Below are 122,752 nucleotides of genomic sequence, written 5' to 3' on the forward strand. Positions count from 1 at the left end.
AAAAGTGGGTTCAGCTGTGAGATAGTTCTTATAATTCTGCAGGAGGTCCCAAGTTTATTAATATTCTTAATGAGCGGGCATCTACCTTGAAAAATTTGGCATCAGCAGACTGACAAGTTGACTACAGGGAACTGAAAGAATTTCTTATAAAGGAAAAGGGGTAAAGCTATACTCCTTTCTTCCTATTACAAAAAGAATATAGCAATCTTTTTGAGGGTCCTTTCAAAATGAAAGCAAGCTGGGAACAGAGAAATAGATTTCACAACTTAACATAGCTATTATTATTAGTTTTATGAGTATTAGAATTATAAGGGAAGAGAAGATTTGGCCAATAATATAAAGAATATAGTCATCATGCTACATTGCTGATATATTGTTTTCCACTCAGAAACATCTTCTACCCTGAGTGAAGTATTTGTATCATTTTAAACATTTTGTATTACCATCTATTAATGTAATAATGTATAGTACGTTATCAAATCTATGTAACTTCAATTAAATATGGCAGTCTTCCTTTCATAGATAGGTACAAAAGGGACTTAAAGCTGCCTTAAAGGGGCAGCTGGACAGCTTTTCCTGGCCAGCTGAACATCATCTTCTCCTGATGTCCTTAGGATTTGTGACTGAATAACAATCCCTGCTATTTTAATAAATGTAGGGGCTGAAATCAGATTCAGGCTGATGCTCAGAAAGCCTCCATTTCATAAATATCATCAGGACTAAAGTATATAGGATCTTGAAGCTGGAAGCTTAAATTTGTTGCTCAGTGCAGTGGTAGCCAGAGAAGTACCTAAATACAGCAAGTAAGTAAGAGAAGAAGATAAAATGGCATTAATATTTTGGAATGATTGCTTGGGGGTGGACTTAGGGTCTCTCATTAGGAGAGTTGAGTTTAGAATTAGAGCTGGAACAGCAAATTATTGTGAAGCGTTAATTGAATGAATATGGGAATCCAGAATAAATAAAAAATAAAACCACTTTCTGTTAGAGGAAAAGTAAATGCAGTCACAGCCTAATTGCACAGCATTAGTAGTGGTCTTTAATTGCTAAAATATTTTCATATTCCTGAAAGCATAGATAAGGTAACTGCTGGAAAGCTCATTGTGTACAAAGTGGTCCAACTGCCAGCATGTAGATCAAATTTGGGTCTTTAGGATGCTTCCACCTGGCTTCCTGCCTTTTCCTTTGAGGAGACAGACAGCACATTCAGGAAGTGTATGTTGCAAACTGGCCTCCTACATCACTGCCGTGCCGTGTCTTCTCCGGAGAAAAGGATGTGACTGGACACCTCTTCCTCTTCGTGTATGTAACCTGAGACATAGAGCCATCAGCGCAGGCTGCAAAGAGGCATATGCAAAATGGGGATCAAACTCCTGCAGGCAATAGTGTTACACAGTACATGTGGCCCCAACTCAAAAAGGTTTCCAGCTATAAGAGAATATGGATTAAAGATGTATGAATAACCACAGTATAATACAAGAACATATGCAGTAAAATCAGAAATCTACTAGACGCCAAACCACAGAGAGAACGTACTCCAGTATACTTTGCATAGTCAATTGTTACAAATCCCTTCAATGGTTTCTCTGTTTTGTAAAGCACAAGACTTTTTAGAGTTCATGAAAGGTAGGAAAATAGAATTCCTTTTAATAAAAAATCTGGAGCTCTTGAATTCAGCTATTATTGCTTGGTCTAGCCATTTTGGGTTTCTGAGGCTTTTTGAAAATTCTAACTAGAATTTTAACCTATTTCTAATGATGGCCATCTTGCTAAACTACAGTATAATCTGTCGTGACAGGCACCAAATCCACAACTGATGGAAATCTTTTGGAACTGTCTATAATAAAAATTTACAAAATAGTGAAGTTTGTCAGAGATCATCCAGAAAGAGCTCAACCATGATAGATGGGTAATTTATCAAGCTGTATTACTGTTGAGATCATCCTAAAATATCTCCATTTTGGAGACTAGAACAATTTTGTATCAGAAAACAAAAAAAATCTATTGATCTTACTACAGTAGAATACTAATTTAGGGCTAAATCATTAAGTCTAAATCACTAGTCACTGTTTAGGCCACAGCTGTGTAAAAAGTTAATTGAACTGCATTTGAAGTCGTAGAAACTGGTAAGGACAATTCAAGAATACGAATTAAGACAAGCTGATTTTGTTGTTTTCCTAATCTGACTGTCTCCAGTTTGGCCATGTGGCTAGCAAGCACATAGGATCTGGCAAGTTATTAGAGGAGAAAATTGAGGATAAAGTCAGGTTAAGCAAACAACGCTCAAATGCTGTTCTGTTAATGTGTCAAGTAATGTACAATTTCCCTGAAAACAGCGGAAGTAAGCAATTTCTCCGGTCTTTGCATCTCCATCAGGCACACAATGTTACACAGAACAGTATCTGGAAAATCCCTACTATTCTATGTGTCTGGCTTTTCAGTAGTAGCATATGCCTTTGTTCATGTGGAAGATCTAGTTTAGATGTAAGGAGCTTTGTCTTGTACATTTTTCTCAAATGAGGAGTAGCAATTCTAGCAGTTTTGGTGAAGTATAACCCATCTCATAAAATTCCCTGTTACAGCTTTCCCATCTTCCTGACAGAGTGCAAAAAGATCACACGGTAAATTGGAAGTTGTTACCTTTTAAAAGGCAGTATTCTAGGCTGTATCTTTCTTTCCCCAAATAGAGGTTAGCCATGCTGGGAGATATTAATGTATGATTGTCTCTCAGGATTTTGCAGATCCTAACTCTTAGTCCTAGGAATGTTGTGACATTATGCTGTTAGTCCCTCCCCCAAACACACAGCAGACATAAAAGGTAGTAACACTGAATAGTGTGTATATATATAGTGTCTTCCTGCACAGATATTTCTAGGTGTCTTACTATCCCCGTATTTTAATATCACCCATCCCAAATAATTTCACTCCCACTGAAATTGTGGTGAAAGTGCTCTGCAGATGTACCTACTCCTGGGTTCCCTCTCGGGTGGCACAGTGTCACAGAACCACAGCATGGTTGAGGTTGAAAGGGACCTCTCGATATCATCTAGTCCACCTTCCCTGTTAAAGCAGGGTCAGCCAGAGCAGGTTGCCTAGCAGGACCGTGTCCATTTGGGTTTTGAATATCTCTAAGGATGGAGACACCACAGCCCTTCTGGGCAACCTCTGCCAGCGTTCAACCACCATCAGAGTAAAGAAATGTTTTCTTATGTTCAGCTGGAATGTCATGTGTTTCAGTTTGTGCCCAGTGCTCTTGCCCTGTCACTGGGCACCACTGAAAAGAGTCTGGCTCCCTCAGTAATTTCTCTACGGAGGAGTTGGGCTCCTACTAAAATACAGCACTGGCTTCAAATCTTTCCAGCTTTTTTTTTTTCAGTAATTACCTCCAGGTTTAGAGACAACATCTATGTCCAGTTTTGACCTTAGTAGTTTAACACACAGTAACCACAAGAACCCATTTAAACACTGAAAATGTGAATTCATGCTTTTGAACATGGAAATGGTTTCCCTTAATCTGTGCAGTGTTTTTGCAAAATTTGTAAACTGTGAAGTGTGAGCTGAATGCTACAGAATTCTTTTTTTTTTCCTGACCTGACAGTGTCTAATTTTCTTTCTTATACCAAACCACTTGTAGGGTTACAACTTCTGTTCAACAGGTTTGACATACTGCAGCAAGCATGCAGATGCATCATACCACATCCTCAAACAGCAAATGTGCATAAGCTAAAACCCTTACATTATGTTCACACAGATCTTGACCCAGCTGAGAAAGGAGTAATTTCTAGTTCACTTGTCAATACTCACATTCTAAGATCCAAAATGAAAAGCATGGTTGAATGTGCTACAGAAACCAGAGTATCACTTTCAGTGATAACAGAGCAGATTCTCTTCCAACAATTTGATTTAGTTCTCTGTAGCCCATACAGAGATGCTGCCACATGTGATAGAATACTGATCTCCAAGGACTGACTGGCAGAGTTGTGCCTTTTGATACACCTCCTCAGTGTTGCGTGAAATGTCTTCTCTCTTTGTTCTCTTTTTTTTCTTGGTAAATAATGCCTTGGCTTTTTAATGGATGGTTACTCTTAACTTTCAGTCATATACTGAGTTCGTAATACCAACAGCAAAACTGCATATATCCATTTCAGATCAGAGTAATTCCCAGTTCCTGACCAGAAAAGTTTGACTCTGCTGCTTCTTAGTTAGAAGTAGTAAAGTGTTCCAAAAAATCCTTTGGGATCTTATTTTCATTTCCTTCTCTCACATTTTCTTCTGCACTAGCATTCATCAAATCTACTGGCTTGCATTTTGTGTCTGTGGTTCATCTATTAGGTATGGCTTCTTCTAGTAGATGTTCACTTGGAAAATGAAGAGGGATTCATTTTTATTTCAAGTCTGTGAGAACTAACAGTTGAGGGCTCTGACTCATGTTCAGAGGCAGTTTCAGACTGAATGCTGAAATGGCTCTGAACATAGAGAGGGTGACATGAGATGTGTTCTTCCCAAGTGGCAGCAATTTTCAGATGAATATAGCAATGTTAGCTGCCGGTAAGTTTATGGCTGCAGATAGCTTATGGCTGCGAACTACAGTTGCTTAAGAAGCAGCTCACACTGTTTCTCATCTTTTCTTTGCAAGAAAGCCACCACAATCATGCAGCTGCTATTATGGTTTCTGCCCCAGAAGAAAAACAATTTGTTAAGGTTGTACCAGTGTTGGTTCACTTGGACTTAGGCATTTTTAGAGGGGATTTCCCTAAGTATTTGCAAAATATGTTCCTGACACTGATTCCATAGTTATCAATCACAACAAAATTTAGTGGACCTGTGTCTCATTAACTTGTGTGGTTACTGAGAACTTACTGTTCTAATTCTACAGATCCATTTCAGGCTAGTTCAGATGGTATATCTTTACCAGTGAGTGTTACCATTAACAGTTCAGTGGTTCAGATCTTAATCCTCTATTTTTAAATGTTTTTTGCAAGCCTGAGCTTGTAAGTGTCCCAGTTGGCCTGCTTGCATTTTATAGTTACTGTAAGTTACTAGTTGATATTCTAGTTAAGTGTAAAACAACCCTTGTCATCCCCTCAACTTCAGATTTCCTTCCTCCATTTCCTTGTTTGGAAAACTTCATTGGGCAGCTGTGATCTGGCAGCATTGTAGCAATCCTTTGCGATCATTTCCCCTGGACTGTGGCTATTTTATCTCAAAGTCTGTGTTGGTGTGTTGATGCTTCAGGAGCACAAAAGCCCTCCATGGATTCTCCGACAATTTCAGTGGAGTTTCTTCTTTCTACCGAGCACTATTTTTTCTGTGAGTCCTGACAGCTTAGGTTGTAGTTGGATGTTCATTAAGCTTGCATCTGTACAGTGACAGAAAATCTGGCAGTATAAATTTGGTTCAGTGGTGATCACATGACTAAATTTCTGTTAAATTAACCTAAGTACACAATATAGTCTTTGTGCCAGCTAATTCACAGGCTTGCTGCCTAGTATCCCAAAGCGTTTTGCAATTCTCTGGTGCTTTGTGAGATGCCAGCCTAGCTGAATTCTAGGAATTTTTTGTGAGCAGCTTTTCTAAGGACTTGGCTTCTTTTTCCAAAATTAGATCCCTCTTTCCAAAAACTCAGTGTTGCTGCCAAAAGGCCACTCCTACCTTGCTACTGCAAGGGTTCTTCATAATCTTTTCCTTTCCACTTCATGGATGCCATTTTCAGACCATGCTGCAGATGTCTTCCAAGTGGCTCTTCAGTATCAAAATCTGCAGTGGCGTTTCATGTAGATTCCTTTTGGGAATAGTACTGTCTACTCATTATGGACTGCACAGAAGAATAGAGGAAGCAGACAGAAAAGGAGTTATATTAAGAGGATTTGCCCCATTTCTAGGTCATTTTTCAGATCTGATGAAACTGTGAATTGCAAATGAAGAATTTCCACTCCATAGAGTATCTGGATGTGAGCGATACAATGCCTAGTGGCATGAGTTATGCAGCAAAGCTGAGAAGAACATCAGCAGAAAGAGAACTTCAGAATGGGAAAAGTAATGTTCTTGGGTATCTGTAAACAAGCTCATCCTTTATTTGACAAGTTAGATCCACCAACATGACTCCTGCTTTTCCACTGCCTATCAGGGTAGAAAAGTTGAAAGCTAGCACTGTGATGTGGAATGTGACATCTGGCTGTTGCTTTACAAAGCACCCAATCCACACTACTTTCAGATGACGGAGGTAGAGTGTGTCACAGTAAGTTTTGCTCAACTCCCACCCTCCTCCACTGTACAGGGTTATTGGTGGAAGGAACATTACTGTCTTCTGCCCTTCAGGCAGAGTTGTTTTTATAGTTTAGCTTGGCAGTGGGCAGCACAACTCTTTTTAGTGTGCCAAAATCAATGGATTTACTATTCTGTCCTTGTTACTAGCTGAGCTTGAATGCATCTCATGCCTTTGTTCATAAGTAGCCTAAGTCATCACTATTTTCATCACAGTTTGACTGCCAGAAAGGAGACTTCACAGAGTGAGTCTGAAAACAGCCTCCATATCAGGATCTCATTTTACTGCTGTATCGTGCACTAAATTTGTGAGTGTAAGGGGGAGCAGATGGCTGAAGCCTGGGAGTGGGAAGCTGAGATAGAATCAGTGCCTGCTACGGCTTGTTCATTTGCCCGTGGGAACCAGGAGGGCCAAATTCTGAGGGATGCCCTGGCACAATGTTTTAGGCAAAATACCTAGCTACTTTCTGCTTATATATATGTACTTGCTGATTTGAAAGCAATAAGCTTAGGCATTGTTTCTCTTGTTCCTGGTCTCTACCTTCTGTACCTCCTGTTGCCTGCCCCTCTTCCTTGACAGTTCATACTCTGAAGTTTCATCTATGAGGATCATCCTTTCATGAATCCATCCTTCATTAGGCCCATTGGCTTCCCATATTTCCAAGCATGCCAATGGAAACATGTGTTGAACAGAGAAAAATAATCAGAAAAATAATTGCTATTTTGCTGTCAAAAAGGCAGTGCAAATAATGCAGAATACAATACTGAAAAAAAAGCTCAGCTTTTTACTGAGACCAGTTATGTAAAACTATTTACAGATATGCAGAACTTTGCAGTAACAACATGGAGGAAAGAAACAAGAGTAGGGAGGGGGAGCTGCTTGGTGTGAGTGCTTGCATCTCACCCAGAGGGCTGGCTGGCTGGCCAGATAGTGCTGCTTGCATGCCTCATCAAGGGACAATTTCAAGAGATTACCAGACATGATGTGAGTTCCTGGATGGGGCGATGTGAGAAACGAGCCAGAGAGATGTGATGCACCAAGTTTTGAGGAGGCTGCATCTGATTTAAGGTAAGAGAGGAAGACATCACAGCTTTAGCTGTAAGTGCCATCATTGCATACTGCTTTCTTGCAGATCCCTCAATTGTCATTCCCATCAGCTCCTGGCTCTCCTTTACAGACTCTTTGCAGCTTCGTATTGTTTCTGACAAGGCATCTGAGACTGCCTGTCTAGCTCACTTAGTCTTGCCCTTCCAGTTCTAGGATTGTACAAATTCAATTCTCCAAGAATCAATCACTATGAGACTCTCTTTATAATTGCAGCAGTTGCCCTAAGTATGCTTGCCATCCTTTTAGCAACAGCAGACTGTTTGGCTTTACCCACAGGCAAGAAAATAGAAGTGTTCGGTGTTCCTGCCTCCGCTTGACAGGGGGAGCCTTCCTCTCCACTATTGTGTGGTTGCCACTGCTCTCCTCTCTTGTTTGAGCCAGGACTAGTGGTAAGCGGTGTCTGGTTTTGGAAGTTCAGGATCTCAGGTCCATTTTCTAGAACAATGACTAGCCCTGTGTGCTAGGTGTGGGAGGCAGATAGGCAAGGCTGCTTAATGGTGCTGGGCAGCTGTCTCTGCTCCTAGGATGGCTCGTTCCCTGATGAAGGGTTAGGAGGATGGCTGAGGGAGAGGTGGGAGGAAGGATGCAGCTACAGTTGATCATTCTGCTTATGGCGACCTTCCACCACCGTTGTCTTGGATAGCTTTGTATTTGGCCAGGACAGCCAAAGTATACTTCAAGCCAAGCATATCTTGATGTTGCTGATGTTCATGGTTCCTGTTGCACCCTGAACTCCTGGGCAGGCTGTCAAGAAACGTGTTCTCCCAGGAAACATTGTAGGGATGTAGTTTCATATTTCCAAATTAAAGATAAATTTTAGCATCCTTAGTGCCTTACCAGAGGTTTAGTTCCCTTAGTCGAGGAAGACAAGACAACACGAGCTCTGCATAGTTTAGCTTTTTTGTGCGATGGCCTGGCTTTGTGTCAGTGCCTCTATTCACTTTTCAGTATTGCCACTGTTTAGTTGGGCATTAACGCAAGAGAAAGGGCTGAAACATGGGAAAGGAGAGGCAAGATCCAAAGCAAGGCAGGACTGTGAGGCATGGCTGGACAAAAGTAGCCTGCCTGCTGCCTCTCGGGAAGTGGAATGTTATGCCCAGCACCAGCCCTAAATGAGCAGAGTTAGCCTACCTGTGTCTTACAGGGAGAGGTGGCTCTGCACAGCAACGATGGCTGGACGTGCAAGGCTGCCAACTGGCAATGCACCCGAGTCTTGCAGAGTAACGTAGGCTTGACACCCAAGGCTAGAGAAAAGCTTTCAGAAGAAAACTGTAGCCATGAAAGGGGGTTTGAAAGCCCCATGACAAGAGCAAAGAGTGATGAGGACAGCCAAGGTTGTCCCCATACGTGGGCCATATCAGACTGTATGAGGCACTGGTGCCATGAGGAGGTACTGACTTGTGAGAACTCACAACTTGTATCCAAACTTCCTTTCGCACTGTAATTGCAGCATCTTCCTTGTTTTCTGGCTTGGAGGAGGTAACCCACCCTGGGAAATATTGGGGGACAAGATTTTCTCCCCTGTGTAATCCCCATTGCGTTATGGCATGCTATCGCTGTCCCCAGGACAGGATGTGGTCCATCTTTCCGTACGGGAGCGTGGCACCCCAGCTCCTTGGCTAGGCACGGGTAAACCCAACCAGCTGACGTGAGACGCCACGATCTGAAATTTTCCTTTCTAAAGTCATTCCACAGCATCTAAATGCATATTTGGAAGGATGCTTTAATTGCAGGGAAGCCTTGTGAGTCATGAGCTCCTAAACAGGCTTTAGATTTCCAGGTGAGAAACTACACTGTCAATTCCCGCAGACTTGGGAGGCGGTGGCTGGGGGCCACGCAACCCACGACGTGACCGTATTTCGGAGCCCCGACGGCGGGGGCGGTGGCAGACCCACCCCAGAGGAGCTACTTTCCTCGCGTCTTCTCAGCGCTGATTTACCGGGGCTTTATGTTAAGGCCGGTGCGTGGCTTAAAAAATGGCACCGCCCGGCAGGCCGGGCTACCGCGGCCGCGCACCCCCCCCGCCCGCGCAGCGCCCAGGCCCGCCTGAGCCGGGCAGCGAGGGCCGGGAGGCGGCTCTCCCTGCCGGGCGGGCGGCGCGGCGGCCCCCGGGCTCCCGTGTGGCGGGGTGGCGGCCGCCCCCCGGAGGGCCGGGCCGCGGAGGGGCGTGTGCGCGGGGGGCGGGAGCCGCGCGGCGCCGCCCCGGCCCCGCCGCCACCGGAGCCGGCAGATCCGGGTCTCGTGGCGCGGGCTGACGTGTGAGCCGGCCCGAAGCAGCGGGGCCGAGCCGCGGGGCCGCCTCTGCCAGCCCGGCCGCCCTGCCTCTGCCCGAACCCCCGCCCCGCTCCGGCCCCGGCCCGGGCCGCGCCGCGCCGCCCGCCGCAGCCCCCGCGGCCAGAGCACGGTGAGCGGGGGGGGGGGGGGGGCGCCGCGGCCGGGGGGCGGGGGGGGGGGGGGCGCGGGCCGGCGGCGGCCGGGCAGCGCCGGGCGGGCTTCCGCGGGCACCGCCGCCCGTCCCTCCCTCCCTCCCTCCCTCCCTCCGTCCGTCCGTCCGCCCGGCGGGCGCGGCCCGGGGGTGGCGGCGGAGCCTGGGGAGCCCGGTGGGGGCTGCAGGGGTAGCCGCAAGCCGGCTGAAGTACGGGAACGGCCCCGCTGCCAGGCGCTTCGCCGGCTGCCCGGGAGGGTAAACAGCAGGGGAGCCGGCGCCGGTCCGCTCGGTATTGGGCAGCGCTCCCCTTTCTCAGATCACTGAACGTCCGCCCGTCGTCTTTACAGCCGGTCTGATTTGGGTTTTTCTGGTTGTTGGGGCTTTTAGTGCAAAGTGGCACTCTTCCGTCGATTCTTTTTTTTTTTTTTCTTTTTTTTTTTTAAAAGGATCTCAGTCTGGTACTTTGAGCCAAAGGGTTTTAGTTTTCCCTCTTTAAAGAAGCTGGTGAGCGGCATGCTGACACCGGGGTACGTGCTCCCAGGCTGCTCCCTGCTTTTTGAAAAGCGTGTGCAACTGAAGTGGGAGAAATTGAACAATCTCTTGTGGAAGATAACCTCAGGAAAAGGACAGCGTCACACTGCCGTTAATGTATTAAATTCCTGCCAGGAGCTCTTCATATGCATGCTCCAAGGTGTGATTCGTAGCGGATTACAGTGGGGAAGGGGTATATTGGCCTTGGAGACCGCAAGGTATCACCCATGGTCGTTCTTCTGCAGCTGTCACCGTGCCGGGCTCCCCAAATGTCCTGCCCTGCAGCTCAGCCGCTGCCTTCCACGGCAGCTCGGAGGCCTCAGCCAACCACCGCTTCTACGTGAATGTGGCACATGACCTGCAGCAAAAACTTTTATTTCCTGGCAAACACCTGTTTGTCTAGTCAGTCGTCAGGATTGTCTTTTAGATTATAGATTTGTTGGTATAGGGACTGTTTGTTTTGTATACTGGCTGAACATCTATGTCTAATCCATATAGATAAGTCTTGAAAACCGTCTCTGGTTTTTAGAGGTGAGGACATCTAACTTTTTTGGTCTTGACAGCTTTTAATGTTAATGTAATTAGTGTGCCTACTGGGGAAGATATGTATCTGCAGTGAGCATTAGTGGGTTGCTCTCAGAAGTCTTTACATGCTCACCTACTAGAGTGCTATCCATCTTTATTAATTTCTGTTACTTTCCAAAAGCAGACATCAGCTCAAAAAAATCAAAATGAGGAAAAAAAAAAAAAGAAATCAAACTTACTTTTGATTTCTTCCTATATACAGTGAGAGAGAATAAATCCTTGATAATTCCATCTAATTCTTGTGACCTGTTGAGATGAAAGAAATCAAGCTATTGTTGTTGATCATTGATTTAAAAAAGTGACCCTGTCACTGACAGCATGGCTTGAAATGGTAGAAGCAGTTGGCAAAATAAAAGCGATTGTAATGTTAGCAGTAGGTTAGTCAGTTCAGTCCTGAGCGCTGTTCCTTTCCCCGCCACTGAGGGTGGGTGAGTCCAACCTCTTTCGTTTTTTTTTCCCTGTTCTGTAAAATATGAGATATACAATTTTTGCCTAACTCTACAGTGGTATAGAGTTCTGTATTTTAAGTGGTTTAAGATCATTTTGCAGAAGGTGCTAAACAAGTGCAAAGCCGTACTGGATGCGTTATTGGTCCTTCCGCAAAGTATTGTCGCGTGTGTTTCTCTGGCAGGCAGGGACGTCCCCGACCCTCTCAAGACCGTAAGTCAGGAGGATAGGAGGGTCTGCTTTAGAACTGAGGTGGTGCTAGCAGCCATTCTGTAGCTCTGGGAGGATCTTATTTTAGCCTAGCTGGGTGTTATTTTGCTGACTATAGAAATAAATACAGTGAACATGGTTCTATGAAATTCCTTATACCGTGCACATTGTGATGGTTTTGCAGCACCTTACCCAAACTACAATCAAGTCCATTAAGTCCGAAGTGCATGGCCCAGTTACCTGGGCAACATTCTGCAGTCCATGTTCTTCCCTTGTTCTGAGGGAAAAATAAGAATAATACACTTGTTGTTAAAGAAGTGGTCTACATAAAACCAATTTCAAAATGCATTGTGGTTTTCGTCGCTTTGTAACTATTGTACGGGCTTTCAAAAGGTTGGTATTTGGTTTAGAGAAAGTTAGTATCTGACTTCTTGTTTTGTTATTAACTTCTCATTTTCTACTTTCATATATTTAGACTTCAGAATTAGTGATGAGTGAATGTTATTTGCATAAGCATTTTCCCTCCTAGATATTTTAGGCACTTGACAGGTATTCTTAAAGACCAAATTCTGTCTCTGCTGAAGTTCGTCATAGCAGAATTGGGCCTAACAACATCATGACTTCACAGGGCCAGTACAAAGAAAGTAGCGAGATCCTCCTTCTCTTCTTATAAGCGCATATGAATGGAGAAGGTGTACAGTGCCCTGACAATACCAAGTATCAGATTCTTACTCTGTATGTTTCGAACATTTATCAGGCTACTTGTCACAACAAATACAAAAATATTTTGGCAGATGCATTTATACATAGAAAAAATGATGTCATCTGCCCATATTCTGCTTGGGAAGCAAATCAGAGAGCCCATGAGCCTGCTTTGCATACATGCTATTTCATACATGCTTTGCATACATGCATTTACATACATGCTATTACACTTGATGTTAAGTATGCTTTCTGTTTTAACTTCATAAGTTATAGATTCAATTTATTAATATGTAAAAATCTATCTAGTTGTTAGTGAAGCACCTGATTCTACAAGATGCTGAGTACTTCTTGGAAGATCCAAGTGCTCCCAAGTCTTCTATAAGTACAGTGGAAGCTAAGAAAACTTTGCAAGGTTATACCACAGAGCCAAACCTTGCAGACCTTGGTTGGGGGGGGGGGGGGAGAGGGGAAGAAAAAGAAAAAGGAATTCTTTTCCCAGAATAGCTCCTTCAGCTCGTATGCCCTGATGCACCAACAACTAGCTTCCCCAGTTCCCAAGGAGCCTCATTTGAAGACAGACTCCATAGCTCCTTGCTATGAAGGAATACAGTTGGGGATATGAGAAGGATCAGTCTGTGTTAGCTGTGTTATTCTTATTTCTGCTGGACTTTAGTAGCAGTATAGTGGAGAAGTATGGTCCTATCCTCCTTTTTCCATTCCATCACCTACTCCATGGTATTGGCTGGGGCTGGGGGGAGAAAAAGGTCCCTTAGTGATGATTGATATGGCTTTTCGTGAAAGCCTTGCAGATGCTTGGGGAGCAGCCTCTGGCATGATTGAGTGGTTGTACATTTGCATGGTTATTAATTGAACAAATATGCTTCAGAGGCTTTAGTCAAAGTGTCTAGCTGGTATTTTTACAGATAATGGAACAAATTAGTCCTATTTGGGTGGGAACAGATAGAATTACGCTTGATAAAAGTTCTCCTCATTAAGATTAGTTCTGATTCTTCTGCAGCATTGCATGCATTAAAAAACATGGCTTTCTGGAGCTAAGTATAGTTTCATTCTTACTTTATAAAACTGCTAGACAGATGTCAGATCCAAAGCACTGAGCTCTCCTAGGAAAGAAAAGATTTTTATCAGAAAGAACAGAAAAGCTGTGCAAAAATGTAGCACTAACGATTCTGCATGATAGAAGCCACTGTAATGTTTTATTTGTCGAATCTTTGTCAAATACAGACCTCTAGTAATAGAGCTTTGGTCTTTTTTGTTCATATATTCACAGGTTTATGTTCATGTATTTCCTGTTGGTTAATCATAAAAGCTTTATTTTTAACAAGGCAGTATTTTCAGAGAACTTGATGAAATAGTTTATGTCAGTTTTCATATATTAAAAAGTCAGTTTAGGGAAAAAACAGCTGTCCGAATGAAATTACATGAAGGTGCGAAGAAAAGATGGGAGTTAGCTTTTGAAATAGTTGGACTAAATCAAGTGTGAAACAAGCTTCCTGGTGTGAGTGGCCTTAGTTCAACACAAATTCCTGTGCAAGTGGTTATGGTGTCATTAAGGGGCTTATCACTTTCATATCTAGGTGAGCCCTGATTAGATGGCACATGTCATTAAGCACTCCTATTTGAAAATACTAGGTAAAGCTTTTATTGGAGAGCTCCATGAAATACAGAAATATTCTTATACGTAGACTTTTCTTGAGCAACGGAGATTGTCAGATGCTTCAGTTTCAAGTTAGTACATAGAACAAAAGTGTTTAAAGATGACAAATACCTTCTTTCCTGCAGGAAAGCTGTGGAGCGGAAGGTGAGATGTGTGTTGCAAACTAATACTGATCTCGTGAAATAGTACCATAGATTTTCCTTGTGCAAATTAATGTAATAGATTTAAAAATCTGCTGCTAGTAGTGCAGGGGAGACTTGTGTAATTTGCATAGCACTTTCCTTTTGATAGTCTAAACTAGTCTGTGAGTCTGCTGAATTAGATGGATGTTATTCTCTGGTAAAAACTGGGTCGTCTTTTAGCTAAACATATGTAAATAACCAAACCCAGAAATCCTATTAATTGCTACAGATTCCCTCTGGTATAAGTACTGATTAAAAATATTCTAATTGATAAGCTTCAAATTGTTTACTGCAGGTATGTAGAAAACCTGATTCAACTTCCATTGAAGTCAAAGACAGGCACCCGCTAGCTTCAGATAAAATTTGATCTGGCCTAAAGGGGTTAGGAGTAGGGCTGCCAGGGAATAGAGCTGCTTTCATCTGAAAATTGAAAATCCTGCTATCTTTCTCAGCATGCTGCTACCCTGCTAAATCTGTTTGCTCAGTGGCAAGTTATTAGAAACATATGTCATCCCTGGAGAAAAAAATAATGAAAATATTCCAAAGAATCATAGAATCATCATCATAGAATTTCAGTATAATTTTGTGTTTGTATGTGATTGGAGTAACATTAAGGAATAGTGTATTTTTATGGTTTTAAGGATTTAGTAAGGTATTTTATAATCTAAACAATTGTGCTCTTAATAAACGAATCTCAAAAAACTTCATAGCTCATGGTTTAGGGCTGCATTTGCTGGCTCAATGCGGTGGGAAAACTTTCATTTTTATTTGTTTTGAGACTACATTTTTGTAAAGGACTGAATAAGAATTTTTGTATGTTTATTTTTGCAAAGATGAATTGTATAAAAAATTCTGAATTATTTACTCTCAAAAAAAAAAATTACGTCAAAATAATGAGTTATTGCAGGCTATCTGAGCCGCTGTAACTGCCTGGGTGCTCATGGTTCGCTCAGGGCAGCTCTGAAGTGAAGTGTCTCAGCTTAACCTTTTTTCTCTTGCACACTAAGCAAAGTCACGCTGGCTCACAGTTCCCATGGGCTAAGAGTGTGTGCGGGGACCGTTGCCACAGCTCAGCTGCTGTGCAGTGGCTTTCTTACACCACAGTAAGTTCCTCATTAGTTTGAGTCCTGAGCCTCCCTGGGTGAGCTTTAAAGTTGTCCACTTTGAGCTCTCGAGTTGCTTTGGTACATTTGAACGTATTAACCGTAATCTTGATTCATAAATCTTGGAACAGCAGAGATGTTTTATGGATAGGTTACATAGTTTGTTGTAGGAATATATGCTTTTTCCATACATAGTCTTTTAAAGTAAAAGATTAGTTTTGTATTATGAAGCCTGAAAGTGAAATGCAAAACATCTTATGGGTGGGGTAACCAACAGCGAAGTCGGTTTCCCTGTTCTACTCCCATGGGGAGGCTGGTGCAAGGTGCTCGCCTCCGCCGTTTTCCATCTGCAGGGAGTACCCTTTATTCTCGCTTCCCTGCCAAAGTCTGCTCGCTGGAAGGCCAGCTCCTCTTTCGTGTGTAGCCACTTGTTGGGAATCAGGCCTGCCAAAACATTGCAACACCAGCCCATAGCCCTGGTTGGCATGGCACAGCATGGGTGTCCTCTCAGTGCTGGTGCAGAAGTGCTCTCGGCAGGGGTTTCAGATTCAATGTGTTGCTTCCAGCAGTAGTGCATCGCTCATACAGCTGCAGGGGTGCTGAATTTAGGAGATTGGCAATTGTTGCTGGGCAATGGGAAGAGGAACGTCGACACAAGCAGTGGGGCAGTCTGTAGTGCCAGAGACGCTAACCAAAAGCAGGGGAGTAAAAGCAAATTTGCCTAGGAGCTGGCTTTTCTACTCACCACTCAAGCGGAAAATCCTGTTAAAGTCAATGAGAATTCTTGCCTTACTGAAGACCACAGGAGAGGGCTCCCAGTTTGCTCTGTAAACTGGTTGAAATACAACGTGTCAGTAATTTTACAGAGGATAGCCCACCCTTTTGCATTAACACATGCCAAACAAAATTATTAAATAGCCATTAGTTATTCAGTGCAGTAACGTTGTTGTCCTAGACCATTGTCACAGTCCTCCCTAGAAATAAATGTTAAAGTGAAGCTAAAGTATTTACTTAGCAGAAAGAGGGTATTACTCTTGGACAATGTTCTGTGTCATTGACATCCTCTCTTAATGAGCTTTCATATTCCAAGAGATTTCTTTCAGAACAATGTCATCGTTTTAACAAAAGGATGACCAAATGCTGACAGCTGGAGTTTGGCAGTAACATTCTGTATCAAATACCAGTAAATGAATTCTAAAATAGCTGGACTGCTTTTTTGGTCCATGACTGGATGTGCATAATTAGCTCCTTTTCAAGTGTTTTGCCTAGAAGAAATGTTAAGCCACCTGCATGGGAATAAGTAAATAGCTTTTTTTAATCTTGATGGGTCTCATTTAGCTCCCTTGGGGCATTCAGCTTTGATCACTGACATCAGCCCTACAGCCTTAAAGCCTGAAATCTCTCCCTCTCCTCACATATTGGGGACTGGCCATGAAAAGGAAGGTAGAGAACAGTGCTGGAACAGTGAAGGGTCTTAATGTGTGGGTTCCTGTCCTCTGAGAGTTGTACTTGACACTGACAAGCCTGAGTTAAACTGAAAGAAACATCTGTATCATCTTCTGTATTTCCCTGATATACCATTCCGTGTTGAACTGATGCACCTCAGCATACCTGTAATCTTGGTTAGCCTTGTCCACAAATAGTAAGTTTCCTACCAGGTTCCTACTAGATCCCGCCATCCTTTAAGGCAGTATGAACTTTTTCATATACTTCAGTGAGAGAAGAGTTGTGATGCTTGGCTGCAAAAGGGCTTTGAGCATAATTAAAAGTCTTGTAAGTTCTCATGCTCTGGCTCCCGCTTCACTGCTCTAGGTGCTAGTGCTGTTGGCAGAGTCACCAGGAGAATTTCCTGACCCACTCGGAGCAAGTCCAAATGTCCCCATTGGGGTGAAAACGCTAGTGGTCCAGCAACGCTCACAATGTTGTGGTGGTCACACAGTGGTGGACTTGTGCTGTGGGGACAAGGTATGTACCAGTGCTCCAGTAGTCTTGTGAGACCATCAGAAAAAAACATCAGGAAGATCCTTAGCACGCACTTCTCAGTTCTGAGCCTGTCCGTGCTCAAAAGCTCCTTCCCTGATTTCGGCACGTTACTGTAGTATCCTTCAGTGGCTGGCTCAGCATTTCTTAGTTTCTTTGGTTTTGCTCCTTTTTTAAGGAGTTGTTTTTTATTAAATTAGCATTTGTAAGAAACACCAGCTGGATGACACTGGGAAATTAATTCATAATTTACTTACCAAATGATTTGTGAGATGGTAGCAAAGTTACCCACTAGTATGCCTTGAGCAGGATGTGGCTGGGTGAGCAGTTCTCTTGTGAAGCTCCTGGTCTTGATGTCTCTGTTGAAACCAACAAGAACAGCACCAGTTGCGTACATCTGTGCGCATGGTTAAGCACTGACTTTTCCATGGGGAAAGGAACTGGCTTAAGCTTAATCTGCATTGAAATTTCATCTTGGATCTTGTTAATTATCCTGAGAAAAGTTGCTGTGCAAAAATACACTTGCCAACTCATTAGGCTACAGCTGGAAGTCCAGGGAGACGTGCTGATGCTTTCAAGTACAAAATCAGCTGCTTTCCCCTCCCGCCCCCTGGAATTATAAGGACAGAGAGTGGAGAGGATTGCTTTATGCTCTGACAGTGTTGCAATGTCTAGGAACCCTCTTGGGTATTGTATCAGCCATCAAAATCATTGCAGCTCTTTTCCGTGGAAAAGCTAAATGGATGATCTGAACTGGGACAATTAGTTGAAGAAAGCTGTAATTGGAGCCACGCTTTGCTGTGGCAGCGCTCCTCCTGGCCGGACCCACATTTGTATCCTGCTGTTTTGCTTTTGCTGCCCAGTCAGCCAGTTGGTTTTCCTTTGTCCTGAAAACTCAATTTTATGCCCAGGAGGAGGCCTGGTAGAAAAAGATCATCAATAGTCCTCTAGAGATGTGTGACCTTGCAGAACTACTAGATCTTGGTCCACTGAAGCCAATGGGCGTCCTGGTATTTGTTTCAGTAAAATTGGATGGAGCTGCAAACGCGGAAGAGAGGATGGGAGAGAGCTTCTCTTGCATTGTTAATAAAAGGGATTAAAAATTACCATTATAAAAAAGCCAAGTATAATGTTGCAGTGTTTCAGACTTAAGTTCTATGAGGGAATATTTACTTGAACTATCTAAATCACAATAACAGAGGAGAAGAGATCCTTGGAATGTATAAATTAGTATCAATTTGTATACAAGATTCTTCTTTTTTACAGAACCTATTTTTAGCCTTGTTCCTTGTTGAGGAAGTTGCTTTGTAAAGGAAGTTTCCTTAGAAATCTTTAAGCTTATTTTTGCCAGTTCCATAACCCTGACAATTTAAAACTCTCTCATAAAAAAAATGCATACCACCTCCACTGGATACTTATGCCAGGCCCTTGGCTTCTGGATTAATTTTGATTTAGTGTCCTCCCCTATTGCCTTAGGATCATGCATCCATTAACTTCAGGCAGAATAGCATTTATTTATTTTAAAGTACTGCTTATTTTTCTCTTTATTTTCTCCGTATTTCTGTAGTTCCTTTTGTGATGTTTCTTCCCTATTCAACTACAAACACTTTTTTTTTCTTATAGTGTCCTGTAGTTTTAGCTTGTGTTTAGTTATTCCCTTCCTTTGCTTTTTTAATGGCTCTGTTACCACTTCTGCCTTGTTCCTCCTTTATATTGCTCTGGTGGTAGGAAATGTGCTGCATTTCTGGTAGTAGCAATTAAAAAAACTAGAAGTTTCACAAAGATCTTGGCGGGTAAAATCAGCCAGTCCTATCTACACATCTCTGGTTTGTTTTTTTAAGAGAGAAATCCCAAATCCCTGCATATTATTTTTCCCCCTCTATGCTCTAACCCAGTCTGAAAAGAAACTTGATGCAGAAATCAATAGATGAAATTCCCTGGCCTGTCTTACTCACAAAGTTTAGCTGTACCACTGAAATAATGGGAAGTTGAATAACAGACTGGTGAGTTGGATGTAGGTAGTTCATCCAAAGACTAACAAAACACTCAAGATTCTGTGGGAGGGTGGATGTGCATAAAGTACAAATATTACAGAAGATGGAAATCGACAGGAAAGTGCATTATATAACAAATACAGAAAATTCTGAGTTTGGCTGGATTTCACTGGATTCGAATGTTTAGGCTCTTCTTGGTTGGTTGGTCAAAGGTGAGCAGTATTGCCCTACTGAAGATACCTTTATCTATTATTTTACTGTATACCTAATTGATGTTGAATTGGACTTTGTGTGACTAGGCACGCTTCAGTCTTCCAGTCCCTAGAAGGGGCAGGATTAGAAACAGATTTTGGAGTAAACACTTGTACCAGCGGCATTCTGTAGTGCCCAGTAATAAGTCAGCTGAGGGGCCAGTTGCCTCTGGAGCACTGATGGTACCCAGCGGGACAGAGTGACCTAGGAGGAGAAGAAAGAGTCCTATAAAAGCAGTGATCAGGAGCTTTATGAGGAGGTGATCACAGCAGTCTCTTCTTGCTTCAACTGAAGCAAATTTCCACGCCCTGGAATGGGTGCTATGGTCACACAGCCCCAGTGCCTGGTAGTTTCTCTGGGACAGGACTGCAAGGGTGTTACGCTACGCGAGGCAAATGTACAGGGTGTTTTAGATGCTAGAAGAGAATCCTTGGATGTCATTTGGAGATGAGTAAGATGATACAGAAGAACCAAACTTTGGGTGTGCTGTGAAGAAAATAATTATAGAAAGGGTCAGGTATTGTAAGAAGACATGGATACTAAGATGGCTTAGGTGCAGGTAAAAAGGCAAGAGAACAAATCCTTTTTATGGAAACCTGGATCCTTTAGGAGATCATGGAAGAGTATAGGAGAGAGGGTTTCTGCCTCTGACAGTAAGATAAAAGTGAACATTTTATCTTTGGGGCAGTGAATTGTTCATGCTTTGTGAATGGCTCTTGTTATTTTAGCCCTTTATCTTTTTTTCAGAATGCCTGCCGAGGCATAACAAGTCATTTGCTTTCTTTCCACATTTTTATTTTAAATTTTAGACATATTTTCATTTGTTCTGCCACACTTCTCTCAAACTGAACGCAGGAGCAAAATTAACTTTATGGCTTGTTAGAAGTACTTGACAATTGTGCTTTGAGTTATTGCAGTTGGCTGAAAAACAGTAATGAGGAGCTGAATAGGGTTTTGTTTCTCTTTAAAGTAATGTGGAAAGATTCTGTTACTTGTCTGCCGTACTGTGAGGTATTTTTCTCCCAGGGATTTCTTACTTTCAATTTTCAAGAAAATAGCAACACAGCAAAAATAGTTCTTAGCAGAGGAAATCTTTAGCCATTATATGTATCATGTGTATATGATAGTGTACTTTTTAAAAGTGCCTGGATCCAGGAAAGATAAGAGTTAATGGGCTTAGAGTTTTGATGCTGAAGATGACAGGTTTAGTCCATGATAAATCTGCAGTGGCTCTGATTTATACAGAGTGAGTGTTTCTTTGAATACTACAACTATGAATATTTTTATACGCTCCTTTATACCAGGAGTAGAGATCACCAATATGTGCACTTTGACAATCTTGCTAATCATCATCGTATTGGAGAGCATCCAGCACATGGAAAATTGACAAAATTTGTTTGCCTTCATGCTAGAAGGAATTCAGTTTTGTAATGATTAGGGTGGAGAGAGGCAGAGTATAATTTCTGTCTCCCAGAGCTCACCAGCTGCATGCAATTTACTCAGGAGAGGTGTTGCTGAATTGGGAAATAATGTATAGTCATTGCAATGATTTAAAATACAGAAGAGTCTCCAGGTACAAAAAAACAATCAGATTGTAGCCATAAAGATTGCTTTTTTGATAGCAGGGTGTATAAAATATAATACACAGCTGTAGGGCTGGGATTGGGGAAGATAATGAAAGAAGAAACAATTTGCAATAATTACTATCACTGAGAATGCTATTTTTTAAATCATGAAAGACTAGAAATATTTTTCAATATGACTTCATTGCCTACAATTTCAAATAGATGCTCAAGTCAAAAGGTAATGGTGGGCTTTTATTTCTGTCTTAAATCATCAGAGACTGTCCTCCACTTTGTTCCCGAATTATAGTAATTCCAGCTCTGACTACAGTATTTTAATTTCAGTAGTACTGTTTATGATTGCCTCTGTGGCCTCTTTACACCGGAATGGTCATATTGACTCTTTGATGATATATCATATTTGTCCACGTTCACTAATTCTGTCCTTTGTTCTGCTCTCTTGTCAGTTTGCTTAGTCTAGAGGCCATAATATATACCTTCTCAGCTGTTACCAGTGAGAGCTTTGGCATATTTTCCAAATGCATCTTCCAGCTGTTTGTAAACCCCGTGAATTAAATACTGTGCTAGCAGTAATATGGCCAAACCAAAATACAGTTATTTTAAGTAGAGTAAAAGTAACTCTCTCAGTTGCTGCACTTGCAGGTATTTGACATTATAGCCTTACCAATTGCTGTGGTCTCACCAGTTACTCTATAAATTCCAAGAAAAACAAGGTAACGATAAACAGGAAAACATACAGAAAAGTAAGTAAAGTAAAATAAAACTACCAAGCTTTTTTTTCTTTCTCCAGGTCATGAGGAAAAGAACGGAGTGCATCCTCCCATTTTCTGTGATAGATTGTATGTAGAAGAACTGTATTTGCAAAAGGTGGAGAGCTGGTGTGACTCACAGCAGAGGTCAGAGCTGGGCCGAACAAGTTAGCCACTGACATATGAGATCAGACGCTTGCAAGTACAGGGAGGCAGGCAGGAAGCACACTGCAATTCTGGAACAGGTTTTTTATATGAATGGGCTGCCTCAGAGCACGCGGTGGAGCCAAGGAATCCTGCTCTGTGATACATAAAAATACTAGTCTCTTATTACCAAATCTTACACAGGGTCACAAAACATTAATAAACTTAAGAATCTGATTACAGAGTTTAGTTGATATTTAGTACTTTATGTATTCAAAGTGTGTTACAAATAATACAATTATTAAAGAATATTTTAATGAGGAATACAGACATGAGCGTCATTTTACAAGTGAAAATCATCATATAGTATAGAGTGGTTCTCTGTTCTTTATAACTGGTCAGCCACATACAAAATCTCTGTTTCCTCCAGTTCCCAGCAAAAAATAATTGCATAAAGGGGGATTAGTTACCTGGTTTGGGGTTTTTTTTTAAGTAATAAAATAACCAAAGTTTAGCGTCTTTGTCAGGGCAAAACTTAGTGCTGTTCACAAAAGAGATGGTCTGTCTCAGTCCTTTGCTGATGAAGGAGCTTGTTATAGGCTTGGAGGAAGGAAAGATGAAGGATGATTCCTTTCAGCATCATGTGAAGGTGAGAAAGCTTTTAAAGGATCTTTTGTTGAAAGCTTGCATGGCATTTTACTTGGTGACATGTGTTCTGCTTTATTTTAGCTCATTAAGGTAATTAATCATGTACAATTCAGATACCTTGGGCTAAATTCCTTCTAGCGCACCCCCACTTAAATTTATGATGTTATATGACAGGTTAATTTTCCCTGTTTATTGTCTAATCTTTTTCAGTTGTACGCTCTACAAACAATGTTAGCATGGTTGCATTGGTGATGACTCTTATCTGATATTTTGATTTCTTGTAGTCTATATAGATTAACACTCCTCTATTAATTGCTGTGACATTACTATGTGTTACTGACTCCTAAATTTTTTCAAGTTAAATTAAATATTGTTTTGCAACTTTACTGGTTCGAATACCTTCTCTTGGATGTCAGCATTATGTCCAGAGAAATCATTTTGCACTATTTAGCAATCAGTGCTTTTACCTGTTCCTCTTGCTAAAGTAGTTTTCGAAAGGCTATTCTGGTTGACATGGCGTATCATCCAGGGAGCTTGTGTAGGTAAAAATTTCTTCTGTTGCTGTTGTGCAGTTCTAGTGGTTCTAAGATAACTTCACCAAAATTAGCGTAGTAGCTTTATAATTAACTCTCAGAAAGAATCATTAGATCATCTGCTGTGATCTGCTGTGTGTTGGAGAACAACTTGGGTGCTTCTGTACTTTACCCAGTAATGTGTATTTGGCTGAAGCATATTTGAATGCATTGAGAGATAGGAAATCCACCCCTTCTTTGGCAGTTTGTTGCGCTGGTCAGTTACTCTAATGGTAAAAATGTATGCCTTGCTTCTCTTTTGAATTTGGTCGATTACAGCTCCCAGTCTTGATCACCTCTTCACTGAAGAACTTCTCAATACTTGGGTTTATTTTTCTGTGCAAACGTACTTGTACACTACATAATCAAGTCACCTCTCAGTCTCCTTCTCAGTACATTGCCAGATTACTCTTTCTTAGTGTCTAGGCAAAAAGCCTTTCCTCCATCGCTTGAGTTATTTTTTTCTCTTTTTCAGTTTTCAGTATTCTTTTAAAAAAGTGGAGACGCTAGCAGGTAAGGGCACTGATGTTGAGGCTCTGTAATGAAGATACGAATATCTCTTCCCTTCTTTTACTCTCTGGCTCTCTCCACCATGGCAGAGGATAATACAGAAGAGTGGTAGGCATTGACAGAGGAAGGACTTCTGAAATGCATTTTCTTTTTTACATCTCCTTCTTCCCCCAAGAGGGAAGAACTATTGTGGTGATACATTCTGTTGAATGAAGATATCTTATAGCCATATGGGTTATTCCTCTTTCTCCTAATAAGGTTAAAACATTAAAACGCTTATGTGTGATCAAGGCTGTAAGTTTTCATAGGTGATGGCTGCAGAGCACATCTGCTGATTCAACACTCCCTTATCAAATGGCTGGCACCTTCATAAACTACTTATTTTAGGAAACTGAGAGGATGTATCTGCTCTATGCTGCTGCATTTATTAAGCTTGCCAGTTATCTCATGTTAGGGCCCCAGTGCGTGCAACACAAACACAATCTGAATCTAGTTTTATTGATGCCAAGTTAACAAAAATATTTTGAAAGTATCATTATGCAGAACTGATCTAATGCATCGTATGAGTGCTCATTCAAGAGAAATCAATCCCTGATTTGACAGGGGTAGAAATGCCTTGCAATCTACTACCCATTTTGACCATCAATTAAGTCACTGAGAAAGTTATTGGTAAATAGTAAAGATATACTTGTATACACTTGACATGTCAGGTGTAAGTGGTTTTAGCAGGTGAATAACCTAGAATTGATTCCCCACCATGTCCATTACAGCTTCTTTGAACTTTCTGTATTGCTAAGTGAATGACCTACTTCTTTGATCTAAAATTAGTGTGTGTAGCTCCATTTTTAAAGTGTTTCCAAGTACATCCACTTTTACACCCCTGCTGCTTTCTTTCATTATACAATAAGGATGATTGTTTCTCCCTTTAGCAAAGAAGTTACCGGGTTTTAAATTATTTTCCTGTACATTGATCCAGAGGGAGAATGCCAGCAGTTTGTTAGGGGTTTAGGAGTACAAGTTCCCCTGATACTTGAAATTGTATTCATACACTTAAGAGTCCCACTATGCAGATGAGAGACCAGAATTTAATCTTTGTGGTTCTTGCTTGTTAGGATGTATTTCACAGTGGTATGTGGAAAAAACCCAGGGGAGACACACAAATTCTTGCAAAAAACTTATTTGGCTCTCTAAGGAAGCCTGTGTGAAACACTGCTTTCAGCAACATCACATGTAACTGCGCATACCAGACTTCCTCATTCATGCTGCCAAAGGAATAATAGGATTACCCTGCTTTGTTTTGCCTTTTCACCCTGGCATTAAATGAACTGAAACTTGATGTGTGAGTCTCTGGAAAATAAGGTCAGTTGAAAAAGAGTTCATTGTCCTTTTATTCTTCTTCTTAGGTGTTCACAGACAAGTTCAGGTTTATCCAAAGAACCATGGCAGAAGGTGGATTTGATCCTTGTGAATGCATTTGCTCGCATGAACATGCAATGAGAAGACTGATTAATCTGGTAAGGATAACATGAGGATATTTGGAAGGGTGGTTATTCAGACATTACTTCAGCTCTTGCAGACTTGCAGTTACTGATGCTTTTGATTCTGCTTATTCAGTTGCATGTACAGTTAGAATCTGTGTATCTGACTTTCTGATGAGCTTTTGAATAGTTAATACAAATGATAGCTTTCTGTTTATTTCCCATGGCTGCATTTTACAGCACTGACAGTATTTCTATTGAAATGTGTCTCTGTAACCCTTTTTAGTCTGCATAAAAACAAAGAAACTACCTTGCAAACTCTTTGAGTTCAAGGTGATACCACACATGTGAAGTTCCATGTACTCCTATGGCAAGATAACAATGTCTAGATTTTTAAAACTAACCTTTAAAAAGGTTACTGTGACCTGTAAAATAGCAATGATTCTTTGCTTCCATATGGAACTTAGTTCAATGTCCACTGAAGAAAAAGCTGCAAAGTACTAATTACTTTTTCTAAGTAAAAGTGTATATTTTTTAAAATAACACTAACAGTTGTGAACTGTGAGCAATTAGGGTGAACTTGATTACAACTCTAATTTGGTTAAACTGTTTTTTAAGATCACATTTTACATCAGCTTAATTTGATGTACTTCTCCTTGTTGATTTTCATAAATTTGTTTTTATCCCATTTTTTTCCTTAGGGCCTAAATGAATGTCTTTTTAAGTTACTGAGTACGTCAACTGCTCAAGGCAGTAGGTGTGAAGAGCATCCTCTCTAGGATCAGGCCCTTCTTCAGGCGTTTCTTATCAGTATTTTAGGAAGATTATCAGGAAAATACGGCATCCACTAGGCTGTGATAAGAGTAGGGCTAATGTGTAAGTCCCCAAAGAATGTACATCTGGGAATAAGGAATCAATTTGTGTGCTTGCCCTTAAAATAAAACCACTTCCATGTGCATACATCCACAAAAGAACAAAGTTGTTTTAAACAGCACTTTGCAAAGAGTATATATAGCTTGTTCTTGCAAATGTGTGGATTGCACTCATACAGCCCTGCTTCATCCTGAACACAAAATCCTGAGTGTCCACACTTTCTTGGCCTTGGAGTGCATTGTTACACTATCTCATCTGGAGTGCCAGGTGAAGAACCTAAGGCCCAGCAGATGCTGTACCTGTGTGTGCTCTCAGGGAGCTTGGCTGACCCCGTTTTCCAGAATTACTCTGCTCAGAGTAAGCAGAGTTGTCCATAGCATTGTCCACGCATGTCCATAATGCAGCACTGCAGAACCTGTGCCACCGTGTTCTCACGTTGCGCCCCTGGGCCTGTGCACACAGAATGCCTCCTCAAAAACACACAGGCCACACTGGGAGCCAAAATACCCCAGACCAGGCTCTCTCAGTGGGAGGGCTACATCCGTGGCTGCAGCAGAAAGCAAAATGATCCTGCACAAGGACAAACGGAAATGACAAGTGCTTGTCATCACACAGACCGTGAGACCCTTGGGCTAAGCATCAAAGCTGCAGCCAAACAGCCCACATCCATGTAGTGGCCAGCTGCACCAAAGTCCAAAATGACACCAGACAAAAAGAGCACGTCTGTATAGCCAATTCCATATGCTTTATGGGCCTGGTATCATTTCCCTTTGGTAGTTCCCAGGTGTGGTGCAGCCAGTGCTCTCTTGAGTCTCACAAGTCATTAGAGGTTGACTCACTTTCTTACTGCTGAACAGGCAACAGGTTTGTTTGGGGGATGGAGGTGCAAGAAGTGAAAGGGATGTGTGCCCATCTGCTGGTGTTACCAGAATTGTTCAGGGTGGAAGGGACTGCAGGAGGTCATCTAGACCAACCTCCTGCTCAACGCAGGGTCAACAGTGAATTTAGACCAGGTCATTCAGGGCTTTTATTCCAGCTGAGTCTTGAAAACCTTCAAAGATAGCAATTCCACAGGCTCTTGGGGCAGCATGCTCCAATGTTTGACAGTCCTTGTGGTAGAGAATTTTTTCCATCCACTGTTTTAGTTGAATGTATTGTAACCTGTGCCATACAGCGCTGTGAAGAGCCTGTCTCTGTCCTTTCAGTAACCTTCTCCTCTGGGCTGAACTTGCCCAGCTCCCGCAGCCTCTCTTTACAGGGCAAGTGCTCCAGCCCCTGGTGACCCTCTGCTGAATTCACTTCGGTCTGTAAATATGTCTTGTGTAGGGGAGCCCAAGACTGGATGCAGTATTCCAGATATAGGTTTAAAGTGCTGAGTACAGGAGTGTAATCGCATCCTTCAGTCTGCTGTTTAAAGGTCAATGCTGTTGGCACAAGGGTGTAGAAAACTGAGGCTTCTGTGGAGAATAGTTGTCACTTCTGTGGAGCCTCTATGTCAGGGTCCAGCCATCCTAGCTCACGCTTCCCACTTAGAGGCACACTTTCAAAATATTCAGAATTCTTCCTGTTACTCCCATATGGAACACATGTTCTTTCCCAAGAAGGATTTTTCTCTGGTCCTCAACATGACATTAGTGCCATATCCCACAGTTGTGTTGATTCTGGACCTTGAGGCTTCTGGACACATTCTAGAGTGGTGACAAAGGAACCCCCAGGAAGAAGCTTCAGGAGGTTTGGAGGGAGAAAGGAGGATGCGTGTTGGCTGCTCTTCCTCTGAGGCTTGTCAGATGCAAATCTGGACCAGTATGGTTCAGACTTTCAACCCTCATTCAGCACTTTTTATCTTTTCCTTTTCTGCTAGAAGATACTCACAGGCAATGGCACCAGTCAGCAAGTTCTCTTTATGTTGTGGCTGGAGGAGTCTAGGTATGAACGATGTAGGTGAGTTGTGTCCAAAGTCAGAAGTGCCACAAAGGTCTGTGAGATTTTGTTCCTGGGCTGCTCCATGAAATCTAAGGTGGGTGCAAATGGATCATCTGGAGGCACACTAGTGCCTGCAAACAGAGCACATCATAGGTGCACCCTCTTGGGCAGTCATCAAGACCAGTCTAACAGTCCAACTGTGTAGCTGCAGGAATGGATTTTATTGTTCAGTGTCCAGCTTCCAAAAAGATCATGCCAATTAGCACTTGAAGCTGTGAGGAGTAAGGGGAAATGCCAGACTTCATCTATCCTAAAAAGCAAAACAGATGCTCCTAAATATTTATAAGAGCAAATTACTAGCTGGGATAATTCAGCAGAATCTAGAAAGGAAAAGTCTCAAAAGTCTCAGTCAGCAGCCAGACTATCCTCAAGTAACCTGTTGCCTGATTTTAGCAGGAGACTTGCTAAACCTTCATTATTGCATCTGTAACTTTTACACTTCAGTAAGAGTTTGCTTTCTAAGCTGCTGTTTTGTCACTCAATCTTACACAACATAAGCAAACAGGAATTTTACTATTTGTTTTAAAAGGAACCCTTGGACATCGGTTCTCAGAGTTGCTGAACCCCACAAGTCTCAATGGAGACTGGATGCCCACTACCTCTAAAAGTTGGAACCTCAAAACCTTTACTCCAAAACCATTGTGATACAAGAAAGCTAGGCAATCTGTTCAGCCTAGGGTGGGGGGAAACCATCCAAACATGCTGTATACCCAGAATGCTTCCTTATACCCACTTAATTGTTGATTCTTTTTAACCTAGATAGGTATAAAACACACCAGAGCACATTTGAATGGTGGTGTAGCTGGGAGTACTTGTCGCGATTTTGGAGCAAATTGTATGACAAGATGGTTTTAATTATCTCCAGACCGAGCATTGTAAATCCAGAAGTTCGGAGTTAAGATCAAATTTAACAGAATAACAACGTAATTATAAAAGATGCCCACGTGTGCAAATGTACTTTTAGGATTCTTCAGTCCAGTAATGACATTGTGCAAAAACCCCATGATTGATGTAGACTTTAATAACTTGCATTTGCATTAAACTAAACTAATTTTTACAGACTAATTTGTTTATACCTGTACGGAGCAATACTGGTAAGAATTAAGGTGTCGTAGTTTAACCCCAGTTGGCAGCTAAGCACCACACAGCCACTCGCTCACCCTCCTTCCCCCCTGGTGGGATGGGGGAGAGAATCAGAAGAAAAAAAAGTAAAACCTGTGGGTTGAGTTAAAAGCAGTTTAATAGGACAGCAGAGGAAGAGAAAATAATAATAACGATAAAAGAATATACGAAACAAGTGATGCACAATGCAATTGCTCACCACCCGCTGACCAATGCCCAGCCAGTCCCCAAGCAGCGATCGCTGACCCCTGGCCAACTCCCCCCAGTTTCTATACTGAGCATGACGTCATATGGTATGGAACAGCCCTTTGGTCAGTTTGGGTCAGCTGTCCTGCCTATGCTCCCTCTCAGCTTCTTGTGCACCTGGCAGAGCATGGGAAGCTGAAAAGTCCATAACTAGTATAAACACTACTTAGCAACAACTAAAACATCAGTGTGTTATCAACATTATTCTCATACTAAATCCAAAACACAGCACTATAGCAGCTACTAGGAAGAAAATTAACTCTATCCCAGCTGAAACCAGGACATAAGGCTTCTGCTAATGAAGAAGACATGATGTATTGTTATGACTATTACATGTAGAGTTCAAAATACATATTCACATACCCAGGATTTATGTTAGAGTTAACTGTATGGGAAATTTGAATGGTGCTGCTATGCCAAGTTCAGAAGCAGGTCAAAAAGACTGACTCTACAACCTGAAGTTCTCGTTTTAATTCCCAAAATGTTACTTTTAATTTCTAATTTAATTGGTGTATTTACTTGGAAATTCTTAGAAAATGTATTTGGTATTCAAGGTACAATTTGTGGATGAATACATTATGTTTTTTATATATAGCATATAGTTTAAATCTCTACTTGAAATGCAGACTTCAGTTCATCTTGTCATTACAATTAATGCTTATACAATGAAAAAAAAGCTATTGTCATTTACACTCTTATTCCTCTCTGCTGTTAGCAACACCACAGAAAATTACAAATGAGAAAGCTGTTTGGTTTTAAAAAGCCTAACTTTTACTAAGCCACGTGGCTTGATTATTTTTCTGTCCTTCATTTTGCTTGACTAAGCAGGGGTTTGTTTTGTTGAAGTTTTTCTTCTTCTTAATTCATAATACCATGAAGATTTTATAGACAGTGGACTGTACATCTCTAATGCACATGATATTTTTAAAAGATTTTTTGCTGCTTATTAACTGGGAGATGTTGTTCATACCCACAGTTCTTATAACTTATATATACGTACTTAAGTAGCATTGAATTCTCTTATGCTGAATGTCCTATCATTTTCCTGAAGTGGAATTTCCAGGGTTCTCTGTGGTGTCAAAATATGAAAATTTTGCACACGGTAAACTTCTGTAGTATGGCCACTGTAAATAATAAGCAAATATTATGATTCTCAAGTATTCCTAGGATATAATAGAAATCTAAAGTCTTTGGCTGCGACTTCATAATTTCTAGTATGTAATACCCATGGCAACATCTGTTATGATTTGGTAGTGTTGTGTAACAATTTGGCTATTCTATATTGGGCTCACTATTTACACTATGGATATAGCAGATAATTGGGAACTTCCATAAGAGGAAGTAAGCATAGAAGAAAAATATCACAAGACTTTCCATCTTCTGCAGATACACAGGAGTTGTCAAAAGACAATGACAGGTCTGTTAGCTTGTATGGTTTTATCTCCTGTTCAGTCTCCTCCATCTGCAAAACTTATGTTGACAAGAAGAGGCAAAGTTCAAGAATGAAGAACATCAAACGACATCAAGTACTTTGATGGGGGGACTCTGTCAGGCGAGGGGCCAGTTGTTTGAAAGTCACGGTGAAGGACATTCTGTGGTATCCAGAGGAAATGGTTCCTGTCTTAGTTGTGGCAGAACATAGCAAATCTCTGGATAAGAATGATGTTATATTTAAACCTTTTTATTTCCCTTTTTTCCCACTTCTTTTGTAAAATAAAAATCTGATTGCACTATGTTACTCCTCCAGACTTTGATGCTCTCTGAGTAAGCATGGCTGATCCACAGAGTATCTTAGCCCAAGACTCAGTTCAAGTCTGAAAACTAGACTGAAAACACAGTGTATATGTTGGTGGGGGGATGTTTATACATAGAGCATCTTCCATGAAGCCTGAGACCTGTGTATGACTACTTAGAGTGGCCAAAAATGTCAAGGCAAGCCAGTAACACATATAACTTTGTATGATGTAAAAATCCTTTTTTTTTTCCCTTCTGATACAGTATTATTTGCTTTACGGAAACTGTGACTTTAGAATTCTCTCATACTAGTTTCTATGAAAATGAGCAGTATGTTCTTTAACCCAAAACATTTCTAATTCTGTAATACAAAAGGACCCATTTTGATGAACTGCCAGCAGTTCTACTGTAGAGATTTGATGGCCTTACAGACCTCTGTGGGAATTTCAATCTTGTGTTTTGTTCTTTTGTAGCTAATTGCAAAGTAATGGCCCATGTCTAGTTATGTTGCTATACCAGAAGGCTTGAATGTCTCAAAAACTTGGGGGGGGATACGAAACAAAACAAAACATTTTTTATTTTAATCTCTCTTGTATTTTGAGGTGTCGCTATATTTTTATAGCAAAAGTTGCAAATTCTCAAACTATTTCAACACAAGTGGTTCAAACACTCTTGTCAACCAAGTTTCCACGTAATTTTCTTAGCCAGGTCATTTTAGAGTCTTACTATTATAAACTGGCATAGTCTGAAATAGTATCCAGCATAGCCATGAATCTTGGCTGAGGAAGAACTTGTGCAAACAGCACAGAATAAACACAGATGACTAAAATAGATGTGTTGTGTGCTGCAAATGGTTGAAAAGCTCTCAAGATGTCAGCACAGCTAAGCCCGACTTAAATAGCCTGTGAGTTACCCTACTGACGTGGCCTTCTACTGAAAGCACAGCAGAACTATACCGAATACATTTGTGGTAATTTAAAATGACCTTCTAAATATGGAGGTTGCCCTGGAGACTTCTTACATGTGTTGCATGGCATTTGCCTTGAAATTTTTTTTTTTAGTAGCAGTTGCTACTGCTTCTAGTCTATACCCCTTCTTAGCCAACCACTCCAAGAGCAGGAAATTACATTTTGCTCTCACTTGCCCTTTTTTTTTCCAGACCTGTGCCTTCAATTCCCAGTTTCTTGGTGTTCAAGCTGGTCCAAAAAGGACTTTTCCCAACAGCCAAACCTTAGGTTGCTCATTAGGACAAAGAAGCTATCATCCTTCTGAGATGCAGGGGAAAAGACTTGATGCACCTCCTAAGGCACTGGGCCAAAAGAATAAAACACGAGGTTGGAGTGGCAGGGTGTGAGCCTGTTCTTGAGTGCTCTTGCTCCACTGACTTCCATTTCTCTGCCTTCCCTGTGCCTGTTGCACAGGTTAAGGCCCCAAAACTGTATCACAGAATTTGTGCACTGCTAATGGTCTTTAAGGTAGAAACTAGTTCTAGATCAAGCAGTTTAAATGGAGACTATTGTCCTGTCTAGACAGGTAACTGGATGTTTAAAAAAAAAAGCCATGAAAAATAGTGTGCACTCGGGTCTATGTCCCATGGGGACCATTTTTTCCTGTAAGGGGTTAGGTATCAGGACTTAACTGAAAGTTGAAGGTGCCTTTCATTCTTTGCATTTCCCATTCCTGAGTCACCCCTCGTGACTGCCTCAAAGCATGCATAGTGTGACAGTATTGCAAGCAGTGTAGAGAATTATGCATTGAAAATTGTGTCAACTTGATGTTCCAGAAGTAATTAATAGCTATAACCTGTATTATGAATGGCTGAACTGTGTTTGATGATGAGAGCTGTGTTGTAGCTATCTCATTTGAGGAAAAAGGAGAAAATTGTGCTTTTTCTCTTGGGCCACATGTGGATGTAATCAACACTTAGAGCAAACTGTACTTATCTGTTGGAACTCCTAGTTCTCAGCCTTTTCCTCAAGTCTGTCTGCGTGGGAGTACCCTTTTCATTTGCTGATATGCATAATTTTGCAGAAGATACTCAACTGTTTGGTCAAAAAAACCCCATGTGTTCTGGTTTTGTATTTTAGATATAACTTTGCTAATGCCCTCTTGGGGGATCTGTGTATGTTGTTCATGAATGTTTTCAGATGCCTCTGTAGTAATACCGTGTAATATTCTATCTCATCCATTTGTTGTCTAGTATTTCATGTAGTCAGAGGTGCTGTGAGCTCCTTGTAATGATCCTGTCTATGACACTGCTTCATCTTCTTTTCCCTGACTCTCCCTGTTCTGCTAATTCATTCTGCTTTGCATTCGCTAAAAGTAGGATGCCAGGAATATCCCAGGTCCTCAAAGCCAGCAAAATTATAAAATGAAGTACCAATAAAAGTCATGCAATTGTAGGAAAGTGAGGGAAGTGTGGAAAAGGGGGATCTATATGACGCCGAGGTGAAACAGCAATCCCAGGAGAAATGAGAAAATAAAGGGAAGAATGAGTTCTTGCCCAAATCAGGGCTCCTATTTGCACAGTGGTCCCTCTGCTGCATCTTCCTCCATAAAATTTCATGTCTTTCAGTATGAAAGTTAATAATGTTCTCCCTCTGTCATAATTGGCTGATGGTTCTGGGTCTTAAGAGTTGGTTTGTAATGTAGCAACATTATGCTGAAAGGTATCAACCATCCTTCTCTCTCATTTGCCATGGGAGAGAAAATTACTTGTCACCTCACAGGACCAAACTCCATATTTTTATCGTAGACTGTTATTCTGTCCTTCTATGAACAATCATTTATTTTATTTTAATTCTGCATATGCTGATAGAAGATGTAGGAGTGGGGAAGGCAGTGTTCACTTTTTCCTTGTTTGTTCCTCTAAGAGAACCTACTGTAGTTTAAGAGATCATTTAATTCCATCCGTATGCCCTTCTTTTCCCCTTATTTTCCTCTTACTTCTCTTGGCCAGCTTGTAGCAGAATAATGCATGTAGGTGTCATTTTTTGCATCTTCAAATCTGAACCCTACAGCTAATGCTACAATTCAGTTTGCAACCTGGCTTGTATTCAGGACTGGCCTATCCTACCACAGCAATTTATTTATCATGTTGTTTACTAAATCGTTTGTATACTTTGGACAGAACAGATGTGGCTGCCAACAAAGCTTAAACAGTGATTTCATTACCCAGAAGCATGAGAACGCAATCAGGAGTGTTTTGTCATCTTCTGGCATCACTAGAAAGAAAAAGCAGAGCTTACAACTGGTCTAAATTGCAAAAAACTATTTTCACAAGGGGTGATATTTTGCCCTTGTTATTGCATAAAATTTTCTATCAACAGTCTTTATGATTCCATTTTAAATTTACTTTTATTCATGGGATAAATGACCATATCGAATTAGTTATTTGTCCTTGCTTTCCTACTTACCTATCCTTTTCATTGCCACCATTATCCGTTTCTGCTCTCTTATGTTTGTACCTAATTTATCTGTTTCTTTCACGCATTTCTCTGGGCTTTCTTCCATCATGATTTTTTGTATGGAGGTCTTTTCCTGACCTGGCTCATGAACTTGCTAATTTTTCATTCATGTGTTTTCTGAGGACTTGTTTCTGCTTTGAGCTGTCTCAAAAGTTACTCCAAAAGGCAATTATTTTAATTATCCCTACATAATTTATTTTCATCTCATCTGCCATTCACACTAGACTTCATTGATTATTGCACTGTGTTCCTGCCACTAGTCCTGTTCTTCTTCTTTTGTTACCTCTTTATTACACCATTTCTGGAGTTGAAAAGTGCTTTTGGACAGGGATTATGCCATTATTTCTTCTGAAAAATGACAGACTGGTGAGCTGTCTGATCATTGGCATCTTCCTGATGTTTGTATGCTCTGTCTTTTTTTTTTTAACTCTTAAATAATACACTTAACTCTTAAAAAGAAGTGCTCATACTGGATAGGAATTCTTCATCTTTTTTCAGGCAAGATGCTATTGACTTTAATTAAAAAAAAAAAATTTGTCTGAGCAGAAATTGCAGGACCAGTCCTAGGGTTTGTGAGACCGTTGAACTCTGGGGTAGCAAATTCTGAATACCCATCTGAAGAGTTTCAGAAAACTCCTCTGAAGAGGAAGCAAGGGAATTGGCACAAGAAGGAGTTACTGTGAAGGTAGGCAGAAGTCTGAATTTCCTTCTCCACAGTAGCTATGTGATGAGCGGTAAATGCAAAGTAGCTTAACTTCTTTCATGGGAAGACTGAAATGATCCCAGTGGCTGAGGTCACTGTATTGGAAAAACAAGTTCTCTGTTTAGCTAGATGAAGCTGTTTCACTGGGCTTACTATTTCACTTGGACTTCAGTGATTTTATGAAGCAGCTAACATGCAGTAAAAGTTCACACCTTGTTTTCACCACACAGTGGCATGTTTGTGTGCCCATAGTAGGTTTGCACATGAAAAAATAGAGACTTTACTTAATATAGTGACTTCACAAAAAAGTTTCCAGAGGCCGATAGTGGATTTGTGAAAAGTGGTGGCTCTCATTGCTAAAAACTGTGCAGACTCCTACCAGAACATGACATCTGTTTTAAGAGTAGCAGCAGGACACAGTCAGGTTTCAGGTATACTTGATGGGTAGATGCTGTTGATCCAGAAGATGGTATGTTGAAACTGTACTTTATATATAGCATCAAAGGAACAGGATCTAAACACTGTTGTATTAGTGTGAACTAGGGCTAAAAGCTGTGTCCTTTGGAAAAAGAAAAAAAAAGAAAGGAAGAGCTATTTCAGATTTGAACTGGGAGCCATTTTAAATGTGCTGTCTTTATTTTTGCAATGCAAAATTTGAGTGTCATGGGGAAAGAGTGAGCAAAAGCTCTTGTCTCTCTTGCCACTAGAAGTAACTCAGTTTCTTTTTTTCTCAGCATTGTGTTGGGTTTACGTTCAAAACGTATCAGTAGGTGGACACTGATTTGCCATAATTCAGCTACTGGTGGCTCCCAGTTCCAAGAACTTACAAGGGGCTTCATAGAAACCAAATACTTATATTGACCAAGAGTTCTTGTGGTGTGGGGATTATTAATTTAAATCATTTTAACTTAAGCTATTTAAGATTTTAAATGTACTTGGAATTAAAGTTCACAGTTATATTTTAAATAATGTGCATTTATAATTAGTATTTTTACTTGTATTGCCTGCAAGTTTGCATTGTATTAAAACTGAAAATTTTGGAGCCTTTTTAGGTCCCTTTTAGCTTTCATGCTGTTTACAATTTGTGTTTACTTCATTTTGGACAATAAAAGATAAATTAGTTCATTTTTTGGCTTACATGCACCAAGCCATTTATTGTATTTGGATGACAAACTGCACAGAGAATGTTAAAATTCAGATATAATCCTCTTCATTTAAATGGAAGAAAATAATAATTTCTGTAAATATTTAGTTTTGTAACATTTTTCATTCTCCTCTTCTTTTGTTGAATAAGCCCTGATATTTCACTCACCTAATTCCTATGTTCTTTTTAAGGGCCTGTTCCAGAATATACTGAAAAACGTGAAAAGGCTGTTGCTGGCTTTAGCAGCTGTCAGATCAGGCAGTCAACTATTAATCTTCCACTAAATTCACATTTTTGACAACACAAGGATCTCTGAAATATGAATAAAACCAAAACCAGCACTAATAATATTGCCTTTAAGTATGTAAGCGTTAACGTATTCTAAGAATTACTTCTCTCTCCAGATTTTTCTCATCAACTCTGTAGTGTTCCCAGTCTGAAAAACATTGAGTGTATTTGAAAAGTCTTGTTGAGGGTTTTGTTGCGAAGATGGAAGGTCTGGTTCAACTTCCTACTCTTATTCCACAAACTCCCTCTCCACATCGGAATAGAAAATCTGAATACAAAGAACTGTTTATTTCAGTCCCTGATAATTGCTCTTTTTTTCAATTACCTGATGATTGAAATGTCTCTCATTCAATGTTTTTCCAACAGTTGCTATGTCCTTTAAGGGTGTAGTTACCAAGCAAGAGCTAATCAGTAGAAGGAGCATTCTTGTTTCAGCAAAAGGCATTACCTTTCCCAGCCATTCAACTTACATAAGCATTCCATACACGTGCCAGAATCATTTCTTGTCTTTTGACTAATTGAGTGACTGCAAGGGATCAGATTTGTATTGGGTTGCAGAGTTAGGAACTAGTTCACCTGAGTGAATTGAGAAAAACCTGGTTTTACTGCTGCTCGTTTTCCACCATCTGCCATGTTTCATCCCAAAAGAACAATATACAGCCTGTTACTTAGCTGTTAAAACCAGGTTTGTTACCTGGCACCCTGGCTTACAGAGCCCTCCTAGAGCTTCTGCTTGTGGATTAATGAGGTTTTGCATGTGCTTGTAGTCAGGAGGGGAAGTGAGCATGAGAATATATTTGAGTATATTTCTTATCATGTGATCTATGGCTTCTTAAAACCTGTTTGAGTCTATGGGTGGCCCTGTTCTGACCAAATCTTCTCCAGCACAAGTAGTTTGTCTAAGAAATTTTTGTAGTACCTGGAATAGTTGAGAAATATTTCTAAGAACTATCTATATTGCCGGATATGAATGTAGCAGAGACTATCAAGTGTAATTTTTTTTAGGTGGGATCTTTAAATCTGCATGATTACATGATTATGTATTGTTTTCAGTTTAGAGGAATTCCATACAAATTATAAAAAATGCATTTTTTTCATACTTTGCTCTTGTAACTGTTTCACAACATAATTTGGTTTCTAAACTTACCTTGTACAGTTAGTTTCTCAATCCCCATGAAAAAGTGGAATATTTGTTGTCCAGGCCCTCTGGAAAGCACAGCCCCATTATCAGACAAAGTACAGATGGCTCTGTGCTTTGTAAGGTTCTTCTGTGCATTGTTCCTCCATACATAAGCAGACTTTTTTCCATATTTGCAGGATATAATCTAATGTAAGAGCATTTCTTCAGCACAGATCTGTAGAGCAACTCCTAATGGTATTTTTCTTAGGACTGCTTGCTTACTGGAATATTTCTATCATTGGTGTTTCCAGCAGTACTTCTCACTCTAAGGTCTTGGAGCCTGTCCTGTCTTTTGAGAAGTCAACAAGGATGCCCGTAGGATAAAACTCAGTATCTGAGTGTACCCTCTGGGCACGCAAAATCTCCAGGATTTAATACTTACTGTGCCTTAATCAGGTGGCCTCCTACATCAACAAGCATTTCCAGACAGTGTGTAGGCTTCTCATGAAGAAATAGTCAAGGTGATGGTGAATGAAGAAGCATGCTGTGATCATGGTCACCACTGAGACTGCTCTTTCAAGAAAGGCATAGCTGTAGCCAGAATATCCTTCTGTTGTTGTTAAACAAGCTTCTCTGGTGGTTAACATATTCGTGTCAGTCAAAGCTGGAGCTCCATTATTTTTTTTTTTTTTGTGGTAGCAGTGGAAAGCTGTCTGGTAGGCAGGTGAAGGAACAGGATGTTAACAGCAACAAAAAGTACATGCACCATTTTTTGAGATGGCTTTTATAGAAACGTTAATTTCATGGTTTAAAAAAAGTTGTATTTGGACAGAGCCTAACACTTAGAATGGGAGATAACTAATATTGTGGCTAGAACACCCCAAGGCAGTGTTACCTATCTGGGCAAACTAGATACGCTGTGTGAGTACTAGCTGTCCTGGGGACAGGGGAATGACTAGATGCTATATGCTTGTTGACCTATACGATGTTTCTGATCATATGCCTATTACCCATTTTAATTCTGGGCATCATTCTGTCTTGAATACCTGTAAACTGTGTTTTATAGAGTAGGGATTATAAATTAAGCCCGCTCCAGAATTAAACCATTATACAAACAGAAGATAATTACGTTGCTGATCTCTTTAAAATGTGGGTATAGCGATATCCAGTTTTCCCAGTTCAGGAATCTCTCAGTGTCAGATATTCCAAATTGGTACTATTGCTAATGTAAAACCTCCCCTTTGAGAATGACTTCCAAAGTTTGAAAATAAAATAAGCTTTTGCTTTTGTATAAGAAGGGCAGGAAATATGCATAGTTTGAAAGATTTTTTTTTTTAATAAGGTAAGTAGAAGTCTTTTGTTTGACTTTCCCCTGCTGTTGTTTTTAACTATAGAAATAGGTGAAAGGTTAAATCCAGCATTCTCAGTACTTCCTAAGGAACTTCTTTGTAGTCTTCAGCCAATTTGCTAGCAGATCTTAATATATTAATGAAAGAATGAATGTGATCAATCTCCAATTGCATTTTTTTCTTTCTCAAAGGCATCAGTCATTGAAAATCATTATGATAAAGGAAGGAGCTTAAACTTTTCTAAATGTTTTCATCCTTCGGCTGCTCATCTGCTTCCTTGATGTGCTTTGCATAGTATTACGACTACATAGAGCAAATCAGGGGAAATTTGGTTTGTAGAAATTATTCATGTATTTCTTTCATAAGGAACATCATCTTTTCTCTTCTTTTACATTTGTATATTTACACTGATAGTAAACAGAGTAGCCTGTTGTGACAAGAAGTGTTGGGATTTATGACACTACTGTGACATAAAACCTGTCAAAAAGCAAATGTCAGTTCTAACCAAGGCATTGTAACAGTTCTGTACTTTTTAAAACTTTTATTATTAATCCATGTAGTTTACCTAAGCAGAGGACAGATCTTAGGTGGCAAAAATAGTAATTGCTAAGTTTAAATATGAAATTTTTAATTCAGCTTCTCTGTGCATAACTGTTATCACAGTCTGATCATTTATTGTTACGTGATCACAGAGTATTTTAATGTTACTTGGTCTAGATAACAGTATAACACCTATCCATTATAAATCCCAAAATGTGTGTAGAGAGTATATCTGTATATAACAATGTCTATATCACTATAGATTTTTAACTTGAGTTTTGAAAGGCATTCAGTGGCTGCAACCTGTGTGGAAGCAATAGCACTTTAGTCAGGTGATTTAAAGGTATTATGTAAATAGTGTTCAGAAACTACCTCCATACCTGGGATTTTTCACACACCATAAGCCAAGTGCAATGCAGTAAAGGATCGGTTATAATCTTCCTTATCTTGAACTTGTGCTCTGACATTATACTAAATCATGATTTTAGTAAAAGCTGACCGACTCTCATAGCTAAGCATCATGCCTTTCTTTTTCTCTGTTTCAGCTGAGACAATCCCAGTCGTACTGCACAGACACAGAATGCCTTCAGGAATGTGAGTAACTATCGAGATTGGGTGCATGGAAGTAAAATAAACAGTACTAATTAAAATACAGTCTGACTAGTCTTTAAAATGCAGCAGTTGATTTAATGTTATAGGAACATATTACATGAAATCAAATCCTACAGTACTAAAAATGCTACGGGGGGGTAATTTCTGAGAATCTGTGATGCAGATGAGCATTTGTACATTGGAAGCATTGTATGGAAGCTGCAATGGTGAGCAGGCTGGAGGTACCAATATACCAGCATGACCATTGATCGGGCCCCAAGCATTACTTAATCTTACCATTAACCTCCAAATGGGATGATTTCAGTTTTTGCCTGTGGAGAAAATTGGAGGAGGGGGCTTTATTTGGTCTTCTTACAGTCATAACAGCCTAACCAGTGAAGACTGGATATTCAGCACAAAACCCCACAGGTACACATGTTCATGGCTGGGGCTGAGTGACTTACTGTCAGTACTGTGAACACTCTAGTTCACTGCGAGGGAGAGGAGATTCCCTGCCAGCTCTGGCTGGTAAGCTAACATACATAGAATCATAGAATAGAATCGTTTAGGTTGGAAAAGACCTTTAAGATCATCCAGTCCAACCATTAACCTACACTACCAAGTCTACTCTAAGCCACTCAAGGGTAGACTAGACTAAACCATGTCGTGAAGTGCCACGTCTACCCGTTTTTTGAACACCTCCAGGGATGGTGACTCCACCACTTCTCTGGGCAGCCTGTTCCAATTCTTGACCACCCTTTCCGTAAAGAAATTTTTCCTAATTTCCAGCCTAAACCTCCCCTGGCGCAGCTTAAGCCCATTTCCTCTCGTCCTATCACTAACTACTTGGGAGTGACTGCATTTCTGTTTGACTTGGTGGCTGTGTAGTTAATGAAGCAGAGTACTGATGTGTACACTTCCTTGAAATTTGCTGTGAAATACATCTAAAAAACTCCCAAACAGCGAGCATTACTAGGACAGTCAAATGTCCAAACATCTGCAGGGAAGCATAGGTGCGCAGAGCTTACGCAGTAATGTAAGCTTGTCCTGAGGCACTCCCATTTACACTTTTCATGGTTTAGAGGCAACATTGCCAAATGCTTATAAATAAAAATGAAGTGGATCTGTTTTTCCTATATTGCTTTACCAGTTGAGCATATGACTCGCTCAATTAGCCTGCATCAGGACTACTGTATTGCTCAGAGGGAGCAGGGAGCACCTCAGCAGTGTCCTGGAAGCAAGAGCTGCTGGTGCCTGTGTCTTCTACAGGTCTAGGAGCAGTGCAGTCAAGGTTTCCAGGATCTTGGGGAGAGGGCATGCCTTCATTCAGTCTCATGTTCCTCCCTCTTCATTCCCCAGTAAAACCTGTTTAGAGATGGGCATCTAGCTTGGATTTGCACTGTGCCCTCCCAGTGTGAAACAGTCCCAGATTCACTGCCGTGTTGGGCTGAAGGGGAAAAGCTATGAGCTTTCCCAGATAAGCCCTGGAAGAAAAGAGTGGGGAGCACGTGTGCCGTAACATTGCTGCTGGCTTTACTCTTTCTTTATGGGCTTTCCAAGTTACGCTGTGTGTCTGTGACTTCCAGCACCCCTCCTCTACCAAACGCACCTATCCTAAGGCAGACTTTTTCGTCTCCCACACCATAGACATCTATGTGTGGGGGTTTTTTAAATCACAGTCATGTAGGAGAGGGAAAGAGGCAGGTGACAGGAGATAGTATTTTCTGTGTTAGAAGTAGGCACAGACAGGCTGTGCAGCTTTCTGAGCTTTAGTCTGCAGTCCAAACCAAGCAATGGTAGGTCATTCTCACTCAAGCCTTGGGAGTCTTGGCTCATCAATATTTATGAAGCTCTTAGGCTAAAGACTCTATAAATGAGTAAGTTCTGTTATGTGTGGGCACAAAGCTTGTGGGATAGCTTTCACGCTACCAAGCTATAGTACAGTGGGGATGTGAATGGTTTGCGGCAAATAGCTTTCCATCCTGAAAGAGATCCTTGCAGTAACTGTCTGTGCAGATGCAAGCAATTTGGTAGCAATTGTTCCAAACCAGTGGTTTGTTTCAAAAACCAAAGCAAAAATTATAGAGTAAATCCTCTCCTATTATATTACCTTAAATTTAGTTCCAGCAAAGGTATTTTTCTGCTGATGCAATGACACTGACTGCCTATTTGTCAGATTATTTTGTGATGCTTCTGTGATTCTGTGCTTGGGCCAACACGAGCTCTGTAAGACTCCCAGGAGTCAAAGGCAAAAATAAACAGATTGACCCTTGAGAAGCTTCTAGACATGTTTTCAGAGACAGATTAAAACAATTCTGGGCCAGTTCTGTCCATTGCTTCATCCTGTTCTGATGAGTGATACTGTGATGAGCTTATATTTGAGGTGGGTCTCCTCCTCCCTCGGTCCCACAGCTCCATTTCCTGTTACTTGCTGACTTTGATTCCTCATTTCAAGACCTTGATATGAAGAAGCTTGTTTCACTCCCACTGGTTTGCTCATTCCCAGGATTTGGTCTTCCTTCTGGAAGCGCAGCTGGGAATGTTGTCATACACAGATTCTTAAGTTGCAAGGTTGTGGAATAACTGATGAGATGTATGTGGTTTTGTTTTGGGAAATGCCAGGGCTGTGGTTCGGCCAGTGTCTCAGCAGCGTCATGTGTTATGCTCTTGCTACCAGCTGGAAGTTCTCAGAAATACCCTGCGTTGATTCTTCCTGAGCACACTTTGTTTTTTCAACCCTCAATTTCAGATCTTTTTTAGACTTTTGGAGCCAGATCAAAGCAGTAGCACCAAGGCTCCCTCATCCACATTTTTGTGTTATTAGCTCTAAATTTTTATTTATGCTTGTTGGCACCATTATATTGTAGTGAGTACCCTGCAGAGAGTTTCCTGCCAGGGTCTGGACCAGTGCTTTTGGGTTTGTACTCCTACATACAGGAGGATATAAGCACCGCTTCAGAGACCATTTGGGCACTCTGCTTGATGGCTGTTCCTCTGCTCATTCTCCATCAGAATATCTGCTATGATGATAAAGCATGTGTCAGAGTCTGATGAGTGTTCCCTCCGTTTCAGTGGGTGCCTTGGAGAAAAAAGGCTGCAAGTTTTGAATATGCAACACATTTAATATTCTGTTGGGATTGTTTATGCTCAGCAAATCAGAAGATCTTACAGTTTCCCTTGAAATGAGGAATAAGAGCGATAATTCTTTCCTGAATTCTGTCTACTGCAACTGGAGCAGGGAAGATTTCTCTGAAGTGTGTTGCAGTTACAACATCAGCAGTTCATCCAGCCTAGGGAGGATCCCCAGCTGGTACTGAGTTGCTCTGATGGCTCATGGCCCTTCACCGTCAGCCTTCCATGTCAAAGGAAATGAGAGGCCACCGCCTGAATTTTTTCTCTGTGTTCTAGCAATTCCCAGATGTTGTGACCTGGATTTACCACATTCATACTTTCAACACTATTCTCAGTGCTCTACTAGCTTGTAATTGGTCAGAGATGACTGTCTCAAATGTTGTCGACTCTACTTCCAAATTCTTATGTATTTTAAAATGAATGTGTATCTGTGATTCATCTTGAGTTGTACTCATCTAGGGGAGTCACAGCAGCCTAACCTAACGGCATGAAATGTCTGCCAACTCCTCCCTCCCTTTTCCTGGAATTCCCTTCTCCCCTCCTCGGCTCAAGTCCTTTTCAGCTTGCTTCGGTTTCCTTACCCCTGCCTTTGAGAGTGTCAGCTTGCAGGAATTACCTGCTGAAGGTCCAACAGGCTCTTTGTCTTCCCTGATGATTCATCTATAAGATACCTCTCTTCATATGGTTTCCTACCTTTCTTTCACAGAACAGGCAAGGCTAAAAACACTGTGAAAAGAAGGCGGCACAAATCAGAGAGCATGCTTTTGCCTTCCCACATGCAGATGTTAAACAGTAAAAAGCTGAAGATCCAAAAGGAGATATTTCTACCATGAGAGGGCAGACAAAAAGCACCACATGGAATATACTTTACAGTGAAAGAAATGCAATCTTCCCTTTTTTTCTTTAAAGTACAACCTCACTCTGAATGAAAAATAGCACTTTAAGAGGAGAACTAAGTTCATGTGAGGAGTATTTAACGAGGCATTTATTAATTTTAATATTGTATTCTTGAGATTTCAGTTACACAATCAGGAGGTGGTTGACCTTTAATCTTTAGAAATTATTTTTACCATCATTTTAGTAGCTTTGACTGCCTTCTAGTAGAACATTAAATGAGGTGGCAAACATCTGTCACAGAAGATTATTTTTTCCCTTCCCTCTAAGAGAAAACTAGTTTATGTGGCTTAGTCTCTGTTTCTGTAGGAAAAAGCAAGCCAAAGAACTGTATCTCGCACGTGGAGCAATAGATAGGATTCACCAGTCATTAGCTCCCATGCGAGTTCATTGCACAGTCTCAGACCAGCCCCTCATAAAGCTTTCTCCTGCATGGACATAATTCAGCCATAATGTAAAAAAAATTCTAGGTAACCAGAGGGGCAGAACTGTGAGCATGAAGCTCACAGGCTTCATTCAGAAGTGTGTGGATATATAGGTATGCTGAGCCCAGGGGACCAGATACTCTGAAAATAAAGACCTTGGGCTGGATTCGGTGTTGTGTGGAAAGGCAGGTTAGAGACTGTAAGTTTCATTTCACTCAGTGACACAGGTTACCAGGAGAATATGTGCTGCTACATTCTGTACTAGTTGGTGTCTCCTAGTCATTGGAGGTTAATAACCAGATCCGTCCTTCAAAATGGATGGTGGCAGGGACATTCATCTGTGAGGTCAGAACAGGACAATCTTCCAGCCATCTGGAAATATTAAAAAATATCATCCACAAGTGCTCTTATAGGATAGCCTTTATTCTTTAAGGTATCAAAAAACCCACTTCTGAGTTACCTGCAAAAATATCAATTATAGGTAAAAGCACTGTGGCTGTGAACTCTTAAAAATAAGATCTTTTCTTCTGCCCATCAGCATAAATTCCATCCTGCTTGGTTTCAGCTTCACTCAGCTGTTCTTTATCCATAAGCTGGTCTTATCTGGTTATTTCGGGATCTCGGTGATGGAGCTCTTTGTAGCAAAAGATTGTCGTCTTCTACATATTATTGCTCCCAGTAGCTGAAACAGCTTCTGTGTGTTCTCTTGATTTGTGATGCAAAGCTTTGAAAAGTGTGATTCACCCCAGCTATGTGAGATTTTGCTTACCCTCATCTCCTTATGTTAAGACTTTAAAGTAACAGATTCTGAAATATCTCATGTCCTTATTAAAACACATGGTCATTTGTGAGAGATGTGGATTTAACGGCACTTGAATAGCGTAAACAGTGTGGTGGCTGTTTTAGTATCTGGCATGCTTTGAGTAGGTAGTACAGGGCCAAGCTGTTGTCTTGCTTAACTTGGTTTAGAACATGTTTCAGCACACTTGGTTCCATCCAAACTGCATTACGTCGCAGGGTGGATAGAAATTGTGTCTTGCACGAATGCCTGTGGTTTCCTTCTGTGGTTCCTTCTGCTCCCTTCTTTGACCTGTAGCATGAGCTGACCTAGCAGCATTTACTTACCCCAACTCTTGTTTAACCATGGACCCCAAGTACACTATGGTTCAGCAAAAACCACAGAAGGCAGCCTGACCAGTCGCTGTTTCTCTGGATTGTATGGGGAATACAGTGTAACAGGTGATCTGAATTTTCAGTGTTCTGCTGAACATACATGCCAAAGCAGGTACCTAAGTATGTCTTACGTGCTGCTGAAGGTAGTCTCAGGGTGGCTATTAACGTTGTCTGGAAGCCCCAAAATAATGCAGTTGTTCTTTTCATGCCGAATTATATGCTAGTTTACTGGCTTGCATATATAAAGGTGTCATGGTTTAGCCCCTGTCAGCAACCAAGCACCACACAGCTGCTTGCTCACCCTCCCCACTCCGGTGGGGTGGGGAAGAGAATTGGAAGGGCAAAAGTAAGAAAATCCGTGGGTTGAGATAAGAACAGTTTAATAATTGAAATAAAATAATAATAGTAATAATAATAATGGTAATAAAAATTGAAATGAAAAGGAGAACAACGAGAGAGAGAAACAAAACTCAGGGAAAAAAAACCAAGTGATGCAACTGCTCACCACCCACCGACCGATGCCCAGCCAGTCCCCAAGCAGCGATCACTGCCCGCTGGCCAACTCCCCCCAGTTTATATACTAAGCATGACGTCATATGGTATGGAATGCCCCTCTGGCCCATTTGGATCACCTGTCCTGGCTGTGCCCCCTCCCAGCTTCTTGTGCACCTGGCAGAGCATGGGAAGCTGAAAAAGTCCTCGACTAGTGTAAGCACTACTTAGCAACAACTAAAACATCAGCGTGTTATCGGCGTTACTCTCATACTAAATCCAAAACACAGCACTATGCTAGCTACTAGGAAGAAAATTAACTCTCTCCCAGCCAAAACCAGGACAAAAGGTCATCCAAGATTTAAAATACTGATATATCATGTTGATAACAATAGTATTTTCCCTCAGGAAAATTGCAGGTCTAAACTCTTACCTGCACAATTCCATATGCTTTCTGAATCAATTATGTGCTAGAATTTAATTAATTAAAGCCTGTAGCATTCTCATTTACTTCATTTGCACTATACCTTCTTCTCATATGCAGCGCCCTTTATTCACTCAGATCTCAAAAAGAATTGTCACTTGTAATTGTATATACTTCTAATCATAAAATTCCTCTACATTAGCAACTTCTCAAGTTTTGAAATACCTGTATTTTGGAGACTGAAAAGGCAAGAGCTGTATGGCAGTTTCATTTGCTCACAAGTATTAATGGTTTCTGTGGTACTTTGGGAAATAGGAACTTCTTTAATACATTTGTTTTCTTTTGACATTCTTGAGTGCATGTGATGTCAGTAAAGAATGTCAGTCCAACAGCCCCGACTCATGAAGTCTTATTCACAGAACAGCAGTGTTGTGAATGGAGTAGCTGTAAGCTTCCCCACAGTGCCCCTCTGCTGTGTCTTAGCTGTGCTATGAAGAAACCACTTCCATAGAAGAGCCTCTGTCAAAAATGCTACCCAGTGTGACAGTGATGAGGATGGTTCTTTGGTATCAGCATTAACCTTTGAGGAAACAACTGGCTCCAGGAGTTCACTGCGTTTAAGTTATCTAGCAAATGTTAAATAAGAACAACTTCCAACCCATACTGAATCCAGACTTGATTCCATAATGAGATGATCCAAATAAGTTAAGACAACTGAAAAATCTGACAGATATGAGTGTCCCTGTGTAATATCCCCAGATGTTAAAGTTTTCAAGTTGAGTAGTAAAATAGAATAGCTCTTCTCTTTCTAAAGGTTATTCATTATTGCTTTGTATTAATTGATTATCCAGATCATTAATGAAGACGTTAGGTCTTTAGATACTGTTGTAAATGCGGCCATGTAAGTACCATAGGTACTTAACTGTACATTGGTTTACACTTTAGCGGACAACATTAGTTACAGTTTGATCATCTGAAACTATGTTTCAGAGGAGAAAAGTTGATGTTTTCAAATTTGCAGGTATTTGCAAGACTTTCTTGATCCAAAAAGACTAACCAGCCATTTCCAGTCTGAGGAATTGTCTCGGTTTTATTTCCATGCTTTGATGTCTCAGACATTTTGTATGGAAATTGGGTGTACAATTTGTATATTGTATTCCTCAGCTTTGTATTTTCACATACCTCCTCAGCACTTTTTCCCCTTCTGACAGATACGTTTTCCTTGATGCTGTCAGAAATACCACATGACCTGGATGACCAGTCATGCAGGTCTGGCATATTGACACTGACACTTGTTCAAACAAACTCTCAGTAAATAACTTACCGTAACCAAGAAAATTGTAGCCATTAGTTTGCTCCCTTCTTGCTAGAATTAGCATGTTCTCTGTGTAGGCTAACAACAGACTCTAAGCTTTCATCTCTTTAGCTTTATTTCTGTACTTGTGTGAGGCAAAAAACAAACACCAACATGCAGGTGGTGGGTTTTTTCCCCACACAAATATATTCCTGTGGGGTTTTTTTGCATCAAATTTGATTTCTTAAAAATCAAGTTTGATTTCTTGAACACTAAGTGTGTGTTTATCATCTCCAGTTCATTAAGAGTTAATGTGAACTAAGAAATATTCATGATAATTCTGGGTATTCCAGTGAAATCTTACGAAATAGTTTCTTTTTTCAAAGGGATAAGAAATGTGATAAAAAAACAGTTTAACACTAACCAAGAATGACTTGTCTTAAAGCCAAAAGGAAGGACTCGATTGAAAAATATTTCAGGCTTTTTCTGAGACTTACGTTGTATTTTTGTTTTCATCTTGAGGAAAGAACTCTGCTGTCACTCTGTTTTGTAACTTGACTTTTCCTTGTCTACAGTGCCAGGACCAAATTCCTCCAGTGACAATGGCATCAGCTTTGCCATGATAATGATGGCCTGGGTGGTGATTGCACTTGTCTTGTTCTTACTGAGACCTAGTAATCTGAGAGGATCCAACACAGCTGGAAAGCCAACCAGCCCACATAATGTAAGTGCATCTTAAAGTGCCCTGCAGAGAGACTTTACAATAGTTTAAATGTATTTGGTTTTAATAAAAACTATCTTACAGTCATTTTTTCCTTACCTTTTTTTTTCCCCTGTATTTTCTTGGAACGATGAAAATGAGTAAAACCAAAGTCAAAGTAGAATCACGAAGGCCAACTGTGAGGCCTGCCATGGGATGGAGCAAGCATGGGTGACTGAGCGTGGGTCATAATGTCCTCTGGACCCTGGCTGTCCCTGGTTGGAACTGCCTCCTGCCTTCTTATGTACAAGGGAAAAATCACAGCTTTAAGAGAAGTCAGTAAACAAAATTACAGCATGAAACTGGGAAGGTGGTCTTTGTCCTAGATGTGGGATCATGGGAAAATCCCTGGCGATGCAGGGAATGGTATTGTTCTTTGATGCTCATTTACTCTGAATATTGAAAGAGATATTGAAAGATCTTAAAAGAAAGCACAACTAAAGTCGTCTGTGTTCTTCTTTTATTGCTAAATCCTCTTAAGTGAAGCACTGTTCCTAATCCTGTACATGTTTTTTTTTCTTTCTTTCTTTTCCTCCTTCTTGCCCCCCTAGGGACAAGAACCACCAGCCCCACCAGTGGACTAGAGCATTCAGTATTGGAAAAGTCCAGCAGCTAAAACCTTGCACGACCAAATGAACGAAGTGACCAGATTACTCCTAAACCCCATTCAATACTGTTTTCTTTTCTCATTTATATAGAGCAGAATTATCATTCAGCAGTTATCTTCATGAACTGCTTTTAGCAACTTCAATTTTAAGTTAATTTTTGCTTTGTATGTTATTACAATTCCTAGTAGATTGTAATTTGAATAATGATAAGGCGTTGCAGAGGTTTTTTGGTTGTTACCATTACTGTGGACATTCCACTCGGTCTCTTTCTGCTACAATAATCTTAATTTCTTTTCAGTGATTTCTGATATGCATTGAAAGAAAAAGAAAATCCCTGTGCATCTATAATAATGGAAGGTTACTGACCTTTCTTCAGATGAATCCATATTTTTTCTCCAGTATGCTTTTGAGAGTTTTATTATGGTTGCAACTATTAGCTTAGTTATGTGGTGAAAAATTGAAATTATTTTATATTTGCCCTGGGTTCAGAGCAGCTTTTAGCCTGGTCTTTGGACCACTAACATAATTTTCAGGGTTGTTGGCAAAAGCACGGATTGTCCACTAGAATTATACTCTGTGTGTGTGTGTGTGTGTGTAAGTGCAGAAGTGAATATGATAATTGCCACTGACAAAGCTTTGACGTATATATTGGGAACTTTACACAAAAGATTATACCATGAAAAAAGAAATCAATTTAATCTTGTTCATTAAAAAATTATGTATCTTATTCAGTATATTGTGAAAAAAATGTATTCCAAAACAGGATTTGTTTACTTATGGACTTTCTGAAAAGAGAAATTCAGTGAGAAGAACTTGGTAGAATTTTCTGTCCTGGTATAGTCTTTTAAAATAAAAATCAGTATCTTAGCAAGTTTTTAGTCATGAGGTAATGTATATTGGACAGGATGAAATCGTACCAAGAGGTTACAGAAGTTACCAACTTTTGGTATACAACATATACTGGATATTCAGTTTTTTTCATCTATATGTTATCAGCAATTCTTAACATTTCATCCTTATCTACTGGTTGTAATTGTAGAATAACAAACTTGTAGGTGACTACATATGGCATGTCTTTTCCCTCTAATATTTGTGTGTATGTGTGGCGTGTTTATGTGTGCGTATGCGTGGCTGTGCACGAACCCGTGCACATTTCCCTTTGTAGCAAATGGGAATGACTTTTTTATGTACATTAATTTAAGAACATTTTAAAGATGTACAGAAAAGTGACACTGTATATTTTTCTTGATCAATTTGAAAAATTGATGAGAATAATGTAAAGAACATTTTTATGTTACCAACATGAAGCTTCTTTCCATAAAGGTCAGTAGAACAGACATGGGAATTCAAAGCCTTACTGCACAGACCTTTATTTCATGAGGACTTTAGTTACGGAGCTGAAGGGACTAACTGTTAAGATGCATAAAGGCTTGTATTAATGGGCTGTAACAAAAATCTCACATCAGATCCCATGGTTGACAGATGCAGGGTTTTCCTCCTCAGGGTAAATGGCAGGCCCGCTGAGCCTCCTTGTCAAGGTACAGCGTAGACCTGAAGAAAGGCTTCTGTAATTTGATGTAATTGCCCTTTGAATTTCTGTGGAATAGTGTGCTCCCAAGCATAGGAGCATGTGTAAAAAATGAAAAATTTAAGAAAAAATGAAGACGATTGGGCCAGGTGCTCTCAGTGGCATCAGTGCAGTGCCATGTAAAGCAATGGAGCTGCAGCAGAGAAGCTGAGAGAATTTGTCCTATTGTGTCTAATGGTGTACAGGCCACAAACACTGTGTAAAGATGTCACTGGGACAAGCAATCTGACTGTGCTTGCTTTTTGCCTTCCATGTACATTTACGTTTGGGATCCTGTTTTGAACAGAAAAAGTAATAATTTTGTTGAACCAACAAGAAAATATATGTAATCTCCTACACTGACCTTTTCTCCAAGAATCTTTGGCCGGAATTCTTCACTACTGGATGCACACAACAGGCTTCCAGTTGATTAAAAAGCCAACTGAAACAGGCTTCATTGCAGACAGAGCACCACTCCTCATGCTATTGGAAGTCGGTGAGATTTACAGCAGATGCTCCTCACTTGTGAGGATCAGTCTCGCTTTACTTAAATGTCTGGGTATATATTTGTAAAACTCACCATGTGCACCCAGCTCTAACAGTCTTGGCAAATGAGCTTTTTGTTCAGAGTAATGTTGTGTTTTACATTTAAATGAACTGTCTTTCCTTGAAATTCCTCTAAGTAATTGTCCCAGTGATTTTATACATGTATGCTTTTCTCATGTAAATTGCTATTTTAAATTTTCTATGTAAAAGAAAAAACATTGGAAATATTTTACTGTAAAATGTTTTACTAAAGAGCCAGGCCACTATCCCACATCAAAATGTATGCCTTTTAAATTCAGATACTCTCTCCAAGATATAACCTTCAGATCACCACTCTTAATTAAAATAAAAGTAACTAATTGTAGGACTGTATTTTGCCACTCTTATTCATGTTAAATAGTGCCTTACTCATCAAGTAGTTGCACTGAAGTTTGTGGGACTACTCTGAGATAATGTACTAGTAGCAGCTTTAGTAAGGGTGGCAGAAATCTGGCCTTTAGTGATGTACTTTGCGATGACATAATGGTAAATTTTGAGAAGTATGGAAGAGATTAGTGGTATCTGAAGCTTCAGGATATAATTAATTCTGTAATGAAGGTTTTAAGCTTGGTTAGTAAGAGACACAAGTTGTAGCAATTGGGAAATATGGAGGGAAGTTTACAATTATACCTTAGCTTAGAACTTTGTTAAAACAATAGTATTTTTAGAATCTGCTTAACACAATTATTATACTCTGAAATGAGAAATCATATGTATTCATGTATTGTCTGCAGATCACTTAGCCTTGTAACGTTCATGACTGAAAAAGGAAGAGTGATGTGATGTACCTAATGTAAATCGGTGGTTTAAAATGTCTGAATTATGCCAAACAAAAAATCATCTGTGCCATTTGCGGTTTCGTAGTAATCTTTTACTGAGTACTTGGATTGGGATAAAGGGCTTGTACTATGCACTTTTTATTGACTTAACAAAATAAATAGCAATCGTTAGTAAACTTTTGTCTTTGTCTGTTAGTCTTTGTAAAAGATGTAGGACTGCACGAACCTATCAATTTCTAAGGTAATTTGAAACCATCTAAAAGTAAGTAAAAATAGCATGTCATCTGTGTAACTTTTAAAATGTAAATTCTAACTTTTCTAATGGACGCTTTCCTTCTGTATGTGTTTCAAGCAAGTCAGAACAAATTATAAGCAGTTTCCAAGGTTTAAGATACTTTGATGACCAAGGTGGACATCTCTGCCTTTTGCTCTTCAAAGTAGTTATGCAGCCTAGGAAGTTAGATACACTACAGTAAGAAAAGCCGTGACAGAGGCCAAATATGCTAATTACATTACTTCATTTTAGATCAAATCCTACTACTCTGGGATTTGCAATCTATTTCCTAGTCCCAGTTCTTGGCAGTGTTGGACCCAGAGCTGCTCTGAGGAAGGAAGATGCTCCAGTGGATCCAGGGCAGCATGTAGAGGTAGTAGAGACCTGCTGCTTCCTTACTGTTCCCATGGAGTGCAGCACTCTTCTTCCTCTGGCAGCAGAGCACGAAATGCCTCAGCAGCGGCTCAGGTCCCACATAAGGGATTCCTGTGTTAATCCAAGGAAAAAGAGGAAAATGCCAGGGGAGCATTAAGGTTTAAAATAATCATAGAATCATAGAATCGTTTAGGTCAGAAAAGACCTTTAAGGTCATCAAGTCCAACCATTAACCTAACACTAACAAGTCCACCACTAAATCAATTAAGTGTAGAGTGATAATTTCATGGTTCCTGGCTTGGTGGCTGGATTATTTTTTAATGAAAGTAAAACTAGGAATCATTAAGGTTGGAAAGGATCTCTAAGATCATCAGGCCAACCGTCAACCCAACCCCACCAATGTCCACTAAACCATGTCCCAAAGTGCCACATCTGCCTGTTTTTTGAACCCTTCCAGGGATGGTGACTCCACCACCTCTCTGGGCAGCCTGTTCCAATGCTTAACCTCTCTTTCCGTGAAGAAATTTTTCCTAATATGCAATCTAAACCTCCCCTGATGTAGCTTGAGCCCATTTCCTCTCATCCTATCTCTAACTACTTGAGACCAACACCCACCTCACTACAACCTCCTTTCAGATAGTTGTAGAGAATGATAAGGTCCTGGAGTTATCCAGAGGTAGTGGTAATAAATACCAGAGAATCAGAAACAAAATCTGAATTTCTTTTTAGTAATAATAGAAAAAAAAGAATAATAATTAAATAACAAATGCCTTAGGCATTTGAGTCAATTTAGAAACTGTATGATCTTAAGCACGGATCATTAATGTCTGCTCATCAAGATTTAGCCTTTTACTTGAACATGAGGTTATAAATAACCCCTAAAACTAAAGCTAAACTTTATTTATAAGTACAGTTGTTAAAACATTTCCCAAGGATGCACATACCTATTACAAAAAGTGATGCAGAAAGAAAATTACCACAAATTTCAATTAACTGCATTGAGTGAATCTGCATGAGGCCTGGCTGTTCAAGACCACCAGGTAAGTGGAGAAGATTACTCTGCCCCAAAGCCTGGAAAAAAATTGTATCCTATCTAGGATGTTTGGGAGAAATACATCAAATCATTGCAGCAAAGTATTCCATGAACATGAAGCGGGTTCCTTGCGAAAATGGGTAACTTACATGCTTTTCTCCTACTACCCTTAGTTTTTCAGTCCCAGCCAACAGCCTACCGTGCAATTCACTGCAAAGACGTGGACCTTGGGGCAGGGGAAGAAGCTGACTCCCATGGTGAACCACATCCTCCCTTGCAAAACGGCACAACTGTTGACTTCCAGGGAGTTACACTCATCGACGTCAGCTGAAGATTTGTCTCTTCTCATACAAAAAGAATAACTGAACCTATGTTACTTGATCTTGTATCAAAATTATTGCCAACTCCCATAGCAGGCACTTTGTAATTAAATATAATAACTAGAAAAATCTGACTGCCGCATTACCTTTTTAACATCTGCAGATAAGAGTGTTGGTCAAAGAGGGTGTCTGAAACAAATGTATTTCAATACATGACAATAAATATTAACTCACTATATATATCCAGCTTTTTAAAGGTTTCACTCTTCTTGCTTGCATGGAAAGTGATACCATATTTTATACAATATTAGTTGAAAATACAGCAGTAATTTCTAATCAAAGATCACAAGTAGCAAGCTTTAAGTCTTTTGCCTTCAAGGGTTTTGTTATTACGTCCTCCAAGCTATAAATGATGAAACAGAGGAATGATTTCTGTGCTTACGTAGTTTTCAGACTTATACCTGTTTTAAACTTCTTGAAGGTTATTAATATCTTCTGATGCAAAAAATACTTTCAAAATGCAAGAGAAGATATTAGAGCCAAGAAAATATGTTTCTTAAGCAGACCAACAAAAAAAAAAACACCATTGTACAACATTCTGAAGGTCACACTCACTGCTTTGATATAAAAAGTCAATCTTAGAAAATATGTAGGAGCTCAGTTCAGGGCAGAACTTGTAGATGAAATGATAAATGATAAACTGAATATGGTTAGCAAGAAAATGATCCACAGAAGCCCCCACAGGACTGGACACTACACCAAGCACTGCATGTAACGCATCAAAATCTGCTTTGTTGTTGTGGTGACAGCAAGTAAAAATCTGGTTTCTTCAGCTCTCCTAGTTATTTCACACAGCCATGTTTTTCCATCCTCAGTCATATAGGTGAAACAGAAAATCCAAATAATCATTCTTCCCACTTCATCAAATATTAGCTTGCAATTTGAATCACAAGTGCATCTTGTTCCGGATGCCTCCTCTGGCTGTATGCTTCTGTTGGGCTTCAGTATGTTGGGGGAAAAGATTAAGCCAAATTTGCTTTTAGCTATTCTGTAACAGTGGAGCAAATCTCCACCTTATTTTATGTGAACAACTGTTAAGGCAATGGGACAACTCAGCTGAGTAAAACCCTTCAAAGAAGTCATGCTACAAGACGATTTCTCTCCAAGGGGGCTGTGATGAAAAGCAGTGCCTTATCTGGCTGTTCTTATTTCCATTGCGTTAGTTTTAGCATTGAAGGCTTCCTTATTGTTTTATTGAAATGGCTGTTATGTCTGAAATGGCTCTCCTGTTGGGAGATTTAGTGTGCTCCATGTTCAGAAAAGCAATGCTGCTGCCCACAGCACTGCTTCTGAAGGAACAGCTTTAATGTCTGGTGTAATGTGTGTAGTTTCCAGAAGAACATCGGGGATGGGGGGGAAGAGGTATTTACTAAACAATAGATAAGGCTGTCAAATGTAATCATGCCTGGGAGGAAGTGTGAATAATTTCTGTGTATACTGAGAGATTTAAATAATCTAATTAGAGGAAGGTCATATACTGGAAAACAAAACATTGTCATGCAGGAACTAAAAGAACAGGGTTTGAAAGGACATTCTCATCAGAGTTTTCAGGGTGGCCTTCCTTTGATTTTTAAATGTTGTTTTAATCCTGCATGGCTTTTGGTTTTTATTTATGTTGCAATATTGCCCATGAGTCCAGCTGAAGTTATTGTCCAGATGTTCCGGGCCCTATACAAACAGGCACGTTCACCCTGACCAAAAAGCTCACTGCATTTTGGGACAAATTTTACCAATTATTGCAGTTTGGGGTGCTGGTTGTCACTAGCAAAAATATTGGATTGGATTAATCACAAGCTGTTTGGGCAAACTGTCTGACCAAACAGCAAAGTCAAAGTTCTGGTGAGCCAGAGAGGTGGAGGCAAGGAGAAGGCGTAAGTAGGGACGTGCCAGGCGGAAAATGTCTCTCGTAACAACTGGTAACGGCGGCTCTGCGCAGTTAACTGTTATGGTTGGCTCTGAGCGCACGTAGGAGTTTGGGCACTCGGCTGCCTGTGTCCAAAACTGGCGTATGGCTTGTTTTATGCAGCTGTTGGAGCCTTTTCCAGAGGAGCACGCATGCCCAGTCCCACATGTCCCTGTGTAATCTCTTTAGCTGCGTGTCCTTCCTTCCTCTTAGCATTGTAAGACACAAAGCACAGATTCAAATACCGATCCCACTGGTCTGCAGGCAAGTCTTCTGGGCCCTTTTGTGCCTCAGCCTGGGACTGTTGCTGACTAGCTCAGATTTACCCATTACATGGGGGGCTGCCTCCTGGTTGTGCGGTGTCAAAAGCCAAAGACAGGCTTGATAGACAATGGTGGTTGTTGAATCTGTGTCAGATGTCAGTGTCAAAAACCGATTACAGAAACACAGCTGCCTTTGGTTAATGATCGGCTAAATCTGGTGGGGAATTAGTCTGACATTAAACACTCCCTAGATATGATACAAAGCGTCTTTTCACATCCAGGGTTCCTTGCTGGCTTTTCTTCTCACCTCCAACATCTGGGTGCTGGCCAGGAGATTATTCAATCATGTACTCGCTTGCTCTTTCCTTTCTGTTCTTCCCTTCCCTTCCCCTCATCCCCCAAATCCTTCATAGATCATGATTTCTCCCTTGCCTTCCACATAAGGAACAGCTTGTGCACAAGAGGTGAAAAACACCCCCTCCACACACCTTTGGCACGCGGGCTGCCCTTCGCTCGGTGGTTTCTGAAAGGTGGAGATAAGGCCTTGAGCCCGCTTCCCTCTTTTGCACACAGAGAGGAGAACATAGGATCCAATCTCACACCCGTACGTGCTCTAGCCATTGAGCTGTTGTATTAAATAGGAGATAATATCTCCTTAGGAGATCTTTAAGGAGATAGAAGGGGTTTTGAAGATGATCGTATAGGTAAGACTGACTCAGTAGTGAGAGCTCACTGAGCTTCTACTTGCTTTGCCTAGGCTTCCCTGGAAAAAAGGATGTGTTCAAAATTGAGACATCCGTGCAAATTAGCAATGAGACAAGGCGTTACTTGTTTTTACTTCAGGATAAACACGGTGAACCCTGCACCCTTGCCAGGCAGTTCTTTGGCTAACCACACCGACTCCGCTAGGATCCCACACTGAGATTGCAAACCTCAGTAGGCTCTTTCAGTAGAAACACACATATTTTACAGTACCATTTCTAAAGGACCAGTGAGTTACAGTATGTACTCGCTTAAGCAGGCACAGATTCTTCTATGGAAAGATTAGAACCTCCAGAGTAAAATATAAAAGAGAAACAATTATTCCAATTTCTTTTTTATGTACTTTAACATCTATGGACGAAAATGCCATATAAGAACAAGGCAATACTTTATTCACATCGTTAACAAGGATATATATGTTATATAATTATATACATATTACCCACCTGATTTGGCAATATTTAACACAGAAATTGTAATCTGTTAAAAGCATAAATTACTGGAGTATTGCAGATGCAGCAAAAAAACCCCACAGCTTCTAGGAGGTGCAGTGTAAGTGAACATGCAATGGAGAAGAAAAGGCGGCAGATTTCTCGCAATCTTTCTGCTCCCAAAGTCAGACGAAGTATACCAATAACATCACATTCATACAAAAGGCAAGAGGAGTATCCGAGAACTTTAATACAACTAGTCAGGAGATCCCTGAGCAGTGCCCAGATCACAAGGGCAAGAGAGCGCAAACCCGTTGTACTTCCTTACTCTGGCAATGTTTGCAATCTGGACTTTACACACGGTATTTTACTGTTACCTATCCACATTTCTATTCACGTATCTTTGTTGAGACAGCGCTACACTACAGGAGAGAGAATGTTCGGGTCACTTTTGTGTTTCCCAGTAAGCATAGCTAAAGGACCAAAAATGACTCACATATTTGACCACCAAAATTTGGTTCTTGTAAAAACCCCCCCGAGGCAGGAGAAGAGGGGAACTGTGCCCTTACCCCGCCGGTGGCACCCGACCCCGCGGGGCGCCCAGGCCTGACACACCAAGCCAGAGCTGCCAGGGGCACGGGCAGCGTTTGCGGTGGGGCCCGGAGGAGCACGCAGTCCCCACCGCCACATCCCCGTCCCCATCGCCTCCGGGGACAAGATGGCCTGGGGACCCTTCCAGGGGCTTGGGGAGGGGGGTGAGCAGGCCGCAGCCTACACCCCTCTCCCACAAAGAAGTAGTGAGACCAGCCACCGGCCCAGCCGCCGCAATGCTAAAAAAAAAAAACCAAAAAACAAAAAACCCGAAATAAAGCAAGGGGAGCGAAGCGTAAAACCCCCAAACAGACGGGGAAAGGGGCCGGGGGCACGCTCCCGCCTCAGGGCGGCGAGCGCCGCGGGAGGCGCCGCTCTCCCTCCCTCAGGGCTGAGCGAAGCCACTGCGGCCGGGCCCGCCCAGGCCAGGCCCAGGCCCAGGCCCGGCCATGGAGCCCCCAGCCGGGCCCGGGGGCCCCGCGGCCCCTCAGCCGCCCCTGCGGTGGCGGTGGCGGTGGCGGGGCCGGGGCCGGGGCCGGGCCGGCGGCGGCGCCTGAGGTGTCCCGCGCCCATTCGCCGGCGGCGCGGCGGGGCGGGGAGGCGGCGGGGCGGGCGGGCTCTGCGCCGGCCTCCGCTCCCGGGGGAAGGGAGGAGCCGGCGCCGGCCTCGCTCGGCGTCCGCGGGATAAAACGAAAGAGCCGCCTCAGCGCCGCGGCGGCCCTTTAAATAGCCGCCGCCGCCCCGCTCGTAGCGGAGTGTGGCCCTGAGCTCGCCGCGCATCCTCGCCGCAGCCCTCCAGCTCGATCCGCGGCGGCGGGGCAGGACCGCGCCCGCCCGCAGTAAGTCTCCGGGCTGCGGCTTCGGTGCCGGCCGCGGGTCCCCCCTCTGCCTTCCCCGGGGGCTCCCCGGGGCGGTGGCGGCCTTTGCCGCCCGCCGGGGCGCGGGGCCGGGCTGCGGCCGGGGAAGCCGCTCTCCGCCGCGGCCCCCGCCTTCCCGCTGGGCTCCCGGGGATGGAGCCCGCGGGGGTCGGCCCCGGCCCGAGCCGCCGGGCGGGGAGCGGGCTCGGCTCCCGGCCCGCTGCCTCCACCGGGAAGGAGGCGGGGGCTGCGGCCTCCGCGCTGAGGGCGCCTGTCCCGGCCGAGGGGCTGCGGGGGCCGGGCCCGGCCCGGGGGTCCCGGCCGAGCGCGGCCTGGCGCGGCTCTGCCCGCCGCGGGGCTGCGCCGGCCCCTGCCGCTGTGCGCTGCCTGCAGCCGTGGTCTCTGCTCCTGCCTGTTACTATCGTGGCATCAGCAGTTCCGCGGCCTGAGGGGGTGGTATTTACGCTGGCAGGCTTCAAAGCGACCGCAGAAAGCGCTTCCTCAATGGCCCGTGTGTGCTGGCGCTCCTGGAGTCGGGCAGGCTCCGGAGCCTTCCCGGGCGGGAGAGAGCAATTGCGGTTCATGTCAAGAGATCAGCTGTAAGAAAATGTTTCTCTCTGTGGCAGCGTAACAACGCCTCAAATCATTAATTCTCTCTTATTTCCTTGAATTGTTGGCCAGTATTTTCCTTTATAACTCCTGATTCTCCTTTTTCCCCTTCCTCTTACCTAGAGCAATCATGTTTGAAATTAGGAAGATTTGCTGCATTGGTGCTGGTTATGTCGGTGGGCCAACCTGTAGCGTTATTGCACAGATGTGTCCCAATATCAAAGTTACTGTTGTGGATGTCAACGAGGCCAGAATCAATGCCTGGAATTCCGATACACTCCCAATCTATGAGGTAAATGTGTCTCGCTGTTGTCTCTTCTTCCAGCCGGTGTTGCATTTGCTTCCCTCCCACCACATGGCATTTCCACATGGCCCACTTCTGAAGCTTGATAAGTATAGCACAGTGATGTCCTTCAAAAAGAGTATTCTGGAACAGCTGCTTGTCACTACTGCTCATTAAACCAGATTTTTGAAATATGTCTAGTGTACGCAGGTATTTAAGCATTATACATGAAGGGCATTGTGAGGAAAAATGTAATTGTGTATATAGTGAACTGTGCTAAATCATGATGACCTTCTTTCGGGACCCAATTTAATCACAATATAGTCTTCTCACTCAGTTATAGATATTATCTGCTGTGTTGTAGCACAATATGAATGTGTAGTACTGGGTGGTAAGCTTTATTCCCATTCTGAGTACTGCCAAAATCCAATCTGTGCTGCCCACCTTAAGCATATTGTAAGATGGGGACAGTCATGTTCCTGATTCACTTGTACCATAAACCTCCAATCTGGCCTGGGAAGACTAAGTCAGATAAAAATTATTTTTAAATGTATCACACTGTCACCCCTTCATTACGGAATTACTTTAATTTAAAGATATATAAAGCATTTTTCTATTTTGCTTCTCCTACACGTGTTGTTTTTCGCCCTTAAAGAATAGGTCTCTTTTTTTTCTTTCCTTCATTCTTCCTTTTTATAAGTTTGAGTTCTTTTCTTTAATGGGAGTGAAAAATTATCTTCACTCGACTCCCAAAGACAAGGCATGTTGCCCGGTAGTAAGTTACTCTTTCGGTATAAGAAGTCTTCTGAATCCTGTCTGTGCTGTAACCCTCTTAAAACCAAACCTATACTGTGACTCTTTAAGCAAAGATTAATAGACCTCCTTTGTCTCATATATATTCAAAGGAAAATATGTATAATGCTCAGATTAGCACATGAGACATGAATAAAGATCATGAAAGTAAGTACTTTGTTTTCTATAAACATTTAGACTGAATGAGTTAAAGTAGAGCTAGTCTTGGCATGTTTTTTTTTTAAAAAAAAAAAAAACCCACAGAAAAACCCCTTGCAACATCTGTTTCCTGGAATGATGTCCTTTGCTTACAAAGAATGTACAAAAACTGCCAAAAATTAGTTCAGACAGTTGAGACAGTTGTAAAATTGAGTTATTGCACAGTGAAGTGTTTTGTATTTTTTGTTTTGGGTTTTTTCTTTCCAGTGTCAGAAATTGTCTAGTGGGCTGCCTTTTTATTTACATCCCAGTAAGGCCATAGTTGGCACATTCGATGGGTTGTAACACATGTTATTCTGCCTCTGCTGACCTTTGTTTTTCTTTTAAGTAGGTATTTGGTATAAAGTGAGACAGCCAAAAAATCTCTTGCGTAAGAAAGCTTCTGCTTTGTTTTCCTCTCTCTCCCTCCCTTGAACACCTTTGTCTTTCTGGGCTTAACTCAAGTAGCTTGTGTCATGATAAGCATCTCTCAAGTTGGAGATTTGGTTGCCAGGTTACAGTGTATGACTTTATTTTTCAAACAAAAAGTAAAGGCTTCTTTTGTTTATGACAACTATATCTTAGTTAAATCATTTTGTAGACCGTTCTAATATGGAGGATTGCTCATGTACACGTGGCCTCCTGCTCCTCTTGTCTGTGTGGAGGTGTTAAGGGAAGGGAAAGTGTTCTGGCATAGTATGTGTCACTTGAAAGAATCTCATCAGATTGTGCCTGTGGTTCTTCCACGCTGCAGGTATGGTGCCATTATAAGTTTAATCTGGTCCAAACATGAGTGGTTGCCAGAAGGAGTGGGCTTTTTCTCCTATGTGTCTCTGCTGTCTTTCTTTCACTGGATCTGGGCTTGCTAATTTAGTGGAAGACTTCTTTGTGTGGTTTTTTTGTGCTGAATCAGTTTTAGGCCTGATGTTGGGGAGATCATGGAATGTGTAGTTGAGGGAAAAGGAGAATTGGGGCAACCTCTTTTGTTTGCAGCCTAGAGAATATTGTAAGACTTCTTGTATTTACTTAACATCACTCTACAGGTATTTCTTTAATTGTTGCTCATGGTAATAGAATTGAGCATGGGAATAACTGGAGCCTAAAGTCTGGTTGTGGAAATAACAATTCAGTGTGGCTGAAAGTTTCGAGACAGCATCCTGAGTGTTTTGAATGAAAAAGGGCTTTTTTTTTTTTTTTTTTGTTACTGTATAAATCTACAGAAGTTTTACTTTAAATCTGGCAGGCTAAAAACATTCCACACTGGGTGGGGGGAAGTCTTTCTGTATCTGAAATTATATGCCATTTGTTTGGGCATGCAGTTTACTGTTCTTCTAACTGCATTAACCTTAACTGCCTTTTTTTTCTGCCTTTTTTCAGCCAGGGTTAAAAGAAGTGGTAGAATCCTGTCGAGGAAGAAACCTCTTCTTTTCCACCAGTATTGATGATGCCATTAGAGAAGCTGATCTTGTATTTATTTCTGTAAGTTTAGGGGGAGAAGGTTTTTCTGTGTTTGTTTTTCTTATCAAATCATTATGTTCCTCTTATGTTAGGAAGAGGCCTTTGTTTTGTCATATAGATTGTTAGCAATGTCATGTCACTGTGTCACAGTTTTCTCCTTGTCTTTCTGTGTACTGTGGGAAAAGTGTTAAGTAAGCTTGTTAGTTTATATTTATCTGTTTCTTATAGCCAGTAGAATGTTTGACAAATGAACAGGCTCTAAGTCAAAATGATAAGGTTGATGGTTAGCTTGGTTCGATGTATGGGGTCTTAGAGCATAATGTAGTGCAGATCTGTCATTGCAGTGTACTACTGAGATCTACGGGACTTTAATAATATTGATATGATTCCTAGATAGGGATGCAAAGTCATATACTGATTATTGGGTTACAAAGATTACTTATTTCTAGAAGCTTTTAAAAACCAGTGTATTAATGGAAGAGGGGCTGGCTTTAATGTTTTTCTAGCTTTAATATTTCTAAGCTGTTGACACCACTAGGAAGAGGATCCAGTCAAACATAAACAGTGTGACCTTTTGTAATCTAGAAGGTTGTTCCTAATGCAGAATCTGAAAGAACTGATTGCTATTCATCTTGGTAGGCTACAGTCGAGTTATTTACTTAAGTCCCCTTTGCCTGAGAGCTCCTCTTTGTTAGGGCACCTCAATACAGAGCTCTCTTTCTGATAGTATTTTTCTCTATTCATTAAGCCTAAAATGAATGCCACTTGGCTGGATGATTGCCAGTAATACAGCCCATATATTGCCACCTGTCCTTGGCTTAAAACATGCTGTTGTGTTTTACGTGTTGTTGCCATTTCTTCTTTCAGTTTGTAATGAAAAGGACCCTCTGTCTTCAAGTACATGACATGTTTTCTCTCATGTTGCCTTTTCTGTGTACTTCAGTATAGTAATTTTCAGCAGCTCTACACTTAGGTTTCACTGCAAAGTGGTTTTAAACCATAACTGCCTCACTAGCTGCAAGATTCTTATAGTGTGAATTTTTTGCACTCCTAATGTGGGACAGGAAACAAAAGGTGGCTGTCTGTCATCATGAAGAAATTACTGGTGTTTCCAGAATAAGGACTAAGTTTCACCAAAGCCTGCAGAGCTGGTATGAATTGCTCTTGTTTAAATTCTATTTGAATAGAGGCCAATGAGCTTGCTTTAGAAGACAAAATTGAGAAAGCTAATAGCTGTTCATCTGATATGGTTAACTAGAATAATTCTGGGGTAGAAGCAAGCTGGACTCTGGGAAGGAAAGTATCTGTCATTCTTAACAATTTCACCTCATCGGTACCTCTTGTGTTAAGAGATCTGTAATGTTTCTTCTCCCTCTGTGTATTTGCAACTAGGTTAACACTCCAACGAAGACCTATGGGATGGGAAAAGGCCGAGCAGCTGATCTGAAATACATTGAAGCTTGTGCTAGACGAATTGTGCAAAATTCAAATGGCTATAAAATTGTCACTGAGAAAAGCACAGTTCCAGTACGTGCGGCGGAGAGCATTCGTCGAATATTTGATGCTAATACTAAGCCTAACTTGGATTTGCAGGTAAGCATAATCTTTGGGTTGTGTATTGAAAGGCTGTTTGTTGCTTTTGGCTTTTATTTGTTGTTCTTTATTTCTGTGCCTGTAGGTGCTGTCTAACCCAGAGTTCCTTGCAGAAGGAACAGCCATCAAGGATCTGAAGAACCCAGACCGAGTGCTTATTGGTGGAGATGATTCTCCAGAGGGACAGAAAGCTGTCCGTGCTCTTTGTGCTGTTTATGAGCACTGGGTGCCCAAAGAAAAAATCCTCACAACCAATACTTGGTCATCAGAACTTTCTAAACTGGTTAGTGTTACTCACTGCTGTTGTCTGCAATGAGCAAAGGGTGTGAGACAAAGCTCAGAAGCAAAACCTTCACTGACACTGAATGATGCAGCAAGGAAAGACAGACAAGGTTGGGAGGACCTGGTATATACTGGTATATACGTCAAAGGATATTAATCTTTTCCAGTTATCTCAGTTGAGCTAATAGATGATATCAACTTCCCATGAAATAATTTTCTTGCTCTTACTGCTGTGTTATTTATTACTAAGAGTAAACCTCCAGGGCTGCAGAAACTGGTTACCATCATAAGACGTTTCAAACTCTGCAAGTTAAGCGTTACATTATTTTGCTTAGATCCTATTAACTGCTACTGATGTATTAAACTAGTTATGTTACTATTTTGTATCTCAACAGAGTTACATAGATACTAAAGTAATCCTTCAGTAGTAACTCCCTTTGGTCTGTGAGTATCTTGGTTTCTGGAAGAATCAAGTTCTCTTTCCTATGTTTTTTACTTACAGGCAGCTAATGCTTTCCTTGCCCAAAGAATCAGCAGCATTAACTCTATCAGTGCTCTGTGTGAAGCTACAGGAGCAGATGTTGAAGAAGTAGCGAGAGCTATTGGAACAGACCAAAGAATTGGAAATAAGTTTCTCAAAGCCAGTGTTGGTAAACAAAAAATACCTTTTTTTTTTTTTTTTTTTCTCTTCTGGCCTTCTGTTTAATAGTGCAACAGGTCTCCTAGTAGTGTTTTTAAGTGATCTGATACTCTAAGGTCTTCTACAGCATGAGTGTGTGAAAATATTGCTGTAGAGAACTAGCATAAATCAGTTTTTCTGGTAAAATGTCTAGGTCTGAGGTTGCTCTAGACCCTGGCAATCTGAAACCCAAGAGTTCAGAGTGCATGTTTTATCCTACCTGGGACACTGGGAAGAAAAGTTGCAGCTTTATTTTTCTGAAGCATCACTGATGATAGTGCTCTCCAAGATGTCTTCCCAATTGTAACTGCTGCAGTTTTGTTTGGGAGTTGCTGCTAGTGGCCTGAGGAGGGGGAAGCCTCTAGGTCAGAATGTGTGATGGCAACTTCTAATTTGTAGGGTGAATTCAGTTGTTCAGGTTTACTAGAGAGTAATATGTGATAAAGTGGTGATCAGTACAACAAACTTTCAAACTTGCAGAACAAGACTAAAGCCTATCTGTATGGCTACAGTCTTCATGCTAGAAAGTATGGCTTTAAAATAACCTTATTAAATATAACCTCTCCTAGAGTCTATGCAAGAGTGATAGATAGCAAATATATTGCCAAGTTTTTTACTAGGTTATTATAATTCCTTCGAAAATTCCTTTGCTATATTTAGCATTGGTGCAGCCTCACCTTCAGTACTGTGTGAAGTTCTGGGCCCCACAATTTAAGAAGGATGTTGAGGTCCTTGAATGCGTCCAGAGAAGGGCAACAAGCTGGTGGAAGGGCTGGAAGGCATGTCCTATGAGGAGTGGCTAAGGACTTTGGGCTTGGCTGGTTTGGAGAAAAGGAGGCTGAGGGGCGACCTCATTGCTCTCTACACCTTCCCAAGGAGGGGAAGTGGCAAGGGAGGTGCTGATCTCTTCTCCCTGGTACCCAGTGACAGAGCACGTGGGAATGGTTCAAAGCTGTGCCAGGGGAGGTTTAGCCTGGACATTAGGAAGCATTTCTTTACCGAGAGGGTGGTCAAACACTGGAACAGGCTTCCTAGAGAGGTGCTCGATGCCCCAAGCCTGTCAGTGATTAAGAGGCATTTGGACAATGCCCTTAATAACACGCTTTAACTTTTGGTCAGCACTGAATTGGTCAGGTGGCTGGACTAGATGATCATTGTAGGTCCCTTCCAACTGAAATATTCTGTTCTACAATGTGTTGCTTCTGGGACTCTGAGCAAAGTTCTAGGGATCAAGGATCCCGCTATTAACTGTCTCAGTTTCCCCCTTAGCTGTGGTGATCTTTGGTTCTTGGCAATGATTAGTTATCCATTTAGGGGTGGGGGAGGAAAGAACCTAGTCTTAACATAACTTGTTCTGAGAAATATTCATCTAAATTTCTAGGTGGGGGGAGAGCAAACCCAGGAGCCTGTCTGCCCACTTGGAACAATAAAAAAATTAGGGGTTATCTTGCCATATGTTTCCCTGAGACTGGGTTAAAATTTCCATTGACTTCAGCGGGACCTGAAGCAGATTTTAGGGCTTCTGTAACTGACAAAGTAAGTAGGTCCAGGAATTGGATTTTGAGAGGTTCTTAAGGTTTTCATTTGCTAGCAGTGAAATACTGGGAAAAATTAGAATGCTGACTATGTGAATGATTGCCAAAAACTACTTGATTCCAAAGACTGGGTTGGAATAGTACCTTAGTCACCTGTAAAATAACCATTTTCTTTTTCAGGGTTTGGAGGTAGCTGTTTTCAGAAGGATGTCTTGAATTTAGTGTACCTCTGTGAGGCACTGAACTTGCCTGAAGTAGCCCGCTATTGGCAACAGGTACAAGTTCTTCACTGATTTTTTTTTTTTTTTTTTTTCTTCTTTGAGGGGGTGGTGTTTCTTCAGCTTTCAGGCATTGAGCTTTTGAGCATTGTCCACATACAATCTGTGTTTCAGCTTTAAGGAGCAGATACCTTAATGCTGATCATCTTTACATTTTAGGGCCCTCAGCCTAACACTGGCACTTGATACTTGTGGGTGCTTAGGCTTTATTGGGGTGAATTAAGTTGTCTTGATCAAATGGACTGGGAAGTTGTCTAGAAGTAGCAGTTGAAAATGTGAAGTACAAGCATATCTGGACTCCTGTCTTCCTCTTGCACTTGGTTATCTCTGTCCACTCTGAATTCGGAGCTTATGATCTTTTCCTCAGGGTCTGCTTTTACAGTTCTTTTTCTGAAGGAACTCAGCAGAACTTGCTATTCTTTTAAATAAGCATGGTTGCTGCTGTTCCCTGGTTAATGTTAGGAATGGTTGGGAAGATGTGGATGCTCTCAGGCCCAACACTAGTGCAGCAGTACCAGGATGCTCAGTCTGTACTTGCAAGATGTTCCCTATTAACCATTGAAAGTACCTTACCTCTCTTCCCAGTCCTGACTGCAAAAGCAGCTTTGACATATGTGGTATGGTCAGAAGAGCAGCTTTAGTTTGTTGTCCTGATTTAGGCCATACATGTTACCTCAAGTACAAGGCTGCCTAGTAGATTCCCCTAGAATACTAAGTGCATGATTTGCCTACCTTATTAGCAGCTTTCCTTTTTTTTCAATCTTTGTTTTGGCTAGCCTTTTTTTTCCCTCACTTTTTTCCATCCCAGTCTGCTGCCAAATAAACAACCTGCCCATAATTAGTTTTTCATCATTGGTCAGTTATGCCACATCCACACTGAAATCCAGTATTTCTTATACCATTACCTAAGCTGTTGTGGCCATATGGTAGTGTTGATGGAGTTATGTAGGCTCTGTTGGCTTTGCAAGGTTCTATTCCCCAAAATGTCCCTAATACTCCCTTCCAATTTTCTGAAGCTTGGCTGGATCTCACTAATAACTCCTCCATAACCGCTTGTAAAACTCAGTCATCCCTCACAGTCCTGTCTCTGACTTTTGTCAGCTTCTTACATTATCTGTTATGTCCAGTGGCTTTCTATATCCTGTTCAGATAGTTTAACCTCCAGCCAGGGGCTAGTCAGCAGCCTAATTACTTGCTTGCAGCTATAACTCTTACTTACATCAGTTGCTTGGAACAAGGAAGAGATGGGGTTTATGCTGTCTGCCTCTGAAGAAGTTCAGATTGACATCTTCCTTAAAAAGTGCACTTCATTAGGATAGTCCAGTCATGGTGGAGAGGTGTGCAATCCTATCAGTGAAGCAGACACTAACGTGCTGCATGCATCGAGGAGAGGTTTGGTTCAGTGTAGGACTTGGATGCATTGGCACAGTAGGAAAGAGAAGGAGCCCTAGGTTCTGTTATTTGCTTCAAGAACTACTGCTTTTACTCAGTATGAGGTGTAAGCAGACAACAGGCAGTCCTTGGAGCAGCAGGAGCTGCAGGAACTAACCATGTTACCTCAATGACAATCTGATGAATAGGGAAAATGAATACTGTCTTGAAAGAGACAAATTGGTTTGGCTCTGTCCTTTGAGATCACAAGGGTCCTTCTCAAGATGCAACCTACTTGGTATCTTGGCAACCCAAAAGCATAGGAACACTTACACTTAGCTCTCTGTGGAGGTGTTTTTTTATTTAATAAAAGCTTAAAAGGTTGCATTGTTAATGTAAACAAAGTAGTTTAAAGCACTTTTAATGCTTTTATGCTCTCTCACTGTTTTAAGAGCAACTCTTTGCAGTGCTTCTATATAGCTTACTAAGCTGTGGACAGATCGGACAGTAAGAACAGCTGCTGCAGAGTTAAGATAAGGTAGATAAGATAGAGAGTGCTGTGTTCATGTAGTGCAACTCCTTACCTGCACCTCCTGCTTCTTCAAAGCGCTCTCATCTTGCAGAGGTCTGTGTGCCCCAGCCCACACTGGTCAAGCCATGTAATACACGCACACACACATGCACCTATATAAGCAACTGTGTGAACCCCTTCTTTGTGGCCTGAGCACTGCACTGTCAGCAGCTCATCCCAGTGCATGCATGTGGGAGACCTCAGACCAGTCTGAGAACAGGATGCAAATTCTGGAGAATATGCTGATCAGAGCAGTGCTAGAATCTGAACTTTTCTCTCTGGCCTTTAGACTGGACAGGGCTCTCCTAATGCTGAAATCTTCATTCCTTGAAAACATACCTACAGAAAGAAATGTGTCCCTCTTACCCTGTCAGTTGTTACCTTTGTTGCCTGTCACCACCCTGTTGAATTGCATAAGTCTCGCTGCTTTTATTTCTTTTTCTCAAATGAATCTGGTTCACCAATACCCTTCTACTGTATAGTTTATACCTTATGTATTAACAGCTGCTGCTGTTAATTCTTGATTTGGGTTGAAAGTCTCAAAACTGAGAGGGAAGCATAGTTCTTTCCAGTCCATGTTGAACATTGACTAGGTGGGGGAACCTACCTTCCCTATTCTGCTAGTGATCCAGTGCCCTCTGTGTGTTAAGGGCTGGAGATCAAAGTATGAAGCAGGCTGGAGGAAAGTGGAACAGTGAGTGAACCCACTTTCATGTGGTAACAAAACTGGGGCACTTAAATCTGGTTTAACGACACTAGTTTTGTGTATTGAAATCTGTTAGTGTGGATTAAAAAGGCTAAAAATGTTCTCACAATTGTTATACATGGCATGTAAGGAAGTATAGGTCTGGCAATGGGATGTCCATGGGACATCAAGTACTCTAACACTGAAATTGCTTTCCATGTTTCTGCCTAGAATACAGTAAGTTGTAGATTTTTTTTAAAAAAAATCTACAATCTGAAAAAATCCTAGCCTTTGAACTAGATAATGCATGATACTATGTGTGTATATACATCTAAAGTCACTGATTAAAATAGGATTTGTCTCAGATTTTGATAAATTAACTCAATTTATGTTTGGGTTACTTATGATACTGAGTAAAAATACTTAGCTTTCTCTTTTAAGCCTCTATTAAACTTACATGTGGGTAGCTTGGCTTGATTGTTAATAGAATCTGTTTATAGCTTAAAATGGCTCCCTTCTGTACCATCACGTTTTATATAATTTCAGGTAATAGACATGAATGATTATCAGAGAAGAAGATTTGCTTCCCGCATTATTGACAGCTTGTTCAATACTGTTGCTGATAAGAAGATTGCTATTCTAGGGTTTGCATTCAAAAAGGATACTGGGGACACAAGGTAAGAAAATTAATTCAGTTCACTAACATGGATTCCCTACACTTGTCACCAGCTATGCAGCTAAACCCCCCAACTGAATTGCATTAATAAAAATAGATCAGATATGGGACCCTTACCCTCTTGTGACTGAACTGGTTTGTTACAAGGATTGGTCTTTCTTAAATGGGTGAACGATTGATTCTTGACCTCTACAACATACTTGAATCATTCAGAAGCTAGAGCAGGTAACTCTAGTCCCTATTAACTTGCATAAGCAAAGATAGATTTTGACAGAGTCCTTCCATTCTCCACAAAAAAGAATGCAAGCATTTTTGCAGCTGGTTCTAAATTGCTATGTGAAACCAAAGTTTCAGCTTTGTTTCCCAAAGGTGGTTAATTCTGTTTTCCTGTAAAGCTCAAACTTGGTAGAACTCCTTCCAACTGCAGTTTGTGGGAAATGCTTATAAGCTTGATGCCTTGTTAATTATGGTCAATAGGAGTCCTGGGGCTTAGTATCTCTCTTGCATGATTCAGCAGAAGAGATGTAAACTTGTTTTTCACATTACTCTCCTTGGTGTCCCTCAAGATTTCAAGTTTGCTGTTGGCATGGATTACCACCACACAAAGATGCTTAATGTAAAGCTGGTATAAAAGCTCTGACATTGCATATCATGACACTTGAAGACTTTCATTACTTAGAACACGCCATCTGTTTCTTTAACTGTTTGATTCACTTCCCTAGAGAGTCATCCAGTATCTACATTAGCAAGTATTTAATGGATGAAGGAGCAAAGCTCCATATCTATGATCCTAAAGTACCTAAGGAACAAATAGTCTTGGATCTCTCACATCCGGGTGTCTCAGAAGATAACCAAGGTAAGAATGCTCATGTAAAGCTTAGTTCCCCCCTTCCCTCCCCACCCTATTCTCAAAATACACAAGGTCCGTTTAAATACTATAAATTAATTTTCACATTTTCACCATGGCAATGATGTGCTGTTGGCTACACTTATTAGAGGATTGTCATAAGCTCAGAGGATTATTGTAACTCCTCCCCCTTTCACCATAGCTTTTATCTATAAGTGCTAATTCTGTACTATTGTATATTTTTGATAAATATTCACTTGAATACATGCAAAGGATTTTTCTCTCTGCATAATTAAAAGGAAGAGAAAGAAGACTGTCTAGAAGTAGGAAAGACTAGTGTTGTTCTGTCAGCTCCTTTGTGTCCTGGGTCCTATCTTGCCTTAGTTCTTGCCTGCATATCCAAAGTAGGAAAAAAGAAATAATTCTGGAATTCACTGTAGAGCATTCTCCCCTCCCTGTATCACTTCCAAATTCATTTGTTCCCTTAAATTTAAGACTTTAAAGTAATCATCTATGACTAGAAATGGAGAAGTGGGGGGGGTATTTGGGATTTTTGTATTCTTTCCTGATTGGGGAGGGGGAGCATGGAGATGATGGATGGATGGGGGAGAAGAATAGATCAGGCTTCTAGAGGTGAAGAGCATGAAGGAAAATGAGCTGTGGTGAAGAATAGTGAAGGGTGTACATTATCTAACATGCCCTTGAATTAGAGAGGGAGGTGAAGGTTGCCTCTAGGCAGCTGCTGAGGCAGTCAAAGGGAGAAGGCATCCCCTGGTGAGCCATGTGTATCTTCTGTAGTGTGAACTGAGTGTTAAATAGGAACTGTGATGTGCTGCTATTGTGCAGGCAGTGACCTTTGTGAGAGTTGGCATTTCAACGCTCTGTAGTAACTTCTAATTCTAGAGATGCTCTTGCCTGTCTAAATCAAATTTGAATGTTTAACTTCAAACATGTAAGTGCTCTGACTCTGTTCAGATGCCAGGTACAAGCTGCTTTCATTTAAATAAGTGAATTCAAATTGACAAATGTCTTGATAGAAAACATCTCTAGGTGAGTGACTTGAAACTTCTTGTTTGTGTAGGGCAAGGAAGGAGACTCACTTGCCAGGAGTGCACCAGATTGATGCTAAAGATGTGTGAAGAATAAAACTTTATCTTCCTTCTGTTACAGTGTCTCGGTTGGTCACTATCAGTAAAGATCCCTATGAAGCCTGTGATGGAGCTCATGCCCTTGTAATTTGCACTGAATGGGACATGTTTAAGGTAAATGTTATCTTCAATTTAAACTAAAGGAAAAAAGAGGGAGTGTTGTGCTTCTTATTTGTTCTATCTGCTTTAATTGCCCTTTACAGGAGTTGGATTATGAACGTATTCATAAGAAGATGCTGAAACCTGCATTTATCTTTGATGGTAGGAGAGTTCTAGATGATCTTCACAATGAGCTACAAGTCATTGGCTTCCAGGTAATCAGCTGGGTGATGCTGCTGCTTATGTTTCTTTCCTTCTGCTCTCTTCCTTCTTGCTGTCTCTCCCTCTGCAATGACTGAGTAGCAAGGGAAAAAAACCCTCTTCAGGTGAGGATTTAAATCTAAACCTGTCTGTACTTAAGTCTCTTCACTAGTGCTGTCTTCCTTCATTACCTTACTATTTTCATAGACTGCTTTGTTAAAATCCAAGCTACATCAGACTATGCCATCAACATTCAGCAGTATTAGCATATCTTGAAGCACTTCTAGAATCCACAGAATTTGACTAATACTAAAATCACCAAATCCCTGAATAATCTGATAGAAGCATCTCAGCCAGACGCGATCAGAACAAAATCTACAAGCCAGATCAGATGCATGTTTCAGTTGTGTTTCATTCTGTGTACTCCTGAGTACTGTGACTTGCATAATGGCTATAGGCTTTCTCTCTTGATATTTTCTTTTTTTCCCCTACTTAAACTACATACAGTTATTTACACTGTGAACAGGCATGTATAAATTGATTTAACCAGTCAATTGAAGGTGTTATGGGCAAATATGGTGCATACAGCTCACATGACTGTTTAAACAACTCTGGAAAAAATAGTTAACTCAGATGTCTGTCTGGAATATATTAATCAAATTTCTGTTAAATTTAAAATAGGTGAAGTATTTTGTTATTTGGTGCTTTGCATCTGACTTGCACTACTTACTCAAGAGGAAAGCTACAGCTCTCCTTATTTACTGGGTGTCTGAACTGTTTTGCTAGTTAGTGTTTTGTCCTCTACAAGCTCTGTCTTTAGTGATTTACACTAGTCTGACCTAGAAATTAGGGGAACCTGTCTCACTCTTTGAATTTTGTGGTACCTGGCTTGTGTGTGTGTTGGCTTTGTTACATGCTTTCTCTTATATAGAGTTGACTGCCTTTAGCCTTTCAGAGTTGTATTGTTTCAAAAACTGCATTAAGGAGGGGAAAAAGCTTCTTCTATCCTAGTTTACTGGATATAAGTTTTTAGACAAAGGAGGCCAAACCCACGTTTTCTGAATACCCGGAAACATTTTATGATACTTGTACTGATAGTCCTATGGAAGCTGAGGCACATGAATGTTCAAATTGGCAAGATGCACCTTCAAGTAGGCAAAGTAGGCACCTGTGAAAGGCTGTTCTTAAAAGACACTTTGCAACTCCAATCCCAGAAACTGTCCCTGGGTACACTGTTCTTTGTGGCTTGTGTTATTCTAGTGTTCATGAAATATAGTCGTGGTCCTGGGTTTAATTTGCAGATTCCTCATAGGCTGGCATGACTATATTAGATTGCCACACTCACTTGTTAAATGTGTTTTCTCTTTCAGATTGAAACAATTGGGAAGAAGGTGTCAGCCAAAAGAATTCCTTTTGCTTCTTCGTGTGAAATTCCTAAGTTCAGCCTGCAGGACCCACCTGTCAAAAAGCCTAGAGTATAAAGTTTAATAGGTACTGAAGGAATTCTGTGGACCTTATTAGTGATAACAACTGTAAGCCTGTGCTTTTTTTTAAGGAAAGATATTTTTCATAAACTAAAAACCAATTTTACACAAGAAATGGTACCTGGTACATGTGAATTCAGTCTATTTTCAAATCTCTATTTTTATAGCAATTTTTTTTTAGTTACTGAAGATGGTATAGACCTGTTTTTAATAATGAATCATCTTTTAAGTGGAAAAGTTACCTTCAAACTGCAGACTTCTGCTTCCAGAAATGTTCCTAAACTGCACTTTAATTGTTTCAAGTGATATGAAAGCAAAAGAAATAGAGTATCTTTTTGGCTTAGTCCAGTTATGGACAGCAATCAGGAACTTTGGTCTCACCCATTTTGTTTCATTTTGTTTTCGGGTAGTTCTTTGCCCAGTTAAATGCTTGCTCTAACTGGCATTGAAGTCAAAAGATAAGTTCTAAGTGAATTTGGTAGGATTTGGGTTGAGCCCTAAAATAGAGCTGACTGCAACAATAGTACCCTGATCCTGGTTGGGATCAGTTGGCACTGATGCAGTCTAAACTGCCTCTGTTGGGAGGCCGGATAATTCTGCAGGCATCTGTCATATAATTAATAACAGTGAACTAGCAGCTATAAACTGATCCACTGGCAGATCTTTAGTTTTGATTCTTTGGTTGTCTTGCCTACATTCCATGTGCAGCCACATAAATTATTGATCTAATCAGATTCCTGGGGCAAGTTTTTCTGAAGTTACAGCAATACAACCCATCTTCAGCAGAGGAACATTCTGCTTGTTTGAACATTGAATTTAAGCAGAATTACTTTAATCTGGTGTCAGTCCAAGTAGAAAGCAAGTGTTGGCTTCAAAGCTACCTGATAGTTATTTTTTTCCTTCCTTTCTGCTTACATACTTCAACTGAAAGCAGCTTTCTTAATGAATCTGCAAAAATTACTCTCTGCTGTTAAGAAATGATTAAAAATAAAAATTCAGCCCCATAAGTTAGTCAGCTTGCTACCTCATTTAATTAGCAGGAATGAATACTTCCTATGTTATCTTGATATTTTTGCCTTTACGTTATTTCTACTTGTTTTTATTATTCTCAATTGGCCAGTGCTATTAAAACCCTTGAGATGACAGAGCTTGCGTTTGGCTTGTTGCATGGGGTTGTGAAATGGAGGGGAGGGTAGAGAAGGATGACAATGAACAGGTTTCAGACTAGAACGCATAGACATCTTAGTTGAATAATAGTAGTGTTGGGATGTTAGAGAATCGTCCTGTAACGAGTCACATAATACCTTCTGAATTTATTCAACGGGTGTGCCTTCAAGTATGCTATATCAATAGTTAAACAGAGCATAAGATCAGTGTCATCTTGGCAACGAGTGTTATCAAAACTATTTACCCACAGAAATGTAGATACAATTTAAGCTCTAGGACAGCTATTTGAAGATTTAAGGAAGTTGTATAACAACTTGAGTAAACAATGCAAGACGACGTTATTTGACTGAAATAGCTGTATCTTTGAACCAGATGCTTTCAGATTCTGCATGTTAATGGCTTCCACACAGGGACTTCTTATGCAGTGCTCGCTCAGCATTTTGGGCAAATATGCCTCGGGCTTTTTGTCCTATCATAAGATTCTTCTGTGAGGAGCGCATCAGCAGCCACTCAAAGTGAGTAGGAATTATGGGCACTTAAACTGTCATCTTTCATCATGCCGTCTCCTCTTCCCGATTCACTAGTGCTCCTCTCATACAACACCCGCAGAGCAGGGACAACCCTGTGATAAAGTTGTGGTATTTGTAAGCATTGTGGTCCTACTGGTAGATCACCCTGTCTTTGCAGGTAGGTATCTTCTTGACTACCTCTGCCCCCGTAGCACCTGAGGGCAAACTGGTCACTTCTCCTTGGAGATTCAGAAGAGACTACTGACAAGTTTGTGCTCGAAGGGTCTCTTGTCCTGACCTATGTTCAGGGTAGCACAGCACTGCTTCAGGCCTCAGCTTAACAGGGAGGGTGAGCAGAGGCTTCAGAAAATCAGGATGCTTTTCAGAAACTTGCACACAGCTGTAATCGTGGTGCCTCTCTATGGGACCTGTCCTCATTGGTTTGAAGTAGACAGATGAACCATTAAACTCCTGTGTTTAATGCTTGCTTCAGCATTGCTCCTGTTAGGAATGTGCAAGAGCGGTAAGGCTGATTGATGTTCCCCAGGCTCCCAGTGGCTTTTCACATGCCGTCCCAAACAGACAGAGGAACTAGGTGCTATACCCCTATTCTGTTTCTCCTACAGACTTAGTCAAAGCCTGGATAGTGACTCATGGCTTAATTGTAAAGAAGATAAAGAATGGGGAAGTTCATTATAGTGGGATCACTCTAACTCCCCTTTCTTAGGAAAGAGGGAAAGGCAGATCCTTTCTGAAAGCAACAAGGGGTAAAACTGGTACTGGCATTTCCCTTGCTTTCTTGGAGAGTCAGCTTACTCGGTTTCTTGGCGGCTGCTTTCTTTTAATGGGACACTGGCATTATGGGATGAATCGAGTCTGAACAGCTGTTGGTGCATGCCTTGAGGATACTGAAATACTTAGCTTGCATATATATACAAGAGAACCTTACCACGGGCCGAAAGAGCAAGCTTCAGAAGCTTTTGCAGCACTCTGAATTATAAGCTGTCCCCTTCAGAGTACAGTTGCCAGGGAAATAAGAATCGGAGATGACTTGCATTCCTGCTTTCAAGGCTTGAGTGGCGCATTTAAGAGATGCGTTTTAATGCTATCGAGTCTTTGTCTATGGGATCTTACAGCATGTAATTCTTGATGAGAATTGTGTAATATGAGTAATGGACTCCTGTGCTCTGAAATTCTTTTTATGGGGTTCTTAATAAAATGAAATCCCACAGTAACACTGCTTTTCACTGCAAAAATGCGAATACAACAGGTGAAGCAAATCCAGCTTAAATACAAGCCTATGAATAGTATGATATAGGCTGCATAAATTAAGTCTTACCCAAGACATGCATAGACAAATTGTAAATGCCAGGCAAGATGTACAATTTTTCTTTTGTGCATGTGTGTTCAACCCTTTGTGCGGCTAAAACCAGCCTGGTTCCAGGCATATGATAGGCAAGAATATTGCAAGTGAATAGGACAAGCTCATTTTTGACAACAACTAGTTAGTATAGGAGCAGTTAGCGGTGAGATTTTGTACTGGCCAACAAGTTTATACTTCTGTCTGTCACTTGAGGTTCTTCTGTTGATCTGGAATTTACAGTAGTGCTATAATCTTGCTCAACAGCTAAAGCTTGAAATTAATTGTAAAGCCATGCAGGAAAGCATAATGGATTATCTGTGATTGCTTTAGGAATATGGGAGTCAATTTTCATTACTTGCTTTTTCTATTCCAAACAGAATTTTTATTGCAAGTTGAACATCTGCAATAAGTTGCCACCTATTGTAGTAAAGAAGCATAAATACTCCACATTTTATTTTTAAATGAAGGGGACACCAATATTAATTATTGATCAAGGAGGAAAAAAATTTAAAACTATTCTTAAATAAACACTCTGGCTTTGTTGATTTAACCTGAAGACTTGAAGTCACTGGAAGATGCAGCAGTTCTCTAGTCAGCTGCACAATATTTAATTATGCTTCACACAGTGTGGTAGACTGATGTAATGATGCTAAAAAAGACCATTCTTTTAAAGTGTCTGTGTCAACTTGAAATCATATTCCGAAAACTCAGTCTGATGTTTTCCTGATTGCAAGGAAGATTAATATTTCTTAAGATATTTTATGGCTGCTTTGTGAAACAAACTGACAGAATGAAGTGATTGACGTACAAAAAGAAAATGTCACTAAACATAAAACTTAATCGGAAACAAAACTGAGATAGTCGTGAAACCTGTGCTGAATTTATAACCAGGAGTTCTGTGAGAGTTTGGTGCTTTAACATAGTTGTGAAACAACTAAATGGGCAATAAGGAAGGAAGGTAGTTGTAAAAGCAGTATTTCTTAACTAGGAAAAAAAACTTTAAGACTTGACACTTTTATAGTACAAATTGTGAGAGATCCTCAAAGACAGTTGAAAACAAACAAACAAAAATCTATGAAGTCAAAATGTGCCTGCTTTCCTCAGAAACCACAGCAAAAGATGCAGTTAGAAAATAGCTTATATAGCTTCTGAAACTTGGTACCAGCTAGCAGACAGCTGTGTAAAAGTGTGAGATCATCTTCCAAACCACCCAGCAGCAATTCATAAAATAATTCTAACATGAAATACCATTGGACTGTGTTTCAGCATCATTGTCGAATGGTTTGGGTTGGAAGGGACCTTAAAAATCATCTAGTTCCAACCCTCCTGCCATGGGCAGGGACACCTTCCACTAGAACAGGTTGCTCAAAGACCCATCCAGCCTGGCCTTGAACACTTCCAGGGATGGGGCATCCACAGCTTCACTGGGCAACCTGTTCCAGTGCCTCACCACCCTCATAGTGAAGAATTTCTTCCTTATATCTAATCTAAATCTACCCTCTTTCAGTTTAAAGCCATTACCCCTTGTCTGATCACTACATGCCCTTGTAAAGTCCCTCTCCAGCTTTCCTGTAGGCCCTCTTCAGCTACTGGAAGGCTGCTATAAGGTCTCCCTGCAGCCTTCTCTTCTCCAGGCTGAACAACCCCAACTCTCTCCAGAAGCATTATTTCTCTCACTGTAAAGGTGTCATGGATAATTACTGTGCAATGTCCTCTTGCCCCAGTTTGGTAATAGCTTGTATGGCTCAGAATTCTTTTTTCCGTATTTCTGGTGTTGATACGCTGAAAGAGCAGTGACTTGGCAAAAGCTACAGTAATATTCTATTAAATGTGCTCTGTAGGAGAGTCAAAAACCATTATTTGTAGTAGGATCTCTAATAAAGGCTGGCAGCTGTTAACATGTGTGGGTATCCTGGAGTTAATGTCGCACCCCTCCCTGCCTGCTGCTGCAGAGGGAGTATTGAATTTCCTTGCCATAGTTGATAATATTCCACTGCTCTGGTATTCGGTGTACTTCAGCTGAAGCAGGGCATTTTTAGGCTCAAAGTGTACCTGGTCTTTCCAAGACTAGTGGTCAGACTTTTTTTTTTACAAATTAAAATTTTAAAATTTATCCTTACTTTAAAATTTAATATTTTTTAATTTAAAAAAAAAAAGCCTTGCCTTTACAAAGTACAGATATTAAGACTTCTGTTTCTGTGTTCTTCCACTCTGTTCTTTATGGCTCAGGCTGCTCTTCCCCTAATTTACACTGCCATTATACTGTTTAATTAGTACATTCCTTCTAGCTTAAGGCTATTTGTCTTCATAATGCTTTAGTATTGCTATACTTCATTTTGTGAAGTGTCAATTGTGCATCACTGGCCTCAGTGGTATAATCTGATTTTCGTTGTTCGTGACAATACCAAGTTTCTCCTGTATATTGCTAATTAGCTGCCTTACTTCTAAGATCTTGTTGAGTATGGGGTAGGTGGAGGGTCCACTCCATACAGACTACAGTCTTTTAGACAAGCACTACAGCCAACCATAGGATTACCTGCACGATGAGAGTTTGGGACCACATAAATTCCTGGCATGTTTCCCAGGTAACTTCATAAAGATACAGCTTAAGCCAGTTCAAAAACTGTTAGCAATTGTCCATAGCAGACAACTGAGAATTATTAGGGAGAGATGCACTTTGAACTACCATGACTGTAAAGAGAAGAATTTACAGCTGCCAATATACCATAAGCCATGTTTTTATTTCTGCTTGAGTTTAGTATGCCATGTAATGGATTTCACATTTCATCTATGATACATTCACTCAGATTTAAGAGCCAGACCACGTTTCAAGGGGGCAGGTAACCAGACCAATCAAACACAACCACCACACCCTTAGACTGGGTTTTTAACTTTCCTTTAATGATGAGACCGTACCCGTGGAGGAGAAGCACGGTACAGAATAGCAGCAGCTCTGCATACCCAATACCGAAGAAGCACCCGTGCAACTCGGTGGGGTTTGTTAGAGTCATATACCCAAACTAGGGGTGGCTCTATTTATGCTGTTATGGCAACTCTGATCCTCCATATGGTTTAAATTACACGGTAAATTACAAGGCTAATTCTCTTGCCAGAAAGAGCTCTTGTTTTCTTCAGCTTGATACCTTGTGTTTCCCAAGGCTCACACTCTGAGACATGCAAGCACCTGAAAAGTATTCGCTCTCAGAATGGTACAGCTCATTTTCTTAAGATGCAGGTAAGAGATACCATCTCTTGAAGGAGCATTACCGACACTTTCTCTGGTGTGCTTCAAGATAGCCCTAATATGGTCCTTCGTCATGTACGCAGTCTTTAGAACTCCTCTGTTTCCCAGAGTCCCTGCAAACTTGTGTTACATAATGGTAAGATACACCAAAATATCAATGCCTTTCAAATTACCTGTTATTAGCATCTTCAGAAATACCTAACTGCAGCAATATTGATGGTAGTATCAAACCTGTTTACTTAAATCTGTCTTTTTTTTTTTCAGCTTACATTTCTTCCACCTCAGTTCTATCACTCTTTCAAAATCAGTTCTATTTTCCGACTTTTTGCTGAACGCTAAAAGTACTATGTAGTTGTAGCCTTGCCAGAAGGAATTAGGTAAAATAGTGCGAAGTGGTTTGGTGAGAGGAGAGTGTTCTGGACAGATAGTAAGTTTATTCATACATCTACCATCTGGTCTTCGGCATTGCTGGAACTGAGTATAATTATGCGCTGAAGAAAAGGATCCTTAAAACTGGCTGCTTTAAATAGGTTCACTCTCAGTTTCAGATGGCTTTTGTCTTTCTTTTTTCAACCAAGTTCTTCAAGAAGAATTCACCTAATTAAAAGGCAAAAAAAGCACCAAAATGATTCGTGGTATTTCGGTGAAATAAGGCAAAACAATACACACTCTCATTTAATTCTATTCTACAATACAATTGTTCTTACCATTGTATTCCATAGTAATTCAATTCTGTACCACAGCACTTTCAATACATACAGCAGGGATGTAACAAAGAAAAAAACCCTAACAAACCCCATAACCCAACAAACAACCCCTCCACCCCCAAAATCCTGATTTTCCTCATGCCCAATTTTATGAAATAGCTCTGCTGCTTTGTGCTTTCCAACAGGCAAAGGTGAATTGATTTAATTAAAAATTAATTCCTATTTCATAAAGTATCAGCAACTTGTATTGCAACCTGCTATAAATCTCATTTGAGCTGGCATTAAAACAGTCTGAGATGCAAGGTGCCCCAGATGAGTCTTCTCTGCTCCCTCCTTAAGAAGAAGCGGGATGTTGGACCCATACAACAGTTCCGTTAATATCAGCTGCTACTTAATACCCAGTGCATTGTCATAAAAAGCACTGCCATAAATGTGTCTATTTCTAGGGCACCATGTATAAATTCTGCCTAAAGCAACAAAATTATGTCACAAACAACAATGGGCCCTGTTAAACCCTGAAGTGTCCAAGAGGCAGAATGTAAAGGAAAGCTTGCAAACTGAGTACCCCTTATCCTGCCTCACGCATGAAGCATAGTACAAACTAGGTCTGGCAAAAAATTATCTTAAGCAGCACGGCAATTGTACAAATACCAATTACTGTCATACTGATGCATTCAGATGATCTATAGAAGATAGTGAGCGTAAATAATGTAAAAAAAAAAAAAAGGATGACTATACGAGGTGTCCTTGAGCTAAGGTGAGCTTTGTTGCATATTACTTCACCGTTTTAACTTTATATAATAAAATGTAATGCGCTAAAGAATCTAATGCTTTTCAGTAATTTACCTGCTTTATAGGAGGAGCGCACTAAAGGCCCGCTAGCAGTGTAATGGAATCCAAGATCATTTCCTACTTTTTCCCAGTACTTAAATTTTTCAGGAGTTACATACTCCTCAACCTGAGTGAAAAGAATTGATTTTGATCTGTTATTAATACAAAGGAAATGGCTATAGCTAGCATGTAGTGACATGAAACACAGTTACACTGCAAGTTCAAAATTTTGCACTCCAAAACTTTCAGCAGCCAAGTCACAAACTGCATTTTCTCTTTTCTACCCAAAGAATGCATTTTATTTGCTTTTCATATTTAGCTGAAAAGTTTAGAATTTGATTTCTAGTTGTTGCTTTATCATTTTCTTCACTGTTTTTCAATGGTCCTTTCAAGCAAGGCTTTTTTTTTTTGTCCAAGTTAGTAAAAAAAAATACAATAGTCCTACAAATCTCTTCACTAACAGTTATTTCAGTGAAACACAGTAACAGAACAGAGACTCAAGCTCTGGACAGGTTACAGAACGAGAAAATGGTGACTTCCCCAGCTGAAGTGGCACCATGAAGGGAGAGCCTATGAGACAGTGAAGGGGAGCTGGCTTGAGCCATTATGTTTGAGATGTACACTGGAACTCTTGTTTTCCTGAATCATGCCCCAGCTCCAGCTGTCTCCCCAGCTAACAGCAGCAAGTAGCAATGGGAAGCCTGCAGAAGGTGGAAGGGATTAGATAGCTGAGGTCATTTTTAGCAAAGGGTCTGTAACAGATGAAGATCAGGTTAAACAAGGAAGGACATTTTCCCCAACATCCGCAGTTAAGGGAAGGCTGCATTATCAAGCCTCAATTTAGAAAGAGGAAACTTGACAGTGCAAGGTACAGACCAGAACACTGCCTGTAAATTAAAGGCATTTTTACCTTGAGGTGACGTTTTGTTGGTTGCATGTACTGTCCTAGGGTCAAACAATCTACATCTGCTTCCCGCAATACTGTAAAAACAAAATTCCCTGTTAGCGGCAGAAGGATCACAAGGGATTGCCAGCAATTAGAAAACAGCCTCCTTCCAAGTCTGAACAAAGGTGACTGCAGCACCCCGCAGGGGTTACATTCTGCTCTCCAGCAAAGGGAACTCGCAACCTCCATGAGCAGGAGCCACACACCTCATTCTGAGCCCCACGCTGCTGCAAGACCTGAGCTAGCTAGTTTAAAGCTAGAGAGAATACCCACTGCGCTGCACTCACTGCAGTCACGTGTCTCGCTGCAGGGATGACATGCTCTTGTCTTTTTTCTCTTACGGCTTTTCATTGTGTCTTTAGGTCAGAGCCTTCATTGGACAAAAAATGGATGTACGCACATATGCTTGGCACCTCTCCACTGTTTCAAGCACCTCCATGCTGAAAAGATGCAGACAGTTCTAAAGAGCTATAAATCCAGGGGAAATTGCCAGCATCTTTTGCCAGTTTTACATGCTTAAGGATGTATGTTAGTTCTGATACCTGCAGAATCTCATAAACTCTGTCTGCTAAAATTTGAGTATACGCTAGAATCAATATACAGCAAATGAGTTCAGGTAGTCTACTTATAGAGGGAAATCTGGACACCTGATAGTTAGCTAGCCTGAAGAATTATGTTCACTGCAGCTAGTGGGGTATTCCAAACAAAGGGATGGCTGAGGAATCAGCTTATCTCCATATATTTTTCTGGCTACTTGGGCTGGTTGCCTTCAAGTCAAATAGAAACAAAAGACTGTGTTTTGATTACATTACACTCACTGTTAGCCTGGACCCTCTGTTTAGACTGATACGGTTCTGTAAAGGAAGTGGTTCAACACCAGCACATTTATATGTTCTTTAACTCCTACCCACAGGAAGGAAGGAGAACAAAATTAGAGTAACTGAATGAATGTGGAGGGTAACAGTTTGTCCCCAAATACATCCATGAAAGCGGCCTGAAAACAAATAGCACCAAATATGAACTTTCATACTCTTGTGGCTAGGAAATGCTCGGCAGGAGGAACGGGAAAATCAGGAACTACAATTTTATGGTCCAGATTGTGGGACAGCTGCAGAAAAACTAAACTATATCGCTGCATTCTAAATATGGGTTGTTGTACACAAAAGAAAGTAGCAGGTAGATGTTCTTTCCGGATATGGGAGAAATGCCATAGGATTTATGAATTTCTTCTTCCAAGCGCATTGCATTCACTTACCACTGTGAAATCTTCTCCTAAAGATACATTTATATGAAAACATGAATATGCTGCAACTCCGAGGATAGTAACTTTTTTTACATCTGAGTAAGCCGAAATAAATTATTGTGAACAATAACGTCTGCTATTTCTAAAAAGGAATGCACAATAAGGCAACTATGTTGCAAGCCCATTATTTAAGTATTGCAAAGATAAGAATATTAATATAGTCACACAAAGACAGTTATAACTTCCATGGAAATCAATGGGAGCTGGCTCTACCTGTCAAATTGCATCTGAAAGCCATATGAAGGCAAAATATTTCAGAAGGTCCATCTTTTTTAACCAAACTTTTTTTTTCCCCCCACAAAGCTTAGCAAACATTTCCTGCACCAGCAAACCGATTTGCACGTAGAGGCAAAGATGCTTCCAACTGTTTTCCAGCACCGTAAAATTCGCACCTGTGAATTTTGGCACATATTTTGATACCAACTTACATTTCATTGTCGAATATACTTGTTCATCTGTCTCGCCTAGCCCCAACATAATGGAGGTTTTAGAAACGACGCCAGGCTGGACCTCTTTAGCGTGCTTCAGCACACGTAGGGATTGCTCAAAGTTGGCTCGGGGATCACGCACCTTCCTTTTCGTATTTTCAAGCACAAGGGGAAAAAAACACGCGTGAAAGGGTGCACATTACTCAGAGACGCCAAGAAAGGTGCGTTCTGCTAGCTTCTACAGGGCGAAAGCGCCCGCTTAAGCGGCCTTCGCAGTTCAGTTTGACACCGGCGGACAACGCCCCGAAGCACCGCAAGCGACGGGACGCGCCCCGGTTTCGTGCTGGTGTGAGTAGCAAAGCCGGGCTCCTCGGCCCCGCGGCGCCGGCTGCGGCCACCCTTGCCCCCGGGGCCCCCCGCCCAGCCGCGGCCCGGCGGCGGGGGTGGCGGCGCGGAGGCGGGCGGGCCGGGCCGGGCCGGGCCCAGGCGGGCGGGCCGGGCCGGGCCGGGCCGGGGAGGCGGCCCAGCGGCGGGGCCGGGGCGCGGCGCGGGCGCCCTCTGCCGGCGGGCGGCGGGCACGGCGGCGGCGGCGCCGCGCGCAAGGCAGGCTGGGAGCGGGTCCGGCCGGCCGCGCGCCCCGCGCCATTTCGGCCTGCGCCCCGCCCGGCCCCGGGGCTTCGGCGCGGAGCTGAAGAATTCCGCACAAAGCCCTTCTGCCACGGCCCTCGCCTGTTTATACCTATTTTCTACATGCTGCTATTGCTTACCTCTGTAGTTGTGGCACCGTTTCCACGTTGTGGGCGTAGACGTCCAGCCCAGACAACGCTACCTTCTCCACGGCCTTAAGGTCCCCGCGGAAGTCGGGAGTCAGGCATTCTACCAGAATTTTTGAATTCCTGAAAAGGAGAGACTGCAAATGAACACGTCTGTGGGATTTGTGTCACTGTTGCTTAAAAAACTCCACATAGCAAAAAAAAGCAAACGTTAAATAAATCATGCTCTGATAAATAAATCACGCTCTGATAAATAAAGCAAAGCAAATTCGGGATACACTTCAAAAACAACAGATTCCTGCAAATACTTCTATTACAATTCAAACAAAACGTGTTTAATTCCCGGTTTTACTGTTGTGGGCTGAAATAGAACAAAAGCCAAATGATAAATCTAAAAGTGAATCCAACAGGCTCTTAATCACATTCGCTGTTTATACGTGATTTTTCACGTGTCTCTGTTGCAGGTTAACTTAATACAAGTTTAATACCATGGCTCCAGAACAGAGAGGAGCTATAATCCTGCCTACTGGGATAAGAAGACTCTGCATTATTGCCCCAGAATCTAATCTTGGTGCCTGGGAGCCAGCTCAGAAAGGCAGGTGGGGAAAACTGCAGGAACCTTTTGAGTCCCAAGGTACACTGGATAAAGACTTAAATGAGGTTATACAAATTAAATCTGCAGGTAAACAAGTATGCTATCAAATGGCGTACAGGGCACTGATGCAGAGAGTGAAGAAGGCGTAGCTAGGAAAAGTAGGAAGGTACAATCACAGACTTAGAAACAGCCATTGTGGGAAAACACAAAGCAATCTGATCACTGCTGGAAGAGAAACCCAACTTCTTTTGTCATGTGGTGACACTGTTATCTAAATCCAGTGTTTGAGTCCCAAGCTTCAAGAATGAACATACCTCAAAAGTATGTACTCATTTCCTCGTAAACCAGCTGCATGGTCAAGGAACTAATCCAGTGCTTAGCTTGAAATAACCCTGGGCTAAATTGGAAATGCATCCAAATTCAAAATAACAGGCTGTTATATGAGAAAGATCAAAAAACAGGAAAAAAAAAGGGACATAGATAGGCTAAAGGCAGACTTTTGTATTTGCACCGCCCCTGGAATAATCCAGCTAAAGGTAGTTTTGACCTATATGCAGTACCACATTCTACAGTTTTAATAGTAACAGTAATACATTAATGATATACCTTTCTTTCAGATGAGAGACTGTCTTTGCAAAGTGTTCTGCTCCACCGTCAGGCATATCTAGAAATATTTCAATTATTCCGTTAACTTTTCAGTTCAAGAAATGTATTTACTTATTAGCAAAGCCACAGAAAACCTAGAGTCAAATTTAAATGCAAACTAATAAAGCAGTCAAACCCCAGTCTTATCTTACCGCTTATGCCAAAGGTTTACAACAGAAATTCTACCAAGCTTTGTTCTGCACAAAGTCTAACTGTGATCATCCAGGGCAGACTTCAAATGTTTACTCCGAATCTATCTGCCTCTAAGTTCACTGTCAGCCTGAGTACAGAATGGCTTTATCTATTTACTTTTTTGGTCTGAGAAACAGTTCTACAAAAATCGAAATATATATATTATTGCTCTTTTATTGTAAGCCACTTTGAAGCTACCCGACTTCCCACCAAAGTCTACTGAACAGTCTTTACAACGGTTTCCCCACCTATGTGGTATCGTCACAAAGGAGCTACTACAACCTTAGAAAAAGGCAACTTTCAGTTATGTTATGTATAATATATTCCAGGTTTAGTTTTTGGAAGGAAGTTCTCTAATGGTATTGTATATGAATGTTTGGAGGGGTTTTTTTTTTGCTAATCAAGTAATAGAACATGGTGTATATGTATGTATTTTGCAAAAAAAAGTTATAAAATGTTTCGTATTGTAATATTCTTGATGTTTAGTAACAGTGTAACTTCTGTTATCTTTTACCAGGCATAGAGAAATACTAAGAATGTGTAGAAACTTTCCAAAGTTTCAGCACTGTCCACTCCTTTAAAATAGTAATCCTCAACAATTCTGCTGAGTGATAAATGTTTATGGAGGTCTGCATTTACCCCATGTAACGCATACGAGAGCTTAGGCTGGAAGAGATGAGAGACAACGTACTAACCGTCTCTGTCCACAGACGTCAATACAACATAATCCAAGCCCCACTCAGCTATAGCCTTTGCTGTGTTGTAAGGCTCCATGGGATCCAGTGGAGGTGGATTTTTGGCTGTCTTTACTGAACAAAATCTGCAACCTCTAGTGCATGTGTCACCCATCAGCTGAAATAAGAAAGACATTCCTACCTTTACATTGTACACATGTACAAAGCTGAGGAACAGCTGCATAAGCTAGATCAGATAAATCCCAACACTATGCAAAACAGCGAGGAGGGTGATTTACTCTAAATTTCTTGTAATAAACCCACACCACTGCAGTAGAGGTCCAACAATATACTACAAACAGCTCAAACATTAATAGAATACTTAAGAAATGGTTAACGGCTTACCATAATAGTAGCTGTAGCTGTAGCATATTCACCACCTCCCCAGCATTCTCCAATGTTGGGACAACGTGCTTCTTCACATACCTAAAGTTAAAAAACAGCAATGTATCTGTCTTTTTTTCAATTTTTTTAATTGAAAATTATTATTATATTATCGATCAATTTAAATTGTAGCCTACAAACAAAACATAATTCCTCCTGCGATAAATGAGGAGACTAACAGAGTTACATGTTGTTCTATAAGATAGTCAGTGGAATAACTAGGAAGAGGATGATTGTTTCCTGGCATCCGTTACCATTCTTTTCCTGTACTTCACAACTCCAAAAACTCCTCAACCACATAACTCCCTTATTAATTAGCACAGATTATCATTAACATTTTAAATTTAAAAATTGGTAAAATGTTCACAAAGTCTGTGATGCATCAAAGCAAGATCTTACTCTGAAAAAAAAAAAAGGAAAAAAGCTCTCCATGCATACCCACCACTTTTTACCATCTGGAGGGCATACTTAATGAAATACATATATTCCTAGAATTTCTTTTCATGCAAATCATGTATATAACTCTGAAATTCTGCGTGTTTCCGTTAAAAACAGTCACACACAGCATCTTGTGATCTCTTTGGTGATGCAAGTAGTAAACCCTAGTATTTAAACTCACAGCAGGAAAAACATGAAATACTCTACTGGATTTGTCTTCATTCTTTATGGGTAAAATTCACTACTGGCAAAAAGGATCAGCATTGGGCTTGGTTTCAGCATTGAAGGTCACACAAGACATTATATCTACCTGTCCTCCTCAGAGAAATAATTTTGTATCTGTAAAAAATGCCCTATTTCTACAGGAAAACTTGGTTGGTACTGGATTTACCGTATGAAGATTTAAACTTCTCAAGGTATTCTTTAGTTTATTGTAGTTCTTTCCCATGGGAATCTTTGTTTTCAGCCATGGAGGAAGTCGCAGCCTGAATAACATCAAGCAAACATGAAGATTAATAAATTATTTACTGGTAAGCTTCCATTAATTTCACAGATCCCCTTTAATTAGTTACAGATCCCAGCTAGGGAAGGTTCCTTGAAAACTGATGCAACTCAGCAACCAATATTAACGTCATTAATGGTCATAATGGACTTCTGTCTTCCACGTTTATCATCAGCCCAACATTCAAGAGTAGGAGTTTGTTGTCATTGGAAGGTTTAAAACTGTTAACTGTACCAGTGGGATTTAATAGTGCCGCACTGAAGACTGCAACAATTAATGACAGCGTATGTTACACAGCTATCACAAAGTCTGATCAGATTTTTAACTGGAATTATGGGGGGGGGGGGGTTTACGCATATTTCAATTTAGTCTCTATTTTTTGTTTTACTCTATCAGTAATATTTTTTCAACACCAAAGTAGGGTACACTCACCTACTGATGTATATTTGTAATTTAATACAGGCCATGGCACAGGCACTCAAGTGAGAAAATACCACCACGTCTTCGTGTTTTGTTATGCATTTGAAGTTAAGTTTGTTCTTTCTTGAAAAATTATGAAAATGGCAAGCCAGTAGGACAGAATTTAATAAAAATACATTGTATACATTTTGTAGTTAATACTAAACACACAAGATAGCACATGGAAGCAACTGCAGTTGTTTAAAATCACAATTACCTTTCTCCTTTCTGACGCTTTAAATTGCCTTTATACTCAGCCCACGTGCTCTTGTCTGACAAATCTCCAGACACAAAGTCTTGTAAGCCTGGTCCATTTTGCAGAAACTCTTTTTTTTCCTCTGGCAAAGAACCTGATGTTCTGTACTGGTTACACACATGGCTCCCAGATACCTAAAAGAAGCAACGCTGTAATTTATTGAGTGATAAATGTGCTAGCATTATATACTAAATGCCACTTTTGGAAGTGGTATTTGGAAGCATTATATACTAAATTACCACTTTTGGAAGAAGGGGCAGGCAACTCAAGAAGAGTACAGGGATCTCATTAGGTCATGCAGAGAATTAGAAAGGCAAAAGCCCAGCAAGAACTCAATCTGGCCACTGTTGTAAGAGATAATAAAAAATGTTTCTACAAATACACTAACAACAAAAAGAGAGCCAAGGAGAATCTCCATCCTTTATTGGATGCGGGGGGGAGCATTGCCACCCAGGATGAGGAAAAGGCTGAAGTACTTAATGCCTTCTTTGCCTCTGTCTTTAATAGCCAGAGCAGTCATCCCCAGGGTATTCAGCCCCCTGAGCTGGAAGACAGGGACAGGGAGCAGAATGGAGCCCTCATAGTCCAGGAGGAAGCAGTTAATGACCTGCTATGCCACCTGGACACTCACAAGTCTATGGGGCCGGATGGGATCCAACCGAGAGCACTGAGGGAGCTGGTGGAGGAGCTCACCAAGCCACTTTCCATCATCTATCAGCAGTCCTGGTTAACAGGGGAGGTCCCTGATGACTGGAGGCTTGCCAACGTGACGCCCATCTACAAGAAGGGCCGGAAGGAGGACCCGGGGAACTACAGGCCTGTCAGCCTGACCTCGGTGCCAGGAAAGATTATGGAGTGGTTCATCTTGAGAACGCTCAACAGGCATGTGCAGGTCAGCCAGGGGATCAGGACCAGCCAGCATGGGTTCATGAAAGGCAGGTCCTGCTTGACCAACCTGATCTCCTTTTATGACCTGGTGACCCACCTGGTAGATGATGGAAAGGCTGTGGATGTCATTTACCTGGACTTTAGCAAAGCTTTTGACACAGTCTCCCATAATATTCTCCTTGGGAAGCTGGCAGCTCATGGCTTGGACGGGCATACTCTTCACTGGGTAAAAAACGGGCTGGATGGCCGAGCCCAGAGAGTTGTGGTGAATGGAGTTAAGTCCAGTTGGCAACCGGTCACAAGCAGTGTTCCCCAGGGCTCTGTTTTGGGGCCAGCCTTGTTTAATATCTTTATCAATGATCTGGATGAGGGGATTGAGTGCACCCTCAGTAAGTTTGCAGATGACACCAAACTGGGTGGGAGCATCGATCTGCTGGAGGGTAGGATGGCCCTGCAGAGGGACCTGGACAGGCTGGATTGATGGGCCGAGGCCAACTGTATGAGGTTTAACAAGGCCAAGTGCCGGGTCCTGCACTTGGGTCACAACAACCCCATGCAACGCTACAGGCTTGGGGAAGAGTGGCTGGAAAGCTGCCTGGCCGAAAAGGACCTGGGGGTGTTGGTCAACAGCCGGCTGAACATGAGCCCACAGTGTGCCCAAGTGGCCAAGAAGGCCAACAGCATCCTGGCTTGTATCAGGAATAGTGTGGCCAGCAGGAGCAGGGAGGTGATTGTCCCCCTGTACTCGGCAATGGTGAGTCTGCACCTCGAATACTGCATCCAGTTTTGGGCCCCTCAATACAAGAAAGACATTGAGGTGCTGGAGCGTGTCCAGAAAAGGGTAACAAAGCTGGTGAAGGGTTTAGAGCACAAGTCCTATGAGGAGTGGCTGAGGGAACTGGGGTTGTTTAGCCTGGAGAAGAGGAGGCTGAGGGGAGACCTTATTGCTCTCTACAACTACCTGAAAGGAGGTTGTAGTGAGGTGGGTGTTGGTCTCTTCTCCCAAGTAACAAGCGATAAGACAAGAGAAAATGGCCTCAGGTTGTGTCAGGGGAGGTTTAGATTGGATATTAGGAAAAAAATTCTTTACTGAAAGAGTGGTCAAGCATTGGAACAGGCTGCCCAGAGAGGTGGTGGAGTCACCATCCCTGGAGGTGTTCAAAAAGAGGGTAGATGTGGCACTTTGGGACATGGTTTAGTGGGCATGGTGGTGTCGGGTTGATGGTTGGACTGATGATCTTAGAGGTCCTTTCCAACCTTAATGATTCTATTCTAGTTTTACTTTCATTAAAAAATAATCCAGCCACCAAGCCAAGAAACATGAAATTAATTATCACTCTACCCTTAATTGGTTTAGTGGTGGACTTGGTAGTGTTACGTTAATGGTTGGACTGGATGACCTTAAAGGTTTTTTCCAACCTAAACGATTCTATGGTTCTAAATAACTACTTGTCTTTTTGGTGGTTAATGTACACTCTGTGTAAGTATTTTCCCCGTGGCCTTGAAGTTCAACATCCAGTTCTCTTTTTCATTCTAAGTCATGTGAAACATAGAGCACAAACTCTTCCGAAATATCTTAACATCAGAGTTACATCCGTTTTGCATGCAAGTAACATCCCCTGGGTTAATGCGAGACCCCGAGGCTGAAAGACAAGACGTCGGCACGATCAGCCGTAGGCCGCCGAGCCGGTAACTGTCGGAGGTTGCCGACGGACCGGCAGCGGGGCCCCGGTTCCCGGCAGCGGGGCCCCGGTTCCCGGCAGCGGGGCTCGGCGCGGACGGCACCCGCGGCCCGGCGGCTCCCGCCCGCCCCACCCCGCGGCGCCGGGCCCAGCCGGCCCGCCCAGGGCTCTGCCCGCGGGGAGCCAGGGCAGGCCCGCCCCCCGACCCCGCCGGGCTCGACAACGGCACCGTCTTCCGCCGCCACGCTACGCCCCAGCCCCTCAGCGGGGGACCATCCCCACGCCTCCTTCCTCGCCGGGCCGCAACGCCGGCCCCCGTGCGCTCGGCAGCCCGCCGGCCGGCACCCCCCGCGGCACACGGCGCTGACTCACCCGTCCCTGGGGCCCCAGCAGCAGCCGCCGGGCGGCCGTGGTGGCGGCGCCGCGGCAGCGGCCCCGCGGCAGCAGCGACATGGCGGCGCCCGCCGAGCAGCCGCACCGGCTCGCCCGGCCGGCCCGATCGATCGATCGATCGATCCCCTCAGCGCTCGGCCACCTCGCCTGCCCGCCTCCCGCAGCTCATCGGGCCTCGGCTACTCTTCCCTCTTGGACGGCTACCTCGGCGTGATGACGTTCGGCGGCCGGCAGCGGCTACAAGTACGTGATGACGTCAAGCGCACTCTCTTTCCGCTCTGCCCGCTGCGAGGTGAGGCGGCGGCCGGCGGCGGAATCCGGGGCCATCCGCGGCGGGCAGCCCCCCGAGCGCCCCGCCCGGCCGCGGGCAGCCTCCCGGGACGGCGCCGGGCCCCGCCGCCGCGCCCTGCCCCAGGCCCTGCGGGAGGGAATCCCCGGGGCGGGGGGCTGGGCCCGGGCCCGGGCTGGGCCGCGCTCTGGGGCCGAGCGCTGCGGCCGCCGCTCCTTGCCGCTCCTCCGGGGCCTGGGCGGGATGTGTCGGTGCTGGGAGCGGAGCCCGGCGCCGCGGCGGCTCCTGGGGGGGTCGGGGCGTCGGGTCGGGGCGCCGTGGTTGCGCGTTCCGGCGTATGTGCGGGGGAGGAGCGGGGAAATGGGCCTCGCCTGCGGGGTGTGCAGCTCCTCTGGGTTGTCCTTTGCAGGATGAAGACCATTCTCAGCAACCAGACCGTTGACATCCCCGAGCAAGGTACGTCTGCCTTGTAACGTCTGAAAGGCGTTTCGTGGTGCTGACCCCGCAGCCGGTTAACGTGCGTCTGCCTTTGATTTCCAGTCAGCGTTTCACTGAAGGGCCGGACGGTCATCGTAAAGGGCCCCAGAGGAACCTTGCGAAGGGATTTTAACCACATCAACGTGGAGCTCTCCCTCCTGGGAAAGAAACACAAGAAGGTGAGTGCTGCGGAGGTCGTTGCTCTGCCCGGAGAGGGAGGGTGGCTTTACAGTTGGCTTTAAAACGTCTTGATAGCGTAGGAGAGTTGAACCAAAATTTTGAGCTGCAGATCAGTTGCTGAATTTTTGCCTTACTTCTGTGTTTTTTAAAAGAGGCTGGTCTCATGGAACCCTGGGACCTGCTCAGGAACGTGCAATTCCTGAAGTTCTGTGATACGTCAGAGTGAATTTGTTGATCGCTTTTCTTTTGTAGTTACAGGCAGATAGTTACTGGGAAGGGGATCGGTCATTATATGCTGTGTTTTATAAACTGGCTAGTTTGAGGTAGATAAAACTAGATCTCTGCATTGAATTTCCAGAATTTGCAAGTTACGTCAGGGGAGCAGATGTTTTCTAAATCAATGCATAATATTTTTTCTAATGTCTTAAAAACGATAGAAAAAGGGGAGGAGTGGTTGATTTCAGCTGCTTTTTCGTAAGCATCTAGTGTTCTGTTAAAACACTGAACCCCCACACAGTTTCATTAAAAAGTTGATAGATTATACCTAGGAGACTGATTTTGGAATAACCTGTTCAGTGTTTAGCACTTGATAAAGCATCTTTCTACTTAAGATGTCAGAATATTTCTCGCAGCTTCTTTGAAGATTTGTCACTAATGAGATGTGAAGAAAAAATGATTTCTCATGCATTTGGGGGTTAAGACTTAAAAGACTTGAGCTAGGTGGGCCTTTAATAGTCTTTCAAAGAAAACCTCTGTGCTTTGGTAGGAGGGCTTTTAAGTAGTTTACCTGAACTTCTTACTCTTGGTTTGTCACAAAACCATTTTATTTCTAATTTTGAAGTGTAGCTGAAAGCTTTGTTAATTCTGTTTATTTTTTTAACACAGCTACGTGTTGACAAGTGGTGGGGTAACAGAAAGGAGCTGGCAACAGTTCGCACCATTTGCAGCCATGTCCAGAACATGATAAAGGGTGTTACGCTGGTGAGTTTTATTTTGAAATAGGATAGCTCGTGTCATTTTTGTTACAACAATAGACAGCTTTCTACTTCAGTGAGAGCTTTTCTAAGCATCTGAGATGTAGCTTTCTGTCTCTCTTTTTCCTTGCGCATGCTGTCAGACAAGTTCTGCAGGTGGAAGAAAGCATGAACAATAAACTCTGGATGTCTCTTGGGCTCAGTGGCTTGCCCTTGTTAAGAAATTACTTTCAATATATTTTGGGTTTAGATCTCCAGTAAGCTTTATGCATCTGTTCTACTTTTTGGATGCATTCTGCTTCCAATATGTGATGATGTCCTTTATCCTAGGGATTTCGTTACAAGATGAGGTCAGTGTACGCTCACTTCCCAATCAACGTAGTTATACAGGATAATGGCTCGCTCGTGGAAATCCGAAACTTCTTGGGAGAGAAGTACATTCGCAGAGTGCGTATGAGGCCAGGTGAGCTTATCTGGAGGTGTACTTTACTATTTCTAACTAGGGTTTCTGAACTGTTTTCTTCGGGTACTGCTGTTGATACAGGAGATGATGAATGATTGTTGAAGCAGCATTTGCCTGTCTGAATTTATGTAATGTTATGATACCTTTGGTGCTGTTTAGATTTATTATTAATGATGCTTTTGTAATTTACCTTTAGGAATGAGAGCTAGTCAGTAGCTAATAACTAGTTTGGAGCTAGTTACTGTAAAACAAGTTACAAGGAGCCCAGTGTTTACTTTCATCATCGTGAGATCTTGATGGCATTTGTAGTTGGTAAACTGCAGGTGCTTAATTGAAGTGTTGTTTTATTTTGAATTTCCTGATTGCCTAGGAGCATGTATGCTAAACCTGAAAATTTGTTGGTTTTATGTCTTGCATAATTGGAGTTTTAGCAAAATGTCTAACAGTAGGCATTTGATGGAGCTTATTAAACTCCCAAAAGGAGGAGACAAAGCGTGTCATAAACACAGTTACCTTAAGACTGTAGGGAAGACTTTCTGTATCCATTTCTTTTGATAGTTCCATTTCTGGTGAAGGTATGGGTAAGGACATTTAGTGTGACTGATAGTGGTTTGGGGTGGCTTTAGATGAAAGCATTGGACTTGTCCAAAAGCACTGGTAGGTACAGTGCGGAATTACTTATGGTGGCTTTGACTTTGATTTACTGTGGGATATTAAGGGTGGGTTTGATTATTGTATTCGTTTGTTTTTTTTTTAAGTCTGCATTTACTTCAAAGATACTAAAGTGCTGGCTTAAAAGCTAACATCTATTAACTAAATAGATGAAACTATAAAAACTTCCTTGTGTTACTGTCCTTGCAAATGAAAGTTTCCTGTTACACTCTTGAATGTCCTAGTGTTTAGTCCTTGTGAGTATTCACAGTGTTGCTAGTATAAACATGGTGCTTGACATGTCAGGGGACAGGTGTGGTTTTTTTTTTTAATGACTTTGATTGGGGTTTGTCTTAATGAACATAAGAATGTGGAAAATGGCACCACCTAGCTGACGAAGCCATGCTGGAAAATCTCTGGCTCGTATGTGGCGCTGGTGATTAATGCTGTAATGTAGTAACTGTTAAGTAGGAACATCACTTAGTTGCTTTCAATCCAGAGCATGACTTGCACTAATCTTTGAGTTCTGAAACTGTGTGAGGGAGGATAATCCTGGAAGGGATGTGAGGAACTCCTTTAACAAAGTCATAGAAGCTAATTATTGCCTAGAATACTACTTTCTAGATTTGTAAATTGGGACAGGACATGAATACTGTTTCTTTAGCATGCTTAACATCTTCACCAGCAATGTAGATTGTGTGTTTTCCTTTCGGTAGGTGTTTCATGCGCTGTCTCTCAAGCCCAGAAAGATGAGCTGATCCTTGAAGGGAATGACATTGAATTGGTCTCCAATTCAGGTTTGTGAAAGTAGATGCATGAGAAGATGATATAATGATACGGCCGCTTTCATTTGAAGATGTCAGCCTAGCAAACTGTCTTTTTTTCTCAAACCCTGAGGTAAACGACAGCTCAGATTTCCCCCCCAGTCACCATAATTGCTTTTCATAGTTTCTTATCCTTTTTCTAAACTTAGAGATGTTTTTACAAGTCCACAGAACCTTTTTTTTGAGTCAGTATTGATGGCCTTTTTGGCACCAAACTTTTCACCTTTTCTGTTGTAGGAGTGCACAGTAATAAATTGTCGCTGCCCTGAGTTGCCAGGACGGGCTCAGTGAAATGCGTTCGGTTTTCCTTAGAACTGACAGGATTGCAAGTTGTTAATTCCTTTCTCCAGATGACGGTTTTGTTTGTTAGTTGAAATCTTGGAGAGTAAACAAAGGCTAGGAGTTGGCTTGGACCTTTTTGCGCTAATGGTCTTGCTTTGTCTGCAGCTGCCTTGATCCAGCAAGCCACTACGGTCAAGAACAAGGATATCAGGAAATTCTTGGATGGTATCTACGTCTCCGAGAAAGGAACAGTACAGCAGGCAGATGAGTGAAACTCCACTAGGTTGGTATCATCTTAACGCAGATGGTACATCTTCCTTGCAGAGATGGTTACTCAATCGGGGGACTTGACAAGGCTTATCTACTTAACAAGGCTGTGGTTTGAGCAGCTTCCCAACAGGGATGCAGTTGTGCTTGTAAAAGGCATCAAAAGAAGTATCATACAACTTCAGTTTTGCTAGGTCTCTTGACAGCAACTTTCCATCTCTCATCAACTTGGTATTACGCTGCTGTACGGAGAAAGATCTAACTCTGTAGGGCTAATCTAAGGGCTGTATTCTGTGCTGTGAATGCTAGTTACGATGGTGGCTGAGAATTTAAAACCAGCTGGCCTAGCGTGACAGACTGGTTTAGAGCTGTTTATGGACAAGACTTTTCTTAAACTGATGTTCCTCCTGGTTGGACACTAAAAAAAGTGGTCAGCACATAATTTATATAGAAAGATCTTCTGTGTAGTTTGTGTGTTAGTGCTTGTAAACAAAGGCCAGTTTAACAAGGACAACTATTTATGTTGCGTATGTACATTTGTTACTGAAGTCAAGTACAAGGATTCGGGGATAATTGAAGAATTTAAACTGCTAAAGGAATTTGATGCACTTCAGCTATGTATGGTTCCATGTGTGGTACAGAACACTTGTGCAGGGTGAGACAGCCTGACTTGCAAGTAAAATAAATGTTGTGTGCCTTCTGAACTGAAGCTTGAGACAGAGGGTGCAGATGAACTGAGTTTCATAAACTAGTTTTTTTTTATCAACAGCCACTTGCAAGCTGTTCCTTGAAAGACGGAACAACTTGTTACCTGCTTGTTAAACAGTCATGAGCTGTTGTGTTTGAAGGCATCTTTAAGTAATCTTGTCTGAGTAAAACTAAGCAAATTCTTTGAGCTATTAATGTCTGTCTTGCATCAAAACTATCAGATAAATTAACTTGTCATATGTCTATACACTTTCAATTTCACATCTGCAGTGGTAAAACCTTTCTAAAAGCTCTTAACTTTTTATTTACAGTTGTCTGGATCCTGAAACAAACCATCATGAGACATCACATCAGCAAGTACCAGCTTAAAGAATCTGATACAAAACCTGAACACCATGAGATATTTAATAAAATAAAATGTATTTCATATCTTGGCCTCTTTTTTTCTTTTTAAAAAGAACTAAATGGTAATTGCATGAACCCGTTCAAGATCTTTGGCTGTTGGAGAAGCAGATTGTCACAGGGTGATGCGAGATCATGTTAGCGCTGTGTACTTGTTGCTTACCAGCCTCTGAGAACACTTGGACTGAATGAAGTGTGATGGTTTGGAAACATGCCAGTGGAGTGTGGGCCCAGCGTGTGAAGCCATGAAGTGCAAGTTTTAAATGGTAGCACTAAGAAATAGCAAAATCACTGTTCTTGCAGAAAGGAGAGTAGTGTTCTTTATCATTTCAGAACCTCAAACTCCAAAAACTGATTTCTGTGTACAATTTCTGGAGGGGAATTCAAACTTCTGATGACAGATTCTGAAGTAGGTTAAAAACAAAACTGGAATCAGTAGAACCAGATTTATAAGACCATTTAAATTAAATACAGAGAGAGAAGTAGTAGTCTGAAAATAATGATGCTTTAGCTATATTGCTCAATTAAGAAAACACAGGACTTGACCTCAGAGTTCAGGTGGAGCTTATTGCTGAGTTTCACCAACACTGGTTTGTGCCCTCTGGGGATACAGCTCTGTTTTTTTTCTTGGTTACTAATCTTGCCACCTAGCAACATCTAGTTGGGGTTTTGTGCTATTTCTGTGCCATGGTAAAATCCACATTGTCACTTGTTACATTCAATTTTGAAAAAAGATTCACAGAAAATACTGGGGTAGTGCAGAAACGTACTTGGTAACAAGTGGCTAAAGCTTAACATTGAGGAAAGCATCTATGCATGCCTGAGAAATTCAGAAAATTGCCCAAAGCCCCTACTTGCATGATTCTACCAAGTTCAACAGGGGTGTGCGGTACCGGTGTGTCAGCCTGGAAAAGTAGTGGTGCTAAACTGCAGATGTAGACTTTGTACCTGGCCTGCTGAACGCTTTTAAGACAGGTTCTTGTGTGGTTTGAATTGTGCAGCTAAAGGAGTCTTCCAAAATTCTCTGTGCTCCCACAATGCATGCAGAATTCAAGGGAGTTTCCCTGTAGCCTGCTTCAGTTTGATTCCCTGCTTGCTGCGAGTGGTAACTAGTGAGTGGGTGCGGGTGGGATGCATGCACCTCTAACAAACACCTGTGCTGTTTGCTGCGCTGGTAGGACATTTTATAGTGTAAAGTGGGTCAGAGTCCCTCATTTTACTAGTACTTAACCTTTTGAATTAATTAACCTTCTGTGATGTTGACCAATACTTGAAATATAATGGAGAAAGAGTCTCATGGATTTATGAACTGAGACTCAAGGCTGGGTCAAGTATTGGGAGTTTGGGGTTCAGTCGATCGCACGTATCCTCAAAGTAGCACTTCCACAAAGTTTCTAGTAGTCTGTAAGTGGCTGCAATGCTTTATCATTTATGCCATCATTTACTTTATCATAGTACATTATCATTTACCTTGAGTTTGATGCTATCTTGTGTGTTCAGATGCAGTTAGAAAAGACAATGTGTTCATATGCCTCATCTCTTCAGAAGCACCAGGGAACAGATAAAGTGCATCTGTTTTGGGGACCCTAAGACTGAGGTAACTAGCTCCTAATGGGAACAGGTTGGGGGTTTCACTGGGTCGTGTAAATGGTACTAGCCACTGGAAAACAAGGCTGTAAAGTGCAGGAAGGCAGTAGGAATTTAACTGATGCCTCTTTTTGCCATTCTTTCAATTTCTAGAGCAGCTTCTCTACCTCTCTCCAGAGATGTGTGATACCCACCTGGGCAGTGAGGGTCTGAGCATGCAGTTTGATGCAATGATTGAAAAGGCTGGTAAAAACTGGGAAACATGGGAAAACATGGGAAAAACTTGGGCTCATTTTGAGATGACCAAAACCAGACCAAGGGAAACCTCTGGGTTTGGTTGCTGAACAGTTTAAATGAGATTAGCAGGTTCATTTATCTTTTAAGAGCATTATGCCTGCATTGGTAGCTTTTGCTTAATGCAGCAATAGCCATAAACTCCTCTCATGGTTTTATCCCATCCATGGTTTGCACTGGCACTTGACCAGAGCTAAGATGATAATGTATATTTATTTCTATGAAAAGGTGCAATTTAGAATTATTTTCATCACTCTCTTGAGTAGATTGATAGTTGCTATTTATTTTCTGTTAGTTCTCTGCTAGGAAAAATTCTTACGGCTGCCCCATTTTGGAGGTGAAAAAGAGTGATTGTGTATTATTTTGACTTGTCTCCTGTGCGTCCAGTTACATTTGCTTAGAATGTTCACATCTGATCTCTACTTCACCCAATACGTAAGAGATACAGGTATGTTGGTCAATAATGGAGTTGTTGCATTTGTTCTTTAGAGGTATCTCCAGAAGCTGGCCCAGCACATTTCATTCTTGGCGTTGTACTTAGTTGGAAGTTTGTGGGTTTTAATAACACTTTTATTTGTAAACCCTAACAACTGCAGTTTCATGCTCAACAACATTCATGATATGAAAATACATCACAAGATGCTTTGGTCCAAAGAGGTTCATAGAAAAGTGCATATCAGTTCTCACAGCTTAATCTTTCTTTTCAAGTCAAACTGTTATTCCAAGGCACAGGACAGTCATAAAATTTTCTTTTTTTTTAAATAGATGAATTTTACTTCTACATACAGAAGGTGGATAAAAGTAAAAAGTAATTTCATCAGAAAGAAATGTTGTCATAGCTCTTCTTCCTGTGCATACAATTACTTTCCGTTTTTCCAACAAAATGCTTGGTGTGTATGACTGGAGTGACTCATGTAGTGCTTTTCTACAGTTGTCTGATCTGTGTCATCTTCTGCAGAATGCACACAGTGATGGATCTCACTGACAGTGGGCTCGTGCCCCCTTTCTAAAATGAAACACAGATGCGCTGGATGCTTTTTGCCTTAAAACGTTTTCTTCTTTTTCTTTTGTGAAAAACAATAATGGTTAAAAGCAACATAAGGGTAGAGAAAAGGCAGCAGGCAAAGAAGATTAACGGCTTCTTCTGAGAAATAAACAAACAGAAGCTACACTGCTTTTCCTGGTTGGGGGGGTCACAGACTGAATAGTTAGCAGGAAAGCCATTGTTGCTTATCAGGTTATTGTAAAATTTTATTGAAGGCTTTGCTTTTGAATCTGAAGTGAAGAATCCAAATCTGGGCTTAGATTTTTCTTCAGTCAGCTTAAATGCATAGTAGCCTTTAATCTTGACTTTATCAATGTAGTATGCTGTGAAGGAGAAAAAAAAAAAAAGACATGTTGTTAAGAAAACCTTGCATGACCTGCAAACATTCTGTTAATGAGTTCAGATTTCAGGTGATTAATCGATCAATTCAGAAAGCATAATTGCACCATAAAATATTTACACTTACTGCTGATAATATTCAGCTCCCACTGTCTTCATTAAGTCAAAACAGTGCATCAGCATCATTGTTTTAAAAAAAAAAGTTAAAATTTGGGAATTTTCTGGACCTACTCTGTGAAAACTGGATTTGAACAGGGTTAGAGCTGGGAGCTTGCTTTCCTGGGAAAAGCCACATGCTGCTCTTCACTGAATCCAGCTGCGGTAACTCAAGGGGAGCAGCTGCTCATCTGTGCCATGAGAGGAGCTTTCTGAAAATTCCTGCCCTGCTCCATACTCAGCTGCTCAGCCCTGCAGGATGCATGACTGTATGTTATACTGCTGCACCCAAGTGTTGGGTGAAAATACTTTAATGAAATCATAAAGAGCAGTTCTTGGTGAGTAAACATATCTCCAAATCATCTGTAAGCAGAGAGTATAGATGGGGATGTGACCCAGATTAAGCAAGAACGTTGTAAATTGGGGGGATCTTTTTGTGAGTACTATAAAGTATCATGCTATCTGACAATTAAAATGGGAATACTATGATGAAGTGCCCTTTAAACAATCTTTTCCTTTAATAACTTATTTCCTTCAATAATGTACTCTTTTGTTTGCAATGTGAAATTAGCACGGAAAATAAATCAGCAAATGCTCATTAGTCCTATAGTAATTGAGAAAGAGCTAAGCACTGGAGGGGGAATGCTCTGGCTCTTGTTCGTGTCTAAAAGAAATCTGAAGCCATGCTTAGCCATGAGTAAGACCTGTCTCATTTTTTACGTAGCTAGTTCCTAGAGAGGGGAAATCAGGATACATAGACTATGTTTGGGGACAGGTGCCTCAGAAGACATTTTAGACACCCCACGTCCTGGTCAGGGAACTCGCTAGTGCTTGCCAATAGGGAATAGTGAGTGCAAGGAAGCAATGTAAGTCTTGTTTTGGCTGTATGGTTCAGGTACCAAGGCCTTTCTGGTACCCTGTGGCTTGCTGCTTTCCTTTTAACATTTGGTTGGAGGAAGAGGGATGGGAGGGGTGAGGTCCCTGCAGCATTTCTCATACAATAAACTATTGCTGAAGATCATTGCCTTGAACATTTTTGTCCTCTACCTCCACAATTGTTATTAATTTTTTCTCTAAAGTGAAGAACTAGATTTCTCTAGATGCACAGGAGAAAGCAAGTAGTGGAACAGGAACTGGAGTTTGAGTCTCCCTTCAGCAGCAGCTCCTTAAAGATCTGGTCCCTCCAGGTCTCCTTGGACTTGCTTGTGCTTTCTTGTTCAATGACTCTAGTTCAGCAGCAAGTAAGGAGGCTTCCCACCTTTTTTTGCAGAGTAGAAATTACAGTTGTCTCTTGGGAGTTCTTGGTCTGAAGTGCCGTTTCCTACTAACTTCTGAATAACTACTCAGCTGTATATGCATGCCCAGATGGCTTCTCACGTGGTTTAAACTGAAAGCAGCTGTGGCTGCATTTCACATGAGGGCTTGATGCCCTTGCTTTGTATTGTACCTGCCCTGAGCATGCCTGCAGAATCAGGCCCCTCAGGAGGCTGAATGCTGATGGCCGGTTCCTGCATCTCAACCAGAGCTGCTTGCTCTGTCTGGGGCAAGTCTTAGGTGCTTGCTTAAGAAATGCCTGGGTCTGTGCCACAGAAATGGCTCTGGGGAACTTGAATCTATCATATACTCACCTTTTAAAACCTCTTGTATGTATTTTCCCAAGTAATAATTTCTAAGTTCATCGTTGTCTAAGGACTGGTCATCTATTCCGTTTGCTGTGATGTAAATATCAATGTCACCGTAGGTTTTTTTAATCCACTTGAGAACTTTGCGCACTCCCCAAGGTACCACTGCCAAACGGGAAGGGGAGGTCAGGCAGGTGATATCCTGCAGAAATTGGATGTCACGATCAAATTCATACTGGCTCCCATTCTGAGGATCGTGAATCACAAATCTGGTGGTGAAATGATTCAGTGCGTAAAAGTCAGCTGCACCTTTGATGAGCTGCTTTTCCTTGCTTGTGAAAGATGGCAATGAAGAGTATGAGAGGCCTTTTCTGTTTTTAAAGCTGATGTATTCCCTCATGGTAGCTGGATAGTCCCCAGTCTTAAATATGGGATCGGCAAACCAGCCTATTTCAAACTGAAGAAACCTGTTGGCAGCTTTTGAATGAGATTCAAAGTAGGGGTTGGCAGGCTCAGCCCAGTCCGAATGCAGGGACAGGGACACTTTGCCATACTGAAAGGGTCGGTACTGCTCATCGTATATTTTCCAGGCCATGGCATGTGCTATTAATAAATTGTGCGCTGCCTGGTATGTATCATTGCTACTCCTATTATAGACATCACTTAGCCGGTTAGGCTCGTTTATTGTAATCCAAAGTTTAACCAAATCGCCAAGTTCCCGAAAACATAAAGCAGCATAGTCTTGAAAAGCGTAGGCAGTAGACTGGTTCAACCATCCTCCTGTCTGCAGCAAAGGACCCGGCAGGCCCAGGTAGGCGTGAGTTGGATAATATAAGGTGACCATGGACTGAACGTTGAGTTTCAGTACTTCACTAATCACGCATCTGTAATACCTAAGAACTTGCCTGTTGACCACAGACAAGTCTCCATTGGGTAAAATTAGTGACCAGTCAAGTGCAAATCTGTAATGGGTGACTTTCATTTTTTCCAGGAGGTCAAGTTGCTTTTTAATACTGACAAAATCTGTGCACTGTGCTGGTCGGGTTTTTAGCTTCACCCCTTTAACTTTGTGCAGGAGCCCGTCTCCCGTGACGTTCCAGAGGTACAGGCTGGAATCACAAAACTGAGGTGAGGAAGCCACGGATTCTGCCTGTGAAAATAAAAATTATATATCACAATGGGGTTTAATTAAATTAATGTCTGCTTGTAGTCTGCATTTCTGCCTGTGTTTGGCTGTAGGATTAGTGTTGGATGTCAGAAGGTCCTGCTTAGATGCTCCGAGGGGAAGAGGATAACTGACTTACCTATATGGCTTTGTCTGTGCTAGAGGTCATCTTACCTGTTCTGTTCCTTCACCTATAGAAAACAGTAAAATTGCACTCTCCTTTCTATTCAGGTACACACCAGTGTTTGCCCTGCCACCAGCCTGCACGACATGTATCTTCACGCAGATACATCTCCCGGATCGAGTTATAGAATCATAGAATTGTTTAGGTTGGAAAAGACCTTTAAGATCATCCAGTCCAACTATTAACCTAACACTGCCAAGTCCACCATTAAACCAATTAAGGGTAGAGTAGCAACCCCACGCCTCCTGGCTTGGTGGCTGGATCATTTATAATGAAAGTAAAAACTAGGAATCATTAAGATTGGAAAGGATCTCTAAGATCATCAGTCCAACCATCAACCCAACACCACCATGCCCACTAAACCATGTCCCAGAGTGCCACGTCTACCCATTTTTTGAACTCTTCCAGGAATGGTGACTCCACCACCTCTCTGGGCAGCCTGTTCCAATGCTTGACTACCCTTTCCATGAAGAAATTTTTCCTAATATCCAATCTAAAGAGTTCACCCTGTGGTCATGCAAACAGCAGTTCTCAGGCAGCTGGCAGGAGAGCGGGGTGGTAAGAACAAGCACCTGGCAGTATATGAGGCAGGCACAGATTATTTTGGCACTGCTGCTGAGATCAACCTTGTGAAACTGTGGCATAGTGTTCCCTGGTCTTACTGGTAGTCCTTCTGCTTTTGCAAACATCTGACACAAACAGATTGTAGGGTTTAATATTAGTTATATCTTGACTATCATCTACTAGTTAACAAGGTTAGCACAGGATGTATCCTGTGTAGCACAGGATATTTTTTTACTATTCCAATTTTTTAGAAGATTTTTTGTAGGATTTGTAATACAATATAGTGAGGTTCAAAATATTTAGATTAAATCTGATTTTTTAAAGAAAATGCACTTTTCCGTGCTGTATATTTCCTCGGAATGATTAACAAAGTATACAGAAGTTGTACTTCTTTTCCCCTATGGTTGTCAGTGAATAGGTTAAATTAGGGAGTTTTGCTGTTATTTTTTGAGGCTGATGTTGGTCATTGGACTATCTTTCTGAATGCGATGACAAAAAGAGTATCCCAACACTGACCATACATATGGTTAGCTTATCTACCACATTTAAAGTAGAAATAGGTACTGTAGGAGCCAGTTTGGAAAAAAGGTGGTATGATCTGTTTTCAAATGTGAGCTCAGATGATAAAGGCCATATGTGCTGGTGTTGGTTATTTTTGCCCGTCGTGTAAGTCTTTCTAAGGAATGGTTTGTCACCCACTTGTCTAAGTGGCACTTAGAGCCATGCTCAACCCAGGAATCTGTTTCTGCCTTGTTCAGTAGCTTTAGGCGAGACCTCGAGCCTGCAGGTAGCTCTGCTGCCACCAGCACAACCACCGTGTCCTTGCCTGCTGCCAGCCTCTCCGTCATGCTGTCCTAGGCATCCCTACGGCCACACTGCGAACTGGATTGGGAAACTCCCCTGGTTGAAAATAACCCAGGAACAACTGGTTGGGGTCAACTTCTTGGTCTGAAATTTCCTGATCTGATCTGCCACGTGGAGATGCAAGCAGAGGGAAGGCAAGGGAGGGCCAGCCTTGGAAGGGCTCCTGCAGAGGGGTCTGCTGCTGCAGGAGCACCCAGCACTCTGTGACTAGCTCACCTGAAAGCCTGTAAAGTACATAAAATTGAACCTATGCAGTTATGGCTAGGCTTAACTTCTGTTTGCAGTGTGCATTGGGATTCCTGAACGGAAGTTGCCATACACAGTCATTTATTCATAAAGTAAAGTTGTTGATTGCTCTGCATCCAGCGGTCTTCCCAATATTTTATGCTTACCTTGAGAACAGACTCGGTGATACCCCAGGAGAAGTCACAGGAGAACTGAGCTTGCAAGCTTGGGGTAGACTCCCTTGGGAAGAAGCCATTTTCTCGTATGATTTGTTTATAATAAAGTGCAGATGACTTGGGAATCCTTTCTTTTTTGTCGCTTTTGAAATCTACATAAAATAATCCACGCCTGATGCTGTAAGCATTTTGCCATTCAAAGCCATCAAGGAGTGACCAGGCTGTGTAACCAAACACATCTATGTTGTCGTATTTAATAGCTGCATAAGAGAAAGTAACATCTGTGAGTCTTATATTTAGGACTGTAACACATATAAAGGATATTTATGGGAAAGGTCTATTCACTTTGAGGGCTTTCTCAACACTCATACAGTTATTGGCCCATCGTAATTCATTGCAAAACCGTGACAGACATTATATATCTTAATCCTTATTCATTAAAAAATACGTACATCACTAGTTGCTTAAGACATTAAATTACTGTAGGATGCTTTATTTCTGCTCTGAGCAAACATGAAATATTACGCCACATCCAGATTTTAAGTTGCATTTGATGATTTACAAGTAAAATATACCAATAAAATTAGAGAATCATGACTAAAAATTAAAGGTGCAACAGTTGATCTAGTTTGTGACTTTGTATTTGTCATGAAGTTAAAACTCCCTACCTTTATTTGAAAGATTTATTTGCAAGCTCTAACATTTAGGAATGTCTATTCAACTTCTAAATTGAAAAATTAAATGCGTCAGTATGGGACATGTAATGACTTTAGAAGAAGCTGGGTTGATCAACCCAGAGACTGAAGTGCCTGATTTATTCACAGAATGGGTGCAGCACGTGCATGTTTCTTCAGGCAATCTTCATGTCCCTCCACCTTGCAAAGGAGTATACATATAATCTTTTACATATATGAGCAAGATGACAAAATGACTGCTTTCTTGGATATGGAACCTGATTGACCAGGGAGGGCAGCAGAACTTCCAAAGCAGCTTCTCGCTGGACACCAACTAACAACAGCGTTCGTTACCCACCCACAGTGTGACAGTGACAGTGAAAGGAGAGGGAAGAAACAGAAGTCAGGATCCTCACTAGATTAGAGTGGGGATGAGAAGATCCTCCTAAAAGCCACGGTGATGGTGGGAGGCAGGAACAAGGGGCTGAAGGTAGGAGAGGTCAGGAGTTAATTAAGCTCCCTGTGTCACCAGAGGTGACACCCACGGAAGCAGATCTCAAGGCATTTCTGTGTTGGCTATACGTGGAGCCTTGGAGTCCTGCAGAAGTAATACTTTCAGTATTGACAGGCGTATGCATGCCACTAAGAAGCTGTAGCTTCGATTGCATCCTTGTATCGTAACTGGGGGCCGTTCATTGCCATGGTGATGTTATACATCACATATTTTCGTGACTCACAGTACCGTAAGATACAGACATACACTGCAAAGTTTACATCACTCTCCTTGAACACATACACAGCGTATAGCTCCTTGTAGGCTGGTACATGTTATTTTAACAGCCACCATCCCATTACAATTTGGCCTATATAAATGATGTTTTGAGGTTAACATGACCTAATTGATTTTGCTGCAAACAGCAAATTTATACCTGACTTCTCTGTAAGTAAAAATATGAAAATATGTTCCAAATATTATTCCTGATCAGACAAATTAAAGTTTGCTTCACAAAAAATGTATTAGTTAAGAGATAATCCTGTATTTTGAAGCAGAGGTTGAAGTATCTGCATACATAAAAACATAGATGACAATTCTTGAGCCATAGCTATTGGTTGAACATTGACCAAGTATTTCAGAAGTGTGAATGGATGAATAACCATGGATGGTTATTACAGCCAGGACTGCTGTAGAGGATTCAAAAAAAAGAAGACACTACAGATTTTCTTATGTATGTGTCCAGAAATCTACCTGTTCCACACCTCCAAATCCAGGCCTGCATCTAGACTTCCCTGCTGTGACAAGGAAGTATTTAAAATCTCATAAACCAAATACTGGAATGTAACCTCCTCAAAATCTGGAAAAGGCAGGACATCTCACATAGCTGCCCTGTGTGAAGTTTACCATTTGAACCAACTTTAAATATATCTGGATAAACTTCATTAGGAGCTTAATTATGTTTGTTGGTGATACAGTACTTCCTGACTTGGTGCCAGAGTAGACAGTTACTCGTGTTTTCCCTTTTCTGAGGATAAGAGAGGTTTTTGTAAAGGGATGTGAGCCATCCCATCGCAGTATGGCATCAGCAGTGGGGCAGCTGCTGGGAGGATGGCTCTCGGGACCAGCAGCTGTCCCTCTCCCAGCGCTGAACCTACAAACTGGCTGAGGAGGAAAAGAAATACTGGTTTTGCAGAGGCTTTAGGTACTAACAGCGTTTCTATTTCACACTAAATCTTTTGTCTTCAGAGAGCACCCCTGTGTACTGGCTTTATGAAGGGAAAACAACAAGACTAAAAGCGTGTCTTTAAAACATATTATCTCTGTTTGGCATGTAATAATCCTGAAGAATGATCGCCCTTCTCCTGATGACTTCCTTCATGCATTTTTACGTTGGAGTAGGACCCCAGGTGGCAATGACAGCCTGTAGTCATTGTGTTGTTTTCCTGCTGTCAAGGTATGTACCTGCACAAAGGTTTTACAGTTGGGCTACCAGCAGAGAAAAGTGATATCCCATAGATTTGTTTTCACTAATTTCTGACTCAGTTTTGCACTTATTTAGTTTTAAAATCCAATGCAGATGTTGGACTTTAGCTTCCTGGGACAGGGACTATATTTTTTTTCTGTGTTAGTACAACATCTAGCACCAGTAGATCCTGATCCATGACTTGCACTCATGCAGTATAAATAATTAATAATTAACTTAGTTGCCATTATGTCTTTTAACAAAAATGATTACATCATTACAGAGCTAAATATCGAATGATCTTAAAAAGCTCTCCGAAACTCCAACAACTAACTTGAGTACAAACCTTGTAAAACTTTATTAATGAAGTTTTTCATCATGTAGATGGCTGTGGTGTCATCTGTTTTCACATGGCTGTCAGTGAACCAGCCATTCTCTGCAATCAAGATTCGAGGACTGTTGTATTCCAGTTTAATCCAGTTCAGTACTTCCCTCAAATTGAGTGACAAATTTTGTCCCATTTTTGGTAGAGTGTTTGGAGGTTTAAAGTTATTAGGTCCAAAAGAAAACGCAAAGAAGTCAGCTGTTCCCTTTATGTAGTTCTTCTCATCCTCAGTAAAGCGTGGCAAAAATGAGAATTCATTTTTCAGTTCTTCCGGATAATCGCCATCCCCGTGAATGGGTTTAGCAAACCACCCGAGTACTCTCTCCATAGACTGCTGACATTTAGAAATGTCCAAAGCATCCTCCGATTTGTTAGGTTCAATCCAGTGGGATCCCAATACTATGGACATCATCCCCTTCTGATATGGTTGAAAGTGTTTTTTGTAGTTATGCCAAACTTTTGCATGAGCCTGATGAAAGAAAAATAGCATTCAGTTGTAACTGTCTAATAAATCTCCATGTGCGTTGGCAGCTAGACAGGCAGGCAGCCACATCTGATTCACTGCAGACTTCTATGGAAACATTAACAAACAGTTAAGGCCCGCTAATTACCCTGCACAGCTGTAATGGGCAGTGACTGTTATACTGCAAGGTACCTCAAGATGATGGCAATGCTTGGTATCTCATGTGCACTGTTCCTATGATACATTAGGGCTGTGGCTTTCTGCCTTTTAACATAGGTCTAAATTTCATGAGAGGTTCCAGCAGTGATGTGAATAGCTGCTACACGGATGCTTTGGGACTAAACAGCTGTTGATGGTGGGATTTGAACTCTGTGATCTAGACAGCCCCATCTAGGTGTTTCTTTGTCAAGCAGTGATTGCTGATACCATTAAAATTTTAAACCATCCTTACAATCATTCCATAAATTATGCATCTCAAATGATGTTTCCTTTATCAGTGTTGGCTCTGTGCTATTAACTGCTCTGTTACCTGGATTTACTCTGATCAAACCATGTCCACCTCATCCCTCATCTTGGGATACACTTCCATTTGTTCTAGTTTGGCCTAATCGTATGAGTAAGTGTTCAACTTCTGGCATTTGCACCGTCACTAAATGTAGAAACTTGGAGAAAGGACCCAGCTGCAAAGTTTGAACCCAAACGTCAAGTTTCACAGTTCTGTGTGAGAATTTTGATCCAGGATTTTAGTTCATTTCTTCTTTTAAGCTGCTATAACAATAATTTTTCTGACAGTACACGCAACAGCACAGAATGAAGCTTATTCATTTTAAGTAGAGAGCAACAACACTTTGGTTTTAAAAGGAAATTTGGCAGCAGTATCTCATCTATTAGGTATGGCATGTTTTAGTACTCGTAATGGGCCATATATTGACTGCCCTAGGACAGACAGAAGTTTTGCTATTCAAGTTAGTGACAATGAAAGTGTACCTTGTATCACATCATAATTCCATTTTTCTGGTTATCATCATGTTTTAGAAAGCTTAACATTGTCACACACCAGAATTACCTTCAAATGTCATGTTGTTAATTACTTAAATAAGAGAACACAGCAGTCAAAATTTACATGAAAAAAGGAATACATGGGAGACTGAGGAACCCCTAGCACTGTCAGAGTCCCATGGGAAAAGGGGAGAGCTAGGGTGACTCTGGATTGCAGGGTGAATCACACCAGAGGATCTGACACAGGGGAGGGGAGCTGACCTCTCCCAGCTGAGCAGTTGTCAAGTAACTCAGGGTTTACCTTATTCCTGAAGTGTGGCTTTATACTCTTAAGCTGGAAAGAAAATAACTGTTTGCACCCAGAAAAAAAACATTGAGAAGCATTGTGAAACAGAGTGCCGAGTTAGACTGACATCATTACCAAGCCAAACAGCATTGCTTACCTTTGACAATAATTTCAGTTAATCTATCTAGAAAGACACAGCCTTGACAGTTTAAAAAAACAAAAGACCTGATGTCAGGTAGATATTTGGTTAAGCTAGGGAGTACCAAAGAATTACAGTTTGTGAAATTTTGTGTATCAGTTGTTTATGGTTTCTAAGGTCATGCTCGTAACATTTGTTCAAGGTCTGTCTTTGAAAATACTGATAAAGTAACATTAACCTTTGAAATGTTGGTTCTGTAGCTGAAAAGAGAAGTCAGCAAAATTGTGCGCATGAGGCAAATTGCAAGAAACAGTTAAAATATTATAAAATGGATTTCTTACCAGTCTCATCAGAAAATTTAAGTGGCCAGTGCCATCTCCTCAGTTATCCTCACTGTCCTCTCCTGAAGGTCCCTCCAGCCGGGCATGGCTGCTGGGGTCAGGCTTGCTTTGTTCTCTGCCTCTAATGATTTCTCATCTGATTAGTGAATTTTTTTTCCCAGACACAGGCTACTAACACCACTGTTTAATCAAAGGTATATGGTTGCGTTGGCTCAACAAGAAAAACCCTGCTCAAGTCAGCTGTATTTTGCACAGTGCCAAGCAGCATGACAATAGCACCAGGTAAATCTCAGCAATCACACATTTCTAGGTGAAGTGGAGAAAGACGGCTTTGCCAAAACCCAACTAATTAGAATGCATTATTGACAGGTAAAAGACAATCAGCGACAACTCATTTTATTCATATGCACCTTCAAGAGGTTGATTAGAAGAAAATAAAGTTACTATTAAAAATATTGTCTACAGCAGAGAATACAGCCACAGGTATAATTCTACAGGAGTAGACCTCAAGTACAAATACATTTAATATGAGTCAGGATAGGATCCCCATACACAAATTCATATGTGTCACTGATGTCTCTCAATTCTAAAGGTTAACTCTATTGAAAAAAAAAAGTCACTCTGTCTACAGTAAGGGTTTTTACAGACGTAGTAGAGACAATAGCATTTGCTTGCCTATAATTCTCGTTTGAGTTGTTAATTATCTGTAAAGCAGCTTAACATTCTCAGATGGAATGTGTTCACTAAGTGCAAACTATTGTAAACCAACTGATTAACATAACTTGTTTTGTAAGACCACATATGAAACAAACATCAATTAAAAAGCTGTATCATACATTAAGTTGACTATTTTGAGTAAATCTTGACTAATCTTTTTTCAGTTAGAGTTTAATCCCTAATCTTTCACTTTCCTTGTTAGATCAAGGACAAATGTCAAGGCTAAGTACACACTGAAAGCAGGATCAATATTGTGTATTTATTCTAGATACATATGACACCATAATTTCAGCATATTTTCCTGGTATTAATATAGAAATTATGCTGCAGACTTGAAAGTCACAGAGAGTGCTAAGTCAGTTAGTATTAACCCTGTAAAAAGGCTAGATAAGTCAATTTAATAAAATCAAGACAACAGTATTGCTCTCCTCTCTTCTTGAAATATGCTCATACTCCTTCAAACTCTGATCCTGTAATTTATCATGTACGTATACAAAGAGCTTATTATTGAAAGACCAAAACTTCCAAATTCTTAAGATATGTTAAAGTCAAGCAATTTTCCTTGAATGTCTCAGCAATGAGCACACAAAACGACGTCAGGGGTATATGGAATTATTTTAGTGTGCTGGAGAGCAATGGGAAAACTAGAATTAAAAAAATGCTAATAGAATTATTCTGGCTTTGTGCTTAATTGTTTGTTCTTTAAACCATGAAGAGCTAGAAAACAGAGTCTGATGATGATGGTGTTAAATATCACTTTAGAAGGGCAGGTGCGTGTGGCTTATTTGGAGAGTATATTTCAGTTCAAGGCCCTTTTAGTCTGTGGTAAAGGTGCCATGCAGTCAGTATAGCTAAAGCCTTTATTTTGCAAACTGATTCTGAAGCTCAATCCTTGTGAAGGAAAAAAGGACTCTTGAGATGTAGGCAACTAAATCTCTAAGAGGGTGGTTCAAAGGACTGAGGCTTTACTATCAAATTTGTTGTATGCTAACCACCTTGCATTTGGATTGTGTTTTTCCTTATGATTTCCAAGAAATGTAAGAAAGCTAACCTGAAAATAACAAATCATACAAAAAAAGTGTGAATCAGTGCTGAATTTTACATCATCACTGATGGCTACTACTGTTTGAAAAATCTGCCAGCAAAGACATTTACAAGCATAGACAATTCTGCTGTCCACCCTAGAGCTGTACTTGATGGAGCCAGATTTCCCTCCTCCTGTAAGAAACACAGGCACTGGTGTAGCTTCATCTTTCTAGATCCTGAGGAAAGAAGGCCCCTTTGGAGGAAGGGAAGAAAGTGTATGGTTGGACGTAGAGATAAGGATTATTCAGTAGATTCAGTAGAAATTTGATTTTAAGGAGAATGAATTATGTGACTTCTCTGGGACATGCTCATCCAAAGATCCCAAAGGCAGCAGTGTCCACGAATTGATCCTGGCATAGTGAGAGCTACCGAAGGGCTGGGAGTAATGCAGCTGGGCACAGAGATGAACCTGATCTGTGACAGATCTATATGGATACACCAAGGTTGAAAGGGAATTTATTGCCTTCTCCCAGTATGTGATACGAAGGTGTGTCCATGAAGAAAATGTCTATGGAGATCTTATTCTGACAGTTTTCTCCTGGGCATTTCTGCCAGATGGAAAGGAGTGTGAATGATCTTTTAACAGAAGGGGAAAAAAAATCCTTTTCTGCCTCTTACATAGCAAAGGCAGAACTGCCTGGAGGGCACTGATACAGAGGACGAAAAGAGGACAGCTTGGTCTGCAGTTTGTGATCTTTACAAACCTCAATCTAAGTATAAAAGAACATAACTAGATTCAGAGAAAATGGTAATAATATATCAGGTATATATCTCATTTAGCTCCAGCCACAATGATTCATCTGCTTTATATTTTCTTGCTTCTTGTCAGATTTATTTACTGTTAAATCAAAGAAAATAATCCATTTTTTCTGTGTGCAGTTTTTTTCTTCTCTGCCTCGGTATGACAGCTGCCTTAGGAGCAAGCTCACAGTTTTTGTATCTTCTTTGATGTATGTTTCAAATGTCGCATGGCAAGTTACATGTCATCATTAATTGTTTTCTGATGTTGCTTTTGTGAAGTACAGTCTCCTTTAATGAAGAAAGGAGATACACTTTTGACGGCCACTCTCCACCTGGTATAAGATTCCACATGTTCCTGATGTTAGTGGTAACGATCATACAATTGAAAAGAGATTTATCTAAATGAACCCTTAGCAATTTGTAATGGATAGGCATCAAACTTCAAATTTCCTATTCACTTCCTTTAAAATGATCAGTAGCAATTACTACCCTCCGTGTATGAAAAGCATACATAGTAACATGCAAATATGTTTTTTAAATTGAATATTTGAGTTGTTCTGTGGACTGTTTTCCCCAAGTGCATCTCCTAAGCACCCTGTTTAGCAGCCTTTGCTTCCGCATTCACTATCCCTCTTTATGGGTCTTGAATAGCAAGACCCAAGTAAAAGGCAGGACCGTCTCTTAAGTAGATGTGTCTGGGGCATTCCCTTAAAAGGATGCAAGGCACAGAAGGAAAGCACATCTATTAGGTGATACAGCATCTGCAATGCCTTTTGCTAGCCAACACCATAGCCAACACAACCCAACACCTCTGGGGCTTGATGAAGACAGACCAATCCTACTTTTGTTGAAAAGCCTTAATAAGATAATTATCTACCTAGTTACCTACCTGAAATCATTCACGGAAGCAGATAATTTTTTTAATCAGTTCTAAAATGAATGGACTTTTTCCTTACACCAGCCAATTATTTGAGTTTGAAGATGTTGGATTTCTTTAGTCTACTAAAACTGACAGTTTAAAATTAAGAGAAATTTCCTCAGCCCTCTTCTAGAGACGCAAAGATCTCCAGCAACGTTCAAACTGTTCTTACAATAAAATAATCCAAAGTCCAAAAAAGCAGAGGTTTATGGTTTGTTATATTGTTTTTGTGATTCTGTGAAACTCAGCTTCAGTTTATGATTCATACATCACATAAAAGCACTCCTTTATATAAATAGTAATTAGTTCTCACAACACTGCAACTGCAACAGTGCACTGGTAAATTAACCTAAAAGTAGGACTCATGAGAGAGCCTCATTTAGTTTATCCAAATGTACTACAAAAAGGCTTGAGAAGGATTATTCAGCAATTTGCTATGTAACAGAGTGGTGGCCAGATTAGTTAGCAGATTAAATCTGTTTTTCCTGCTAAGCATATTTCATGGGTGTTTGGTACCGGTACTGTACATAGGGTAGCATGGAGAATATTGTCTTTCAACAGCCCGTCCAAAAATGATGCCCTGACATGGACAAGAACATGGCTCTTCCCAAAGCTACTGACATAAATGGGAATCTTTTCAACAGCTTTAACAGGCTTCGCCTCACACTGCCAAAACCTGACATTTTTGTTGGTCTTTTATTTTTGGGAGGACATTTTTGGTTTGCAGTGGTAAATTAGAAGATAGCCATTAACACAATGTCTGATTTACATATATCAGTCCTGAAACAAAAAGCCATGTGAAATTTCTTTAAAGAGAGATTCTTATAACATTCCCTGCATCTCAAAGGGGAGACATTTCACAACTCATGAGTCCTGATTGTGCATCAATACATTGTATTAATACAGTATTGTCAACAATACTAAACAAACTGAACATTTAGATACCCACAAAAATCTGGGAGAAAGATTCCGGCTAGTTGGCTTGAAACATATAATACCACCTATGACTTCTGTGGAATGACTGGCTTTAATTACATTTTATTAAGAAAAAAAATTTTTATATATATTTTTTTAATATATGTATTTTATATATATATAAAGAGTTGACTCATGTCCACTGGTACCTCAAGAGCTTCCATTCCACCTCCAGCCCCAAACATGAAACTCCAGTTCCTCAAATACATTACTACACATTTGAGATTCTTCACGAAGACCTAAAATCTTCAGAAATCTTACAGTGCCACAGGAGTGAACTGCTAATACATTAGGTAATGTTCATGGGGCTGTAAGAAAGATACAACATGAAAACAATTTCTGCCCAAGAATAATAAAATACTAGCTGATGGATTCTGTGTTGCTGAAAGTCTCATTAGCCCTTTCACTGAAGTGATTTATTTTATACTCAGATTCGCAGACTTTAAAACTAGAACCACCTATCAGATCAAGTCTGAGAGTTAAATAATATTGACCAAGGAACTTAGGTCAGTAATCTGTATATCAGACCCAGCTGTGCTTGGCTTCCTGGAACACCCAGTTTGTTTTCAGCAAAGGCATTGCTCTTTATCTGCTGTGCGCTGCTTACACAGATTTTACAGAGCGGGAAAATACAGACACTGCCTAGTTGGTATCCCAGTTTTGATTGTGTCACTCAGAAACGAAGGCAAGAAATGCTACGAGCTGACGTCGTATCTTTTACATGTATTATATGAAATATATTTTATATAGCACTTGAAAATAAAAAGAATGATTGACCATCAGTTCTCTTTGAGATGCTTCACAAATCTCTATAGTTAAATCATTCTTGTGCTAAGTCTGAAATCAGTTAGTGACTCAGGATGCTCGATGACTCTTCTGTGTGTAAAACGTCTATTGACTGCAGCGTGAATTTTCTGAAAAAGGAGGTTCTGCCAGTTCAAGCCCAGGAGCAAATACAAGAAATAGAAATGGTCAGTTCCAGAATATTTTAACTACTCTGGCAATTAATTTTTTCCCACATGCACACTTCTTTCTATAGGACAAATACATTCAGACTTATTTGTTAATTACAGTTACAATGTTTGGGAGGTAGGGATAGTTTGAGCAGGGGGAATTATACTAGCTGCTCTATCTAACAGAGACAGAATAGTGACCTGCTCTGCAAAGTACTTTGAGCACTACAGATGAAAAAAATGCTGTATTGATATTGTTAATTCTTATCTTAAACTGCTGTTATTCAAAATTGTTTTAAATTATAGCAAGAGAAAATAAGAATATAAGCTCCTATGCATAGGAACTAGCTACTCTGTAGAATGAAATTAAGTCTATGAGAGGAGATGCTGCAAACTCTGTAACGCTGTTGAGAATACCATGAATGTCTGCACTTCCTCCTTAAGTCCTCAGTCCACTTCAGACATCTCTTTTTGTCCTTCCCCAAGAAAGAATACCATGAACTGAGGACCCAGTACTACAGCTGTTGAAGCTACTGATCATGGGATCAAGCCTTTTGGATGTGTAATACTGTAGAAGACAGCTGATAAATAAAATTAGACTGACATAAAAATTAAAATGTTGAGAACATTGTGGAAATAATGTAATTCTGAAACTCACCAATACTGAAGGGGACATTTGTTTTCTTCCAAACCCAAGAACGGCCAACCTTGCTAGTTCAGCAATAAACATTTTGCAATATGATATTACTAAGCTAGAACTTTATATATATATACACTGTATTTATATATATATCCTCTATTGCCAGTAGAATTGATCCAATACGCAAATGCAAATAAATTTCATTTTAAACTAACAGAATAGTCATTTCAGTGTAGCCAAATGAATGGTCATGTCAGTGTGTTTAACTAAGTGAAAAGAATAAAGAAGGAAAATCATGCTCTTTAATAGCCAGATTTTGTAGGCAAAACCTAGTTTAAATAAAGTAGTAAATAAGCACTTTAAAACAAATAATTACTGCGTCAGCTGCTGTGACAACAACAATAGAATCAACATGAGGATTAAAAAAAAGGCTGCCCTAGCTAAGGGTTATTTCTCGGTGTTTTCACATTCCTTGACTTTGTTTTCGAAACACTGACTACATAATCGATTCCTGCCATCATTCCCCATGGCAGTGCAAGATCAGTTTGTAAAATCTTACTATACTGTACCTTGATCAAATTGTGTCCTACAGAGTAGACGGTTGTTATTTTCCCTCTCTCTCCAGGAGCATGAATACCTGTGCCATACCCATGCCAAGCAACTAAATACGGATTGTGGATTGTAATCCAGTACTTAACACGATCCCCAAAGGTCTGGAAGCAAAAGGTGGCATAGTCATTGAAGATATCGATTACTGATTCATTTTTCCATCCCCCATATTTTTCTTGCAACAACAAGGGCAGGTCCCAGTGGTACAGCGTAACCACGGGGTCAATATTTCTGTAGAGTAGAGAGTCAATTAGGGTGTTATAATACTGGAGTCCTTTTTCATTGGGAGCTGCTACCACTCCGGTAGGAAAAAGCCTTGACCATGAAATTGAAAACTGGTAAAAAGTAACTCCCAAAAAATCCAGAGCAGACAAATCTTTGTCCAACAAGGTGTAACTGTCACTGGAGGCATCTGTGCTGTCAGCATCCCTGAACTCCAACTGGATGAAGCGGTCCCAGACGGAGGAGCCTTTCCCGTACTTCCTCCAGCTGCCTTCCACCTGGAAAGCCCCTGTCCCTACACCCCAGAGAAACTCTTTGGGGAACGTGTCATACAAAAACATCTGTGTTTCACTCACGGGGCTGAAGTGGGGGTCCTTTTTCCACACAGATCTTCCCTCTCCAGGTAGCCCAGTAACTATCCTTATGACAACTAATGTCCAAAAAGCAACAAATCTTTCCAGTCGCCGGCCACACATTATGCCAGTTTATAGCACCAGTGTTAAAAGTCAGATTTCTTGCACTGACGCTGAAAAAAAAATCCATTCATTCGCTGGAGTCTCTGCTGTGCAGACTGTCTTCATTTGCCACGAACTGCTGGAGTGCCTTATCAAAGCTTCTCTAAAAGCTTGTGATCGTAAAAGCCCTGTCAATGATTAGCCTGAACTGTGAGACCTACAACGGGCTGGAGAACGGCGTAATTTTTAGGGAGGTGGCCTCTGTATAACCACTGAGACACCTAGCTGGCGTCTTACTGCAGGAAAATAGGTTGCATGAGATGTGAAAGGTGCAGCAGACACTTGTGCTCCCAGATGCCTGATCTGGACAAAGTTATGAACAGGAATTCTTTCCTTATTACTGATATGACTGGGAGAATGCTATAATCAAGGTTTGAAAATGTTCTCCAGTACAAGACGCTGAATCCAGTTTCTTACTGCTTTGTCATATTTAACTGTTTGGGCTATAACGTTACTTGGTAAAGTTACAGCAGAAACAATTTAATACGAGAGTCATATAGTGACTTGAATTTGGAATGAGTTTTTGATGAGCTGAGCAAAGAGTTGGGGAAACACTGCGACTGTTAATTTGGAAAACAATTAGCACACAGCGAGTCGTGATCAGGCGCTGTTGAGAAGCAAGGGTGCAAAGGGAGGGGAAAAGGAAGGGATTAATCATTCCACTAGCTCAAGCAGCAGAATTGGTACAGACTCCAACCCTGATGCCGTACGTGGAGGTCAGTATGATGCTGCACAGTGGGACCTCCTGCCTCCGGCCATGCGCTTAATGAATCTGGTTTCAGAATGACTCAAGGCTGGGAGAAGCTGTGGTCTCCAGGGCACTTGCCATTAATTACTGTTACAGTAGCTGGGAAGCCTAATGATGATTCAGTTCAATTCTTAGCTATCAAATTTCCTTTTCTATCTTTACCTCTGCCAAGGCAAGTGATTCAAATTGTGAAACCAACTTTTCACTTGACCGTTGATCATGCGTTCTCCTTGGTTTAGGGGCTCAGCTCTGAAACCTGGGGTTTGATCTGCAGAAATGATGAACACATTAGTCAAAAGGAGTTTTGAATGTCTGCAATGTTAGGCTGAGTATCCGAGTTAAGACACATTCATTCTGCCTAGATATGCAAACCGTGAGAGAGAAAAGACCTAAAGACAAAGTTCACTTAGAAAAAGTGTAATGTTTACATTAACTTCAGCTGCTCAGCTCTACTGGTGTTAGGCACTCAAAAAAGCACAACTTATGTAATTGACCTCAACAGTGTGATGCAAATCAAGAACTTATCTTTACCCTATACCTTTACCTTATACAGCAAAAACTGTTTGAGATGGGATCGAGCCTTTTCGAAAGACACATAATTGTGACGGATACTATAGAAAGCCTAATGTAAATAGAAACCAGACCACAGATTTACAAAGAATTTTTGGAATTTTTGGTCTGCAACAAAATGCTAATTCTTGTTTCTACAACATGAGAGAAATTTGATTTTTTTTTTTTTTTTTTTTTTAAACTAGGGACTCTAGTAAGCAGAATATTCCCTACAGGGTTCCTCAAAATAGAGCCTACCACCTAGTAAATAAGTATGTTAATGTCTATTAATGTTGTGAAAAAAGATAGAATTTAACCTGAAATGTCAATTTCAGAAAACATACTGTTGTGTTTTCCTAATCATCTCAGCGTTATAACACTGTACTTCTTTAGGGCAATTCCTAAGCTCTGAGGTCCTTTAGACACGTATGAAGCTCAGAATACCTCTGTTCCATTATGAAAATTTCCTAAATGCAAAGTGTATTGCCCCCTAAAATGCTTGAGAAACACTGCCTTAAGGGCTTCAAAAGTATCTCAGTATTATGTTACAAGTTTATCTGCTTTATACTTCAATTAAGTTACAAATAATTCAAAATACAAATTTGGTAGAGCAGTAAATAAAACACTGCTCCAGAAGTTACAATAAAAGTTGATTTCACTTTCAAAATTGTAGCAACATATCAAAATAAAAAAAAATTGAAAATAAACAAGAAAGTATTAACAAAAAGAAAACAATTTTTTATTTCTTAATATAAGAAAATTTATTCTTCTTCTAAACCTCCTCCTCTCTCAATAAACAAGACAAAGCCTTCACTAATAACAACAACAGTAGGACTGGTTTTGTTCAATAGGGAAAAAACCTAAAGCTCTAGAGCTAATGCCTCAATTTTTTTCACGTATTCTGGAAAAAAAAGACATAAAAGAGAAATAGCCTGTGATTTTCAGAAAGGTAGCAAACAAGTCTGTTCTTTTAAATCACTTGTCTTAGCTGTAAAGAGAGTGATGACATTAAGTGTACTTTAGCTACTTTTTAAAAAGCAGTACTTTTAGTTGGGTAATATGCCTTTAAAGTATGACCCCATGGTCAGTTATAGGCTCAAAAGGGATATTGCCTTCATTTTATCTTGCAAAGCGCATCATAATAAAATGAGTATTCCGGTTTTTTTCTTGTGGCAGAGCAAGGTTTTCCCCACTTCCAGTGGTGTCATAGCCATGCACGTAGAAACAGAGGTAACCCCCATCTCCCCACCATACCCAGGAGTGAATTACTGTCATTCCAGGTATTCTGCCTGATCTCTTTTTGTAACGGGTTAAACTCTTGCCTTCCAAGAAACATGAACAAGTCACAAGCCCACAAGCAGATACTGCTCTGCTGGATGTTATTCTAGGTAGCTTTATCAACTACAAATAGAGATAACCACCTGCAATAATTCTTTTAGCATTATTTAAACAGTTTGTCTGGCTCTTACAAACGTCAGCCATTTTAACTACTCTTTAGTTCTGGTATCAGGAATACGCACAACTTTAAAAATTACATAATGAGAATTAAATACGTAAACACACACACACTGCTGGAGATGTTTTTCTAAAGTGATACCAGTTTTGTTTGCATAGCCATTATAGTTGAGTGCATATAGAATAACTTCCAAAACAGGCTGAAAAGCACAGCCCGTGCTATGGGTCTGCCTGTACTTGCTCGCTCTGTCATGTGTTCCTTACACAGAAATCCAAATTCACAAGCTATGCTAACATTGAAAATGTAAGAGTCCACCCAACTTAGCGCGTTTGTAAAAGAATAGTAGCAATTTCTATACAAACAGGGTCTTACAATTACTTCAAGTCCAATTTAAAGAATTAAGCAGGAATGGTAATAGATACCATTAAAATTCCTGTCCAGATTGGACAATAAGATCTGACTTTTCTCTCTAGGTAATTATCTTTGCTGGAGTTTGACCATGCCACCAAGTAGACAGCCTCTTGCTCTTGGAAAAAAAAAACAAAACAAAACCAGAATGAAGGGAATACAGAAGGTATACAAATGATAGCACTGGAAATTGCACTATGAGACAAGTACAAATCGAGCTTGTACTCTTTGCTTTTTTTATGAGTGGTTTTCTAAATAAATGGCAATGTTTTTAATGTCACAAATTCTGTTTGTTGCCCCCCTCGCCGCCTTCTCCAAGACTGGCAATAATTAGTGATTCAGTAGGTTGGCATAATCTAAACATCAGACAAGTAATTTTTGAGAGGGGAACTGGGTTTTTTTTTTTGTTTCCCCAAGTTTATTCCCTCCCAGTGTTCAGCAAGCAGAGGAAAAAAAATGGAAGAAAACACAGAAGAATTCCTTAGAAATTGATTAGAAATTAAAGCCAGTGGGTGAAGAGAGAGCATAACTTTACAGTTTCTCTCGGACTCCTCAGATGTAAACTCCGAGCTCTCCTCAGCCTTAACGCATGAGAGCAAATACTGTAGAGGCATCACAGCCTGCCGCTTCCTGCGCAACCAGGAATGAAGAAAGGAGGGACCAACACACGCTTATTCCAGGGAGGTAATTTTA

At 41.2% G+C, this 122,752-nt stretch overlaps 5 protein-coding genes across 8 annotated transcripts; 3 read left to right on the forward strand and 2 right to left on the reverse strand.

Moving 5' to 3' along the window:
- Nucleotides 1-22,520: 22,520 nt before the first annotated feature.
- Nucleotides 22,521-49,486, forward strand: SMIM14 (small integral membrane protein 14). The gene is made up of 5 exons (XM_009478438.2): nucleotides 22,521-22,589; nucleotides 25,074-25,184; nucleotides 40,263-40,311; nucleotides 48,718-48,866; nucleotides 49,454-49,486. The coding sequence occupies exons 1-5, from the start codon at nucleotides 22,521-22,523 to the stop codon at nucleotides 49,484-49,486; spliced, it is 411 nt and encodes a 136-aa protein (XP_009476713.2).
- A 10,562-nt stretch (nucleotides 49,487-60,048) lies between these two features.
- On the forward strand, nucleotides 60,049-74,096 carry UGDH (UDP-glucose 6-dehydrogenase). Of its 3 annotated transcripts, none has more exons than XM_009481788.2 (11): nucleotides 60,049-60,211; nucleotides 62,570-62,671; nucleotides 64,043-64,243; nucleotides 64,329-64,526; nucleotides 65,028-65,175; nucleotides 66,920-67,014; nucleotides 70,191-70,321; nucleotides 71,043-71,176; nucleotides 72,338-72,429; nucleotides 72,519-72,629; nucleotides 73,986-74,096. In XM_009481788.2, the coding sequence occupies exons 1-11, from the start codon at nucleotides 60,050-60,052 to the stop codon at nucleotides 74,094-74,096; spliced, it is 1,485 nt and encodes a 494-aa protein (XP_009480063.1). In that variant the 5' UTR covers nucleotide 60,049. The 3 variants fall into 3 exon arrangements, with proteins under 3 accessions (XP_009480063.1, XP_075565514.1, XP_009480064.1); XM_075709399.1 differs by having other exon boundaries at nucleotides 65,028-65,169; XM_009481789.2 differs by lacking the exon at nucleotides 64,043-64,243.
- A 5,826-nt stretch (nucleotides 74,097-79,922) lies between these two features.
- LIAS (lipoic acid synthetase) lies at nucleotides 79,923-92,598 on the reverse strand. Of its 2 annotated transcripts, none has more exons than XM_075708876.1 (11): nucleotides 92,518-92,598; nucleotides 89,537-89,709; nucleotides 88,750-88,843; nucleotides 87,882-87,962; nucleotides 87,498-87,654; nucleotides 86,572-86,629; nucleotides 85,365-85,493; nucleotides 84,598-84,743; nucleotides 82,831-82,901; nucleotides 81,936-82,047; nucleotides 79,923-80,979 (listed from the first exon to the last, which is right to left on the reverse strand). In XM_075708876.1, exons 1-11 carry the CDS (start codon nucleotides 92,596-92,598, stop codon nucleotides 80,927-80,929), a joined length of 1,155 nt encoding a protein of 384 aa, XP_075564991.1. In that variant the 3' UTR covers nucleotides 79,923-80,926. The 2 variants fall into 2 exon arrangements, with proteins under 2 accessions (XP_075564991.1, XP_075564990.1); XM_075708875.1 differs by having other exon boundaries at nucleotides 92,503-92,598.
- Nucleotides 92,599-92,798: 200 nt separating this feature from the next.
- RPL9 (ribosomal protein L9) lies at nucleotides 92,799-98,080 on the forward strand. Its single transcript, XM_075708951.1, has 8 exons — nucleotides 92,799-92,830; nucleotides 93,237-93,283; nucleotides 93,368-93,483; nucleotides 94,370-94,465; nucleotides 94,789-94,921; nucleotides 96,289-96,369; nucleotides 96,844-96,961; nucleotides 97,965-98,080. Exons 2-7 carry the CDS (start codon nucleotides 93,238-93,240, stop codon nucleotides 96,948-96,950), a joined length of 579 nt encoding a protein of 192 aa, XP_075565066.1. The 5' UTR covers nucleotides 92,799-92,830; nucleotide 93,237; the 3' UTR covers nucleotides 96,951-96,961; nucleotides 97,965-98,080.
- A 2,811-nt stretch (nucleotides 98,081-100,891) lies between these two features.
- KLB (klotho beta) lies at nucleotides 100,892-118,964 on the reverse strand. The gene is given in 5 exon segments (XM_075709773.1): nucleotides 100,892-101,304; nucleotides 103,105-104,248; nucleotides 106,268-106,536; nucleotides 109,255-109,762; nucleotides 118,122-118,964. Coding segments are annotated over 5 exon segments (3,126 nt in total). The 3' UTR covers nucleotides 100,892-100,942.
- Between the last annotated feature and the right edge of the window lie 3,788 nt (nucleotides 118,965-122,752).

Source organism: Pelecanus crispus, chromosome 4 (genome assembly GCF_030463565.1).
Source record: "Pelecanus crispus isolate bPelCri1 chromosome 4, bPelCri1.pri, whole genome shotgun sequence".
NCBI classification, from domain to species: Eukaryota; Metazoa; Chordata; class Aves; order Pelecaniformes; family Pelecanidae; genus Pelecanus; species Pelecanus crispus.

What these genes read in the sequence shown, in the direction of transcription:
- SMIM14 (XM_009478438.2), top strand. Translation starts at nt 22,521, where the DNA reads ATGAAGGAGCTTGTTATAGGCTTGGAGGAAGGAAAGATGAAGGATGAT. An exon ending in CCTTTCAGCATCATGTGAAG is followed by an intron (nt 22,590 to 25,073) that starts GTGAGAAAGCTT and finishes TCTTCTTCTTAG; the next exon opens with GTGTTCACAGACAAGTTCAG. An exon ending in TGAGAAGACTGATTAATCTG is followed by an intron (nt 25,185 to 40,262) that starts GTAAGGATAACA and finishes TCTCTGTTTCAG; the next exon opens with CTGAGACAATCCCAGTCGTA.
- UGDH (XM_009481788.2), top strand. Translation starts at nt 60,050, where the DNA reads ATGTTTGAAATTAGGAAGATTTGCTGCATTGGTGCTGGTTATGTCGGT. An exon ending in TAGCCCGCTATTGGCAACAG is followed by an intron (nt 67,015 to 70,190) that starts GTACAAGTTCTT and finishes ATATAATTTCAG; the next exon opens with GTAATAGACATGAATGATTA. An exon ending in TGTCTCAGAAGATAACCAAG is followed by an intron (nt 71,177 to 72,337) that starts GTAAGAATGCTC and finishes CTTCTGTTACAG; the next exon opens with TGTCTCGGTTGGTCACTATC.
- LIAS (XM_075708875.1), bottom strand. Translation starts at nt 92,598, where the DNA reads ATGTCGCTGCTGCCGCGGGGCCGCTGCCGCGGCGCCGCCACCACGGCC. An exon ending in GACGGGTGAGTCAGCGCCGT is followed by an intron (nt 89,710 to 92,502) that starts GTGCCGCGGGGG and finishes TGCTTCTTTTAG; the next exon opens with GTATCTGGGAGCCATGTGTG. An exon ending in GTCTCTCATCTGAAAGAAAG is followed by an intron (nt 85,494 to 86,571) that starts GTATATCATTAA and finishes TCTCCTTTTCAG; the next exon opens with GAATTCAAAAATTCTGGTAG.
- RPL9 (XM_075708951.1), top strand. Translation starts at nt 93,238, where the DNA reads ATGAAGACCATTCTCAGCAACCAGACCGTTGACATCCCCGAGCAAG. An exon ending in TGGGAAAGAAACACAAGAAG is followed by an intron (nt 93,484 to 94,369) that starts GTGAGTGCTGCG and finishes TTTTTAACACAG; the next exon opens with CTACGTGTTGACAAGTGGTG. An exon ending in TGAATTGGTCTCCAATTCAG is followed by an intron (nt 96,370 to 96,843) that starts GTTTGTGAAAGT and finishes CTTTGTCTGCAG; the next exon opens with CTGCCTTGATCCAGCAAGCC.